The sequence below is a fragment of the Lichenostomus cassidix genome, chromosome 5 (genome assembly GCF_008360975.1).
Source record: "Lichenostomus cassidix isolate B80296 chromosome 5, HeHo_3.0, whole genome shotgun sequence".
Lineage (NCBI taxonomy): Eukaryota > Metazoa > Chordata > Aves > Passeriformes > Meliphagidae > Lichenostomus > Lichenostomus cassidix.
In genome coordinates, this window is record NC_139486.1 from 6792133 (window position 1) to 6900728 (window position 108596).

The 108596-nt window shown below is 45.3% G+C and overlaps 5 protein-coding genes across 15 annotated transcripts; 4 read left to right on the forward strand and 1 right to left on the reverse strand.

Moving 5' to 3' along the window:
* Positions 1-335: 335 nt before the first annotated feature.
* On the forward strand, positions 336-39927 carry MTHFD1 (methylenetetrahydrofolate dehydrogenase, cyclohydrolase and formyltetrahydrofolate synthetase 1). The gene is made up of 28 exons (XM_085061155.1): positions 336-508; positions 8434-8518; positions 10407-10466; positions 11106-11159; positions 11533-11669; positions 11789-11889; positions 12218-12354; positions 13749-13860; positions 17691-17818; positions 18472-18569; positions 19303-19476; positions 19950-20086; positions 20320-20366; positions 22634-22741; positions 22843-22917; positions 24673-24775; positions 25947-26023; positions 27002-27142; positions 29703-29771; positions 30313-30424; positions 30608-30747; positions 31162-31203; positions 31928-32028; positions 32718-32895; positions 33274-33381; positions 34580-34732; positions 38715-38823; positions 38999-39927. The coding sequence occupies exons 1-27, from the start codon at positions 468-470 to the stop codon at positions 38802-38804; spliced, it is 2808 nt and encodes a 935-aa protein (XP_084917281.1). The 5' UTR covers positions 336-467; the 3' UTR covers positions 38805-38823; positions 38999-39927.
* Positions 39928-40394: 467 nt separating this feature from the next.
* On the forward strand, positions 40395-49552 carry AKAP5 (A-kinase anchoring protein 5). 2 transcript variants are annotated; one of them, XM_085061156.1, is made up of 2 exons: positions 40395-42781; positions 44084-49552. In XM_085061156.1, the coding sequence occupies exon 2, from the start codon at positions 44713-44715 to the stop codon at positions 47218-47220; it is 2508 nt and encodes an 835-aa protein (XP_084917282.1). In that variant the 5' UTR covers positions 40395-42781; positions 44084-44712; the 3' UTR covers positions 47221-49552. The 2 variants fall into 2 exon arrangements, with proteins under 2 accessions (XP_084917282.1, XP_084917283.1); XM_085061157.1 differs by lacking the exon at positions 40395-42781 and adding an exon at positions 42856-42949.
* Positions 49553-58003: 8451 nt separating this feature from the next.
* On the reverse strand, positions 58004-63075 carry ZBTB25 (zinc finger and BTB domain containing 25). 5 transcript variants are annotated; one of them, XM_085061170.1, is made up of 5 exons: positions 62629-62674; positions 62458-62548; positions 62172-62212; positions 60778-60957; positions 58004-59607 (listed from the first exon to the last, which is right to left on the reverse strand). In XM_085061170.1, the coding sequence occupies exons 4-5, from the start codon at positions 60948-60950 to the stop codon at positions 58470-58472; spliced, it is 1311 nt and encodes a 436-aa protein (XP_084917296.1). In that variant the 5' UTR covers positions 60951-60957; positions 62172-62212; positions 62458-62548; positions 62629-62674; the 3' UTR covers positions 58004-58469. The 5 variants fall into 5 exon arrangements, with proteins under 5 accessions (XP_084917296.1, XP_084917292.1, XP_084917293.1 ...); XM_085061166.1 differs by having other exon boundaries at positions 62172-62548; positions 62629-63075; XM_085061167.1 differs by lacking the exons at positions 62172-62212; positions 62458-62548; positions 62629-62674 and adding an exon at positions 61650-61792.
* A 236-nt stretch (positions 63076-63311) lies between these two features.
* ZBTB1 (zinc finger and BTB domain containing 1) lies at positions 63312-89123 on the forward strand. Of its 6 annotated transcripts, XM_085061163.1 has the most exons (3): positions 65238-65374; positions 74861-76772; positions 87301-89123. In XM_085061163.1, exons 2-3 carry the CDS (start codon positions 74881-74883, stop codon positions 87335-87337), a joined length of 1929 nt encoding a protein of 642 aa, XP_084917289.1. In that variant the 5' UTR covers positions 65238-65374; positions 74861-74880; the 3' UTR covers positions 87338-89123. The 6 variants fall into 6 exon arrangements, with proteins under 6 accessions (XP_084917286.1, XP_084917287.1, XP_084917289.1 ...); XM_085061160.1 differs by lacking the exons at positions 65238-65374; positions 87301-89123 and adding an exon at positions 63312-63515 and having other exon boundaries at positions 74861-78096; XM_085061161.1 differs by lacking the exons at positions 65238-65374; positions 87301-89123 and adding an exon at positions 64782-64912 and having other exon boundaries at positions 74861-78096.
* Positions 89124-95055: 5932 nt separating this feature from the next.
* HSPA2 (heat shock protein family A (Hsp70) member 2) lies at positions 95056-97426 on the forward strand. The gene has a single exon (XM_085061165.1). The coding sequence runs from the start codon at positions 95139-95141 to the stop codon at positions 97041-97043; it is 1905 nt and encodes a 634-aa protein (XP_084917291.1). The 5' UTR covers positions 95056-95138; the 3' UTR covers positions 97044-97426.
* Positions 97427-108596: the final 11170 nt, after the last annotated feature.

A 108596-nucleotide genomic window follows, 5' to 3' on the forward strand; every position in this document is an offset into this window, starting at 1 on the left:
ATTCTTACACCGACGTGGGATTTTCCTATGCATTCGCCGTGCCCAGCCCAGCACCAGCACCCTCACCCTCAGCTCCCCCTGGGGCTGCCCTCTCTCTCCCGCCAGCCCCTCTCTCCGCGGAGCAGGGCCGGGCACGCCCGGCAGCGCCGCCTCGGAGGCGTTTTGGAAGCTGCTTTGGCGGCCATTTCGCCTCGGATCTCAGCCCCGCTCCCCAGACAGCAGCGGCCGGGCCGCAGCAGGAAACTCCCGGAGCCTGCCAGCTCGCCGCCCGCAATGAGGAGTCCCGGTCGGGGCGGGGCGGGGGGCGCCTGCGCGGTGAGCCGCCCGAAGTTCGGGGCACGTGGGGCGGCCGCGGGAAGTGAGGCGGGAGTGGGGCCAGCGAGTCCCGCGAGTCCCGCAGACTGCCCGGGAGCCCTGTGGTGTTCTGCCGTGTGCTCCTGCTGCACGCCCGCCCTCCGGCCTTCGCCATGGCTCCCGCCGAGATCCTCAGCGGCAAGGTTGTCTCCGGGTACGTACCGGGGCCGCCCGCCCTGCCCGCAGCGCTCGGCCGCGTTCGCTCGGGCGGGAAAGTCTGCGAGCCGCGGGGCTTTCGCCTTCGGGAAGGGATCGCTGTAAGCGGGGGCTGAGGGGTGCCCCGGCGGCTCCCGGGTGTGCTGGCAGCGGGATGGGGCGGTGGGGAGCTTTGCTCTGGCTCTGCGGACAGACACACGCCTTTGGAGAAACCCTGGAGCTTTCTCACTGCGTTGTAGCCAAAGCTCGCTTGTTCCTGGCTGTGAACTGGGAGTTACTAGAAGTACAGTGTTAAAAGTGTTGTGGAGAATGTGAAGTGGTGTCAGTGCCCCCCAGAAACCAGGGGTGCATCTGGTGGGGTCTCTTTGGCAGCCCCAGCCCCGGAGAGCACCTAGTAAACGCTCTGCATCGATGAGATGAGATGAGATGAGATTAAATGAGATTAAATGAGATGAGATGAAAGCCCAGGCAGGTGTGAAGCCACTGGCTGACCTGTGGCTTCTGTGCTTCTAAGCTGGGCTGTTGGGATGCTTCAGGAACAGGAGTTGGGAACATGTGCTTTAGGTGCTCTCTGTTCATCCTGTACAGGCAATGGTTGTTCCCCTTGCAGGCAAAGTATGTTAATTCTCACCTTGGCTAACACATAGCAGAATGTTCACAGGTGTCCTGCCGAAGTTATTTGAAAGATTTGAGGGATTTTGAACAAAACAGTATTCCCATGATTTGCAGCATTTACGTAGCTGGCAAGCCCTGAGTGTAGGTGAGCCTGTGTTGTGTCTTTTAGTTTGCTTGTTTTTCCTGCTGCTATTCTACATACACCTCTGGTAAGAAAGCCAAATAAATTTCCCTTATCCTGGGGAAAATGCAGTGTAATGTTTCTGTTATATTCTGTGGAAACAGGGTTTGGTAGGTTCATTGGGTAGCTCCTATCGATGTAATCAGGGAATTCAGACAGAAAGAGTAAATTTGAAAAGGTATAAAGCAATCATAGCAAAGCAGTTAGTCCTGCTATTAGATATTACTGTGTACCACACAGCTATGTCTAATCAGCAGTGGGGTAGTTTTGAAAAGTAGGCCTAATGTGCCTTGCATCAGAATATCCATGATGAAAGGCTGCTTGCATGTGTTTTACCTGGTAATTTTTGGGCCAGTACCACCTGTGTATTTCAGTCTCTCGGTTTTACATGCTTCATTCCACCTGCTCCTTTGGCAGTGTTGAAGTCAGCACACTCTGCAATGCCAGTGCCTGTTGCTGATGGGTCTTTGTGATTTGCCTGTTGCAGGTTTATTTTCTGTCCTAGAAAGTGACCTTGAAGTGCAGTAGGTCTTGGAAAGGTGCTGGTTGGGGTACAGTGATCATTCACATTAAAACTTCCAGCTTCCTTGGCATGGCATGCTGCATTACTTATTTAATTTTATAGATTCAAGAGTGAAATTTTTTATTTTAGTTTGTTTTCTGTATTATAGTAGAAGCCAGAAACTAGCAGTTCTCAGAGATTAGGACATTCATGATGTGCAAGTACCCACAAAGTGGCATGAGCTTTTAACAGGAGAAAGGTTTGCTTAGCTTCCAGCACATCTCTTAAGGTGTTTGGCTGAAGTCTGTCTTTCAGAGTCATCAAATCTTGGCCTGAAGACACCACAAAATGGAAAAATAATTGCAGTTGTCCAGCTGTCCTTCAGTTCCTTTATTTATGCTGTATTTTTTGTCCAGTATAGCAAAAGCATCATCTGCTCCATGTGGGCCTTAGGTAGTTCTGCCTTTTCTTAGTGGAGTACCTGAAGGAGTCATGAGGAATTGGACTATCCACCCTGGAGACACCTGTCCCTTTCTTCCAGACTCTCTGGAGGAGTGCTGGTCCAAAGGATTCTCACTACCAGAGTTCATCTCCAGGCCAAGAGTCTGGCAGCAGCAGCCAAAGTGATAGGCATGTGGTTTTTCTAGGAATTTTCAACTTAACTGCCTGCTGTAGAAAGGGAATGTCCCTGACTTTACATCAACTGTCACAACCTTTCAGTTACTGTCTTGTAGGGGGTGGATTTTGTTACTTTACCCTTTAATCAACAAAACTGTTTGTTTGTAAGTCAGTCAAATATTGACACGAGGTAAATCAAGCAAGTAGCGTTCCAGCTATGTAATTCAGAATTTCTGCACGTGTTTTAAATCAAAGCTTGTAAGTATTGTGAACCTCCTCCAGCCACCAAGCATCCCTTCGTCAAAATAGATGAAAAAATACCTAATTCAGAGTCATGCCAGCTATTTAAGCGAAAATCAGGTAGATACTGCCATTCTTATTCTTGTGAAACATGTAAAGTGTATAAATACTTTGAGAGAGTCTCCTTACCTCCATAAATAAGGAAAATTTGATGAGGTGATAAAACTAGTTCACACCTTAGAAAGTCTTGGAAGGCTCAGAAGAGGCAGAAAGGAAAATTGACATTTTTAGTGCCTTTGAGTATTACCTGTGAGGATGGAGAATGTGGTTAGGCTGGGCAAGGGAAGGAGAACACAGCAGACACTGTTTTCTGTTTAGGATTTTGATGTTAATGCATCTCTTTCTAAGGCTGCTTCTGTCAGTGCAAACAAGAAGCCTGGACAGTGTGTGAAATATATTAAATATTGGATGGGTTATGCATCAGCCTGAGTTGGCTGGTTACCTCAGGGTGGCTTTCTTCTACATCTCTGAGTGGCTGTTTAGCAATTCAGCTTTAGATTTTACTGCAAGTTAAATTTGCCTCATTGGCAAATGAGTTACAAAAAATGAGTTATTGTATAACAGTACAGTAAACAAATGACTGAGAAGAGGAAGAGAAGCAGTGCTTTAAGTATACATGTATGGAAGGTTGAAGGTAATAAAAGTATTCTCTACCTTTTATTGCTGGTATTCTCTGAAAAAAAAACCACTCAATCTCTGCTTCTGTGTCTAAAATAGATTCTCAGGGCAAAACATGGTAGTGGCTTTTCTTTACAGTTGATGTCCACTGCAGTGAGCTGTGTGTTCAGTCTTTACCATCTGAAAAAGCCCAGGTTTGGAAGCCTCTGGCTTGGCCTGAAGTGGTTGATAGCAGCAGGAGAGGACCAACATATCTGGTCTGGAAGAGTGGCTGATGAGTTGTGATGGCAGGGAAGACTTGGCACCCCTCACAGCCCCCAGGGATGGGCATGTAGTGCTTTGGGTTTAATTAAGTGGTGACCAGGCTCAGCTTATAACTGGAGGTAACAGTGCAGTAAACAACTCCTTAGCATTTTCAGTCTGGGCCTTAAATGTTTTTTTGGAGTTCCTGTTGAAACTCCGTGTAAATCTAGTGGAAAAGTGGAAAAAATTCCCTGATCTATGAGATATCATTTACCAGATCCTACCCACAGTGTTTCAGGCTTGCACTGAAGGGTCCCACTCTGGGTTGGCTAAATTAAAGTGAACTGCCAGTTCCACTGGGTAGCCCCAACTATGAGCAAGAATGTGTTCTGTGTTCAGTGCTGTGCAGACAGAATTTTTTTTAAAAGGGCCCTGCCCTAAGGAATTGATAAGAGAAGAGAAAACATTGTCTGGTAGACAGCAGGGCCACAGATCTGTGCACATCACCAGATTACATGGAAGGGAAAGAGCATGTGGGGACTGCTCTGTCCTCTTTGTGGAATGAATAAAATCTTGATATTATTCCCTGAGAAGGCAAACCATTGTAGGTAGGGCCTAGAGTGTTGTCTGGAGTCCTTGCAGCCCCACAAAGGTGGATTGAGTCCTTACCTTTCTCTCTTGTGTTTCCTCTGATTTCATCATCCACTAATAGGGTATTGTATGCAGTATCCATTTTGGGAAGCAGACCTGGTTAGTGCCACAGATGTTGCAGCATGGGAACATAGTATCATAACTCATGTTTGGGGCAAACTCTTCTAAGTTTGAATGTCTCAGCATTATGTTAAACTCTGTTTTTCTGTTGTCTGCCATCCACATTTGCAAAGTGCCTCAATTGCTGCCTGTCTCTCAGACCCACCTTGGATTTGTTTATAGCCCATCTTGGATTAAAATTCTGGATATGATGAAAAAGCATATGAAAAATCAGAAATGTCTTCATGTATTCATCTGGTCTGAGGAGAGCTCCTGCAAGTATTTGAGCCAACACAACCAAAAAGGTGGTTAAAAAAACATGGGAGTGGGGAAGTGATAGAAAGTAGCAGGCATTTTTCCTAGGAGGTTAATGACAGTGTGCCAGGAGCATGCAGTGGTGGAGCATGAGACAAGTGGATGGGAAACTTGTGAACTGGTTCCAGCTCTGATGTCTAAATGATGTCTTCCCTCAACTGGAGCCATCTGATGTCTTCAGCCATCTGAATTGCCAGCAGTGTTCAGATGGTCTTTCCCAAGGTATTTCCTATCCCATTGCCATTTCATTGAGCCAACCTGTGACTTCCCTCAGGAGAGACTCCTCTGTGCCTCCTTTGGGTACAAGTGAGATGTTCTGTGATTTTCTTCTTTGCAGCCCCTTTGCAGCATTTTAAGATAATGCAGATGTCCTGAGGTAGGACACAGTGCCATGATGGTTTGGAGATGGGAAATCTGGTTTTTCCACATTATGGTGTTGGTCATGGGAACAGCAGGAGGTGAGCAGTGGCAGTGCTGCAGGCTGTGAGGAGGGATGGCTGCAGGGACAGCAGCTCTGACCAGGATGGTGCAGGACCTGGGGAGGATCATCAGCCTCATGCAGCCATTTCTGCAGAGCTGCAGCAAGAGCATCTCTGCAGCATGTTTATGAAACCCTTAGGGAATCTGTGATCCAGGCAGTAAAGCCAAACCCTCCTCCTTGGGGACAGGCATGTCCTGGAGCATCACTGTCTGTGAGGAGGTATTTGCCAGGTCCTCTGTTTGGCAGTATTCACACAGACCCTGTTACTCACAGAAGGGACAGAAACACAGCCTGGTGTCATCTTCAGTTCAGTGCTATGTGTATTCACCAGCTGAACAGTGTGTGCCCATAATCCCACAGGGGAGTGTGGGGTTCTGTCTCACATGTCAGCCATGCTCTCTCTTTACAGCAGAGCTGGAGGAGTTTGGTTCATCCTTTGTTTGAATTTCTGGGAAATTCACTTAGTAAATTTAAATTCAGCTCACTATTGCAGCCTAGAGAAAAAAATGCTAACAAGTTCTTTAATCTTTGGAGCTGGCTGTTGCATTGTATGCTTAGAGCCGTGTGCTGTCCTTAACCTGTGTGAACCCTGGACTTTTGTTTGCTGGGTGAGTTTGTTTGTGGAAGGGCACGTGGGCACAGGAGGGGGCTGAGATTCAGAGAGAAGGCTTTTGGAGAAGCAGCCACAAAGGATTGCAGATTTTTTGTTTGAAGACTTAAAAGAATTTTCATGCTGCTAGTAAAAAAGTGGTGTTGATTTATCAATATGAACTTTTATCTTTGGGAAGGCCTGAGGTCCACAATAGAATTTTGCAGACTGTATAACTAAATAGCTGCTGACTTGACATGATTATTTTGTAATGTTTGTATAAGTCTGTGGAGTTAAAACAAGGATTTCTTCTTTTTTTCTTGAATTTTACCTCAAACCTTTGCTCCTGTGGTTTTTGTGACCACTGGATAGCAGTGGTACCCAACACTAGGTGGCTGTCTAACAAGTGATTTCTTGATTCAAGGCTCCTAAAGCAAATCAGCACTGACAGCACCTCGTTTGTATGTTTGTGTGTGTTACCTTCCTTCTGGAGCTGAAGGGGAAGCGAGCTAGTGCCTAATTACAGAAAATGACAGCAATGTGATGTGTGAATATTTGTGGCTGCTGGGGGTAAAAGTACACCACAGCCCTGCTTCACAGAGGAAATTGGGTGAGCTTGTTTCTCTTCAGCTGAGAAGACAAGAATAAAAGCAATACCTAAACCTAGGGCCATTTCTAGTTGGCTGTCCCTTACAAAGGTTTTGCTGCACCCTAAATTATAATATATTTCCTATTTGTTTACATTTCTTTTTGTTTGCCACAAACCAGTGCTACCATTTCCCTTACTGGAACACCAGAGAAGGTTCTCACAAATAGTTCCCTCAGAGAGCTGCCTGCAGCCCCTGCTCACAGGCCACATTCAGGGGCTTTCTGGTGCTCCTTGAGATTGTTGTGTTGTTGTTACAGGTTATTCATGAGCCAGCTCAGGTGCCTCCTTCAGGGGCATACAGCTGGAGTGTTAGGAGAGGCAGTTGGGGATTTTGCTACCCAGCAGATGAATTTTTGTCACTTAAGCACAAAGAGTTGCTGGGATAAGCTTTGCTATGACACTGTTTTTTGAACTCATTGGCCAGTCTTGCTGTCAAGTCTTCTGCAGAGGTGACAGCCAGAGGAAGCCTCAGAACTACAGTTTCTTAGGTAGGGCTGAAAACTGCTGCTACTGCTGCAGTTTGTTAAGAGACTTTGAACCTTGGCCAGATGCAAACACCTATAAATACTCTGAACCCACTCCTCAGGTGCAGCAGAGCTCTAACCACATGATTCAGGATGCAGCAGGAGAGATGCATGATTTGGGATGTAGCTAGAGGCTGTGACTCCCTCTGAGATGAGACTTAAAACAGCCTTAGGGCTGCTTGTGGCAGGGCCAGCTGCAGCAGTCCCCTGGGATCAGTGCTGCTGGCTTGAGAGAGCTGTGTGCTGCTCCCATTTCCTTCTCTTCCTGCCTCTGGCATTTCTGATTTGGAGCTCATAGTTGCAAGGTAGAGTTGCCTCACTGGTTGTTTTCCTGGAGTTTTCCCTAAATGGCAGGGATCCCAGCCAACCAGCTGGCATCAGATACTTATTCTGTCCCTGTACCTTTGCTGTTCACATTTTTAATGTGCACCAGCAGCTCCTCCTCCAGTCTGGGAAGTCTGGTTCCACTTGGGAAGTAGCAGACCTGGTGATACTGATTTGAGGGTAGATGAGCACAAGGAGACCATCTGTGTTTTAAATAAAAGAGTGTTTGGTGCAGGGTGGATTTGCTGAGTGTGGTGGTTGCACCTTCTCATCTCTGAGAACAGGGGGTGGGACACAGGATGGAGACCACATGGAGGACAGACCTGTGGAGCCTCTTGTGTCCTGTGAGGCTTTTGCTTCTGGATGTCTCTTTCATTTGCAGTGCAGTGTCTCAGCCTCCTTCCAGTATCCTTAAACTTGCCTTTACGGAAAAGTTGACCTGAGCTGTATACCAGGGTTTGGTGACTTTTCCTCATCTCTGTCCACCTCCCATTCTCCTGTCTGCTCTCATGGTGAAGGTTTGGTCTTATTTGGAAGCCCTTGGGCTGGAGGCATTTTCTCATATGTCTGTTGGAGAGCTCAGAAGCAAACTGGGGACAAGAAGGTGGGTGTAGGACTGCAACCACTCCAGCCTGGCTTAGGCCAAGCAGGCAGGAAATAGAAACACATAGTATTGACCAGCTGTGGAAGAGGGGTATCTTTGGGTACCTCCTGCTGCTTTAGTTGTTTCTCAGAGTTTTACTATTGTAGATTCATAATCCTTTGCCAGGACAGCATTTGTGACAGTGTTGACTGGTGCCTCTGGGATTCAGGTAATTTTAGTACAGCATAGGTAGAAAGGGGATTTCTTTTTGAGGAAGGAGTTTGAAATCCCAGGAGTTTCCATGACAAATTTTGAAGTTGTTTTTTACTTTTCTATCCTATGAGAGCATAAAGAGGAGGGTGAAGAAGCACAATGTAGGCTTTAAAAAAAATTATTTTAAAAGTTTGAATGAACCTGGTTCCAAAGTGTCTTAGTGATTTATGAACATCAATCTCATTTTGAGATTGCTGGCACTTTTGTACTTGAGACATAAGTACGTGTTTGCCAGTCTGCCCATCTGTCACCTTTACAGCTTCTGATATCAGAACAACTCCATCACTGTATTAGAATTCAGCTCTGTGATTAACTTCTACCTTGTATTTGTTTTCTTTTTTTCCCCCCCACTCTTCAGACAAGTGAGAGACAGACTAAAACAGCAAGTTGTTGAGATGACCGAGAAATTTCCAGGCTTCAGACCAGGACTTGCCATTTTGCAGGTATTGTTTTCTTTAATGATGACTACAGAAAATATTAATTGCTTTGCAGTGGTAATTGCACAGCTGAAGAGGTTCATCAAAGCTGCCTAGCAGTGGTAGCATTTTACAAGGAACAGGGTTCTCTGTGAGATGGTAACATGGTCCTGTTATGTCTTTTTGCCAAGCATCAGGACCCCAACATTTTTGGGAGCTTTTCAGTCCTTTCTTCAGACCCTGTTGGAGTGTTGTTTGTGAATTGGTGAAATCAAGCTGCTTCCCTATTAAGAAGAAGCAGTGCTTGTAGACTATTCCAAATCTCTGCACTCGAGTGAGCCCTGAAATCTGTCAGCTTTCAGAGATGTGTTTGTACCAGAAATTCTCCAAATGGGATATTTATTAAGTGATTTGGTCTGCTGTTATGTCAAAACACGGAGAGATAAGAGGGGTAGAGGAGGGGAGGGAACCCTAACTAAACTAAAACTAACCTTGGCCAAGATAGCTTTGAGTGCAGGGGATGTAACAAAATCCTGTTGCTGAATTGGATGTCTCTCAGAAGTGTTAAAGTCAACTCAAAAAGGCTTGCAGAGCTAAAAAGCACTTGTCAGTACAGGGGATTGACCTGTGTTTGGCAGAATTTTTTTTCCTTTGCAGCTATAAAAAATGGAAACTCTTTGTGCTTAGGTCAGAAGGTGACCAGCAGTAGCAAGTGCCATGTAACAGGAGGGAACTGTGTGTCCACAAAGGATTGGGGAAATATAAGTGGCTGCTTAGAGAAGTCACTTTTGTCATTATTCAGTGTTCTGGGTTCCTGCAGAGCTTTTGGTGCCTGTCTGTGGATTCCAGTACTAATACCACCATAGCACACAAAGGCCATGCTCCTCTTCGATGCCAGGAGCAAATTTGTGCTTGTGTTTTGGGTTGTTTTTTTCTGGGTTCCGTTTCCATTAGCTTTAAGAAGATTGTCTCTACAGAAAATTTGTCTGCAGATGCTTAGAAAGAAGGAAGGAAGGGACTTTATTGGAAATTTAGTAGTGCTTTGATGAAAGCTGCTGAACTGTTGCCCTTATAAACTGTCTTCAGAAATTGCTGTCTTGTAGCATTATTGGATTGTTTTCATGGTGGGACGATATGCACTCCTGGATTGTCTCAAAGTCCTTAACAACCTGTTTGCTCCTTGGCTGTCTGACACTTCTGTAAGCTGCCAAACAGTCTGGCCTTGGAGTTCATCTCCTAATACTGATATTTGCCCATTTTCTTTAGGTTAGAAGGAGTATTGCCTTTAACAAAACATACTGGATGATGCAAGTGGTCTCCTGAAATGCAGTTGTACTGTAAGCATCCAATACTGCCAAAAACTGCAGGCATTTGTTCCACTTGCTGCTTTCTCTTTGTGCATCACTTTGTCCTTGTTTTGTTTTTTGTTTGGCAGGAAAATTCTCAGTGTTCAAAACAGCAGTGGAAGAAATGTCTCCATCAAAGCACACATTTTCATAAAAAATAGAGATTCCTGGGTATCAAAGAGGCCCGACCTTTCTGAAAGCCTTAATCAGATAATTGAATGTCATCAGCACCTGCTGATCATGTTAATTAGCTAAGGATTTCACTTTCTCAGATCAGATAGCAGGCAATATTTTCTGCTTTGGAGACCACTGTGTTTCTAAGGTTTTTTCAACAGGTGCAAATGGTGTTTGTGCACAAGATCAGACAACTTGTCTTCAGCTGTCTCTTACTTGAAAGAACTTTCCTGTTAGCTCCAGCTGCTTATAGCCTCTATCAGTGTGTTTTACAGTTGTTCAGGAATACCTCTGTCTCCTTGATGTAGATGGAAGGAAGCTGAAGGTTAAGCCCATCTTAGCCTGTGTCTGAGTCTCTGTTCTGTGCTGTGATTCAACTGTCTCTTCATCCTTAGGTTGGCAATCGGGATGATTCGAACCTCTACATTAACATGAAGCTGAAGGCTGCTGCTGAGGTAATGCCTGGACTTTTAGGACTACTTTTTAAAGCCAGGTGGAAGTCAAATAGTTTTGTCTAAGCTTTGCCAGTATTGGAGTAACCAGTGTTGGCCTGAGTTCTCTGTTACAAGGATGCAGTGTAGGTCTGTAACCTGAGAGCCAAGTAGGTCACAGCAGGGTGAGTTGGTGCCACTTTTTGTGTGATCATCACGGATGACATTTGTCTGAAGTGCTCATGTCTCTCCTGACCTGCAGCCTTGTCCTTATCTTCCCCAGACATCTTGTACCTGCAGTTGCCTTGTGCTTGTTGCAGGTAGAACATTACATGCTACAGCAGGGCAGGAACATGAATCCATTTCTCCCTGGGTGATACCTGGCATTTCTGCTGGCATTTTAAGGCAGTGTGCTGTCAAGCAGAGTTGATGTTGTTCATGTCAAAAGGTGAATAGGAGAGTTAAAGGACAGACTGAGTAGGCAAAGCACTAATCTTTCTTTGATGGTATTTCTAAATAATAGGACTTGCAGCCTCGGGAACAGGAGATAGAGCTGGGAAATATGACAGAATGCAGCTGTGATTTAGCTGGATAGAGAGATTAGCCAGATCAATTGGATGTCAATTCAGAAATCAGCTAATTTGTTGTTATTCTCATTTACAGATTGGGATCACTGCCAATCACATAAAACTGCCAAACACAGCAACAGAAGCTGATGTAAGTAATATTGCCAGTGATGAAAAAATACGTAACTTCAGTGTTGAACTCAAGGTATCAATTTATATTTTCCCTGTCATTGTATGAAAAGGACTATTTGCCCATCGATACTAACTCATGAAAAAAGAATTGGAACCTGTTGAGATGTTTTTGGTTTGGGGTTTTTTTTTTTAAGAAAACTAAAACAGTGCAATGGAAAATTTAGAGATTTAAAAGCTATTTTTTTAAAAGTAAAAAATGTGTTTTATACTTTTGGGTGGAAAAACTAAACGTAAAGTGTGTATCTTTTCATCCAGATAGGATTATGTTTTTTGCTTTGCATCAGTCATATTTCAGTTTATCAAAAAGACTTTTTTGGTCTTTGCTGTTTTAGGTGCTCAAGTGCATTGCCTCTTTGAATGCAGACCCAGCTGTTCATGGCTTTATAGTTCAGCTGCCGCTCGACTCCAACAATCCCATCAACACAGAAAAAATAACCAATGCTGTTGCACCTGAGAAGGATGTGGATGGGTAAACTGATTTCACCCCTGGAGAGCATGACAGCTACTCCAGAAAGAAATCTTTGATTTATTTTCTCTTGAACAGTGAGGCTGGGCATCTTACTTGGCCTTTATTCTTTCAAAACACAGCTTAAGTAGCATCAATGCTGGGAAACTCTCTAGAGGGGACCTTGGAGACTGCTTTATTCCTTGTACGCCAAAGGGATGCATGGAACTTATCAGGCAGACAGGTGAGGAGGTTTCCATACATTATTCATGAGTGCAGTAGTCTCCAGTAAGTGTAGAAATTACACACATTGCAAGGCTCTGCTTCACAACTTCTGCTGAGATACCACATTTCATCTCTGCTGCCTTAGACAGTAAAAGAACTAGGTTAAAATGGTCTTTCCTTCCTCCCACCCAACTGCAATTCCTTACCACACGCTACAAGGAAAAATAGCATTCTGAAGTACCAGGGCCAGTCTTAAACTGACCAAAGCCCCAGAGCTGTGTGAGTTAGGGTGAACTAGGCTGCACAGTGACCTCTTTGTTGCTCTCTCCTGTCTCTCTGTGGTGCAGGTGTGCAGGTGGCAGGGAAGAGAGCCGTGGTGATCGGCCGCAGTAAGATCGTGGGTGCTCCCATGCACGACCTGCTGCTCTGGAACAACGCAACAGTCACCACCTGCCATTCCAAGACCTCCACCCTGGCTGAGGAGGTAAGGGCAGGCTGTGGTTATTTGTTCCAGGCCACTGCTGCTCCGTGCATATTGCTGCTCAGTGTGTTGCTGCTCTGAGTCATTAGGTCTGGGGTGCCTTTCATCTCAATTGGTTTCCCAGTCCTGCTCATTGCGTGGTTGTGTAAATACTTCCGCTGGAATGGGATCTTGATTATTTTTGGCACTTAATTAGAGGGGTTTAATTATAACAATAAAATTATTATTTTTGTTTTCTTTGAGCAAGTGCTGAGAATTTAATCATCCCTTCCTAATCTCCATGTAGGGGTAGGCAAAACAGCATATGTTTTTGTTGTTTTGGTATTTTTTTTACCAAAAAGGCCAGGTGGTCTTCTGCTCCAATGGCTGAGAAATGTTAGGCCAAATGATTTCTCCGTTGATTTGTTTTTTTCAGTCGATTTTCTATGACAGGGAGTTGGTACCATTTTCCTCTTCAGCAGTGAGAGTGACAGAAATAGTGTTTTGCTGTGCTGCCACCTACTTGGATTTCGTAGAGCCATCAGCACTGCCAGGCTCTGTAGGCAAGTATTAAAGCTGAAAAGGGAGTAGGAGTGTTTGAATATAACTCTCAAAGTAGATCAGAAACACTGCAGTGCTTCATACCCTTAAGTTGCTGTTCAGTAAGACCATCATTAGGTTGATTAAAAATTGAAGTGCTAATACTTAATGAAATCTTAAAAATTGTTTATCTCCCTTGAAGATTAAAAGGAAAAAATTCCAAGGGATAGCAGCTTCCTAAGCAAACGTGAATGAAGCAGTGCAAGAGCTGACAGAGCTTTAGTTGGAGTCTCTAACACCAGCTTCGTGACTGGATCTGTCAAATTTACTGAGTAGTCCCTGAATGAATATTAGTGCTGAAATACAGTCAGCTTCCCCTGGAGTTGTGTGTTCTGCAGTCCTGGACATGAAAAGCACAAGACAGTGCTGTCACAAGTGAAGTGAGGCTTAGTTCTGTGCAGGGGTTGTTCTTGGCTGCTGTCTGATGAGTGCTGGGTATATTTCTAGCACTGAATGTGCAGGGATATTTGAAGGGAGGAAGAGAAGAATATGCAGAAGCCTTTAATTTTATCTAAATGTAGCCTGTATGATCTACTTGGGAATCATGGAGGAGTTCAGAGGAGGTTGTGAAGTGTTGACTAGCAATAGTTCAGGGTAGGAGTGTGAAAATAGGCCATAATTTCTAGCTGCAGGAATTTGTCCTTGCCAAGGAACTGGCAGCTACCTTTCATGGCTGACAGTGTCCTTCCATGCCTCCAATGGCAATGGGTGAGTAAAGTTTCACTGCAGCTGAAGCTGATCTAAGTTGCTGCAGAAGCAGCTCTGCATTTTTCCAGTGTCATACACGGTTGTTTGTTGTTTTTAAAATTTTTTTATAGGTTGGTAAAGCTGATATCCTGGTGGTTGCAGCTGGTAGAGCTGAAATGGTAAAAGGTGAATGGATCAAGCCTGGTGCAATCGTAATTGACTGTGGAATTAACCATGTGCCAGGTGCGTGGGTAATGTATAACAAGTGGGGATCTGTTTGTTTGTATATAAATGCAGTTGCTACGTTCATGAATAATTTTCTTGGTATGTCTGTTCCACGTGGACTTCTTTCTCTTGTAAGTCTATCTTAAGTAGTGATGGCAACCCCTGACCATGCCAAAGTAAAGAAAACACTGGTCTTAAGTATTCTCCTAAGGCAGAGCAGTGGCAGTTTTGATTCTGCCTTCAAGGAGGCTCGTGATTAATAGAGGAAAGAGGAGGCCTAAGACAGATTTCAACAGAATATCCATTTAATTTGCCCTAACTGCATAGTGAAGTCTTGTCGCTGTTGTCACTTAAGAGCACACGGCTTTGCTGTCATTACTTCGTGGTTGGATCTGATGAAGCTGTTCTCTTTGAATTACAGAAATGACAAGCAGTCTCTTAAAGTACATGTGGATGTGTTGAGTCACAGCATTAACTTCTTAGGCTTGAATGGCTGTTGTCTTGAAACAAAGCTGATTGTGCAAGAGTATTGGTGACAATGGCTCAGGCATAAGAATATAAGAATAAAGTGCTTTAACATAATGGATTTTAGGGTAGAGTTACACTTTGCTGCTCCTTCCTTACAAAGATGGTACAGACAGTCTGGCAATTTCTGTTTTCATCTCATTTAAAATCCAAATTATAGATATTGAATGATATGGAAAATTAGTCACTCTTTCTGTGCTACGCCCACAAGGCTTTTAAAAGGTAGTTTTCATAATTAATCAGTCATTTTGTTGCCATTATTTAACAGAATGTAAAGAAATTTCTGTTCAGTGGTCTTGTTACTCAAAGTTGACATTGGGCTGCATTTAAAAACATTAGTCCTCTGTCTAATTAAAATTAAAAAGTCATCTGTCGTTGTTGCTTGATGTGTTTGTTCCAAGCTACCCAAATTTAGGCCATTTGCCAAAACCCACAGGGTCGCTGCTGATGTGCATGAAGCAGAATGGATTGGAGTCTCCCCAACTGACATGCTGCAAATAAAACCCTCATTGTGTTTCTGATATATGATGGTATGACCTTTTTTCAGGCTTTATGTGAACTGCATCTCTGAGGACACATCCCTGCTCCTTTCCAACTAGCCTGCCTTGAGCAGTGCACTGACATCTGAGCTTCTTGTGCACCCAGCCCAGTCAGTGTCACATGGAATACTCTTAATGGCACTGAGATTTGATAATTGAGACTTGCTAGAGTATCATGGAAATTGTCAGATTTTGAAATGATGGATGGCATAGACTCTCTTTTTTTTTTTTTTTTTTTTTTTTCCTTTCTTCTTGTGGTTTTCTGAAGCTGCTGAATTTTCCTAACTCTTTCTTCCCCTCTGATATGCTGCAAAAAAGTTTTCAGATTAATCTTTAGGGAAATGAGTACCAGAGCTGTGGGCATTGCAGTGCTACAGAAAGAATAGCAGCCAGTTTGCTGGCTTCTCCAGCTAAGTCACTGTACAGATAGACTATTGCTGCTAGTGTGATGGTGCTTTGAATGTGATGGGGAGAGAGAGCACATAAATCTTACCACAGTGCACCCATCTGGGTGCCTCCCAGGTGTAGCTGTGAGTTGCAGCTGGAAGACATGGCAATTTCTGGGTATGCTTTTGCTTTGCTAATCAGGGTACCCTGTCCAGGCACATCACAGTCTGATTTGATATACCAGGACATCAACCTCATGCAGTCTTGCCAAATTGGAGTTTAAAAAAATTATAGCCATGCAGTGCCATACAAATGCAGCTGTTGTGCTTTTGTATGGAGGGTGGCCTGAAGACTCCCAAGGGTGCCAGTTTGGAAGCTGGAAGATCACTTCAGCCACATCTAGCTTTTTGTTCATGTGTACTGCAATGAACAGAATTTCTTCCAGGTCTCCAAGTAGACAGAAAAAACTGAGCTCCTGAAACCTCTACTAGAGCAGACAAGTGTCTCTTACTTTCCAAACTGGATTGTATTTCTCTTTCCCCACTGCTGCAGTTGGAGGACTGGTCCAGCAAATACTCTGGATGCCTTATTCCAGGCCTGCAGGACTTTTCTGCTTCAGGAAGGGAAAGCAATGCAGGCAGAGGATATTCCCAGAGATGGCAGTGTCTTTGGAGTGTCCTTCTCACAGTCCTGGTGGAGGATGCAACTCTATTCCAAGTCCTCCTCTGGTGTGGGATTTTGCAGCCCTTGCTAACAGGGAACCTTGAGCAAAGGAGAGCAGCTTTTTTGCAACATGGTTATAGTGTCACTGATGCTCCCTGTAATTAGTTTGTGTTTTTTAAGAGTGGGATGATGAATATTGAGAAAGTGAAATTATGGGGAGAGATGGCAAGTATTGTATGTGAGCTTTCGTTCAAAAGACTATTTTGCAGGTGATTGAATGGCTCCTAAGCTGTGCTCAGCAGTGCTTGGTGTGAGGTGCAGATGCAGAAGCAGGGACTGGGGGATTGTTTGGCTCGTGCTCATCTCTGTCTGTGTAACAGATGAGGCAGTTAGGAGTGCCAGCTTGTTTTCTTCATTCTTGGGCTGAGAGCCTTCCTGGCCAGGATGGCTGATGAGCCTGCTTGGCATCCTTGGAAGAAAATAAAATTATATTATTTACCTTTTGCAGCCTTAATTAAATTGGTCTCTAGGGGGGAAGGCCAGACTGGTCTGCAGTTCAGGCAGAGAAGCTGACAGTGGCTGCAGAAACGCTGGTTAACAGCTGGGATGTTGTTCAAGCTTTGAGCTTTAGGGAGAAGCAGTGCTGCTTAAAACACAAACACAGCAAAGCATCCAAGCTGCTAATTGTCAGTAACAATGCAGCTAAAAAATAGTGTTGGCAGGAGCTGCTTTTGTTCTCTCTTTGGTTTTAACATAATCAGCTGTTTAGGAGTTTGGTTTCTCTTCCACTCCTCCCCCTCACCAGATGTATATGAAAGTTATTGATTATGTTCTGTTCAAACATACTCTTATTGTATGCAATGTAATAGTTCAATATAACAACATTAAAATCTGTTTTCAGTTTTTCACACTGGTTAGAAGCTCCCTAGAGTCCTTTATCTGAAGTGAGAATCTGCCATTCTAGGAGAAACTTAAATTTTCTGGTTTTATATGCTGTAATCAATGACTTCCTTAGATGACTGCACTAGTTTACTAGTACATTTTATCTCTTTCTCCCTTTGTGGGTGAACTTAAAGGTCACCACTGGAAAAAAGGGCTATATCTGCTTCTGAATTGTCAGGTTATGTACTGCAGTAGGGTATAGCAAAATATTTTGCCCAAGAGAAAGGAGATTATCCTACTGAAGCTTTATTTGACAAGATTGATCTCTGTGAACTGCAGTATTGACTGTCTGTCATTAAACTAGCAGTGATAATTGAAAAGCTCAGCACTTTCTGACTTCAGTTTCTCTAAAGGCAGGTGATTTTATTCAACAGTAAGGCCCAGATCTCCCCCAAAATGGAACAGAGCAAATGTAAACGTGGGGTTTTAGAAAAGTCAGCCATGTTTCATCTCTCTCCTCTTCTAGACTGTTGGTTTATATCTCATTCAAACTGCCCTGTGGGCCATGAACCACTGAGAAAAGGAAAGGGAGATCTGTCTGGCTGAGGATAAATGGTGCTTAATGGGAGGATGTGTTGCATGAGCTGTTGGCAGTCTGCGAGTGAAATATGATGATAACAGCTTCATCTTGTGATGTTGTCTTAGCTTTTTTATCTTTGCAGCTTCCTGGGTGCTCAGCTTCTATTTTGTTTACTCCAGCAGAATTAAAGACTTCAGCTTCAGTCAGTGCTGTCTTCCCTGTTGCTGTGGGGAAATGTGATGTGTAACTTACTTTTCTCCTTAAATCCCCAGACAGCACAAAGGCCAGTGGAAAACGAGTTGTGGGAGATGTGGCGTACAGTTCAGCAAAGGAAAAAGCTTCCTTCATCACCCCAGTGCCTGGTGGTGTTGGGCCCATGACTGTGGCCATGCTAATGCAGGTACTGAGCAGACTGTGGGATTTTGGTCATCTCTGTGTTTGCTTTGGGGGATGTTGACCATCAGCATGCTACCAAAGCAACTAGTGCTCCCTTCTTGCTCTTGCAGAGATCTAGTTAGGATTTCCAGCTTCTAGTCCACACAATTTGTACTTCAGTTAACTGAGAAAGAAGATGGATGTTAAGGAAATGTTAGAACTGAAGTTTCTGGTTGGTTGGCTGGTTGGTTTTGGGGGGGTTTTAGGGTTTTTTGAGTGCGGTCACTCAAAACAGTTGGAAATGGGCTGGTGTTATAATGCTCTGGTTGTAATTCTAAAACTGTCTGTAGAGCAATTGGATAAAAAGGAGAGTAACAGTATAAGCCAGCTCCCTCTGTTTCCATGCTTTGCTTAAGAAGCCCTGCTGGCACAGAACAGCCAAAAAAATCCAGCACACTGGAAGATCAGCTGAGAGATGGATATGGTGGGATTTTTTTCTTTTTAAGAAAACTGCAAGCAGAATCTCATTTTGGGTTATTAAGTAATGTTTTAATGAAAGCACTTTGGTTTAATCCCAAACTGAGACAGATAAGAGGGGCAAACCTTTCTGGTCTCTTTGTTACCCTGTATGGTTCATACAGTGGTGGTTGCTATAATGCATTCTCTTGCTCATTTTAGAGCACTGTGGAGAGTGCACAGCGTTTTCTGGAGAAGTTCCAGCCTGGAAAATGGACCATCCAATACAACCAGCTTTCCCTAAAGGTGCCTGTTCCAAGGTAATGCTTTCAAATGAAGCTACTGGCAGTATTGATGCAGTATATTATTCGCTTCTCTTCCCAGGCTTTGTGTAATGTAGGGTTTACATGTATGTAGACTGTAGCTGGGATTGAAGTTCGGAGAGAAGTAGAGATAAAGCACTGTGAAATCTTCCTGAGGGAGCAGAGCGAACCTGCAGTAGTGCTGTGATATCTGTTGCAGGTGTAGTCAACATATTGGGTCATTCTGATTGTACTGAGACTCAGACATGGATTTTTAGAGACTTTTCAGGGCAGCTAGGTGGTTGCCGATTCAGGAAATAGTGAAACACTTGTATTTTGGAAAATTTTCAGTCTGGCATGCCAGAACCCTAGCATCTTCAAGTAGTAGTCGTTGGTGTGAAGTCCCCAAGGAGCAGCTGAAAATACGAAAAATACCATATGGGATCACAACACATGGCCTACAAAAGGCATTGGGGGGACTGGGGAGAAGGGTTGTTGTTTGGTTTGGGTTTTGTCTTTTTTTAATTTTTAAAAGGGCAGCTCTGAAAATGTCTATTCTAATGTACTTGATATTAGTAGGATTGATGCATTTAACTAGGATGGGTTAAAGATTGACTTCTAATATATAGATTAGGTGTTAAAGATTGACTTCTACGATATAGATTAGGTGTTTGTAGTTTATGCCATCCAGAAGTAGGAAATTGGTGGGAAGTCTTTGACTTACAAACTCATCTTGCTCTTTTTCTTTCAGTGACATTGAAATCTCACAGGCTTGCATGCCCAAACCCATTGAGCAAGTTGCAAAAGAAGTTGGCCTTTTCCCTGATGAGGTGGAGCTCTATGGCCAAACTAAAGCTAAGGTTCAGCTCTCAGTTCTGAAACGTCTGAAGGATCAACCAGATGGCAAATACGTTGTTGTTACTGGGTAGGTGATTCCTGAGCTGAGACACCACTTACAAGAGGAACAGAAGTTTAATTAGCATGGCTTGTTGTTGTATTGCTTTTGTTAGGGTGGCCATATGGAGTGCTCTGGGTATGAATATAACCACACTGTTATATTCATTAGTTTGGGAAGTAGATTGATCACTTGTGGGAAACAGTGGGAGTGTAGCTTAACATCTCTCCAGGAGATGAATTGTTCTGGTCTACAGGTCAGGGTTATGAAGGGTAGAGTGGTTCCTAGGCAAAGTTCTACTGGTCTAGTAGCTTGCCTTCAGCAGGTGATGATTTGCCAATCTCATTCCAGTTTTGACCTAATGAAGATCAGCTGAAGTCTGAGCCAGGCCAGAATTTGAATTCTTATTAACTGCAATCACTGGGTGACTTGTTTTATCCCTGTGATTTGATTCTCACCCACTAGAAGGGTTTCATCGTGTCTCTTCTGCTTTGTTGCTGCAGAATTACTCCCACTCCCCTGGGAGAGGGGAAGAGCACCACCACTGTTGGCCTTGTCCAAGCCTTAGGAGCACACCTTCACCAGAATGTCTTTGCCTGTGTTCGGCAGCCTTCTCAGGGGCCAACTTTTGGCATAAAAGGTATGATTATTCTTTTGCTTGCAGTTGGCCTAAATGGGCAAAGATGGCAGAGATTTTATTCTGCTGCACTGTAGTTTTACATAATTCCTAGTAAGTTCTTCAGTTTTGTCTTCAAGGTATTGTGCTAGGATTTAAACTCAGCTGTTCAATGGTAGCTGCCCTCTTGGAGCCATTAAGCAAACAGGTGTAATAGCACTCTGGGCTGGTGTGGTCTGACTGTTGTCTCTCTGCAGGTGGAGCTGCAGGTGGTGGCTATTGTCAAGTTGTCCCCATGGAAGAGGTAATTCTTTATACAAAGCCTCATTGCACTTACAGCTCACAGACCTTGAAGAGATACTGCAGTCAGATAACTAGAAAATCTGTAAATTTATGACCTAGTATAGCACTCCCAAGAACTTGATGCTTGATTTCAGCAAAGCTTTTATTTTTAACAAACAAACATCTTTAAATTGTTTCAGAAGTGTGCCTTCATGGGCAAGGAACTTCACAGAGTTAGGAATTCCCAGTTCCTCTGTTCCCTCCCCTTTTCTGCTTTGAATTGCTGTATATCCTGAAGCAAAGTACATCCTGTGCCTCATTTTCCCAGTGCTGAAATGAAGATGATAATGGCTTAATGCATTTTGGTAGAATATTGCATAGTTTTGTCAGCTGTGGTGGCCACTGACTCTTTCCGTGAGCTATTTTGGTGTACTTGTGTTTTAGGTTACTAACATGAACTGGGAAAAGGGATTTTGGGAATCAGCAATGCCAAGACCTCAGCCTGTGGGGGGACTGGCACTGGAGCATATTTCTGGTGGGACTTGGCAACAAGTAAAATTCTGTGTCTGGAGGCAGGGAATCAAAAAGCACGTGTAGCATATGCTCTCGTGCCTCTCTCAGCTCTCAGAGTAATTGCCTGTAGAATTCTACCTTTGTCTCATGCACTGTAGATTGACACAGGACAATTTCAGGGAGAAAAGCAGAAACGATCAAAAGGGCTGGTTTTTCTAATTGATGCAGCAAGTCCATAAAAGATAAAGATGTTAGGGAGGCAGAATATTGATTTAGTCACGTGCCAGGAACATGTGTGAAGGATAGATGTGGTAGGAAAAATAACCTCCTCCTCTTTGGGAGTGTTAATAAGACAAGCCAAAATACCTGACTGTATGCAGCAGTGGGAAACAGCCATACTCTAGGAACCAAACTGACTGAAATTACTTTCTTTAAGTATGAACCACGTGATAGAAATATACATAGTTTTGTGGGGGTGTTCTAGTCAATGCATGTCTCATAAAATTAGAGTAAGTGCAGTCACTAGTTACAATAATGACCTTGATACATCGTTTAATAATTCTGCATGCAGCTTTCATCTTATGAAAAAAATAGCAAGTGAAAAACTTTGAGTTCATAGTGCAGAACCAAGGTAATAATAATTGCTTCTTGTTGCATGTATGCAGAATGAGACAACAAAAAGCATTTGCTAATTAGGATTTATAATCAGTGTGTGACTAGCTGCATTCTGTTTTAGCTTTGTGGATTTTGAGACCTCAGTAGCAAGGCTTCAATAAAATGGTATTGTGAGGTCTTCTGTCATATCACCTTTCTAATGTCCCCTTTCCATTTTCTTCCTTTGCTGCTTTGCTAGAGGTGAAGAGGATTGTTTTAACTACACCTTTTACTCACCTGCCATTTAGATTGGAAAAGACCTTTAAGATTGCCAAGTCCAAACATTCACCCAGCACTGCCAAAGTCACCACTAAACCATGTCCCCAGGTGCCACATCCGCTTGCTTTTTAAATACCTCCAGGGATGATGACCCCACCACTTCCTTGGGCAGCCTGCTCTAGTGCTTGACAAGCCTTTCCATGAAGAAATTTTCCCTCATATCCAATCTAGATCCTTCACCAGCTTCACAGCTACAGTGCAGCCAGATAACTCATGTAGGCAAACCCACTCAATCTTTTAATGAGGTAGAACTAAGAAAACTACTAGCAGTGTCACAGTGTAGTACGTGGTCTACAAGTTCTGCCTGTGATTCTGTGTTTGGGTGGTTACCTTAAGCAGAGCTCTGTGCAACCACAGCTCCAATGCTAGTGCTGCACAAGGTTGCTAGTTCCAGTTTAGCTCAGATTCCCTTGTGGGAGCAGCAGCCACTTCAGCTAATGTATGTGTGAAACCTGCTGTGCAAATGAGGGGGTCAGGAGGAAGATGAAGGAGGAGCAATGAAGATCACAGAATCACAGGATATGCTTGGTTGGGCCTTTTTAAGTGGCAAGGAGCCTGTGAGAACTGTTCTTGTGGAGGGGAAAAGAAAAAAACAAACAACTTTTTTATTTGGGAGGTTTGTTCTAGAAGTTTGTAAAATGACATGAATGTGGGGGAGGCATTTTTATGTTTTAGAGAAATTCTTTCCTCTCTTCCACATACTGCACTGAGCAATCTCTCCCCCTCCACCCTCACCCACTTTAACATTACTATTAATACTCCTCTTTCCATCTGTCTACGGTGAGTTGGAATAAATGAAAATTGCAGCAGGATGAGGTAACCGATATGTTTTATGTCCTCTAGTTTAACCTTCACCTCACTGGTGACATCCATGCCATCACTGCAGCCAACAACCTGGTTGCTGCTGCTATTGATGCACGTATGTTCCACGAGCTGACTCAGTCTGACCAGGTACAATCCTTCCTTACCATGGATTTGATCCCAGCCTGCTTTGGCCAGTCTGTTTTGGGTGTGCCAGCAGTGCTGATTGAGTGTCTGTTTCATTCTACAAGGCTCTCTACAACCGTTTGGTGCCATCTATCAATGGTGTCAGGAAGTTCTCAGACATTCAGATCCGAAGGCTACAGGTGAGCTCACTGCTCTCTCATTGGTTTCTGGTTCTGTTCCATTTACTTATCCTTTAAGGAGGCAGAGCTAAGTTACAGAAACCCTCATGTTGTCCCCTAGGTTGTTCTGCTGGCATTTATTTTTTTCATAAAGTGTGCAGAGGTGTGATAGCCCTTCATACAGCACAGAAAACAGTGAGATGCAGCCCCAAGGGGAGGAATCATTGATATCATGCTCTGTGATTAACACAGTGGGAAGAGACAAAGAGATAAGTGTCCTTTATTAATGGTGTCAATTCAGTGTCCTTAATGCAGTTTAAGAAAAGACCAGATTCAGTCTCTGTACCTTACACACAGTTACAGCTAGAGATTAATGGTTCCCATGTGACAATTATGTAGATAATGCAGCACAAAAAGGCAATTTATAAAATTCAGCAAAAAGAGAACGTAGAGAATTTTCTTTTTCTTACCCAGATTGAGAAAATAAAAATGAAAAAAACACCTGTTCCCTAGATAGCCAATTTCTCCCCTGCAAAAAAAAAAAAATTCCCAGTTAGATAAGTAGCCCTGTCATTGAATGACAGTCCCTGAGCAGCCCACAGCTCCTCTGATCCCCAAAGCTTAAGGGCATGTGCAAGTTCACATTGACTTCTGCAAAAATGACGATTAACGGGTGAGTGGTTTTGCACTGGGCTTGAAGCTTGCAATTAGGAGGACAGACCACGCCCTGCTGAGCTCCTTCAAGGTACAAGTCTGCTTTGTACAGTATTCAGGCTGGATCAGTTGCCCATTTGGAAGTCAGGAGCAGTAGTCAGACTACTTAGGAAGGTAAAACTCTGATATATTAATTGGCTATAATGTCTCAACCATTAGAGAATGTGTGGTTTGGTTCCACTGCTGAGCAAGAAATGATGTCATACTTGCTTGGTGTTCCTGATGAACTGCTGAGGGAACTCTACCCTAACCACTCTTCTGGTTATTAAATGTCAAGATGTGAACAGGATGCTAATACTCCAGAAAGATGATGTCTTTGTCATTGTTGTTGTTTATTTCCTTTTTTAAATGATATGCTTGAAGAGGAAGAGAACAGATTTTCTTCTTCCCTGCTGTTCTTCAGGAGAAAAATAGGACTTAACTGTCTAGTTAATTAAAAAAACCTTGCTCGTTCATAAATCAACTGAATCGTTTCCCTCATGCCTAAGCTTGCGCTTGTATGAAGCTTCTTGAGATAATTCTTCTCTCAATTAAGCAACTTGGCAAACTGCCCACCCTCTCAGTGTGTTCAAGATCAGCTTTCTGGGATGCTGACAGCCTTGTGACTGAATTGTTTAATTCCTCCTTTGTGCTGCTTAACCAGCATGCTGAAAGCAGTGGCTTTAAATACGTGTGGCTGTGTGCATTGACCCCAGGCGAACTAATGAGAAATGGATGTGAGCATGTGAGACTAATGATGAGAACAAGGCGTGGAAGGAACTGCAGAGCTGTCTCTTACTCTTTCTGTAGGTGCCTTGCACAAAGCTTGGTGACAACCTGCCCTAATGAGCTCCATTGTCTGCCGTGCCCTTACGAGCTGGACAGCACCAAGCTCTGTCCAGTGCGTGCTGATATGGATCATCTTGTGGTGTTGTGGGCTCTGGGAGAAAGGGCACCAAAAAGGCAGCCCCTCCTTATTTCTGAATGTGCAGATGCTGCTGCCAAAGCCTCAGTGCTGCAAGTAAGAGGTTCATTTCTGGAGATCTTTTCACTATACCTTTTATTTGTCTTTTCTTCCCACAGAAACTGGGCATTAACAAAACTGATCCTATGGCTTTGACAAAGGAAGAAGTAAACTTATTTGTGAGATTGGACATTGACCCAGGCACCATAACATGGCAAAGAGGTACGAGAGACATTAAGTGAAAGAATTACTAAGAAACAAAGCTCGTGTCAAAAGAGATGTCTGCAATTGCAGCTGAAACTATGTTTCCTGGGAAAATGGGGAAGAGGGCAGAGCTGGCCTCTCCTTCCTGAAGTTTGGTGGGATAGTTGCCTGCAGCTGGGATCCCATTTCTGGAGGGTCTAACACAGAGGCTTAAATCTGCTCTGAATTCACAAATATTAAGAGTTTCCTGATGGGTGCAGGTTTGTGTTTCTGGATTTGTCAGTCACTGAGAGCTGAGTTTGGCAGTGTAGCCAACAGCCTTTTTACCTGACTGCTCTGTGAGTAAGGAGAGGGCTCTGCTCTGGGATTAAACTCAGTTTTAATCTGCTCACTTGCTCTGTTGGGGACTGACAGCAAATGAAGGCCAGATTTTTTAAAAGGTTTTTAAGGATAATTGAAGGTAAGATCATTCTTTGGTCTGGCAGATTTAATATTTCACTACCAAAAGAATTTTTAAGTGGACTTTTTTCCTGAGTTTGACTCTGAAAGTATTGCTTTTTTTCTTTTAAAATACAGTGTGGAATGTATTCTCTAGAATTTGCTTCATAACCTGTAATGACGCTAAAGTAGTCTGCCTCATGGGAAATACTTCATAAAACACTTAAAATATTTCAAGCATGTAGTAAGAAACAGCAGATTTACGCCAGTATTTCATAGTTTGTGTTTCCAAGGTAATTTGACTTAATGGAGCTGTGTGAAACAATTCTCACTGAATGATAGTATCTGACCATTTTATCACTTAACTTATAAAGTGATAATTTTATTTCTTTTTGACTGCAATAATTCCCTGAATTCATATTGGTTAATGATGGTGAAAAATCAATTGGAATAATATTAGCAGTTCTGCTTTTCAGATTAGCTTTGGTCTGGTGGTTAATGCACACAAAGGGATGCAGACTCCCTCTGGATGCAGTGCAGGGTCTGGTATGTCTCTGGGTATCTTAAATTCATTGCAGATCAGTTCTGTGAAAGAATCATGTTGAGAAGCACTTGCCATTCTCCAGGAGAGGATGGTTTCTCAAACTGCCATCTTCTCTCCATTGGTGACCTGGCTGGGTGTTTGTCACAGGGCACAGATGTGAATTTATGACTCGCAGTGTGACATCTTATCTCTCTGCATTCCTTGCAGTACTGGATACAAATGACAGGTTCCTTAGGAAAATCACTATTGGACAGTCTGTAACAGAGAAAGGCTTCTCACGAACGGTAATTGTTCCTTTTTCTTGCATGTTTTATATGTAAAGTACCTTGGAAAAGATGTTGCTGAAGGCAGTTTCTGTAACTCCAGCTACTTTCACCTTTTACCAGTATCTTGTTAAAAATAAAGCAGAAAGTCTGCTCAACCAAGCAGTTAAATTTGCTACCAGTGCTGTGTTTAGTTTTATTGTCTGATCCGTCCTTCCCTGAATATTCTCTCCTGAATATTGGCCTCCCAAACTGGGATAACTGTGGCACAGCAATGGTACTCAAGTGCCCTTTCTAGAGATGGTGCATGACAATGGTTCATCTTCACTACTGTGGGTGTTTGGGGTGGGATGTGTCTGGCCAAAACTAGACAGTATCTGAGCTTGTCTAGATTCATTGTATAATCAATAGAGTAAAAGAGGCAATTGGGCTATGACTCCCCTCATCCCTTAAGTAACCGTCAAATTTATAGTTCAAATTAATTGTGCTCAGAAAAGCCTCTTTCTTTTGACTTGAAATGTCCTTTAGGGTGCTTAGCTTCCTTGAGGTGAAAGTGTCTGCATTATGTCAGATGAATTCTACCCTTGATTTCCTTTAGAATCTGTGGTTTTTTCTTGGTGGGTGTTTTTTGTCCTTTACTGTATTGTTTAGTGATAATCAGATGAGTTAGTAAGCTCAGTCTCCAAAAATATAATTTGTTAGTGTTAAGTGTTCTTACATGAATCACTAATGTATGCGCCAGGAGAGACACGTAATAGCAACAGAACAAGTAGGTTTTACTTAATTCTGCAGAAAAAAAAATCCAGTTTAAAATGGCCATATCAAATGAAGTGTGTTCTGAGAGCAATGCTGTGGATTTCTTGTATATTTTATGTCTGTATTTTTTTTCTTTGTTTTTTTTATATTCTGATGGTGATGATTTGCCTTGTTTCAACAATTGAACAGAGGTAAGGATTGCTGCTGGGGAATCTTAATGAGTTCTTCATTCACCTCTTGCAGGCTCAGTTTGATATCACTGTGAGCAGTGAAATCATGGCAGTCCTAGCCCTGGCTGATGGGTTGGATGATATGAAAAAGCGATTTGGCAGAATGGTGGTAGCTTCCAGCAAAAAAGGACAACCGGTTACGGCAGATGACCTTGTAAGAGTCATTGTTAATAAATTCTTTTTCCTCTTATTTCTGAAAGTCCTTGGATTAAAAAGCAGAGAGACAGTTCTGTGCAGAAAAAAAACCTTAACGTGTAGAAGATCAAAGATAAAATCCCATCCCCTGCAGTTTATGAAGGATTTTTACTTCAGTGTGGCTGCCACCTTATCCAGAGAGAGTGTATGTGACCTGGGCAGGACAAGAGTCCTGTGTGATGTGCTGTGTGTCAAGTTGAAACTGGCACCACAGGAGCTACTGGGGAAATACGTGGTGGGTTCTACTTAAAAAGCATGTTTATGAATCAGAAGAACTGCAAATGCATCCTGCTGGCCATCCTGTTTCTCAGGCTCCCTGGAGAGAGAAAAACATTGAGCAGGAACAAAGCCTCGTGCAAATTTAATTACAGACGATGAAATACCTTATTCTGGGAGTCTGTGAATGCTACAAAAGCCAAAGCCTTGGCAAAAAGTGTGTGTTCTCTGTAAGGCAGCCTTTGATGAGGGACACAAATATTTAATTTCCACTGCATGAAATGCTGAATGTGATAGCACCAATGGTGCTTATTATCAGTGTGTAAAGCAGCCCTAAACAGCATTACAAGCTGCAGCACTGTTTTGCAGCTGTCCATCCAATAATTGTTAGTTCTTGGCAGGTTTGTGGAGTGTGTCAAATAACATTTTCCCAAATGGTGCTTCAGTGTGGTTTCAGGGGAATGCTCTGTGTCCCAGGCACTTTTTCCTGACCTGTGTTTCCAGCTAGGTGGGACAAGGCACTAAGGCTTACCCAGCTCTTGCTATCTTACTGCAAGTTTTTTTTTCCCTCTTGTGTTTTGGGGGGATATAGGAGTGTTGTTTATTTGTTTTACTTCCTCCCAGGGTAAGGCTAAGAAACAGTAGATTTGTGGCCTGACTCTGGCCTTGCAGGAAAAGTGCCAGGCTGGAACCATTTATCTGTAAATCCCTATGTGAGACGTTTGCTGGGAATGGGAAAGAGCATGTGCCAAAGCTCTGTAGGCAGCTTTGAGATTTTAATTCCTACACCTAGCATGCTGCCAGTTTAACTTAAGTAACTGAGTTAAACCCTTTTTCTGGAAAACAGGAGTCTTTCTTACTGCCCATCAGACGTGTAGGCAGATGGTGCTTGGCTTGAGAGTTACTTTGAGTTCTCTATAGAGTCCAGGTGATAGAAGTCCTTCATCTCAATTTTTTTTTCCTTTTTTTACTTTTTTAAAAATCTAATTATATTTCATTTTATCCATTGCAACTGCAGAATGGAGGATGGTATCAGACATCCAACAGGTTCTCTTGTCTCTTCTGTGTTTGCACTGATGGTAGCCAGTGGCTTGTGTCATTAGGACTGTGTTACACACTGCTCACGCAGGCAGAAATGTGACCTGGCTGGGTCCTTCTGGGGTGATGCAACCAATGTCATGAGTGTGCTACCAGGAAGTGCAAAAATAAAATAAAAAAAGCCCACTCTGGGAAGAAATGTGAAATCAAAAACTGACTACAGGTGTTTAGAGATGGGATGTATTTGAAGTGCTGCTGAGTGACACAGGTCTGAAATGTCACCATGGAAATCTTGCTCTGCAGTCATTATTGTGGAAATGACTGAAGTTTAAAGCTGATCTGTTAAATGTTAAATAAGCTTTCATGTGGCAAGATTGAAACTAATGAAACAAAGCAGTGAATGTCTTATAAAGAAACAGTCTTTCATGTAACTGAGTGCTGCAATTCAGTTGAAATTGAAAGGGAAGAAAAAGAGTTCATGGGTCAAGGTTTTCATAACTCCTGTGAACATTTGACTCAGGACTCATGACAGCAATTTTAGTTGCTTTTGCAAGTGCTGGGGAACAGCTGGTTTGGTTTCTACTGTACTGCCTTTCACAAAAGTGACCAAACCCACATTTTCTCTTCCCAAAGCATATGAGGATGAAATCACAAGCTTGCTTTCTGCAGAAAGCAGAATTCAGCAGGGTACAGGGCTGCACGTGGGAGGAAGTGTTTGCCTTTCATGTCAGCCTGGTTGTTCTCATCAGCACAGAGGTTCACTTTAAAAGTTGTTTCTGCACAAGAGACTTGAGCAGGATATAGCAGGTTATTATGACATTTTAAGGCCACTGTGTAGACAGAGTTGCTGAAATGAAGAAGGAAAAAAGTCCAAGAGAAATCTGCTTGCAAAACCTACGAACATTGCTTTGTGCTGCTGAATGGGCTACAGTAAACCATGCTAATTGGAAGGTTACTCCTTTGCTGCTCTTATCTGCTAACCTTGCCATAGCACTGAAACATGAATTAATGTTCTTCATGTCTTTGCTACAAAGTGATGGCCCAGCAAGGTCACAGTCAAGAAGCTGCTCCCACCAGAAATCACAGATCCTCTTACAGGAATGTAAAGGTCATTCTTCTGCCTTGCCTGACTAAAGTTAATTCTTTGTAGAACAACTTCTTGTTCTGGTACCAAAAGCCCATCAGGACAAAGAGCGTTGATGCTGCATAAGAACCATCTCAGGGTCTTGATATATCTGGAAACTGATTGTCCTTTTTTCTTTTAGGGTGTGACTGGAGCTCTGGCTGTCTTGATGAAAGATGCTGTCAAACCAAACCTCATGCAGACACTGGAGGTGAGCAGAGATGATTTGTTTCTTGCTTCTGAGAAGGCACTTAGAGCAACTGGTTTAGTTCATTCATCACAATCAGTGTGGGTCTACTCAGCTTAGAGTTGGAGGTTTACTGTGGTTTCCTGCTTAGGGCTAGGGGAGAGGGCTGGCTTGCTTCTAGGTCTGCCATTGGCATCTGGGATGACCCTGAGAAAATGTGCTTAAACTTTGCTGTGTCTTTGTTCTGTTGTCTTTAATGTCAAGGAGTGTTTTGGGAATTTAAATGGTGTGGATGAAGGAGAATGACAAAGAGTTGCTGGGATTTAGCCATCCTTTTCCTAAGCGGATTAATACCTCCACTTGTGGAGATTATAATAATCCTGTTTGCCCTGTAGTCCTTATTGCTGATAACAAATGTCTGATCAGAAGGCTTTAAGATCTGTCTTCTAAAAGTGTTTTTCTTTACCTTCAGATCCCACAGTACTTAGCTCCTGAAATGCTGCATATTTGCAAAATTGCATTTTCTGATTTCCTCTTTCTCTCTCCCACATCCTCCCTTTTCTAGGGAACACCAGTGTTTGTTCATGCTGGACCTTTTGCCAATATTGCACATGGGAATTCCTCTGTGTTGGCAGACAAAATAGCACTGAAGCTTGTGGGTAAAGATGGTTTTGTTGGTAAGTGTGTGGAGCGTAGGGTAGATTTATTTGCTTTTTATTTTGGGGGACAGATCTGCCTTTTTTATCATGACTGCCTTTGGGCCTTTTTCTTTCCTTGGAGAAGTTTCTGATTTATATAATCAGAGTATGATTTCTCCACCCAGTAATCTTTCACAAACTTCTTTTTATTTCCTACTCTAGTTACAGAAGCAGGGTTTGGTGCAGACATAGGCATGGAGAAATTCTTCAATATCAAGTGCCGCTATTCTGGTCTCCGGCCTCACGTGGTGGTGTTGGTTGCTACTGTCCGAGCTCTGAAAATGCACGGGGGAGGACCAACAGTAAGTACTGGGGAAGGTTTTCAGTAGGCCTGAGGGGTTGCTCCTGTTGTTCTGATCCAGTCACTTAGAGCCCTGTGGGGTTTGATCAGCTTGAAATTGTCTGGAAATTCACAGCTGTGAAAGGAGTTATTTCCCTTGTCGACAGCTTCATTGTAGTATGTTAAAGGTTCATACTTGTTTGTTTTATTGCTCTAGTGAAGTGCCTGCATACTGAGCCACTTGTGATAGCCCCAGAGTCAGTCACATACTCTATCAGGCAATCTTTTATTCTTCCTTTTATATTTTTCTTACAAATAAAAAGGATCAGCATGGAGTAGAATGTTGTATCTTGATACCATTTAATAAGAATCAAGTGCAGATTGCTGTCATAGATAAAAGTCTTATGGGGCTCCATTTCTTTCCTTTTTTCCCCAGGTCACTGCTGGGGTACCTTTGCCAAAGGAATACACAGAAGAGGTAATTCTAAGATGTTGTGACAGTGGACCAGCCAACCGTGGTCATGGCATGATGGTGTCATGCAGTGCATGCCTGGATTATTAGTGTGTCACTTACTTGGCTGCCATGGAAAGGCTTCTTCATACAAGCTGTAATGTTCTGGGCTGTTTTGGGGTTCTGGGTGGTGGTTGCTCTGGGTTGTTTTGTCCTTTTTTAAGCAGCAGCTCTTTCACTCATGGAGCTTCTGTATATATTATCCTTCGCATAGGAAGGGATGAAGTGTCTGAATTTCCAGGAATAGTCTCTGATGCTGCAAAATGTAAATATATGTAAACTGAAAGCTGCTGCCGCAGACTTCAAACGGATGTCACAAAATTCACTGCTGGTGATATTTAATACATAAAGAGAAATGTGTCAGAGAGGAAACTGAGGCTTTACTGTGGGGAGTTAATGAGAACAGATATTAACTTTTTAAGAATAACAAAAAGTGGTACAAAATGGTTTCTTTTACCTTGCCTTGAGAGCTGAAACCAGTGATCATTAGCAGTAGTCACTCTTTTTCATATATTCTGTCCAAGAACATGCAGTGGTCTGGCCTGTTCAGAAAGCAGCACTGGGGACTTGCCTTTGTGGTTTCATTCCCATTTTGACATTTTTACCATTAGCTAGTGGATTTAATGGGTTTGGAACAAAAGTTTCAGCACCCCTGATAAAATATGCTTCCTGCTTGCTCTCTTCTTCACAGAATCTTCAACTGGTGGCAAAAGGCTGCAGCAACCTAAACAAGCAAATCCAAAATGCAAGGATGTTTGGTGTCCCAGTGGTAGTGGCTGTCAATGCTTTCAAGTGAGTGAGCTGGGATGGGGAGGTGATGCAGGGGTGTAACACTGTGGCACTTCACATACTGTGTTTAACACAAAGTCCTGTTCTCAGAACTGTTGATGTGTTGTTGACAGCATTTTCATAGAATCATAAAACCATGGAATGGCCTGGGTTGGAAAGAGCCTTGAAGGTCCCCTGCCATGGGCAGGGACCCCTTTCACTAGACCAAGTTGCTCAGAGCCCTATCTAACCTGGCCTTGAACACTTTCAGGAGCACTTTCAGCACCAGGGCAACCTGTCCAGTGCCTCAGCACCTTCACAGTAAAGAATTTTTTCCTAGCATCCAATCTAAACCTACTGTGTCAGTTTGAAACCATTCCCCTTGTCCTGTCACTACGTGCTTCTGTAAGAAGTTTATCTCCAGCTCTCTTGTAGGTTCCTTTCAGTTACTGGAAGGCCACAGGAAAATGCATGAATTGGCTTCTGCATGTTGTACTGCACAGGAAACAACCACTGTGTGGTCTTTTTATGCAGCAGCAGCACTTTGAGCTGTGGTGTTAAAGCCAGCCAAGGAGGAGGCTGTGGTCAGACTCAGGACAGTCCCTGAGCAGCTTCCTGGTAGATGTGATTTCTTTGGACAGGTTTTGGAAGAACAAACAGTTAATTTATTGTGTGTGCATTCTGGTACAAACACGCAAAATTTCTTCTTGCAGGACAGATACAAAGGCTGAGCTGGCCCTTGTGGTACAACATGCAAAGGAGGCTGGAGCATTCGATGCTGTGGAGTGCACTCACTGGGCAGAGGGAGGCAAAGGAGCCCTGGCCCTGGCCCGAGCTGTTCAGAGAGCATCCCAGGCACCCAGCAACTTCAGGTTCCTCTATAATGTGGAGGTAGGAGCTCGCACTATTACAGAGATGCCTTGTTTATAAGGTGGAGGTCAATTGGTTTTACTAGTTTAAGTTGCTGAGGGCTTTCTAAAAGGCTGCCTGAGAAATTGAGAAGACATGAGGTGTTAGAATGGTAACATTTATTCCACCAGTTATCGAAGAAACAGTCAATTCTTACTGTTTTGGCTACCCATTGAGGTATTGAAATATGTTTGGAAAACCCTCAAATTACTCTGTATTTTGTTCTGTAGCAAATGGAATTTAACCTTATGTCTGCTGATGGGCACTTCACAGCACGTGGGGGGAATGTGAAACTGCTGTGACACTGCAGGTCTTTGTACTTTGGCCACCCTGACTTGCCTGTCTGTTTTGTTTTTCTAGCTGCCTATTGTAGATAAGATCAGGCTTATTGCCCAGCAGGTCTATGGGGCAAGAGACATTGAGCTGCTTCCAGAAGCAGAGGAGAAAGTTGCCCTGTACACTAAGCAGGTGAGTTTTCCACATCACCTGCTAGCAGTGGTGTTTTTCATTCAAAGTAATCAGATTGAATAGTGGTGTTCAATTTGTGTTTAAAGGGAATCCTCACTCAAATCGTGTCCTTGTCCAGGACTCATTAAATGCTGCTATGGCAGAGGAAGAAAAGGATGTGGGAAGGGAGAAACTGGCTCTGTCTTCTAGTGAAGAAGACAGAACTCATTCATCTGGCCCAGGACTACCCAGTACCCGTCTGTGATTGTGCTGAGAGAAGTGCAGGAGGGTTCAGGGATCTTTCTCTAATATACTCTCCAATCTTTCAGCATTTAGAGAATTAGGGAATTACAAATCGTTATTCTGGTTTTAAATAGTCTCTGATTATTTTTTCATCTTGTTCCACTGAGATCAAGTTCCACTAATCAGTTTTTGAATCCATGTGGATTCAGTCACAATTATGTTGGGGAAAGAGTTCCACAGTTTATGCAAGACTCCTTGTGGAAAGTTTTTTAAGGTTTGAACTTGCCATCTGGTTGTTGAATTCGATGTTTTCCGGTTGCTGTGTTGCTTTTGCTCTTCTCTAGCATGACATTTTTATGATTTTATCCACTTCTGCATTATTGAAGGTCTGTGACGGTCTTTGAAGAGAAAAGCAATGTGAGGATTGGCAATTCATTGGTTGCAGGGTGCTGTAACCAATTTTGCTTTTGCAATCCCTTTACTAGTGTCATATGCAGCTTCTCACTTTCATGCTTCTTATATATTCCTTTAAAAGTCCATCAAAATCCTAGAGGCATGTAATTTCCACTTCCTCACGACCTGCAATTGTGCTGATCAAACATTTCTAATTAACTGACTTCATCTGACCAAACCTTTAACTCGGAGCTGTTTAACATTTTGGGAAGACAGTAGGAAGGAAGTTGGCTATCAAGGTTGTATATCCAGCACTTCCATACTGTTATTTTTTTCCTCAGCTGGGTGTGCTGAGGGACATGGTAATTCTTTAGTCCTTAATGGGGGTGGGGATAGAGTTTGAGACAGAAAGAATGGGATGCAGAATGATCAGTGGATCTGACAGGCTGTGGATGAAGCACTTGCTGGGGAATAAAATGTCTGATGTCTGCAGAGAATGGCACAATAGAGCAATTACATTTTTGTACTGGAAAAATTACTGTTTTTTCCACTTATGTCATTCCTTTTCTTTCTCTTTTCCCAGGGATTTGGAAACCTGCCAATCTGCATGGCTAAAACTCACTTGTCGTTGTCTCATGACCCTGAACAAAAAGGAGCACCTTCAGGTTTTGTTCTGCCAATCCGAGACATTCGGGCCAGTGTTGGAGCTGGATTCTTGTATCCACTGGTAGGAACGGTATGTGATGGCTGTGGGGTGAGGAAAAAAACTTCATGTGCGTTCCAGGAATCACTTACTGTTAAGTATCTTAAATTAGGAGAGTCCTTGTCATTTGCAGTTGGTGTTTTAACAGTCCAGTGTATCAGATGCCTTAACAGGGGTTTCTCTCAGGGGTAAGAGGGATGCTGAAACAGACCATCTTGACCTTTGAATAATTAGCAAGCCCCTGCTGTATCCCTCAGGTCCCACATCTCTCTCCTCCTAGATGTTGAGGAAAGGGTGAGCTCTGCAGTTGTTGAATTCTAGGAACTGCAGTCTGGTAGAGGGAGAAATCCTTGCCCACCTGGTTGCTGTTGTGACTTTGTATTCCTGGTGAAAGCACTTTGCAGGTGACCTCTGTGTGCACCTGTGGATCAGGGTAGAACAAGGCAACCCCTCCTAAGCTTACAGAGCAGATGCCTTTGGATGAGAACTTCCAAAGCAAAGCTGACCTGTGCTATCAATCATTTATTAGGCTCCCCTCCTCTTTGCTTCTTATGGTTTTGCTGACCATCTGTTGGCTGTTCAGCCTGCAACAATTCCAGCAACTCGTTCCACTGTGCCCTTGAGTTTTTAGTTTCTGTTCCTTGATGTGATTGGCATAATGTCAGCTGAGAGGGGAGAGAGTAGCAACAATGGAAACAGGATCCTGGAACAGCTTTGATATGGATTGCCTGGCAGAAAGAGGAGCTATCTGCAAAATGAACTCACATTCAGGTTTGCATCTGTAGGAGGAACAGTAGGATGAAAGGATCCACTGGAAGTCTTACCTGGGGAATCTCTTCTGGGCAAATGTTAAGTAACTAGTTAGATTATCTTAGGGCATGAGGCAACTGGAGCAACCACCTCTGTATTTTTCTTGTTTATTAGGCCTGAACCTTTTTCTGAAGTCCTCATGGCAACATGTTTGTTATAATAAAGTTTCAAAAGCATTAGGGGTGCATGACTCAGTTGATGAAATTTGCTGATTTAAGAGTTGGATCCTCTCTTCCTTCAAATGGCTAGCTAGAGCCAAATATTGGCTTTTTCTTTTAATTCCTTTTCAAAAAGGTAGTTAAGGTTTCCAGATTACCCAAAATAAATAAGGTAACCACATCCCAATTAAAGTCTGCCTCATCCATGTTCTAAAGAGTAATGTGTGTTTTGGGATAGAATGAAAGATAGCATGCCTGTTCCTGTTATAAATGGCATTTTTTGCAAGCCAAGATTTAGTCTAAACAATGATTTATTATTTATTTCATAAGCATTGGAGAAGGAAAGGGTACACTGCATTAATGAGCTACACAAGAGAGAGATGTTTACAGACATTAAAACTAACATTTTGGCTCTTTTTCTGATGTCTTCTGTTTCTATGGAGTTGGACTTTTTCCTTTCTGCACCCTTACCAGTTTCCTAATGTTTTATTGGTCATGTAGTGAATCATGGTGTTAATTATGCCAGAGTTAACAATAATTCTTCTGGTTGGGACATGATCACTCTTCTGTGGTATCTAAAACCCAAGGAATGGATGTCCTTTTGAGAAGCAGTCTGGGGCATTTTGAATCAGATCACTGTTTTAGACCCATTCAGCAGGGGATGTGTTAGCCTCAGAATAAATTTTTGGCAGCAGCCATTGAACTGTGAGCTGAAAATGCAACAAATATGTAGCCCTATGCAGAAGCTTTTAGGATAAATGTGAGGTGAAATTAATCACTGGTGTGTGCCTATTCTTGTTATCTGAAGTTAATCACAAAGGCACGTCACTTTTTTTCAGCTTCTGAGTTTTGGATTTTTCCTTTCTGGCTCAAAGTTGAAACTGATGTACTTCAATGAAATACTCTAAGATTTTAAAGGAAATAAAATTTCAAAGGTTACCTAGATTCAAAGTGGAATAAATCATTGGACTCATATTGATTTGGCTTCTTTTCTGATGCTGAATTGAAAACAATTCCATTATTCAGCTCTACTTTTTTTGAGATCCTAAATGGCATTTATTTTAAAAGATCCACAAGAGCAACAAATAATATATGTTTAGTTGGTATTAGTTTTATTTGAAATTTTGCAAGGGGTTTGATTATACCCATGTGGGCTAAGTTTTTCTTGTAAATAAATAGTGTGAATTGCCCTGTGTTCTTTTTGAGCACATGTGGTATTAAAGGGGAGGAGTATAAAGGAGAAAAAGTTCATTCCTTCAGCTCTGAAAATAACTGAGTGCATGAAGCATTGTAGACACTTGTACAGAAAATTAGTAGCCTGGATAGAAATTATTCTGCACTGCATGGAAATTTGGGGTTTAAGCAGACTGCCTTTAAGCAACAGATAACAGAGTAGCCACTGTGGGCTGCCCTATGGAGAGGAAGGGAGGAAAAATTGACTGTTCATTTCAAAATAGAAAGTGCAAGAAATGGCAAAGTCAGGCACATTTTCAGCACCTCCTACTCTATTGAATGTCACTCTCTCAGCTCCTGCTGTGGCCTTCTGAATCTGGAGGTGGAGATCTGCAAAGCTCCATGGCTCTTCAGTCATAGGAAATTTCTTACTCTTCATGGCCAGAGACTGGGAGCTGAGAACAGGAAAATCCCTCTGGGCACTTCAAATGTCTTAATACCTTCTTGAAAGGTTCTTGAGAGCAAAATATTCATACAGCTGAGCCAAAAGGAATTGGGGTCCTCTCTGGGGCCCCCTGTTCTCTGTCTGGGAAGGCAGTGTCTCTCACAAAAAGCTAGTGCAGCCCTATAATTCATTACAAAGAGGAGACTTTAAGTGATTTTTACCTCTGCATAAGCCGTGAAAGACTTGCAGTGTACAGTGCATGTGGGACTGGTGTTAGCGCTTGTAAATGGCTGAGGAAAATGGGCTGGGACTCCAAAAGCTCCCTGAACAGTTTTGAGAACTGCAGAAAAGGCCTCACCAACAGAGCTTTGCCTCCTTGCTGCTCAGCTTATTATCAAAAGGAAGATGGGGAGGTAATTTGATTAGCGTGCAAAATACTTGCTCAGGGAGAAAATACCAGGTTGCCAAAGAGATCTTTAATCTAATGGAGACAGGCATAACAATACTGACTGTGAAAGCTGAGGCTGGGTGATGCAGATAGAAAATGAGACCTTTCAAGTTTTCCCCTTTTATAAAAATACTTAATGGCCACTGACACAAGCTACCAAACATGGTCACAAGTTGTCCACCTTTGTAGAGCCTCTGTGTTCAGCCTGTGTGTGCTGCTGGGCTAAATGCTGAGTTAGGGGAGGGGAAATGCTGTCAGCTGCAAGAATAAATCAGGCCAAGTGTAGCTCCTGCCAGCCTTGTGTTCTGCATCCCTGAAGCTGGGTACTCGGCAGTGGGACAAGTGGAGAGGACTGGCCTGAGGCTGTAGTGCTGGCAGCTGCTCTGTGAGCTTTGGTTCTGCCCCTGCACAGCCCTTCTGAGACCATTCCAGGCAGTAGAAATGGCCTCTTCATCTCTGTTTAAGCTTTATCCCCATTTAGGAAAAACAAAACTAAGCCCAAACTGCTTAATTGTCTTCTCAACAGTAATTATTCCTAATTATTTAACACATCTAGTTCTAGACTCTTAAAGAATTGTAATCAGCTGAGACTTTACAGTTGGCAAAGTTGTATTAAAATTTGTATCCTCACTTTAGTACCCAGAAAACTGCCAGAATTAATTGTCTCATCACAGCAAGTCCATGAACAGTCTTCCAGCAGTGAATGGTCAGCTGGATAGCCAAGTACTTTGCCAAAGCTTAGGCTCAGTCACTTGCAGCTGCAGAAACCAAACTTAATCCTCATCATAAAAAGCAAAAACCTCATATCTGTCTACTGACCAGGAGTTCCTGATTCTCATGGGGTCCTTCAAAACAGTCCATGACCATCCTTCTCTGGTCTGTTCATGTGCAAGGAGATGTTGCAATCAAAGTCTTCAGTATTGGATCTTATGCACAAAATGCTGCTGCTGCCATTTTAACATTCCATCTCTTGCTGTCCAGATGAGCACCATGCCAGGACTTCCTACAAGACCCTGCTTCTATGATATAGACTTGGACCCAGTAACAGGAGGAGTAAATGGGCTCTTCTGAAAGGAGTGATTAACCAAAGGTCAGTGCCTGCTTTAAGTCTTTCAATATTTGGGCTTTATTTCTCATCCTGAGATAATGGAGTTTAGTCAATCCCATATTATGCCATATGTTTCCAAATGACATTTGATTGTAATTCAGCCTGAAAGTTGCCTGCAGTACTATATAATAGTAATTAAATTTTATTTTTGTTTTAGCTCCCAGAAGAACACCTGATGAGTCATGTAAATGGAACTGTGCTCTGATCTTTTCTTTTTAAATCAGAATAAGATATGAGTGAGAATATAGTGCACAAAGTGACTGGAAGGAGGAGTGCTGAAGAATCAACCACTAACTTTTAATCTGTAATAATTTTTAAACTGCTGCATTCCAACCTAGTTGACACTGAGCATATAAAGCATACTTCCTCTGCAGACCTCCTGCTTTGTAATTGTAGCTGAAGCAGAATACAGAAGCTTAGGTTTAATGACCTCTTTTGATTCAGTGACATGATTTTAATAATTAAAAATCCTAAAGCTGGAGCTGTTTGAAACAGTCTTGGGACTTAATTGTCTTAACCGTCGGGGCTTTGCAGCCTGTATTATCTTTGAAAGTCTTGTTGGCAGCAATTTCCCGTTTGCCACATGGAATTCTCTGTTCCACTTCTCGCCCTACGGGAGAACCTGCTGTGCCCTGACGCTGCACCAGTGTCATCTCACAGGAACAAGGAGGAATCCCTTCGCTTCCCAGCGCTCTCCAGAAGTGCTTACCCTGCCTTCTGCTGGGAATTACTGCTGCAGGCTGAGCCACATCAGATATCCCAAGCCCAGCTGCGACTACTGTGTTCTCCTGTCAATGGAATGAAACCTCTGGATATCAGATCTGGAGGGACTTGGGTCTCTGGCCCGTATCTGTGGCTTCTACCAAATGTGTCTTTTGAACCATTTTCTGCTCAACCATAAGTGCAGTTGTGCCATTGACAAGCCTTGTTTCTGAAAGTACCTTTTTGGTCAATAGAAACGACACAAATAACGATCAAGTGACTTGTAGCAGGTTTTGTCAGTAGGCCAAAACTAATTTTGTAACATGAAGAATAGTGTTGCTGCCAATTTTTTAACAAATACAAATAAACTGGCAAATATTTCAAGTGCTTTTTGGGTTTTAATGTATGCACTGAGATTACTGAATTAGAACTTATTTCTGTGATTAACTGCACACAACAGCAAGCCTTGTATTGACAAGTAGGAGTGATTATTGCAGTAATAAGTAGCCTGCAATGCACCAGGGTGTGTGTGTTTTAATCTGGTTTCCTTCCCTGGATGATGTATGTCATCTGTAGGAAATAAACTACCTGAATTATTCTGTGAATTTGAGATACTTGCAGCTGACTGCAGAATATCTGAATTAAGATTCCTGAGGCCCATCTGCTTGTATGAGAATCTAGAAACATTCTGAATTTGGTGACAACTGGGAGGATCAGGATGTAGGTGTGCAGCAACGTAGGGAAGCATCTGTAGTACACAGATCCTGTGTGTGAATATGTATATATATATATATATATATATATATATATATGGAGAGAAAGAGAGATCTATAACTCCTCAGTTATTCAGGAGGGGAGAATAATTATATAAAAGTTACCTGGTTGTGACACAAGCAGACTTTAAATAGTCATAAGAGCACTTGAGATGCATTCACAGCCTCCTAAAATGTTCCTTTTGATATTCTCCAGCCAAGGATTTCCTGGCAGCCGGGAGGGCAGGCTCAGTTCTCTTGCAGGGGGTCAGGAGGGGTTCCCCCATTGCTGCCCAGCCCCCCTGTCTGGCTGAGGGTGCCTCTTCACCTGCAGCTCCTGGGCCCAGCCTTCCCTGAAGCAGGGTGCTGGAGCGGATGCTGCCAAGTCTGCTGTCAGTTCCTGCATTTAATCTTCCCTGCTATACTGCTTTCCTGCGAGTGCTCTGTGTTCCACCTTCATTTTATGCTTATGAAAGATGGGATAAGTGCAAATTTATGCTAAGATTAGCCTCCTTTTAGTTTAGCATGAGATCATAGCCATGTGCTTGAGAGAGATGGTTCAAGAGGTTGCTAGTCCCCCTCCCGCAGTGAGGCACAGCACCGCATCAGGCACGAGCTGTTGAAGGGTTTGCTACACAACAACAAAGCACAAGGGCCAAAAAATAGCCCCAAGCATCTCCAGAGATTAATGGGGAATGTTTTCTAACCTGCACTTCCAACCTCTCACTTCTCTTGCAGGATGGATACATAAATAGGTTTATTTTTTAACACTCTCCTTTGCAGCTAAGGGTGCAAGCTAGGTCTTGTCCTATCAAATAGGACACAGAGGACACTTAATTTCTTCTAACAAAGTACTGCATGGTAGTCTTCTCCTCCTGTTGCCTAGAGAAAAAACTAATTATGTACAAATTTGTTCTCTGTGGGCTATTTGTGGGTTCAGAGTCTTTAGCTGGTGTTACGGCCATCCGTCCCCTGAGCTGGGCATCACATCCTGTAAGAAATAACACAGACTGATGTTTTTAAGTAGTGCTGGGGTCAAGAAAGAGGAGATGGTGTTGCTTGTTTGACTGTCACCAGCACTTGAGTGTGGGCCCAGAAAAAGAATGGCATCCAGCCGGGCCAGGATCTTCTCTCATGCTTACCCAACTTGTGAGCTGATCCTTTGCTTGCCACAGACCGTGTCTTTTATTTCCCTTGCACCACAGCTGTTGGTGCTGCCATCTGCCCCTGGAGCACCAGCAATAATGCAAAGTGCTCCCAAGGGGATGGCTGGCAGCTTGCCTCCATCACACCACCGCATTCCCCAGCCTCACATTAGCCATCCGCGTTGTCTGCTTCCCTCCCTCCTGCCTCCGACTGCAACGAGGGAAAAGCTCCTTGCATTGAAGGGCCTCACTTGGCTTTAATAAATAAGTGGATCATAATTAGAACCCACCACCCACCTCAGGAGGGAAGCTGTTTCCAAATGAAGTTTATTATCCTGAGTGAATGCGAGCAAACACATCTCCCGGGGGAGCTTTTAAAAAGGCAATTCCTTACGATGCTCGATGCAATTTTTCAGCCCTCCTGGCTGACATTTCAGCCCAGCTAGCCCATTTTGTACCTTTTTTCCCATGAAGAAGCCAAGGAGGGGGGAGGCCATGTGTGTTTTTCTAAGCCTGGCCTACACTGGAAGCCACTTTCAAGTTCAAAGTGCTGCTTTGCCCCGTTTCTCATGTGCAAGCATGCTGTGAAGCAGTTAATGTCTGTAAAACCTTTGTGGGCGTCAGCTCCCCGTGAAGATGAATGGGGACGTTTGGGCATCTCAACGAGTTTCCTGTAGTTCATCAGCTGCACTGGGTAGTCTTTTTCCTGGAGGCTCTCCCATCAATCATCACAGCTGGAGATGTGATTTTTTTAAAGTCAGATCTCAGCAGCTTTGGGGAGAATAAAGATTCATATGTAAGAGGCACTTTCTCTGGTGTTTTTGGCATGGATTAGTTGAAAGCCAAGAGCTGGCTGTCCTTACCTCCACCTCCAAAGTAGCTCCTGCAGCACCCCAAGAGTGAGTGCTGAAAGCTGAGAAGGTTTCAGGTGGGACACAAAGAAAAAGCTGCCAAGAGCCAAGACCCCCTTCCTTCCCACAGGGCCATGAAAACCCCAGCGGTCCCTCCTCCCTGTGGGATGTACTCCCGGCTCCCTCACAGTGCCTCCTGCTGCCACTGGGATCCAAACTGGGATACCACAGCTCCATTTCGGGGAGGACCTTTACCTCGAGTTGAAGTTGGTGGTTTTCGTGCCTGCAGCTGCTGTGCACAGCCTGGGAGGGGACGGAAGGTTACTCTGCCAGCGGGCGAGGGATCCCGCCCCCCAAGGAGAGATGCTGCCCGCCAGGAGAGCGGTGCTATCCCGCTGCAGGGCGGGATGCTACCCCGCGGGGAGAAAGGGATGCTGACCGGCGAGCGCGGCGAGATGCTTTCCCATCGGAGGCAGGAGGCGGCGAGCAGGTGCCGACGGAGCCGGGCCGGGGCGGGGGGCGGGCTGGGGGCTGGCGGGGGGCGGGGGGCTGCCGGCAGCGCCCTCCCTGCCCGCCCGGGGGGCGCGGCTGCGGCGAAGGCGGCGGCGGCAGCGCAGCCGCGCGGAGCGGAGCGGAGCGGAGCCGGGCCGGGCTGCAGGTGAGGCTCGGGGGGCGCGGGGCCGGGCGGGGGCGGCTCCGCCTCGGGGGCACCGCGGGGGCGGCGAGGCGAGCGGGGTCCCGGGGCCGCCCCCGCGGTGGCTGCCCGAGGAGCCCCCCGTGCCCTGGGAGGGGTCCGGCTGCGGGGGGCTCCCCCGGCCCGGGCTGTCCTGCTGCTCACCCGCGAACGCCCCCGAAACTTGTCGGGCGCGGGGGCGGCGGAGCGCGGCTGCGGGATGCGCTCGGGGCAGTGGCTGCGGCGCTCGCACGGCTCTGACAGCTCCGCTCGGCTTCCGCTTAAAATAGGCTCATTAAAATAATAATCATTTTGAAATACCCAAATGTGCTGCGGGGGAAGCGTGCCCCGGAACCCCCTTTTAATCGCCCTGCTCCTGCAAAGCAGAGCACGAAATGCCGTGTAAAGCCTTGCCCGGAGCCCCCGAGCCCGTCCTGCAGAAGTTGGTCTGTTTGTGGTAACACCTTTTTACATCGTTCTATCCAAAACGTTCTGATCATATTTCGAGGCAGAGCTTTTTTTTTTTTTTTTTGGTTAAGGTTGACACACATCTTACAACATCATGTCTTTGATGAGCACACACGGTGTTAATTGAGGTTGCCATGGGAGGCATGAACGTAGTATAAATAAGCTCCCTTCTTGCCATGTGATTTTGCTTTTGTATTCCTCAAGCCTCCTTTTTGTATTCTCTGTTTTTGCATATTGTCATATGGTGCATTAAAGATAAAAATATCTGCTGTCTCAGGGTGTAATTTCCCTAGCTGGAACTATAAGTGCATATGGAGCAGTGGGGAAAGGATTTAGCAAACCGTAGGAGAAGAAAATATGTATGTGCCTGTGTAATAAGTATTCACCATAATATGGGCAGTTATATAAAAAAAGTCCCTTTTTACCACGTAAAATAGCAAAATAGTACTTTCTGTGATGGAACATCACTTGTTTGACATCTTGTGGCCTTATTTTGCCTTTGGATGTTGATGCTAATTAGTGAAAAAAAACCTGCTATAGTGCATCCAGCCCCGGTCTGCCTCCCAAAATGAAATGTGTCGAAAATATAAACTTTTTAGCACTTTTTAAAAATTACTCTACGGGTCTTATCACTCATCTGTTGTGTTCCAGATAAAAGATGAAAGCCTCGGTCATGCTTTGCAGTGAATTTCATGTAACATGCAAGGGGAACTGAAGCAGAAACCAAAGCCAAGGCAAAGCAGCATCTGACCTTGTCACTGGGGGGCAGAAAACAGCCGCTGGTTCCACTGGTGCTTCAATCAAGTTCCCTGGGCAATGTGGAATTGCAGAGAGCTCACAAAGTGCAAGTTCCTTCCAGGTCTGTGGGGTGAATAAAAATTGTTAACTCTTGGCTTGATTTGTCATCCTTTGGGGGATAAAAAAGGTATGCCAGACTGGCCATTATACAGTCGTTGCTGTTAGACCAAACACAGCTGGAAGTGGGTTGTTCCGGAGATGAGAGTGGCTGAGGCCAGCAAAGCCAAGGAGAAGCCACGTCTGCCTGGGATTCCTCGGAGAGGTGATAAAGTGAGTAATAAGGCGAAGTGGGAGTCATAAAGCGGATGCGACAGCTCCAGCAGAACTTCTTCTCACTGCCACATACGCTCGTTACAAAGCAACTAACGTTATTTGGAAATCTGTCTGAGGAAAAAATGCACTTTGAGCATCTCTGCAGTTCTTGTGTCTGAAGCACTGATCGGGAAAATCGGCAGCACAACGCTAACAAAGGAGAAGAGGATATGGTGAAGGCAGCTAAGGAAATTCAAATGGAGAACCCAAGAGAGGTAGAGACTCCCAGCACAGGGGCCACGTGTTCCCCACCAGAGGAACAAGCAGAAAAACCCTCCATGCTCTGTTTTAAGAAGCGGAAGAAGCCCTGTAAGAAGGGGCTGACTGCAAAGGATGCGTGTGAAGGAGCCTCAGAGGAGAAAAGCCAATGTGTCAGCACTGACCAAGAGGAGGCAAACGCTTCCCATCCATCACGATCCTCCAAAGGAGCCTGGGGAGCCATCAAAAACCTTACCAGACCTCGGAAAAGGCAGAAATCCTCCTCAAGGAAGAAAGCGCCCTCTGATTCCCAAGTGCAGCTGGAGGTGGATGCTGAGGAGAGCTGTGCACAAGACCTTACGAAGAAACGGGCAAGCTCTGGGGTGAAGATGCCCTGTGTGAGGTTTTCCAGAGGCAAGAAAAAACCCAGCCCCTCGGAAGCTGTGGAGGAGTCAGAGGGCAGTGTTCAAGCAAATGAAGTGATGGGTGTTTTGAATAAGGCTAGTGAAGAGCCAGAGGATTTGGCCCCCAAGGACAAATCTGAATCGTTCAGCCCAGTCTCTGCAGAGGAGAAGCAGGACACAGTGAAGGAGGACAAAGATACTGTGAAGGAGGACCAGGATACAGTGAAGAAGGACCAGGATACAGTGAAAGAGGAGCAGGATATAGTGAAGGAGGACCAGGATACAGCAAAGGAAAGTGACAACTCTGTTGGGAAGAGTGAGCCCTTGACAGAGCCCACACCTGATGCAGAGGAGCATTCGGAGTGCACTGTTCTGACGGAGATAACTGATTCAGAGACAGTTGGTCAAACAGCCCAGGACAAACTGCAGGAAGGGAGCCTACCCCAAACCACTGATGATGTGGATGGCAGGGAAGTTACTCCTGAACTGCCTGTTTCCAAAGATGAACATGACGATACCCCTGAAATAACACTGTGGCAGGAAATCCCTAATAGCTGCAAAGAGATGCCTGAAAGGGATGAATTGGAAAAGAGTGTAAATCCTCCTGAGGAGTGCAAAGCCAAGGAGACTGTAACTGATTTCAGTGAGTTGGTATCTGGAGGTGATGCAGCAAGAGTGCAGGATGCAGCAAGTGTGCAAGATACCACGAGTGTGCAGGAGACAGTGAGTGTGCAGGAGGCAGCGAGTGTGCAGGATACAGTCACTGTACAGGATGCAGCAATTGTGAAGGATGCAGCGAATGTGCAGGAGGCAGTGAGTGTGCCGGATACCACAAGTGTGCAGGAGGCAGCAAGTGTGCAAGATACCACAAGTGTGCAGGAGACAGCAAGTGTGCAGGAGACAGTGAGTGTGAAGGATGCAGCGAGTGTGCAGGAGGCAGTAAGTGTGCAGGATACCACAAGTGTGAAGGATGCAGTGAATGTGAAGGATGAAGCAAGTGTGCAGGAGGCAGCAAGTGAGAAGGATGCAGCAAGTGTGCAAGATACTATGAGTGTGCAGGATACAGTGAGTGTGCAGGATACAGTGAGTGTGCGGGATACAGTGAGTGTGAAGGATGCAGTGAGTGTGCAGGAGGCAGTGAGTGTGAAGGATGCAGTGAGTGTGCAGGAGGCAGCAAGTATGCAGGATACCACGAGTGTGCAGGAGGTAGCGAGTGTGAAGGATGCAGTGAGTGTGAAGGATGAAACAAGTGTGCAGGAGGCAGTGAGTGTGAAGGATGTAACAAGTGTGCAGGAGGCAGCAAGTGTGAAGGATGAAACAAGTGTGCAGGAGGCAATGAGTGTACAGGAGGCAGCAAGTGTGCAGGAGGCAGTGAGTGTGAAGGATGTAACAAGTGTGCAGGAGGCAGCAAGTGTGAAGGATGAAAAAAGTGTGCAGGAGGCAATGAGTGTACAGGAGGCAGCAAATGTGCAGGAGGCAGCAAATGTGCAGGAGGCAGCAAGTGTGCAGGAGGCAGCAAGTGTGCAGGAGGCAGCCAGTGTGAAGGAGGCAGCCAGTGTGCAGGAGGCAGTGAGTGTGCAGGAGGCAGCCAGTGTGCAGGAGGCAGCAAATGTGCAGGAGGCAGTGAGTGTGCAGGAGGCAGTGAGTGTGCAGGAGGCAGCAAATGTGCAGGAGGCAGCAAGTGTGCAGGAATGCTCCAGCCGTCAGGTATTAGAAGCAAACACAGGTGCCGGTGTCAGCATTGTCATCACCATCACCGAAGCTGAGGACTCTGACAACACCGACTCTGACCAGGCCTATGAGCCATCCCCAGTTTTGCACCACAAAAAGCAAAAAGGGAATAAAAAATCGAACAGGAATGCTGATGTTGGCACAAAAGAGGGCCCCGAGGCTGGCAGCGGTCCCCAGGCAGAGGAGAAAGGTCTGGGTGACCAGGGGCACAGAACTGGGGAGCAGTACGAATTGCTCCTCATAGAAACTGCCTCTTCCCTCGTGAAGGCGGCCATTCAGTCATCCATAGAGCAGCTGGTCAACGAAATGGCCCTGGAACAGAATAAACACAACAGCTTTCTGTGATGGCAGCCTTGCCCCTGAGAGAAAGAGCAGAGGGAGTGATTTAAAGCTCCATTTGGCCTGCAGGGTGTGTGGAGAACTTGGAGAGCTCCCAGGGCCGAGGTGTAGTTAATTCTGCATGCCCGTTCAGTTGTGTGTCTATGTGAAATGGATCCTGGAATGGGGGCAGACCCTGCCGAGTGCAGTGTGTCCCCAGACAGCGCCACTGACCACAGCTGCGGAAAAATTAAGGTGTTCCAGTGACTGTGTTTTCACTTACTGACATATTTATGTCAAGGCCACATTTCTGCCATCACCCATGCCAGGTTTCCCCGCTGTTCATGCTGTAGATCTGTGCATCCATGTGTTTGAAGAAAGGTCCTGAGAGGCCATGAAGGCCCAGCCTGCTGCTGGGCTGGATTTGAGGCTGAGAGGCCTGCTGCTGGGCTGGATTTGAGGTACGCTGGAACAGCTGGAGGCTTGCTGGGGCTTTACTGCAGATGGGGGAGAGTGAAGTGTCTGCAATGTTAACATGAAAGCATCAATGCCAGGCTGGTGCTCAGTGCTGTGAACAGGCCCTCGCTACGCACAGGCGCCAGGAGCCGCGGTCACTGCTGCAGCATGAAGCTCACTCGGCCTCTCCTCCTCGTCATGAACAGCCTGTGCATCTCCAGACATGTTAAATCTCAGCATCAGCCTTGCTGACCCCGGTGCTGCACAAATGCCAGGAGAGCGACAGCGCTTCATTTGCTGGGGGTGCCTTTCTCGCACCATTAAACTCGACAGGCAGAATTCCCTGCGGCATCACAGGCATGGCTGGGAGGGAGCAGCCCTGTGCAGGCAGCCCCTCTCCTCCCTCGCCTCCCTCCGTCCCAGTCCCGGTGTCGTGGTGAAGCTCTCCTCAGATGTAGCATATTTTTTATACATGGCATGTGATATAAATAGCAGTGAGCTGCATGCGTGTTTAGCAGTCAACATAGTTTGGGAAGCTGCGATGTGCTGCCGGCGCTGGGATTGCTTTGATTTGGTCTGAGTGCTGCTGGCATCCCTGGCTGCTGGCGGCAGCCTGTCCCTCACCACTCCCTGCTCGCCGCAAAGCCCTCCTGCCTTCATCCAGCCCAGGCATCCCTTGGGAATCGTGCATTATGCCCGGCTCGCTGCCACCAGGCTCTGGCACGCCATGGAGCTCGCTCTGAAACATGCAGGGAAATGCTGGAGCAATCTCACCAGAGTCCTCAGGGAAAAAAATCCAGACGTGAGGGCCTGAGGACATGGCTGGAAAATGCCTGGGCAAGCCTACTGCTGTCAAACCCCATGAACTGCCCTGCTCTGAGGGGGTTTGCACTGGGGTAGCGTGTATGTGCAAGCATCGCCTCCAAGTACCAGTTCTTCAGGAGAAAGGGGCCTTTTAATAATATGGGATTGCATCTGCGTGGCTGGGATTTGTGTCCAGCTGTGGGCAAGGCAGTGTGTTCCTCTGAGAAAATTCTCCTGCGTGTTCCTCAGCCGGTACAGAAATAGCAGCCGTGCTTGGCAATTGCTCACTGACCATGGGCAGTGAGCTGAGATTTCCCTTCCCAGCGTAGGATTTGAAGTCCTGCTGAAATACAAGGGCTCTACCTGTCCCTCGTATCTGGTGCCCAACCATGTTTTAAACCTTGACAAGACATCTCCATTGTCACAAGAGGACTGTGAACAGCAAGAGCCACAGCTCATTTCTGTGCAAGTAAAACTTAAGAAAACGCTGAGGATGGTAAAGAAAAAAAGTGGGTTTTTTTCCTGTGAATTTGTTTATTAAGTTATCAGCTATAGATAATTCAGTGTGTATAATTTTAATGGCTTTGTACTTCATACTGGTCCTTCCAGGTATTTTGCAGTAGTTTTGAAAGGGACTTTTAAAGGACTTTTAAATGTACCCTTGGAGCTGCCACAGCACCCTGGGAAGAGCCATCCTGATGCTGGGGGTTCCTTATGGGATTACACTGGGCACTGTGGCAGGTTGGTGCTGAACAAAGGGCTGCAGCATTGCTGTGGGACCCCACTGGAGTCAGCTGCAGAAGAGGATGTCCAACCTTTAGTAAATAAACACAAAGTTACCCCACAGGGCCAGGCTGTCATCTTCTGTCAGCCTGCTAAGCTGTTTTGGGAGGATTTCGTGTTATTTCAGTATTGCCTTTTAGGCGAAACACATCTTCAAAAGAGGAGGAGAATGGCAGAAATGCTTAGTCCAGCCCTGCCCTGCGACTTGCTCCATGTCAGGGGGTTGGGTTTGCATCCTCTCTTGTAGCTGGTTTTCCCTCTGTTACAGCTGTACATAGAACTGGTGATTATTTCATTAAAGCTGAATGTACCTGTTGTTTTCTTGCCTTGTGATTGAGTGGGCAGCTATGGAGAGATTTTATATGTGAAAGGATTAACTCACAGTGGTGCTCCGTTGTGTCCAGCTCTTTCAGGCAGTCATACAGTGAGCAGAGAGAAATCTCAATGTTGGTGGCAGACCCAAATTCTTTGGAGGTTTGCTCCTCCTCTGCCCTTTCTGTGACATTTCCTTTCAGTTGTTGGTCAGTCACTTCCACTACACAGTCCTGGCTGCCCAGGGACTGCTGTAAGGAATTTGTGAAGGATCAGAAATCTCTGGCAGCTAAGAAAAGCCATCCTGCTACCCCATGGTTAAATTCCCTATTAGATGCCCTGTGGCACTGGAGGAAAATACCTAAAGCTCCACAGACTGACAGGGGTCAAACCCCACTGCCCATGGAATGGCACAGCTCTGATTCCATGCAGGTGGTTTGGTTTCCTCTGTGAGCTGCTGGCTCATGCTTCCTGCTCCCAAGGCTTGGGGTTGCTGTTTCCAGGTGCACAGTTTGGTGCTGACAAGGTTCAGGTATTTTGGGAGGGAGAGCAGCACATTTGGTGCTTCAGCACTTTCTGTGACATCTCAAATGGGCCCCACATCCATTTATTTTTCCCCCCATAACATCTTTCATGTAATTTCTTGAGACACTTTAAAACATACAGAAAATACAGGGGAAAGAGATTATACATTTTTAATAGTATTAATACTATTTATTCTTTCAGGTTTACAGAACAAAATATAGGCTCATAACAGCCGCTAATGACTTAATTAAGACTCTCTACTCGTTCCTTATCATTAGAGAGTAGAACATTAATAAAACATTAATTCTTTCAGAGCAGGAATGATGAATCTACTATTGTAAAGGCGTGCTGGGCCAGGAAACCTATAAGGATGTGGCTATGTGGTTGTGCCAGAGCACCAAAGGGTGGCCTGACCTTAGGACCATCTTCCTCACCAACAACTAAAATAATCTGGAATTATCATAAAATAGTGGGATTGTTTAGGTTGGAAAAGCCCTTTAAGATCACCCAGCACTGCCATGCCCACCACTAAACCATGTCCCCAGGTGCCACATCTACACATCTTTTAAATCCCTCCAGGGATGGTGACTCCACCACTGCCCTGGGCAGCCTTTTCCAATGCTGGACATTCCTCTCAGGGAATAAATTTTTCCTGATATCCAATCATTTTTATTGCCCCATTCAGATTGCTTCTGAGCTGTCTGGCTCCTTATCCAGAAATCCATTGCTTGCTGCCCTCTGAATTATGGAAGTGGTTCTTCTGCTCACCTCACAGGCTGTGCTGCTGCTTTTGTCCCAGATGTTTCCCTTGCTCTCCTCAGTGGGGACAATATCCAACAAGTTCCCTATCCCTGCTTTGCTGTGTCATTTTGAATATTTTCATCTCCCACAGCTTTTTTATATTAGCAGCAAAGAAAAGGGTGTTTAAATAGTGTAAATCATACCCAGAAAGGCTTCCAGGGGGATAAAAAGCTTTTCTGTTTTGTCAACACTGAGCCTAGCAGAAAACAAGTGTATCCATTGAAAAATTCCTTGTGGAAATTGCCCATAGACAATGATGGCACAAACAAATATTGTATTTTCTTTCTTGCCCTGGGACACCAAAAGTGGTTTAGAAATGCACAGGGCTGGATCTCCAGCTGCTGAAGATCACAGCAGCTCTGTAGACTTCAAAGGACTGACTTTACAGTAGTCAGGAATCTGATGTTTGAGTCCAAGGTGCAATCCCTGCATAAATGATGGACATTCTCATATGTATCATATAAAAATGAAGGTGCAGTTGTGGGGTTTTTGTTGTTTTTGTGGGGTTCAGTTGTTTGGGATTTTTTTCCACAAATGTATGTAAGAAATTGAGTAAATTCATGACAAACACAAGAATCCTGGTTTGTACTTGGGATGGATGAATAGATGGATGGGTGGATGGATGGATGGACAGACGGATGCCAGATCCTGCTGACAGACCCACATGTTGTGAGCAGTGAAGCCCCAGTGTTGTCTGTCTTACAGATAGAGCCTTTCAACATGAGTAACTCAAAATGATGAAGTGCTCCAAGGAAACAGATTGATTTAAATAAATGCTTTAATATGATTTTACCTCTGCAGTTTTATCTCCCAGAGAAATGGTTCTTGTCAGCTCTTGTTGGGTAGTATTAAAATAATGAAATGCTCTTCATTTGCAAACAGACAAAATCTTAACATTAAATGTGACTTAAAAAAAAAACCAACTAATCAGAGGATGTTATTTCCTATACAGTTATTTAAGCTACAATATAGGTTAATGTTTTTAGGAGGCACAGCTTTCACGTTTTTGTTTTTTGCAGAGAATTGTGAAGAGTGCAGTTCTGTGCCAAATGATGGCATTTTTCTGCTGTGGAGTTAAAGTCCACTTAGCTAAAAAGTGGATTTCAGCAAAAATACCCAAACTCAGCATTTTAAAGTAGATATTGTTATATAAAGACTGACAAACAGGCTGGATACAAAGGGAAGCGAGATGGTAAGAAAACACGTTTTGCAATTCAGATTTTTAAGATGAAAGTGTCATCTGCAGATCGAGCTGGCAGTCACCCTGACAGTCCTTAAGTTAGACCTCGCAGAGATCTGCCTTCCAAACCTCTTTAATCTGGCAGAGATGACATCCCGCCACCAAAACGGGTGCTCCAGCAGGTCCGGTGTCCTTTCAGGAGGTGACCTTCCAGCGCCAGGTCCTTCCCGGCGCAACGACACACCGAGCATCACTTTACCGCTGTCCCTGAGAGAAAATTCCCATCTGGAGAGGGATGTCATCCCTGCGCTCTAGCGCCCGTCACTCGTGTCACATTTGCTCTCCCCGTTTGCCATTTTAGCGAAGACACGAGGCCGCCGTGCCGGTGTGTCAGCGCTCAGCGCGGTGACAGCTCCTGCTGAGGTGGCACTGGGTGGGAAGCGCAAGTACCGCGACTCCTCCGGAGCTGCCGAGCATCCCCCGGGAAGGGAGAGCAGCGCATCCCCGCTGCTGCCGGCAGCCCCCGCCGCTCCCTGCCTGCCAAGCCTCCCAGACTGCGCTGCACGAAGGCGTGGGGCTCCGGCGCAGCCCAGACAGCCTGCGACTGAATTTGCATTCCGTTTCCCAGCTGGAGCGAGGCAGGCAAGGCCGAGGCGCTGGGAGCCTCCCGTCCCGAAGCTGCCGGGGGTGTGTGGGGCAGCCTGAGGCAGGAGGAGCGGGCTGGGGGCGCGGCTGGGAGCGCAACAGGCACAACAGGAACGCGCACCGCACCCCGAGCATCAGTGCCGTGAGTAAGCGAGTCACGGAGACACTGGTGGGGGATGCTCGGCACTAATGACAGGCTGGGCAGCCTGCCCAGCTGGCTCCGGAGGTGCTGCGGGCGGCGGAGGCGACCGCTGGCCCAGCGGGTCCCTCTGGGATGGCTGCCGGCAAAGGGGAGACGCAGAGCATCAGCCTCCTCTCCGGTGCTTCGGCCAGAGCTGGGCGAGGCTGCACGCCCAGCACTGGCTCCCTGTCTCGATGGCTGACACCACTGCCTGCCTGCCATGAGGCTCTTCTCCTACATCCATCTCCCCACCGTGGTTTCCCTGCCCTGGTGCCTATAGGTGGTTTTACATCCTAACACGGGTGGGCTGCAAATCCCAGCGACTGTCAGGAGGGTCAGAGGGCTTTACACAGTGTTTTCTTACACCCTTTGTGCCAGTAACAGGAGGATACACATGGACTTAACATTGCCCTGTGCATCCCGGGAGGTCACCCCAGTCATGGGCTGCCTGGAACTCCCCAAAGCTTCCCACAGCCATCCCCACTCAGGTGAAACCCAGTGCAGCAGAGAAGGGTGAGAGCCTTGCTGTGCCTTTGTTCCGAGGGTGCAGCCTCTGGTTTGGAATAGTTGGTGGAAACTTTTCCTCTCGTAGGCTGCTTTTGAAGTTGTGTCATTACTTTTTCTTAATGAAACATGCAAATCCTGTAGATGCTGCGATTGCATCTCAGGGAACTCCGTCTTGACACAGCTCTGGTTGTAAATATTTAACTGGCATGTAATTTAGGGCACATCCAGCCTCATTACCTTTTCCCTCATGATTTCTTATTGCTCAGAATACATTTTCCTAGTGCTCGTCTGCTGGGAAGCCCGCTCTGTTGCAGACTTTTCAGGCAATCCTGGACAAGAGGGGAAAAGACAAGACTGAGTTTTATTAAACAGGGAATCTGAAGATCGTGGCAGTGGTATGGCATGACCAGGTTGGCTGATTGCTGTGGGAGGCCTTTCACAAGCCAAAAAGAAACCTCTCAATTCGGCCAGTGGTAGCCCATGGTCCCATTCAATGAGGCTGAATTACATATGCTGAGGTAACTTTTTCTCTGCATTTCTGAAACCTTCACTTACACCTGATAAATACTTTCTCCCTCCAAAATACCATAAAACTATTCAGTATCAGCATTACACTAAAGAAATGAAATGTCATGATCACAGTATTTCACGGCCTTATTTTTAACTGCAATGCTCACTGCTTCAGGTTTACATCCCAACAGCAACTTTAATTTCCCTGTTCAACCTTCTTGGTGTGCATAAATGTCCCAAACCCCTCTGATGAGGGGCATTGTACCCACAGGAGGGATGTCAGCCCTCCCACAGCCCCTGCCCACTGCCTCTGCCAGACTGCAGTGATTTCAGAGACAATGTGCAAGTGAAGAGCCTGCCCGAAAGGCTGCTGTAGCCAGATGGCAGGAGATGCTTGTTTCAGCCAGTCTGTGCAGGATGTAAAAGGAGCTGATGGGGTTTTTATCCTGTGTGGAGATGGGGCAAACACAGCCTGGCCATCAGCATCACCCCCCAGGCAGCCAGCAAGGGGATGCCAGCATCACTCTCCCCTGGATGACCCAAAATTCAAAGAGGAAGAGGTAAAATCTGAGCATTTGCAGGTGAGCACTGCAAAGTTACCTTTGGAGGACAACTTGTGCAGGTAAGAGGCACCAAAGCCTTGCACCTCTGGCTCTGGTAATTCAGGAAAAGTTCAACCCAATGCTTTCATTGCTCAAGTGCTACCAAACAGCCATCAGGGCAGGTGGGGAAAAGCAAGGTTCTCAGTAAAATAACCAGACCTGACACTTCAAGGTGGCATAAACACACTTTCCTCCACACACTTTTCTCCACACATTTTACTGCACCATAAGAAGCCTGAGAAACACAGACCCTGTTGGGCCTGGCCTTTTCAGCACCAGAGCTCTAAAAACACTTTAAAATATTTCAAATTACCTATATTGAAATTGTTCCTTACACTCTGGTGGCTGAGCCAGATAACCTACAGTCAGCATTTTGGGCCCAGCCCCCAGATACACGATGACAGCCACTGCTACACTTACAGGCATTTTAGAGGCTCACTTGAGCTGGCTGAGAAGTCTGCTCATGCTCAGGGGCTTTGGCAGTGGGGTCTGAGCCCCAGTCTTCCCATCTTTACATAAAACATGAGCTGCAGAGCCCACAGACAAGGCACTTCAATGACTGTGGTTCATCAGCTCAGTACCCCTGATGATGGGACCCCTTCACAGCACAAGGCAAATCTCCAAGGATCCCCTGGAGCTTTGGGACTTCCAGCCTTGAAGTATTCCCACGCTGGGGCTTTCTTTGCTTAAGCCCATGTGCATCTATTAACCAATCGCAGATATCTGGAAGGAATCACTGGTATAATTATTCTGCACACTGTGACAAAATTCTTTAGGTTTTTATTAAAAAAAAATCAAACCCCAACAAGAAATGAGTATTTGCCAAGCCCAGCTGTGCAAGTCAGGCAGATTTCCAAGCATGCACCGGCACAAAGGTTAAGCACTCAGTAATTCAAGTGTCTTCCACATACTGTAATAAAAATTCTTATGATTTATCCAGGAGCAGCTGCTGCCCTTGCTAAGCAAATGTAACTGCCCTGTAAAATTATTTTCTATTCATAAGACTAGGAGAGAATGATGTTTTTATGTTAACATAACTCGAAGCTGATGACTTCTGTCTCCAGCTTTTCCTGATGCTTTAATTATAACAGTGTTTTAACACTTGCAGTAGAAAACTGCTGAAAATGCATTTCTTGTATTGCAAATGGTGCAAAAAAAAAAAAAAAAAGCCTTTGGCAGATGTTTGATGTCACAGATGTTCAGTCCCACAAAGGTTAACCAAAGTACAGCCTAGAAGGGGGCGCGAGGATAACATAAAACAATCACTTACAGTTGTATCTTTTCAAGGATACATGGGACATGCACATGGACACAGCCCTGGTTTATGGATCATCTTGTCTTTGCTGGAGTGTTTGCAGTCGGTGCCATGGAGTCACTCCTACAGCACACACAGCTGAGAGACATTTGGCTCTTCTACCCAAGATCATCGCTTTTATAAAAGCTCCCTTTTTAATGGGCAAGAAGTGAACAAAACCGTCCTGCCCACGCACCTGAGGATGAGCAGCATGTCCCAGAGATGCCTTGGGCACTGCTGCTTGCTGTCCCTGCTGCTGTCCCCAATACTGAGCTCTATTACCACTACCCTGTTACCTCTGCAGAGACATCAAGAGCCCTTTGACTTTCAATACCAGTTCCTTCAGGCAAGTTAGGCATCTATTTGACGATCCGAGGTGCTTATCAACTGACTGAATAGTAGATATTCAGCCCTCTACAGCTCATCTCTACAGCTCTAGCCACCCTAGCAAACACTTCTCTCTGTTTTTAAATTAAATGTGGGAAGCCTAGGGAAGCAAGCAGCACCCGGAGAAGCCAGCCCACTCAGTAAAGTGTCACACACAAATAGGGAATGACCATAAATTACCTCTTCTTTTTTCTTTTCTTCTTCTTTTTTTCTAAACCCATGTATAGAAATAGAGGTCAGTGGAAGCCAGAGGGCATTTTCCCAGTTATAAGCAGCCTGTGCTGGATGTGATTTAACTGATGCTATTAGCCTGGGAGGGAGGCAGAAGGCTCTCTTCTAGGAAATGCTCCGTGTGAATGGCTCCCTGCTCAGATGCAGCATTGTCAGGCCTGGGTGTCGGCTGGGTTCTGTTTGCTTGTTTTAAAGAAAGGCTTTTTAAGCAGAGTTCAAATGTGTTCTCCCCAGAGCAGCTCTAATGGGTACACTGAGCAAAAGGAGCACTGGGGCTTGCAGAGAAGCACACCCCAAACCACAGGCTGCATTTTGCAACATCATCTCGGCAGGCTCAGGGACTATTGGTTTGCCCTTTTGTCTGGAAGCACAGTTTGGCAGCTCTCAGTGGCCAATCCACCCCCTGGAGTCTGCAGCCCCATGCCCAGGACAAGCAGCAACAGCCCTTACAAAGACCTCAGATGGTCTTTTTATTCAGCAGTGATTTAATTGCAGCTCTTGCCCCAGGACAGTATCAAAGACAGCTCAAGGGTCCTGACTACAAAGAGCTTTGGAGCAGGCGTTCTGACAGCAAACTGTTCTCACTGTTTTTCAGGCTCCCCCTTTCCAAAGGCAATGATTTGGCTCCACCAGGAGCGGCAGGAAGCCTCCAGTTTCTCAAAAACTGGGTAATGAGATTACGGGAGCACTCACAAGGCTTTTGCTCTGCGTTGCAGAAGAGATCTCTGTGCTCTGAGAACTCAGTGTGCCTCCTCGGGGCCTTCTGACTTACAGCATCTCTGAGCAGCCCATCTGGTGGGAAACCTGGGATGTTTCAGTCGAAAAACTAGAGAGGGACAAACTGTGAATTCAAGAAGAATACGTACAATTTTAAATCCCTCTTGGGCAAGTTATTACCCTTCAGATAACAAGTAATGCTAAATGAAAAGCTGGATGGGACTTTGAGCAACCTTCTCTGCTGGAAGGAGTTCTGCCCATGGCAGGGGTGTTGGAACTGGATGATCTTTAATGTCCCTTCCAGCCCAAACCATTCTGTGATTATATGGAAGGCAAAAAACTTGCATGTTACCATTTTACGGTGGCTCTGCAAGCAGAGAAAAAATAACACACTGTGTATTTGCTCTTAGCAAATATACAGATTGTAATATTTAAGAATGTGTTTGCTACAAGCTGTTTATAGTCAGAAATCATTTTCACTCAGAAAATACGTGTGTGGCATTTAATCCTGTAAAGACTTAGGTTAGGATATGCCTCCTCTCAAAGAAGAGAGGGCACTCCTTTGCAGCTTTCCTTCCTCCCTGAAGAGAACAGTCCAATAATGGAACATGGTCCTGGAGGGGCATCAAAATCTGTCCCTTGCTCATGCAGTAGTGGTGAACAAGGGAGGAGTAGGAAGGAGGAAAAACACATGCAAATCCCTAGAGTTTAGAAGCAAATTTAGAAGACAGATGAGGACTCCAGGGCTTGTCAAAATGAAGGTTGCCACCCCTACATCAAGGCTGCCAATTCCCTTGAAAAGAGCAGCCTTATGGCTCCTGCAAATATTTATGCAGAGATATATTAACTGCAGTTATACAACACGAACTTCAGGATTCATCTCCTTGAGATATTTATTTTCATTAAAAACAAACTCTTTGGGAAACACAATACGTATTTCCCTCTACATTTCCATCCATCTGGTTTCAGAAGAGCAATTCTATGGGATACAAACAGTCCTAGGCACCACACAGAGTACTAGACAATGTTTAAACCTCACACCCAGCAATACAGTCTTAACTCCAGTAAAGCAGAGCAGGAATAAGTTCACATTTAGGAAAAACGTAACTGAGTTACATGGAGGTCTCCAAGAAGGACTTAGGTGGGAATTAGCTCGAGTTTAAAAGTTAGAGAAGTAAAAAAGTCAAGTACACAAATCAAAGTACACAGTCCTTCACAGTTATCTCAGAGGTGAGGGGAATGGTGGTTCAAGAAAATCAACTGCAGAGAGCAGCCACCCCCTAGGTGCAAAATGCCAAAACATCCAGAATTTCAGCATCTGAAGGCTACACAGGGGGACAATTACTCTACCAGGATCGTATCAACGCTTTCTTGGATGAGATCTGACTCCAGTATGCATTCATCCAAGTGGTCTTGGGACAAACTGGAGCTCTTCCCCACACCCTCGCTGTCACAGTAAGGGTGGAACCTGGGGGTGGCAGGGCTCTCCAGCCGCTGGCAGCGGCTGTACTTGTGCTGCTTCCCCCTGTGCGTGTACATGTGCTCCAGCAGCTGGCTCTTCCGGAAAAACGCGCGGCCGCAGACGGTGCAGCTGATTTTTCTCTTTCTTGAGAAAGAAAAGTTACAGTTCAACTCCACCGGTTCGTGGTCCTTGGAGATGAGGGAGAGCTGCCCGATCTGCAGAGGCTCCAGGTCGCTGCAGCTCGGATGCTCCAGCTGATGCTCGTCCTCCTTAAGGAGGAAGGCCCCGAGGCGATGGCCGTCCCCAGCCTCCCTGTCCTCAGCCAGGGGCTGCACCTCACCCAGGTCGCTGCTCTCCAGGATGGAGGCCGGCACACCGAAGGGCAGCGAGCCAGAGACGTGGGTGTGCAGGTGCTGCCGCAGCCCTGCCCGCGAGTCGAAGCGCTCCCCACAGTAGTGGCACAAGTGCACCTTGAGGCTGCCCTTGGCAAAGATGGGGCTCGCTACCTCCGGAGACGGAGGGGTGCAGCTCTGGGACACCACGGGCTCCGAGTCGCACCTCTCCTGCTTTATGGAAACCGAGAGCTTGGGGCGCTCCTCTGCCGGCTTGGCGAGAGCCGCGGGCTGGGCTGAGGGGCGAGCGACCTGCTGCTCCAGGGGGCCTTCGTCCAGGCCGATGGCCAGGGAGAGCTGCAGCTGGGGGTGATCGCCCTGGGCTGCAGCCCTGCCGCCTGCCTTGGGCAGGCTCTCCTTCGCTCCCAGGCGCTCCTTCGCCAGCTTGTGTGCTGTGGAGATCTGGATCCCGTACAAGTTGGAGGACTGGACGGGCTCTGGGGAGAACGCTTGGTTCATCTCGATGGCGATGTGGGAGAGGTGGTCTGCGTGCAGAAAGCGGATGCCCTCCTCCAGTCGGCTCTGGCTGACAGTCTGCTTTGGCCCTTTCCCAGTGTACATGATATGTAACAAGTAACTAAATATGTCAGGCTGGATGTCTGTAGGCTGAATCTTTATGCACTCGCTGAAACAAAACAGATGATTAAGTACATACAGGGATCCAAATTCCGATCTCTTACCTGCCCATTTGCTGCAAGAGTGCATTTACGCGCAGCACTCCCTGCCAGCCCTGCAGAAGTGCAGAAGCTCTGTTTGCAAAGCCAAGTGCCTGAGCCTGCATTTATCCCTGTAATTCTGAAGACCAGGAGCACAACCACAGCTGAGGCTGGTACAAGTGACCAGCCCTGGTCACCCTGTCCCTCCCATGCAGAGCCAGCTGCAGCCACACGGCACTGCAGCAATGCCATGCAGGCTGTGCATCACTGGTGTGTGCCACTCCAAAACATGAGGCAAATATTTGTGTATTTAAGTAATAAATTCAGCTGCCATTACTGTGTAATCTTTGTGAGCATTGCACTTAAGAGTCAGCAAACAACATCCACAGGGAAAGGCAGTTTACCCATCTCATTTCAAGCCAAGGGGCAACACAGCTGATCCTTAAGATTATCCTGCAGAGGTGCTGGAGGCCACAACCCTCAGAAAGGAAGGGGAATGGAGAAGGGTTTAATCCATTTAAAGCAGCAAGTTCCAGGTGAGAGGCCAGACCTTGGCACTGCTGTTGCTATACCTGCAGAACCACTCCTGACCTGGCCAGGTGAAGTATCTGAACAACAGCTTGAAATGAATTGATGATCTCAGTCTCAGCCCTTATCTGCAAGAATCTGAAGCACAGATTGTGATAAGGCCAGAGCTTCTCGATTGCTTCAAGCCTGTGGATCCTGCCAGAAGGGACAATCTCACCCAGCAAGCTTGACTACAACCTAATGCAAAGTACTGGACACACTGCACATGGGCAGGACACACCAGGATATCCCTGGATTCCAAATCTGCAAGGTTCTCATGGCAGGAAGATGGTGGTACTTACATGCTTTATTTACCTGGTCACACAAATGTCTCATCTCCAAAATACAGGGTCTGATGTTGCCATATGCTGACTAAGAAAGTGGTTTTAAAGGGCAGCATGCTCTGAACTGGGAATGTTTACAGAGCCAAGGACTGTGCTGGGTTAGGAAAATAATCTCAGGCCATCTAACATCTCTACTTATATCCTTTTAGACTTCAATACCTTTAAAAAGGAGAAAAAGCAGAATGTTGAGAGTGGTTAAAGGATAGGAGGAGAACTGTGTGTCCTTACCTTGTCTGATGAATAAATATCATCTTAAAATAGTTTGAAAAAGCAGCGAGCACCGCTCTGTGGGCTTTGAAGTAAACATCTCCAATGGCAACTGTGCAGTCACACAGAAAGCCAAACTCCCGCTGCATGTTCAGCTGCTGGAGGAGGAGGACGCTGTGGCCGGTGGTATCCATGGTGTCCCTGGGAGCAAGAGAACAAGATGTTCACCTCATTAAGAAATCAGAGAGCTCCCAAAGGCTCAAATGCTGGCTTCTCACCACCGAAACGAGATGGACGCCCGGCACGGAGCCTCTTCCCTCCTCCAGACGGTCCCTGCACCCCAATTTAACAGTGTCTCCTTCCGACACCAGCGCCGGTGCTCAAACGCACATCCAGCGAGCTCAAAACCTCTCAGGGACTTTTCCATCTGCCAGCTACACTCAGAGGTGCCTCTCCCGCTGATTAACTACGCTCCGTGGGGTGTCAGCACTAACTTTAAACCTGACTCGCCTTTTCCCTCCGACCTGCCGGTGCTTTCCGCTGCCGCGGAGCCGCGGCGGGGGCGCAGGGGGAGCGGGGCTGAGCGCGGCACAGAGCAGCGCTGTGCGCCCAACAAAGCCCCCATTGTGCGCGCTGAGCCGCCCCGGCCCCGCCCCGCCCCGCCAGCGGCCCCTGCGCAAATAAACGCTGATATTTGCTATTGTTTCCGCAGAAAATTACTGGGGGGGTTGGGGGGGGGGGGGAGACACGGCGCTCAGCGGGAGGCGGCGAACACAGCCTCCCCGCGGCTCGGTGCGGAACCAGCGCCCTCCTTCCTTTCTTCTCTCCCTCCCTCCCTCCCTGCCTGCCTCCCTGCCGGCCCCGCGGCTCCCCGCGCCCGCGCAGCCGCTTACCCGCGCGGAAGCGCCGCCACCGCCCGCCCCCGCTGCCCGCCCGGCGGATGGGGTGGGCGCTGCCCCCCCGCGCTTCCTGCCGAGCCGGGCCGGGCCGGGCAGGGATGGGCTTCTCCCGGGAAGAGCAGCCCTTTGCGCGGCCCCTGCGCGGCCCGGCGGTGCGGTGGGCGCGGCCCCTGCGCGGCTGCGGGCGGCATTGCCGCGCTGCTCGCCCGCAGCTCCTGTGCCACGGAGGAAGGGAGGGAAGCAGCGGGTGCACCCCCGCGGGGGATTTTTTGGGGAAAGTGCGAGTTTTCCTGTGCGTTGCCAAAGGCATCACCCTGGGCTGGGGGGCTTGGCTTTCACTCGCCCAGGGGCGGAGTGTTGCCTGCTGAGCGCCTCAGCTCTCGGCGTAAAGCGGGGATTTTTTGTGTTGGTTTGGGGTTTTTTTTAGCAGAAACATAAAAAAAAAAAGGTGAAAGGATCTTCCCGGGTCTGCCCGCTCGTGAGAAGGGATGAGAAGATAGGATCTGAGTTCCTCACCGATGTCTGCGGCCTCGGTGCTGCTTTAACCACCGCGGCTCCTGGGGACGGAACATTTCTGTGTCAGGCCTCCTCCAGTCGCTCGCTGATGTTACACCAGGGGTTATTTTAGGCGAGAGCAGCTGTGCCGGGTGAGGTGCCGGGCAGAGGAGGGGCGCAGGCGGCATTCCCACCCTCGCCACGGCCACCTGGCCACCAGCAGCCCCTCCCGAGGGTCCCCCTGAGCCCCACCCCTCTGCTCTGGCACTCAGTACAACCTCGGAGGTGTTTTTCCGATGATTTGTACCAAATTGCATTCTGGACGTGTTCAAACTTCCAGTGTGTACGGCGTTCTGCTGCCACCAGGTTAGTTTGATGTCCACGGGTTGTTTTTCCAGCTGGAAAAGGCAGTGAAAAATTGCTGTTTGTGTGCCTTTGTCATGATTTTGGTGCAGTTTCCAAGATCTATCACACTCACCTCCTCCATGGCATCTCTGCTGACTCAGGGCCTCTGCAGGAGACAGTCTGTGCCTCGGATCATCCCTCTTGGTTTCCTCTCAGCGTTTCATAGTTTGTAGTCCATTTTCCTATTGCATCCCCATAACTGCAGTTCTTGAATATTTAAGGCAATTAATGCCCCTGGCCACCAGAATCCATCATTTTATGGGCTGTTTCCAGGCAGCCTGAGCCTGGGTGGATGACGAAGATGGGCTGAGAGATGACAGAGCGCAGGCTCCAAAGCATTTTCATCCATGTGTTTGCTGCTTATCCCACTAACCAGCACAGCTCTATCTTTTCCACTGCCCTGTATTTTAGTTCTTCTGTTTTAAATATAAAGCTCGCAGGACTCAGGACCATCTCTCCCTCCTGTGTTTGCACAGCAGAGGAATTGAGACATGATGGAGCTATAATCCTGCTGCTCCCATAAATATCAGCAGCCACTTTTCTTCCCCAAAAAAGGTTGGCAGTAGGTGGCTCAAGGTTTTGTACTCTGTTCTGGGTTATTTAACATGTTTATTAACCCACATACAGAGTGAGTCGTTATTTGCAGATGGCACGTTATTTATTTAAATGATTAATTATTTACATGTTATTTAGGTTGACTCTGGTCCAAAGAGGACTTTGAAGAGCTTCAGAGAAACCAGAAGCAAGCTGATGAAAGTGATTGTGAGGAATGTAATTTGGTGTTTTGCTATAAAACACAGGTGATGATATCACTCACCTCAGCCTATACAAAGCGATACAGCCAATGCTGGTGGGTCAAAAAGAGAGCAGGACATAATCACAGCTTTCTTCACGGGTGTTTCTGCTCCCTCCTCCTCTGTGGCCAGAAAATAATAATTTTTTAACAAGTGAACTGGAAAGGTAAGTGCAGTGGGAGGGCAGTGAGAGAATGGAGGTGGTGAGAATGGGGGATTGCCTTGTGCCCCACCTCACTGGAGGTGGTAGAAGCTCCTGGTGTGATTCACATGGGATGGAGCAAGAGGCTGCACAAGCCCCTCATGGGCGCTCATGGCTTGTGCTGCCCTGACGTGTCTAAAGAGGTGGGCAGAAAATGACTCTTGAACCATGAGAAAAGCAACTTTTCCGTGTGATTGGAAAACCATGGCCGTGTTGGCTTATGGAGGCCGTTTATTTAACTTCCTATGAAACAGGAAAACCTACAAAGTAGCTGTAATGTGGGGGTCCCTCCACCTTCTGTGGGGACTGGTGTCTTAAAGCTGCAGAGGCTTTTTTCCCTTGGCACTGCTACACACCCATGAAGCAAGGCTGCAGCAGAGTGAGAGGGGAAGCAAGGGGATTTTTTAGACACATTCTGAAAGACATATTTTGAAAGCTCCCCTTTTATTCTGTTGTGGTTAAAAAAATCCCCAGACAGACCCAGAAGGAAGGGATGATCCTCCATCTGGAAACCAGGATTTTGTTAGTTGGGTTTGTCCTGTTTGCTTACACAGTGGAGGGATGCTTCAGGAAAACCTTCGGGGTCTCTGAGGCAGGAATGGATACTGGTAACTTAACATTGTGGCATTTTATTTTGTTGCCCTCTTTTGTTACTTTTGTTATTTTAAAATTTGTAATAAAATCTCTTAGTTTCGCTATGATTAATTTTGCCTCTTTGGCTTGTCTGATACTTAGACGGATGTTAGTTGCAGCACCATAAAAACAAAGGTATCTCCAGACACTGAATGACGGAGCTGTGCGCATTAAACACTTAAAACGCTTGTGCTGAATGACAAATGTCACTTTGGGGGTGGAAAAGTCAAGTGGCAAGACCTGGAGGAAAGCCTGACCAGCCTTATATTTTCTCTCAGATCTGCAGCAGATACCAGGGGGGCCGGAAATCCCACTTACTCACATGGGATAGTTCCGGAGGAGCTGGATGGATGTTGGTAGACAGGAGAGGTGCAGACACTGGTGGGAAGAGGGCCTGGGACAGCTCCTGGGAGGATGAAAAAAAGCGCTGTCCTCGGGATCTGTGACAGAGCGAGGCGGTGGCTGCCAGCCCTGTGCTCCCGCATCCCCGTGAAGCTCCAGGAGGGAGGGCGGTGGTATTAACGTGTGAAATTGCAGCGAGAAGGAAATACTTTCTCACGCAGCTCGCAGTGGTTTTCTCGCAGTCGAACTGTCCCACGCGGGGCTGCGGCTACAGCACTCCGACGCCGGACACCCACACGGTGACCGGAGCCTCCCCGTCCGCACCGGCCGCGGCCGGATCGAGGGGAAAGGACAGACTGACTCCCCGCTCCGAGCGGCGAGCCCGGGTGCGCGGGGAAGGGGCGGATTGCGGGGGACAGGAGAGCAGCGAGGCGGGACAGCCCGGCCGCGGGGTCCCGGTGGGCGCCAGCCGCCCCGGCAAGGGTCCGGGGGGCTCCGGCGGAGGACGGGGAGGAGGCGGGCCGAGGGGGCTCCGGCAGCGCCAGCCCGCGCCGCGCCGCGTCCCCGGCGGCATGGGAGGAGAGCGCAGCGCGGCAGGGAGCCGCCCGCCGGGCCCCGGCATTGGCGGCGGCGCAGCAGCGCTGGCAGCGGCGGCGCCGGGAGCCGCGGCCGCCGAGGGGAGGGGTCCGGCTCCGTGCGGTCGCGGCGGAGCCGGCGCTGCGGCAGCGGCAGCGCGGCGGGGCGGAAGTCCTTTGTTGCAGCCGCGGCGGCAGCGGCAGCAGCAGCAGCGGCGGGAGCGGCGCGGGCTCGGCTCCCCGTCGGCGGCCGCCGCCTCTCCCCGCGCCGCGGTAAGCGGGGCCCGGGGCCGCCGCCGGGACCCGGGGAGGAGGAGGCGGGAGGCGGCGGCAGCTCCGCCGGCGGCGGGAGGTGGGAAGTGCCGAGCGGCGGCGTGGCCCGGCGCGGCCCGCCATAGTGGCGGCGGCGCTGCCAGGTAGGGGCTTTCCAGCCGCGGCCGGTCCCTGGCCGGCGGCCGGCGCGGTGACCTTGCGCCCGGCGGCCGGGCAGGGCACGGCGCGGAGCGGAGCGGAGCGGCGCCGCGGGGACCGCGCGGGGGCTGAGCGGCGGCGCCGCGGCGGCGGGTCCGGCTCCGGATCCCTCCTCGCCTCCCTCCTCGCCTCCCTCCTTCTCTCCGGGGGTCGCGGCGGGCGCGCTCCACCTGCGGGGCGGCGGGCGGGGGTCGGGGATGCGGCGGCGGGGAGCGAGAAGCGGCCTAGGGAGGTGCAGGGGCGAGAGGCGGGGAAGGGAAGGGCACCGCTCCGCCCGCGTGGCTCTGGGGCTCGAAGTCGCGGTAAACATCTCGAGTGCCGCTATCGCGCCTGGTCCCGGCCCCCGCGGTGGGTGCCGCCGCTTCTCTTCCTTTTGTCTTCGCAAAATAAACGCCCCAAAACTTCGAGCGAGTTGCGGTAGTTTAGCGAAAAACGGAGCGGAGCTGCAGCCCGGAGGGAATGCTCCACCCTGCCAGGCGGGAGACTTGGGTTTCACTCGGGGCTGGCAGTGCGCTGGATCGCCGTGGAGGCGGCTGGAAAGGAAGGGGAATACTTTTGTCACTTAAAAACAAGCCCCGTGCCGCTGTGGGAGCGGTGTCGAAAGTCTCGTTCTTCAAAGGACTCCTCTTTTCTGCTCGGATAGAAAGGTAGTTAAAGAGAGTAGAGGAAAAGGGACTTAAAACGCTGTGAGTTTGGGGCTGAGATTTTATTCCTCTCTATTTTTCAGGATGTTTTGTAACTCAGATTCTCAAGTTTGCCCTGTTTCAGCTGATACAGGAGTGCCGGTTCCTCTTGACACGTAGGCATTGCTAAACAGGTAGCATGGCTTGGATGCTGCTTAATATTTGGATGTTTACTGCCAGGTTATGTCATTTGCTTGCATTATTTTCCTCACACTCTAGTATCGCAAGGTACAGCACGCACTGCAAAACTACCCGGGGTTGCAACAGTGCGGTGTTCCTTAGGCATTTAATTACACTAAACAAACATTCCTTTAATTAAAGGTGTTTGTTTAACATTCCTCATTACAGCTCTTGGAAAAACCCACGGAGCAGCCGTGAGCAGGGGGATGCGGGCTTCTCGTTTTTACCGAATTACAAGTTGAGCTTTCATGGCGAGCGGGGGAGAGGCGTTGGGACCATATGGCCGTGGGGAAAACCAGCCAAACATGAGCGGTTGCAGAGATTTTCCCTAGGCAGCAGCAGCAGCACAGCGAGTTGACAAGATTGTGGAGAGATTTTTGGATGACTGGCCAGAAAACCTGAGGAGTAACAAGTAGTGTGAGTTGCACTCTGCTGATGTTTGAGGTAGCAGGGAACCAGCAGGCACCCACCGGATGGGGGGGTTGGATGCAGGTAATGAAAATGTGGGTTGGTGCTGTGTGGGAAGCTCGGAGAAGTAATAGAAGCCACTTCTTCCTAGTAGCCAGAAAGTTTTGTGTGGAATGAGATCACAGACTTAACAGACGCTTCAGCTCTGCTTGCACAAGTCTTTCCCTTCATCAGAGTCAACCACTGTTGTCACTGGCACAGGAATTAGCAGCGATTACACTGAGAGTGCTCATGCCAAACAGGGATTTGGGTTTTTAGATGCTTTTCTTACTTGAATGTGAGCGGCTGCTTCTTTCAGAGATTTCTGTTCTTGCTGGCAGTGGAAAGCCCTGAAAATCCAGGATGGACAAAGCTGCAGTAGTTACTTACCTGCTGGATGAAAACAGAATAGCTGCTCAGAACTGAGATAGTGAAAGTTTCCTGATAAAAGCCTGGTGTCCTTTCTCTTAGTTGTTACAGCTGAACCTCTTACTGGAGTTGTTCTGGACCCCACACACATATATAGTGTAGGAAGCCAAATGTTTATTTTTCACTTTGACCAGTGGTTCTCCAGCAGTTGGGTTATTCTGCCCTGCTTTTGCTTGGGCATGGTAAACACTGTCACCCAAAGTTTTGCTGTGGACACAGTGTGTGGGCACAGCAGCTGACATAATTTGCATGAAGACCATTTATATCCTCAGATTTGTCTGGTAACTTTTTCTTTGTGCATGCAGTGTCACTGTAAAACTCCAGAATTGACTGGCTGTTGCCTTCCCCCCCATATTAGACCTATTTAATTGGATAGTAGCCTTATTTTTATTTTTAATATGCTGAAAGTAAAATGTGAAGCATTTAAGACCAGGAAGAGTCAGGAAAGCCTGTAGTCTGGTTTATGTGTCAGAAGTTACTTTGGTTCATTCATGTGCATTCAGCAAGCTGTTACACTGAAGTCCAACCTGTATTTAGCCAAGGATCCTTTCCTGGAAGGCACCTTTGACTTCATTTGAGGGTCTCAAGACATGGCTAAACCACCAAGATGCCTTCAGAAGTTGAAAGCTGGTGTAACTCAGAGAGCCTAGATAAAAAGGCTCACCTTTCTGCTACAAAGCAGAAATTGAGTGTCAATTTTTTTCCCCCCACTAATTGTTTCTTTTAAACATATTATTACTGTGTTGCCTGACAACTGTAAAGGTGCCAGATAAAAGATAACTGTGACTTTCTAGAGTCAACCTTTGTGGCTAGCAAGTTACTTTAAAGGACTGCATAAGGTCTCTCTAGTACTTTTATTCCCTAGATCTGATCTAAAGTGGTTTGAAGTTGAGATGGGGCTTTAGCAGAGACTCAGCTTTCTTACTTTTTTCTGTCAAGCTGTATTCCTTGTCTTTCGAGGAGTGTTCTTACCTAAGACCATGTAATGTATCTTAACTAATTTCCAGTTAGCATCTGGGAAGCCTAACTTGCCAAATTTTGATGTCTGTTTCTCATTTGTGGACATGGATGCTGAATCAGCAGAGAACTCCTGGCTGAGCAGCGGAGAACAGGGGATCCAGGGGCTCTGACAGCTCATGGTTGGGGGCTTTGGAGCATCTTCCCTTGCCCTGCTTCAGACCTAGCCCAAGTGCCATGAAACTTGTTTCTGTACTTTGTCCAGGAGTCTGTTGAAAATGAGTTGATTCAGCCATCGCGATGTGTCTGAAGATGAGTGTCTGCATCATTGGAATCATCTTCCCAACTGGCATGCCTGAAAGGCAGCTGATTGGAAAGGCTATGAGAGGAGGATAAATTATACCTTTAGTCCTTCGTAGCCTGAATAATGGAGCTTAATTACATTTTCCCTGGCAGTACATGGAATTCCCATAGCTGTTTTAATTCATGATCAAGGCTGTGCTTGCAATGCAAACTGATCCTTACTTGCTGTTGAGGTGGACAATTGTCAGCTGGGCCCAAGTTCTTTGCTTTTTTTTCAGTGTTTGTGTAAACTGAGGGACCCAGAGCAAGCTCTGTGGCTTCCTTCTCAGTATGTCTAGGTAAAAGTTGTAGCCTGTCGACAGCTCTGTGGTCAGTGCAGTAGGGAACACATAAACTTCCTGGGCGTTGTATGGGGAATTGCTGCCTCTTCTGTAGGATTTTCTGCAGCATGTCAGTGCTGTCATTTAGGAATCCAGGCTTTTTTGGGAGATCTGACCCACAATGGCAAAATTAAGGGGAAGAGTTCTTGGGAACCCGTGCCAGGGTGGGGTGTGGAGACAGACGGCGATGGGGGATTTGCTTTCTGATCCTCATGCGCTTGTTTTTTGGATAACTGGGCGTTGTTTGCTTGAGGTTTTCCAGTCTCATTTTCTATTAGCACCAAATTCTCCACTCATTTATTACACTTTTGTCCAGCCTGTTCTTGGTTTCCAAAGAAAAGCAGTCAGTAACTAAGCATGTAAGTGCTATGTTTTTGCCTGCTCAGCAGTGGAAATGCTGGGTTTTGAAAACCACCTACTAATTTTGGAGCCGAAAGGCTCCTGAATTCTGAACCTTGTGGTATGTCTGTTTTAAAGGCAGAGAAGTAAGCAAAAGAACTTCACCAGTTCATTGCTTGAGGACTTTTTTTACTTCTTTTGTTTTAAAACATCTCAGAAAACTTTGAGTGTGAGGAAATGATGGCATGGAGCTATAGTAAATACCTGTTTTTTCTTGTTAGCAGACTTACAAACAATGTAATTGGTTAGTGTAGTAGTGCAACTTAACCTTGTTCATGGTCATATCTGAATAGTATCTAAGTGATGCCTCAAAAGAAAAATCTGGTGTCAGACAAGCTTGAATCAAAGCGTGGCTGTGTAAAAATAAACACTTACTAGTGAAATAAAATGGATATGGAGACTTGGAGCTTGAAAATCAGAGTGAAAATACCCAAGTCAAATAGCTTCAGTTTCCATTTTCATATTAGATGCTTTTCTAGCACATGTTTTCAGAACACCTCTGCATCATTCAGTATTGCTTACAGTGATGTAAAAACATGCTGTGTTCACTGCACAAATCGATCATTGCTGAAGATGAAGTTGTTTGGGTTCCTCATGGACTTGTGAGGTTGGTGCCTCCAGGAACTGGATGCTTCACAAAGTGTGCTGTTCCATTGGGCAAGTGGCTGGCCTTTCTCCTCTCTTTGAAAAAGAGGATCAGAAAAAATTAAAAACTTTGGTTTGACAAACTCGCCTGCATGGAGCCTTAATTTTCCAAGATACCTGGTGTGTGATATATACAGAGGATAACTCCCACTGGCCTCAGTTGCTGGCAGTGGTGTTTACCTATGTGAATAAACTGGACATCCAAAAAGTGCCAGCCAGACTTATTAAAAAAACAAAACAGAAAGGCTGAAATGACTTGTCCTGGCACTGACAGCGATGGGGTGATGTTCTCCAAGCGGAGTTCATCGCTGTGAGATCCTCCTTTTTGTCCTCCACCTCTCACTCACTTCACATCCTCCAAATGCTTTGCCAAATGAGCAGGGATCTTGCCATGTGCTACTCAATCCAGGCCTGGACAGATCCAGAGGATGTGCTGAGTAGGGGAAATTTTGGTAAGAGGGCTGGAAGACTATACTATGATAAATACATAATATATGTATATACCTAACATATGATAGATATATAAATGGCAGCAGAATTAATCCTGCATTAATGACAGCATTTGTTGTGTATACACTTAACTTTGAAACCTCAAATTTTCTGTAAAAAGACCTGTTTTCATTCTAATACCTGCTTTTTCTTTTTTTTCTAACGCAAACCTCAAAAATAGTTTGCGGTACTGATCCACCCACGAGTGATAAGTGCAGATTGCTGTCATTTAAGCAATTAAAGTAACAAAATAATGATAAATTACCATTTTCTGAGAGCTGGCGTTTGTTGGGAAGGAGTTTGTCAGCAAGCCTGTCATGCTTGTTGATGGCAAAAGGATGGCAGGATTGGGAATTTGGGGTGCAGCTCCTGCTGTGAAGGAGTGAATGTGATAATTATTTTCTACCAGTTCCCCAGCAAGAGCATGTCTGTGGTTTTTTTACCCGTCCTGCCCTAGGCCCTGCAGCCTGGCTCTTCCCAGCCCCTTGCCCAAGCAGCTTCTTCCCTCCAGTGTTTAGATCCTCAGTGCACCCATTTTTAATGCCCACTGCTGCTTCCTAATCCCAGTCCCCTCCTCTTGGCTCAGCACTCTGGTCCCAGCCTGCCTCTCCCTGCTCTCCAGATTTCTAGAGGGTTTCCATCACATCCTTCTTACATTTCCCAATCTCCCTGTGTTTTCACTACATCCACTCCTGGCTCTGGCTCTCCCTCAGCCAGAACTGGGCATCTTCTCCATCAGCTACCAGGAAGGAAGCTGAAACCCTACAGTGAGTAGTGGTGTGGAGAAGTCTCCAGGAGGCCCTGCTATCAGCTCATGACTTGGTGGAGGTACATACAATCATGGAATGCTTTGGGTTGGAAGTGACCTTTAAATGCCATCTAGTCCAACCCGCCTGCGATGAGCAGCGACATCTTCAACAAAATCAGGTTGCTCAGAGCCCTGTGAAACCTGGTCTTGAGTGTTTCCGGGGATGGGGCATCCACCACCTCTCTGGGCAACCTGTGCCAGTGTCTCAACACTCTCATAATTGTGTCTGAATCAACCCTTTTGTAGTTTAAAATCATGGCAGAGCTCTGCGCAAAAGGGTATTTCACTGTGGATGGCTCAGGCAGGCCCCTGTATACTGAGCAGCTGCAAGAGGATGAAATGCTCTCAGCGAGGCTGTAATCTGAACTTTTATAACTTAACAAAAGTTCTTCAGTGTGAATAAACTGATAACTTTTATCTTCTCCCCCTCAAGCGTATAGCTTGGCCAGATTCAGGCAGATTTTTATATTGTGACAGCGTATCTAAGACATAACGCTTTCACCCACATAAAGTGTCTCTTCTAAGATTTTGGGAGAGAAACTTTTATTTTTAATTTCTAAATGAAGTAATAATAATCTGCATATATGAAAGGTTTTTCTTAGCCTCATTTTTGGAACAGTTTTGGCTGAGCTTTTCTGTGTAGGAGGGAGAAAAAGTAATCAGTCCAAGGTTTCAGAAGGAGAGTTTTGCCGTTGCTGGTTGAAATGTGTCGAAGTTTTAAATAGCCCAACACAGGCTCTCGTGGTGGGAAGTTACATCCACCAGGTTAATACAGTATCCAGAGGGAGGATGCCAGGACTTTCATTAACATAAATAACCTCAAACTCTCTGTTTTCATATCTACATGTGGTGCTACTGTGATAGAGGTCGGGTACCTATCAAATCCAAAGTTTGGCCATCTTGCTCAAGCAACCTTATGCTCCACCCTTTTTTCCCAGAGTGGTGGCACTGCCAGTGGGTCATTGTTTTGTGTCAGGATCCACGTGCTGAAAGCTTTGCAGGAGTTCATCTGTCAAAAGGAGAAATATCTTTTACCTTTTCCAAAGAAGAAGATTTAGAAAAGGCGGGTTTGTGTGCTGTCACCCTTAATTTCCATCACCTGGAAATGACTCTGTCTGCAGGTGCCTGCAGATAGTTTTGAACAGGCTTGCTGCTTGTACTGCTGTTTTGCTTTTGGAGGGCACAATGGAGTACATCTAGTGTAAAAAAACCACAAATAAGACATTTGGAACTTGCCACTTCATGAGTATGGGGAGGTTAACACGAGCTGTCCTGAGCCTTTTTTTGTCATGTTGGCAGAGCACACCAAGAGGCCAGTGGTGCCTTAGATTGGCATAATCTCATTTTCTCGTTGAATTTCACTCTTAGAATGTGGAACTTGAAGTTAATTCTTTGTCATTATGCAGCTGCTCTTCTTATTACAATAGATTGAGTTACATTTAAGCATCTAATGAATTGCCTCAAATCCAAAACATGTTACCACTTGGAAGAACATGAAGTGCACTTTTATTATTCCTTGATGTCAAGAGCTTTGCTGTTTTTCACAGAAACATCTGAAATCACCCAGTGACATAGACAATAATCAGTTTCTTTAGAAAAAATGTGAAGTTGTTTCAGAGATTCTCCTAAAGCAGACATTAAATGAATTCCATGCAACGAGTTGTGTTTCTGCAGTGGACATCACTGGGCCAAACGGGTTGCAGAATTATTATGGCAGGGTGCCTTCCCACTTCTGGGCATGGAGGTTTGGGTTCAGAGGAGAGGAGCAGCTGCCAGTCAAATGCTCACCATCAGTGTAGTTCAACCCAAATCTCCAGGTTCCTCTTGCCAGACCAGATCTTGTGCTGGTGGTGATCCACAGGCACTGCTGTGTGAGTTGGCAGTAGGGAATAATGCTGGGTGGGGTGAGCATGTTCTTTTCTCGAGAGCTTGAGAGCCTTTCCTCAGTAGCAATGCTTTGTGGAATGAAGAACGGGGACTTAATGTTAGGTTTGCTGCCTAACAAGCTAGGCAACGCCTATGAGTTGTGAATTCAACACTAATTGAGAAATTTAATTTCTCTACCCATTTTTCCCCCTAGGAGATGTAAGCTGTTAGGGAAATAAGAAGAAAAATGGAGCATTTGTGTGTGTATTGTGTTTAAATTTTGGACAGTTGAAAGAGTGGTTGCAAGTCAATCCCTGCATTTCATTGAGTCATAAAGTGCCATTTAGTATATATTATTTGCTAGCTTGTACTTTATTTGTACAAACCTCTTACAGTTATTTGCATTGTTTGCAATAACCTTTCAAAATGTTAAGAATCCTCATTATTGCTTTATGTTTTTCATTTCAGTTAGGGTGTTCTCTGTACCCTCTTCTGGATTCTCACTCCCTCAGCCTGCACAGTTAGAACAGATTATGTGTATCAGTAAAGGTTTGCCAAAGTGAGTCGTGACTAGCTGTTGGATCTGGCCACACTTGGTGAAATTTATCTTTAATCAAACAGACCCCTCCTGTATACTGTGCATTTCTTCTGGATATTTTTTGTTAACATAAACCATGATGTTTTCTTCCTCTTTTCTCTTGAGGGCAAGTTAGTCCTTTCAGTTAGAGCAACTCTAAGCACTGGCAGACCTTTCTTCCCAGTCTTTGCCGAGGCTTCATTTCACCATGGCTCCACCTCTGGCTTGCTGGCTCTCTCAGTTCTCCATTGCTGAGCTTTTCTTTGTCCGTTTTCCCATCTACGTGTTTTGGTTACATTTCAGCACTCTGAGCGAGTGGTTTAGAGAGCAGTTGGAGGCACGGCGTGCACCACTTCCTGCCTCTGCAGTCCTTGTGGCTGTCACGCAGCTCGCCTGGTCACCATCTGCAGCGGGCTCAAACGTGGGACGTGCCACCGCAGCTGGGCTGCCCTCTGCTTCTGAGAAGGAGCTTGAGTTTGCAGTTCCTGGTTTGCAGGAGGCCTTGCAGAGAAGGTTCAGATGGTCCCTGAGCTGCCACGAAGAGCAAAATGTGTGGAGTGGCTTGTGTGGGTGCCCTGTTGTCTCTTAATTTCCTTTAATGGGGAGGGAAAGACCAGTTTGAGCCTGGCCTGGTTTCCAGTGTGCATTGCATCATGTGCCCGTTGGACTGACAGGTAAAAAGGCAAGTTGAGACTGAAGAGTGGTTTCTGACAGCCAGCTTACCTTGTATAGGTGTTGTCCTGGGGCCATCTTACAGCAGTCTGCCCTGTGAAGTTTTTGAAGTTCTGCATTCAGAATTCATATCTGAAAATCTTGGCTGTAGGACTTTGAGATGTATTTGCTAATTTATATTCTAACAGCGTAGCTCTGATTGACGTTTGTGCTGGTTATGCTTATTAGTTTACTAGTCTTGTAAGTCTAGTGGTGAGCACATGGAATTATGGATGTTTTCACTGGCATGAACATTCATAAGTAGTTACGAGCAGAGATCTCCAGACAGGAAGCTGTACCGCAGACTGGCAGAATAGGAAAATCTAGAGAGCAAAGAGATGGCAGTTCCTCCGTGTTTAAGTAGGCTTTGGGTTTTGTGCTCGTGATTTAACAGATACCTTTTTCTTTATGCAGGGCTGTAATCGAAGTACAAGATGGCAAAAACCAGCCATAGCAACTATGTCCTTCAGCAGCTAAACAAGCAAAGAGAGTGGGGCTTTCTGTGCGACTGCTGCATCGCTATCGATGATATTTATTTTCAAGCACATAAAGCAGTCCTTGCTGCCTGCAGCGCCTATTTTAGGATGTTTTTTATGAACCATCAAAACACTACAGCCCAGCTGAATCTAAGCAACATGAAGATTAGTGCTGAATGCTTTGATCTTATTTTACAGTTCATGTATTTAGGAAAAATTATGACAGCCCCTGCCAATTTTGAGCAATTTAAAGTGGCCATGAACTATTTACAGCTATATAACGTACCTGAGTGTCTAGAAGATATACAGGATACAGACTCATCTAGTTTAAAATGTTCATCTCCTGCTTCTAGCACCCAGAATAATAAAATGATATTTGGTGTGAGAATGTATGAAGACGCACTTGCTAGAAACGGCAGCGAACCAAACAGGTGGGGAATGGAGCCGCCAAGTTCAACGGTAAATACATCCCATAACAAAGAGCCTGATGAAGAAGCTTTGCAGCTGAACAGCTTCCCCGAACAACTGTTTGATGTCTGCAAAAAGAGCACCACGTCCAAATTCTCTCACACAAAAGAGCGCGTGTCCCACTCGCGCCGGTTTGGAAGGAGCTTCACCTGCGACAGCTGCGGGTTTAGTTTTAGCTGTGAAAAGCTACTGGATGAGCACGTGTTAACATGCACCAACAGGCATTCCTACCAAAGTGCCAGGTACTACAGTGCTGAGAAAATAGACTTTAGTGAAAAGAACTCTACTTCTAAAATGATCTCCACGCAAACAGAAAAATACAAGGGGGACTCGAGCCACGCTGCAGATGATTCTTCGTCTCCCGTGTCAAACATCACGAGCAGAAAAAGCAGTACGGTTGCCTCTGAGACATCAGGTGAAGAAGGGAGTAGAGCCTCCGAGAGGAAGAGGATTATCATCAAGGTGGAACCAGAGGACAATCCTACAGATGAGCTGAAGGATTTTAATATTATTAAGGTGGCAGATAAAGACTGCAATGAGTCTTCTGACAATGACGACTTAGATGATGAACAGGAAGAGCCGCTTTACAGATACTACGTTGAGGAAGAGATGAGAGAGAAGAGAAATGCTCGGAAGACTCTAAAGCCTCGTTTATCCATGGATGAGGATGAAAGAAAGTGTTTGAAAAGTCCACGGCACCTTAACAGCAAGACTCCCTCAGTGCAGGAAGATGTGGAGAATGCTCCCTGTGAACTTTGTGGGCTAACAATCACAGAGGAAGATTTGTCCTCTCATTATTTATCCAAACACATAGAAAATATATGTGCTTGTGGCAAGTGCGGTCAAATACTGGTCAAAGGCAAGCAGCTACAGGATCATGCACAGACCTGTGGAGAACCCCAGGATCTGACCATGAACGGGATCAGAAATTCTGAGGAGAAAATGGACTTGGAAGAAAACCCCGAGGAGCAGTCAGAAATAAGGGACATGATGTTTGCAGAGATGCTAGAGGACTTCAGGGACGGTCACTTCCCAATGAACAGCCTCCAAAAAAACCAGTTATACAAACATTCTGCCTGTCCTTTCCGGTGCCCTAATTGCGGCCAGCGTTTTGATACTGAAAACCTAGTGGTTGAACATATGTCAAACTGCCTGGAGCAAGATCTGTTCAAGAACTCCATGTTGGAAGAGAACGAGAGGGATCACAGGCGTAAGCATTTCTGCAACCTTTGCGGGAAAGGATTTTATCAGCGTTGCCACTTGCGGGAACACTATACCGTTCATACCAAGGAAAAACAGTTTGTTTGTCAGACATGTGGGAAGCAGTTCTTAAGAGAGCGCCAGTTGCGGCTCCACAATGATATGCACAAAGGCATGGCCAGGTATGTCTGTTCCATTTGTGATCAAGGAAACTTCCGAAAACATGACCATGTACGGCATATGATATCTCACTTATCAGCTGGAGAGACTATATGCCAGGTCTGCTTTCAGATATTCCCAAATAATGAGCAACTGGAGCAGCACAGGGATGTTCATCTGTATACATGTGGAGTATGTGGAGCAAAATTTAATTTGAGGAAAGATATGAGATCTCACTATAATGCCAAGCATTTGAAAAGAACATGAGCGTAAATATACTGTTAAAGCATTAAGTTGGCAGCAGAGAGAACACCAAAGCAAAGCATAAGTATAGTAAAAAAATTTGAAAAGGAAAAAAAATTTTGAAAATAAGTCTCTTTTTTATTATTTTTTTAAGACCCTCCTAACCATAGGTGTCTATTTAGGCTCATTAAGTATAAAGCTTTGAAAAGCATCATGTGTTTAATTATTACATTTTCACTGTTTCCTAATACCAGTTTCTGTTCTTAATTTTATTGTTTTACTACGTAGATATACAAATCATTATTTTTAAACTGTAGATTAAAAGCACAATGTTACCCCTTCACTGACTGCTATTAAACAGTTCTCGGATCCATGTCCGTAAGATGAGTGCTTTAATATTTCCATGTGTTGTTTCTTCATGTGAAAATTTTAGATCCCAGCGATTAATGTGCAAGGGCATAATTGTACGTAATCCCCAAATTAATTTTCAAAATGAAAAAAAAAAAACCAAACAAACCAACAATGCCAAGAAATAATCCTTTGCTCTCTGTGTCTGCTGTAAGGGCAGAGCTGGCTGTCCTGGTCCCCTGCTTCTTGGCTTTGTTGGAAGGTTCATCCCAGGGGTGAGAGCACATAGGCTCAGTAAAACCTCGCAGGCTCGGGCTGGCGTGCACAAGGGGGAAGGGAGTTAATGATTATTGGGGTAACCGAGGGGCTCCAGCACTGTGGTTGTGTTCCAGATGGGAAGTCCTAGCAGAACTGTGCAACTGATGTTGGCCTTTCTTTCACTGTCTGTACCTCTGTGGGTATATTTAACCTGCTTATCCTAAGCATACAAGGGAGGAGTGGGTTACTAGGAATGCAGTATGGCCATGTGCACTGAAGACTGCATTTTCAGCCTAGCTGTGAACAGTGCCTTGCTGCTTGTGTTGGAAAGTTAAAAGCAGGATGGGTGTGAAAATAGTCCCATTGCTTGGGACCTTAGGGTTTTATTGCTTGTTGTTTTCATGATACCTTATGAATGTTCTGTTTTTCAACAAGAATATAACAAGAAAAGACTGCAGAGTTTGCTTAATAAATGTAAAGATATTTTATGCCTTTTAAGATTCCTTTCTGATTCTAGCAGAGCCCTAATCTACACAGCTTGTCTCTTAGTTTAATTGAATTTAAAAATCCTACTAAGTACCAGCTGACACCAATTCAGTGAGGCACTTTGGCCTTTGAGAGAGCAACTGGCTTTGACTCTTAGGCACCAGCTGTCTAAACGTTTGTTAAGTGTGTGATTTGTGATGGGGTAGAGAAAAGCATCCTAATACGTAATTATGGAGAAAACAATTAAAAAATAAAACCTAGTTGTACTTTCTCCCAGCAGATCTCACTTTATCAAAGAGGGTGGTAATGCTATTTCCCACGGAGCTATGGAGGGAGGAAAGTAATTTAGATCAGCAATTAAGGCAGTTAGAGTAGATGATCATTGCAGGTCCCTTCCAACTGAAATATTCAATCACCTCATGTGCCAATGGTGGGGTTGAGAATAGGAGCCAGGAGCTGATGGTCTAGTCCAGGGCTTTCATGTGCTTGTTTCTGTCAGAGTTGAGTTTCATTCCTTGTTGTTTCTTGGGGATTATGAGGGGTATCATGTTTTGATTTTAGACTATGCAGAGGAATGAATACAATTCAGAATCTCCACTGTAAGTGTTAAAATTAGTGTGAGTTGCCTTGCATTTCTTCAGTTTTAAATGTGCATTAGGATTTCTCTTGGCTGGCAGACGTGTGCATTTCTGCAGTGATGGAGAAGGCTCCACCAGACCTTGGTCCTGAGCCAGCAGCTGCTCCAAGGCTCCAACTGCTTTGAGTGCAGTTTTGTGGGCCTTTAGTGTTTTGCTTTAACTGCTCACTCCTTCGTCTTCTTGTATGATGCTGAAGCCAAGCGAGTCCTCAATAGCACTGGGGCCAAAAGAGCAAAGGCATGAACACACTCCAGCACTCCAGAGCTGGGGTGTTCATACACTGCACACACTGAGTCTCTGACGTGCAGGTTATCCCTCACACTATCAGCTGGACTGGGAAAAGCAGTCAAGGGAAGTGAAGGAGAAATGGAGAGCACTGGGGCAGCTGGCAGGAGAGTCTTGTGGCACTGGAGGAGTGGGAAGACTGAGTGGGAGAAGAGATCCTGAGTGGGAGGGATTGGCAAAGGCAGGCAGGCAGGATTAGAGCAGTGGGAAGCAAATCCCAAAGGTGGCATGGAGGGGGCGGCTGGAGGAGTGGATAAAATGTCCTGCCTGTGAGAGCAGAGTGAGGATGACTCAGCTTGGCTGGGAGCTGTGGGCCTGAGCCATGAGCTCACGGCCGGTTGTGTACCAAGCACGGCCAGCCCCGCTGCCCGCAGCGCTGCGGGGGCACAGCCCAGCCCGGACTAAAGACCTTGTTCAAAAGCAGGAGGTGACCTCTGCCATCTAAGGGATCAGTCCTGAATGCAGTGAAGGGCTAAGGGTGATTTATGGAGCCTCCTGCTCAGCATCAGGAGCTCTTGTTTACAGCCTATTGGTCTGAACTTGACCCAAAACTGTTTCACAAAAAATGTGACTTCCTAGTGTGAGTAGACCTGCCAACTACAGAAGTTAAATGGAGAAACTGGGAATTATGGTATTTATGTGTACTAACTTTATAAACACGCTGGAGTACCTCTGTTTTTCAATTATAAGCTGTGTTGTAGTAGCCTTTCAAAGTAAAACTTGTTAAACCTTTCCAACTGAACTTGAATTGATGTTTTTTCCTGTTCTAGTGAAACAAAACCCAGTGCCTTGGAGTTCGCATATGTGAAAGTCCAGACTAAGGCTCACAAAGAGCATGAATTGCACTGCAGGGAAGCTTAAGAGTGGATCTGCTTACATGTAGGCAGAGAAAATCAGAATGACTGAAGTAGCCTGAGAAGTGATGGAGGGGAGTATAGGAGAACATAAACAAGTCAGCCTGGCTTGCAAGTAGATGGGTATTTAAGTAGATGAGTATTTAAGGTGACATGTAAAAGTGTGCAAGGAAACAACTTGGGACTGTTAGAGAAAAGGCCTGGAGTGACAGGAGGAATCTGGCTGCTGAATGGGGAGAAGGTCTGGGTGCTGAGGCAGCTTGGGTCAGGCCACTCCTGACTGCTCTCCCCAGAATGGGACAACATCTGTGGGAGAGTGCAATGATGGTGTTTCAGTGCTCGTACCATTACAAAAATGATTTAATGTAGAGACAGAACATAAGCAGACATGAAAAAAATCAACAGCAGTTATGATATCATAGAAGTTTTGCTGTTACTTGAAAGATAGTGAAGGGGAAGCAGAAACATTTAATTTAGAGTTCTGTTTCCTCTAATTTGTATTTTTATGTTGCCGTAACATAGTTCCTTTGCATCTCCTTAGTGAGTGTTAAGAGTGTAAAAGTACTTAAGGATCTTTAAAACTGGAGGTGTAAGCATATCATGTTGCACTAGGCGTAGCCAGAAAGAAAAAGATTTGCTGGATGCCCTCAGTTATATTTTTAAGTGATTTGCTATTCTTATTTTTGGAGGACCTCTCTGTGTTCTGTTGTTTTTCTCATTTTGGCAGTACTATGGGCTGCAATCCTGAGAATTTATAAGTGGCCAGCCTAGCTCTTAGCTTTCAAGATTTACTGGAAGTTAAAAAGAGGGAATTCATGAAGACCCAGTATGAGCTTTAAAATATCATAAAAGCTGTTGAGCTTCTTTTTCAGTTTCAGAGGGGGTGTTTAAAATATTAATATATATATATATACTTGTAAATGCTTCCTGCTGACTTGTTAGTTCAAAGAGTATTTACATTTGTGTATAATGATATTTGTAGCCAACAGGTCTGTGGAGAAATCTTGATTTCAATAAATAGAATATAATGGAATTCTAAGAATTTATGCTTTTATTAGGGGACTTCTCTATTTAATATTTTCAGTTGCTGTAAAACATAATTCATCATATTTTTTTACTCAAAGCTGAAGACATAAAATATATTGCCCTGGAGAATATATTAAAAATACATTGTTATAAAAGTGAATAGTTTGACTACATGATTGTATTTGAATACTCTAGTGCTAAACCATCAAGAGTCTCTGAGTTATTGGTGAGGACATGAATTTGCTCCTGGAGGCTGTGCCACCTTGAGCCCTGGCAGCCCTTTACTTCTCCCCTTTAGTTTCAGCTCCTCTCCCCATGTGCCACCCTCTCCATTGTCCAAAAGCACGTATCTATGTAGCTTCACAATGAACTGCATCAAACAACGGCCTTTTTTCTATTCCCTGTGGGGCTGTTTTTGGCTGGATCAGTTCCCTGCTGTGCTTCCCTCTCCATCTCTGTGTCACATCTTGTGCAAGCACAATAGAAGGGGTGGCACAAGGGGAGGAATGAGTGGCTGGAAAGGGGCTTGTTTGCTTAAATGAGCTGTACCAGAACTCAGAGAGAGCATGTCCCAGGTTTAACTTGGTCTCTGTCTCCCCCAGGCATCTTGAGGGAAGCTGAACTCTTACATTCATCTCCTATTTCCTGATAAGGAAAAAGGCAGCCCAACCTCTTACAAATGAGACACATCTCTGCTATCTGCCCTCTTCGTGAGAACTGGAAACCTTCCTGTGTTCAGCTCATCCCACAAATATGCTCTGGAGCTTTCTTAGTGTTTCTTGAAGCAGACTGGGTAGTGCTCCTGGGTTTGTGTGGTTGGCCTGGCCCAAGGCCAGGAATGAGCTGGGCCCCTTGTTTGGCCAAACACCAGGAATGGCTCCCACCTTCCTCTGCCCTTCCTGCCCTCCAGCTGTGGCCCCAAATGCAGCTGTGGAGCTCTTCTGTTGCCCTGTGCTCTTCACTGCTTTTCACAGTTAGGGGAGACAGTTGTCTCATTTTTGGTCTGATGCTGAGAGCTCAGGGTAATTCCATGTGTAAGTTAAGCTGATGCTGGCAGTATCTGTTACTATCCCTGTGTGCTTCTGACTTTTAAGTGCTTCTCAATCTCAGAGGGTTAAAAATCAAATTTTCTGACTTCCCTAATTCTCAGCTGGTTTGATGCTTGTCGCAGACTTAAAGACCTACAAGATGAAGGATGACTAATTTGACTTTATAAAGTCTGCTGAAGGCTAGAAATTAGGAACCTATTTTCAAAAGCTGACATTTCTGTAGTCCTTGGCCATAAACTAGTTTTCTGTATTTTCTTCCAGCTTCCAAAAAACTCCTAAAGTATTGCTGTGCAGTGTATTCTTGAGACGTGTGAGTAGGCTGAGATTTTGTAGGGGAAAGATGCCAAAAATCAGGACACATTTTATAAATTAAGTGTCTTTTGCTACTTTTACAGTCACTTCTACAATCCTGGAATTAATTGTGATTTTATTTTTTTCATGCAGAAAGACAAATCTTAATTTGTAACAGGGCAGCAGAGCTCATGACTCAGGAATCACTTCATCATGACTATAAATATTCAGCCCTGAAACAAACTGCCCATGTTCCTTTTCATGTACTTGAATGACCAGTGCCAACTTCATAGAAGAAATGCTGTCAGATCTTTATTTGGGTTATTTTTGCTCTCAAATATCTTGTAGGGTGGGGATTTTTTATTAATTTAAGATATAAGGAAACAATCATGTGCATCATGCTTTTAGAGGAACGGTTTTCAGTAATTCACGTAGATGCCCTTTGTAAGATTGGTTGGAAATATGTTTTTAAAGATTCATATTAATGTATTAAAGGAAAGATAACAGAATTGTGAAATGAGAAATCTTCAGATAGTCCAAGGCCAGGCTTTGACTGTTTCTTTTGTGTAGCCAGCGTGGCACACCTCACCCCAACAACCTTGAGGTTCAGACATGGTCAGGATCTTTGATTCTCTTGCAAGAAAATGAAAAGGTTTAATCCTTTCCTGTGCCTTCTGGCACAGTAAAAACCATAGTAAATCTTCTTGCAGCTACAACCACAAAAACAATGCTGCATCTAGAATTTCCGGTGGGAGAAAAAAAAAAAAGAAATAGTTCAAGAACTTCCCTCTCTGACAAAGTCCTGCTGCATTTATTGTTTTCACTTAAACTCAACTGTGATTTGCATAAGTGAGATTTCAGGGTGTACTTTTTTTGTGTGTGCAAATGAGGCGTGATTTCAGACAAGTATGTCTTGTAGTTTTGTAGACATCTCAAGACTTCTGACAGGGAATGAGAGCATCCCTTACAGGCCTCCAAATCCTGGAGGCTGTGTAGATTGTAGGAAATCCACTGGAAATCAGGACTGTTGTAAATCCTTGGTTTCTCAACTTTTCTGTTAGGCAAAGTGCCACCAGTGTCAGCAATTGCCAAGGTCTCTGCAGCAGCCGTGCTGCCAACACAAAAAAAAAAAAGTTTTTCCCCCTCTCTTCTCCCCCATCTCCCCTGATGACAAGGTTGCTGTTTTAAAAATACATCATTTCGACTCTTTCATTTGCCTTCTGTTTTTTGAAATGGGAAGATTTGCTTTCTTCCTGTTTTAAAGCAATGACTAGGGCTAAGAAGTTGCCTTTTTTAATAGTTCTCACATATTCAAGTGAATCTACACAACTCAGTAATACCTGTTCTCTCCTTTTCAAGTAACCATCCCACTACATTGTGGATGGTCACCAGAGGGACTTCTGCTTTTGACTCCCCAGAAAATGAATGGAAGAAATAACATATTGTCCTCCTCTCCATGGCAAAAGCCCCAAAGACCATGAAAGTTTGTGGAAATGCAGATAAGCTGGCTAAAATTAGAGTTTGCTGAATACCATAAATTGCTTTTGGTTTTGGCAGCAGATACACCAGCCTTCTGGTATCGGTTACACTGCTCTTTCACAAGTCCTTGTTAGGGCTTTTATTCAGGATGCTAAAGATGATGCCCCTCTTTCTTCCCTGCCTGTGGGTTTCCTACTGGTACCTCCTGGTACAGAGTCCCAGCTTCCAAACTGATGAGGTTCTGGTTTCTAGCCATTGATTATTGAATTATTTACACAAATGAGAAACATTCAAAGAGGTGAAATCTAAAGTATCCCTCCCTCGGGAAAAGGATAAATACAGTAATATTGTAGGAAGAGGAAATGCAGGGTAGGATTTCTTGGAACTGCTTAAGAAATTGTCTTAGTACATCTCACAGCCCAGGAGAGAGCTCTGATGTCTGAGCTACATTGTTATCAGGTAGATTAAATAGAAGTTGTGTACACTTAGATATGCTGTAAAATATGACACTTAACAGTCTGTGTGTCTGGAAGTCTGAGGGTTAGCCCCACCTAGTCTGCTTTCAGACGGGTTGTGTTTCACTTAGATTTTATTGGCCATTGCTGACATGGCCAGTTCTGCCAGAAAAGACAGAGGTCCTGATGTAGAGTAACTTAAAAACTGGAAAACAACTCAGTCAAGGCACAAGAAATTTTACAGTAATTGTTACAGTTCTTTCAGCTTTACTTTGCTGTGCAAAGAGTTAAATAGTTCAAAGGCAGTTTCCTTTGGAGAATGTTTATTTGATCAAGTTCAGTGTGGCTTGGACCCCAAATAGAAATACCAACTTCAAACAGAGCACTACTTTGAGAGAAGGAATAGTCTGTGGCCTTCCAGACCTCACAAGCTATGTTGGTTTGTTACACAGATTCAAAACAAAGATGTCCCTTAGAACAGATACACATTAACTCAGTGTATTTCACACACCACATCTTTTATCTCCCATCTGCTTCTCTCCCTGGTCCTTTGGGCTGTGACAAAGTCCCTGAGATCCTGGATGAACTGTAGACTTCTCAGTGAAAAGCATATATGGTATGATTGGACCATCCAAGCTACTTAGATTGTTAAGAGAACATTAGAGGAGCTACTGCTCCTGTTTACTAAGTCTGAAGTACTACATCCTTTGGATTTTGGAACAGTGCTTATCTTTGCTTCTTGGTTCCCTTTACATTGCAGGAAGCAGGGTGAGGAAAAACCCAGTGGGTGCTTCTCTTAGATGGAGCCTGGAAGATCTTGTTGGCTGAGGGGTGGTGTTGTTTTGTTTCTTCAGGGCCTTAGCTGGCTGAATCTTCAGACTTCTAATAAATGCACTAAGCCTTAAAAAAGCATTATTAATGCATGATGAGATACACCAAGTTCAGCCATTGAACATAAGAGTGGAACCCATGCAGATGCTGTTAAGCACAGGAACCTGATATCGGGCCAACTCTGGAGAGTTATCTTTGATCTGCCTCCAGATTCTCCTTTTATTTGTAAACATCTAGCTAATCACAGACTTCCTCTGACTTTGATGAAGTGGAAGGAGCCGCATCCTCTGTAACCCTGGGAAGGGCTGGCGCTGTGCAGACGTTCGGGATGCGGGATGGGGGTTCCAGCGCCATCTCGTGGCTCGCTGGGAACGCGCCTGTCGCTATTCCCTAGGCTGGAATGCTTCGGTTGGCTGGGAGGAGGATGGAGCAGATCTTCCCGCAGCTGTGCATCCCCGAACAGCTTCTCTGCTTAGGGCAGCTGGGCGATTTGAGAGCCTGCGAGGAGGGCACAGCATTTTATCTCTAATCTCCCTTCCTGTGGGCTGCGAGCTGTCGGCAGTGCCGGCAGCTCTGTGTGTGCTCCACCCCACCACAGTTGGCACTGAATAGCAGTGTTTCTGCTGTCTCATCGGAAAAATGTGATTTAATATTCACAGGCAGCCCACCTTCCCGCACTCAGGGTGGTCCCACACAGCACAGCCGATGTATTTGAGGGTGGTGGTGGAATGAAGCTCAGTGTGTGTGAGTTGTGTATGATCTGCAGGTGACAGAGATCTTGGACTGCAAAGTGCAGGCTGGCATTGTAGTGAATGGCAGTGTTAAACACTGATGTTGCCTGGGGAAAAACAGTGCTCACATGTATGCTGTAGTTAAAACACCTTTTTTCTCCTTTGTTAGTTTACAAAAAAAGAAAAGAGAAAAAGAAAAGAAAAAAAGAAAAAAAAAAAAGGTTACTTCCTGACCTCTGAGCTAGTCATGTAAGAGTTACTTTGCAGTAACAGCACCAGTCCAGTGAATTCCCCATTCCAGTGATTTTAAGAATGTGGTATGCAGACACATGGCCTTGCTGCCAGAACCAGCAGTACTTTGAAGGTAGCAGTTTGCCCAAGACCTGCTTCCCCTGTTCACATCACCCTCATGGCACAAAAAAAAAAAGCCTTTTGTCCCAGCTGGCCTTTTTGCCCACCCTAAGTATGTGACATAGCAGAGAAGGCAGCTAAAATAGCCAGACAAGCCTGGGCCTGGCACATGCAGTGAGTGAGAGCCTGGCCACGGTGCACAGCGAGCTGTGGAGCACCACTCGAGGCTTTCCTCTCAAAGGTGTGCCAGGAAATGCAGCCCTGAGCTGGCCTTGAGGATGCTCTGGCAGGTAAGTAATGCAAAGAGCTGCTAAACCTGACTTCATGTGCAGCCTCTGCAGTGTAGACACAGCCACGTGGGCCAGGGCTGCCACAATCGTGTAGAAGCATCAAGGGTAAATTATCCAGAAGTGGCACAATCATATACTTTGTACAATAGGATTTACATATCCTAAGAAAGAAGTCAGTGTACAAAAAATCCCTGACAACCCAGAGGATTGTCCTCAAAAGTTACATCCATTTCCAGTTTCTTGATTGTTCATATCAGACACAAAGCTGCTCATATTTGTCGCAAATTAGTTTGGTCGAAAAAGACTTACAGAAATTGTAAATACTTTTATGATTTATCTACATTTAACCTAAAATAAGAATTTGGCGTGTGTATTTGTGTGTGTTAAATAAATACATAACAGTCACCTCTGAGTTAGGCAAGATAAAAAAACCCACAACCAAAAATACGGGAAAATATGAAGCAGTAAGAAATATTCCAGAATGGGGGTGTTCCAAGCTATGAGTGGCTGAGGAGAAATAATACCCATGCAATTTTTGAGCATCCACTATGCCAAGCCATAAACCACTGCTGGAAAGTAACACATACAGTATGAAAAATAGCTTCTGGAAGGTTTGAGAAATGAAGTTTTTCTTCAGCAAATCTCTAGTTGTATTGAAAACAGAAGGCAAAGGAAAAAGAAGCAAAAGTTTCTGAAACAAGATGACAACATTGCTTAAGGTTTTGTTCTGGTGGGGTAGGGGTTGAAGGAAATGTATGGCTTTTAAAAAGAGTTCCTGACTGTGGTGGGTGCTCTGAATATAACTGAAGGATGGGTATTTAGAGCAAAACCACACATGGTGAGGTGGGAGGGACCACATCATGCTAGCAAATACAGTACTGCAGTGCGGGCTTCTGACTTTTAATATTTTTCTTGCATTTCTTTTCTGCATGGCAGTAGTGAAATAGGGACTTCTAAGCTTCTGAACAACTGAGAGAACCAGATTTGGAGAAGACATGAGGAAGAACTGGTCGGCAAAAGATTTCATAAAAACTCAGAACCTCGTGTGCCAGATCTGAATTGGCACCACCTTTGCTTTTTTGACATACTGCAGCAGTCGCAAAAGGCACCAAAGCATTCAAATTAGAACATGCAGTAAAAGTTGTTTTGGACTCTTCTATGTATTATAAAACTTACTTCTTTGTGACTATTATTTACACCTGTTAAAAACAAATTCAAAGTCTTTCATGGAGCAGACAGCCAAAAGAGGCAGATGCCAGGTGTTAAGGGCTGCACTGAAATGAATTTGCAGAATTTCTATTCACACGCTGGAGTGCTCCTTTTCTGAAATGAGGCTTCTTAGAATTGCTGTCAAAAACTGTTTAGACTTTTTAGTTCAAACATTACAAGTGTATACTCATGTACAATGCTAAACTATCAAGTGTTTTAAAAAAAAAAAAAGAGTAAGAGGAGAAAAAAAATCTTAAAAACTGAGGACAGAGGGTCCCTGAGGAAGGACAGGATGGTGAGAGAGATCCAGCTGACTTGATTTCCCCTGCTGCCATGATCATCATTTGCAAGCTGAAGAGGACCTTCCATGGAGCACAGTGCTTGTTTGTGGAGAGTAAAGAAATGGTGCTCTGGTCTTATACAAAGAATGGTGAAAATTTTTTACCAACAAGGAGATGAGTATATGTGAAATAATCTTCACAGGGCACAGGGTGCACCTTGTTCTGGAGCTAAGCCTTGCAAAAGCTGGCTTGAAGAAGAGAATTAGGTGTTCGTGTTCAGATTTGAACATTTTAGGAATCCTAATGTTTCCAACTAAATTAATGGGGAGGGAAAAAAACCCCTAACCAAAAAGACAATAAGGCAGTAAATGTTCCAAATTAGGGCAAGCATGAATTAGAAAAATATTAATTTCTTTTCCCTCCCTCAGACAACAGTGGATCAAATTAAGACATGTAAGCAGACTAAACATGCTGATTATATTCTGCTGTAGTTACGCATCTTACTAATTCTACTCATGATTATAAAAGGATGTTTCATTGTTCACTATAACTGTTATCTCAAGAAGAGTCTGTCTATAATTTTATTTATAATTGGCATCATTTTCATTACTGTTGTTAAAAAGTGTGTACAATATTGTCTGTATTGCAGCTTGTATAGGGCATGTGTCTGTGCTTGCTTTACTCTTTTTGAGTTTATAAAGTTGCTATACAAATGCAAGAAAAGATGTTCAGATACCTTGAATGTGGTTGCTTAATCTAATTACATAGCCCCCAACGTTTCAGCATATAGATGTTGAAGGTATCAGCTCTATTAACACGTAACACCTTAAGCATTGATGTAGGTATTTTAAAAGACTTCAGTGCAGCACTGGAATGCTGACACTTCAGTCCCAGTGGCTGTATGGAGCAAAGGGGAGGATGCTGAGTATCTGGGCAAAGCTGGATACCACTGGGGACTCTGCTGGGAGAAGGCACAATATAGCTGGGATATCTAATTGAAAATGGGATGTCCTTTCTATAGAAAACATGAAGGACCTTCAGGGTAGGACCACCACAAAGCAGAAGAGAGAAGGGAACACATTCATAGCATTGCCTTCAACAGTCTACAAAGTGTAGGACATCTAGAACAGGCTGTGACTGTTCTGTAACTTAGCAATTGCTTCTAATCTTATGTAGAGTATCAGTAAAGACATTCCAGGTTAGTTATCATCCTCTTTAAAGCTTATTCTGTGCTTTGCAACAGTATCTTTAATAAAATACTCTCACAAATCTGCTTATTATTCTCATTTAATTCCATCTTATACCTGAATTAATAACAGTCCTGGCAACAGGTTGAAGTTCCAGTTACCACCTGTTTCATCAGCTCCTGTGTTTTTCCCATTCACCTGCTAATGACAAGAGGGAAAACAGAGATGAATAAATATCAAATCATCATAGAAATGAAAAAAACAAGAGAAATTAATGGCATGCTCCAGTTCAATTATTATAAAAATCGTTCACACTAAGCGTATCAGCAAATCTGAGAGATTAATCACATACTGATCTCTGAGTATGAAGTACTGGTCTTTGCCTGTGCTTACAGTACAACATTTATCTTGTTTAAGACTTAGCATAATTTTCCAGCTTTACAGTTACTGCCAGTAATAACAATATATTGTTTAACTCCATCACAACAGATAAAATTCTCTGTTTTCATTTATTTACTCCCTGGACCATACAGAGTATCCTTTTAATATCTTCAGACAAGACCAAGCAGAATTAAAATACATTAACAGATAAGTTCAGAATTCAGAATAATCCTGGCAAGGTGCAGAGGGACTCTGAAAACATATTATTTAATAGGAACAAGTGCAAGCTGGAATCATTAGTTGATTATGCATCATTGTGCAAGTAAAGGAACAGCTGCTTAATTTCACAAATCCTAGAATGGTTTGGAAGGAGCCTTAAAGATCATCTGCTTCCATCCCCCTCTGCCATGGGCAGGGACACCTTCCACCACACCAGGTTGCTCAGAGCCCCATCCAGCCTGGCCTTGAACACTGCCAGGGATGGGGCATCCACAGCTTCTCTGGGCAGCCTCTGCCACCCACCACCTCACCACCCTCAAAGTAAAGGATTTCTTCCCAATATCTAAACTAAATCTACCCTTTCAATTTCCATTGGAAAGAACTGATGCATTATTTTGGACCATATTCTGAAAATTAATATGCAACATCATGGTGTTGCAAGTAAAGGTGAAAACTGAAATGTAGAAACTGGAGTATCATCTGCTCCTTCAGAACCCCTAAAACAAGAGCTGGTAATGTCTCCAGTTTTGAGCCTAGCACTTGAAAATTAAGATGCAAGGTGCATGCAGAGAATCCAGGACAAAGCAGTGAATGAAAGAAAGCTTTACTTCTGAACACAGGTTGAGTGATTTGAAGTCATTTTACAGAAGAGGTGGTGGAGGGAAGACACAGTGATTTTCGGATATAAAATCGGGTTGCAAAGAAAAATGGCACAACTGTTTCTCACACCCACAGTCAATACGAATAAAAATAATTGCCTTGAATTGCAAGAAAGGAGATCTTGGTTAAACACAAAAATAGGACTATGTGACTTGTTGAGGTCCTTTTCTGATCTGATTCTGTGATTACTGGAAAACCTTTTGCTTTAAAATCACTTTCTTAGGACTGTCAGTAGAGCTGGCACTGGCTGCAAGAAAAGGAGGCTGCAGTTAAAGAGCCGACTGCCTAAAATGCACAGCACACCAGTTTATCTAGTTAGCATTAGTGATACTAACTTCAGCTTTTAATCATACCTCAGCAAACTGTCAGAAGACTATGTAAATATACGTGCTTTAAAACCACTTAATTATAAAATAATTACTCCTTGAAGCATCAAGCATTAGTTTAATCAGTGTTGACAAGTTCTATGATTTTATTGAGTCTAATTAATCTGAGGCAGCCTGGTTTCAGTTGTGAGATGGTGTAATGAGCTATTTTATTTATTTTTAAAAAATTAGATCTGCAAATTACACGGAAAATCGTAAAACTGTAATCTGACCTTATGCTAAAGATGAAAAAGTCAGCATGTGAATAAAGCCAGGTATGTTTTTGAAACTCATCATTTTAAACTAGGTTTATAATTTTAGGAGATCTGACTCATGATTTTTGAACTCCTGGTTTGGCAGTATGAAATTACAGTGCCCTATATTCTTCTGTTCTGAATATTTCCATAGTACTGATCACGCATTTGTGTAATTTGCCAAAAACACGTTACACAGATTTGCAGAACTTTATTTGTTATTCACGAAAACAAAGGAGCACTTATTTAAGTAAGATGATGTCTTGTGGCTGCCCTTTAAATTAACAAGGAGCAGCTGTGCACAAAACCTGGCAGTATATAACTACAAAGTAAGTTACATAGTTCCCCCCCCCACTATGATTTTTAATGCAACACCTTGTCAGAAGAATCTTGTCATTTTATACACTGGTAGTTCTTGTCTGGATTCCAAGTACCAGACATACGTTCGCAAATACAAACAAGATGAAGAATTTCAATGATGAAAGGTATTGTGACAAAGTATTACTTGTTCTTAGAACAGCAGTTGCTTAGACTTTTTGAACTGGTTGCTGTATTATAACATAATCCATTCTCACTGATACAATCTGATTTATGCAAATTTTTGGACAGTTTTACAAGGGAAATGGGTATTAGGGAAATGGATGCAAGGGAAATGGATACCAGAATTTAAGGTCTAAGGTCTTCTGACTGCCAAACATGGAAAAAAAGCCATTCATTGCATTTCAGCTTTATCTTAATGATCCAAGTGGCTGATGTCTGATTGAACTGTAACTTTGGTTCAGTCCTATTTTTATACTACATTGCCTTATGAAACACGTGGGGGAAAAAAATCTTCCTTTTATCAAGATAAAGATAAGGGTCGAGTTCTCAGTTCTGCTCCAGATACTGAGCTCTTGCTTCACTGAAGAAATCTAAATATCATCTTCATTTCTGGCTGGGTGGTGTAATGGAGAATAGCCTACAGCGTATTACATAATGCTGCCAAACAGGAGACGTGGGTGCATAATTGATCCTAAACACAAACAAATGGATCAGAATGAAGCCTGCCACTTCCAGAGGTGCTGAATTGCTGCTCTGGAAGTTGCTGTGAAAATACTGCTTACAGATTCAGGATGGGGGAATAACAGCGAATGTTTTGTTAAAGGGAAAATCAGACTTGTGCTGGAGTGCTCCCCATAAAGCTCACTCTTTAATTTCTGAACCAGTTGGTTTGGCTCACTGGTACCATGACTGCATATGAAGCAACATAAAAGGGAATCATGTGGCTCTTCCCATATGAGAGGATGACTGCATGGATGAGTTGGTTCACAAACTGCTGACAAAAAGCAGGCTGGTAATAGCTCTGGTGAGAAGAGAGAATAAGTCTAATGAGGTTTTAGAGGTTGCTCCCTCTCGTTAGACTGGACTTTCTCTGAGGACGTCAGTAAGAGGTGATGGCAAGAACATCACGTGAACTTCAGATTAGGAATGAAAGCTTAAAAAGCAGCTGGGACCTAGACATCATTGTACAGAAGAAAACAGCACCTGCATACCCAGCTGGAAAACAAATACTTCTGCAACAGGATGAATTAAAGTATTTGGTAGCCTCAGTCCACAGACCTCTGGATTTTTCCAAAGAATGTCTCTTTACACTAGTAGCATTAAAATGCTGAGCTCATGTCTTCCTCCAAGGTAATTTCCCCAGATTTACTACAGCAAAGCAATTCAAATGACGAAATAAACAGGATTGAGGGAGTAGTCCCAGGGTGGGCAGTAATCCAGGCAATGCAAACACCTCTTTAGCAGGTTATCAGCACATCCAGGCATCAGCACAACCATATCAGGGCCACACTACTTATTGGGCCAAGGAAACCCCAAACAAGTTTTGTCTGGAGCTGTTGTACGTATTTCGTGCCTGGGCTGATAAAACATATAGCTAAAAGCTTTGGGCCAAATTAATGAAATGTCACTTCTAAATCTGGTAAAACCTGTTCAATTACAGCTATAGTTAAATGAGACATCAAATTAATTTTGCTGCAAAGACCGTTTATTGTGCTAATCGATATTGTGTTATTTCCTACTCCTTTTGTTTTCTCTGTCTAGTGTTTCTGTACATATGTTTTTTGAGGCAGGAATCTTCTTTTAACTCTGGAATAACAGGGTTTGAGTTTGTACTGCAACTATTAAAACAGGGCTCTTGTGCATTACTAGTGTTCCTAAGGGACAGTCCTCACAAGGATACAAACAATAAAATACATCAACTTTTTAGCTGAAACAGAATTTATTATCCACCTCTCTTTGTATTGCTCTGGCATTTCTCCCTGTTCCACATAATACAATCAACTGAATGAAGTGGCAGTGAATTACAGGAAGAGATGGTTCAGTGATGAATCAGTCACTGGTCTAACTACAAGAGAAACTGACACCCTTCCCATCAAAGAAATATGCACACAGGATATACAGAGCAGCTCCTGTAGGCAGGGACAGCTGATGGTTCCCATTTTCCATTGACTTCTTTTGGATTTCTCCAAGGTCAGAACCCGTGTGAAAAAAAAACCAAACCAGGATCTGTGGAAGAATAATAGTTATTTTACGCACATATGATATGTACGGTCAGAAATCCAGGCTCTTCCATCAGAAAACTACACACACTGCACAAAGAGGTGGAGTCCTCATGTCTTGTAAAAAAGGCTTTGAAAAATACGCTAATGGAAACAAGGATGTTTTTGGATAGGAGTTACAGTGCCTGTAATAATTGTGTGAATACAAATCACTCTAGGAAAAGCTGTAATGCATTTTCTATGAGGTACAGCGAACTGCTGAAGGCTGGGGACAAAACTAATGAAAGAGGATTTAAGTGTACAGCAACTTTAATCCTTCCTCACATAACTCTTGAAGTCTATGAATAGCAAACTTTTAGCAACACTTTTAAAGGAGCTGAAAAGGAGTTACTCACTAAGACTCCTTGTATAAAAAAAAAATCTCAGGATGGTGTTTCGCCCTCCTTACTAGAACTGGAATATTTTGAGGTGTTTGTCTCAGAGTGAGGAGGCAAAATTTGGAGGAACCACGGCAGATTTTCATGTTTAATATATTTTCATCAAAGCACTTTCCTAGCTCCGAGTTAATAGCTCCATAGCTTTTGCTAAACGTAGGCGTGACGACATCCCACATTAGCACAACAGACAAGAATTTGGAGGCTGTTCAAGAATGGTCACCACGCAGGAACAGGCAGCAGTAGAGCCCCCAGAGCCCCCCGTGCCCTTCCCGGAGCTCTGCTGCGGGGCGGGAGGGCACAGCCCGCCGCCATTCCCTCAGCCCTGCTGCGGGCACACCAGGGGAAAAGCCGGTGCCGCTCTCTGGATTTTGGTACCGGGACAGGCACGGGGCGGAGGTGCTGTCAGCCCGCCAAGTTCGGGCGAAATAAGGCTAAAAAGGCTCGGCGGGACTTTCCCTCAGGCAGGGCAGGAGGGCGCGGAGTTGTGTGAGGGGAGGCGCTCCGCCATGACAGCTCGGGGGTCCCCGCGGCGGCGGCAGGGTAGCGGCCGTTCCGCCGACAGCCGGGGGGGAGGTTGAAAGGAGGTGTATGTGTGTCAGGGAGGGAGGGAGGACGATATTTCTGCCGCCCCGCGACCAAATAAGGGTAAATTCCCCAGCGCCGGGCTGAGCGCTCAGGAATTACAAACACCACGCGGCGAAAGCTGCCGCGAACCCGCAGCCCCCACACCCCGCGGGTCCGAGCGGGCGGAGCGCGGGGGCGTCGCCTAGCGACCGCACAGCCCGGCTCCGCCCCGCCGGCCCAGCCCCGCCTGCCATTGGACAGCGCTGATGTCAATCCCCGGCATGATGTCATGTCAGCTGGAACTTTCTAGCCGAGGCTCGCGGCGGGGGCGGGGCGAGGGGACAGCGCGAGCGCGGATTGGCTGAGCGTGATGGCGCACGAGAAACACCCGGAAGAATCGCGGCCCCCGCGCGGGGCGGGCTGGCGGGTGGGCTCTCGCCGCTCTGATTGGCCAGAGGGTTGGGGGCGGGTACTCCCCAGCGGCTCGCGGGGGCGATTGGCCAACCGACTGTTCTCGGGGCGTCCGGATTGGCCGTCAGGGTTCTGGCAGGTTCCAGAAGCGGCGGCGGCGGATATAAAACGGGCGGCGGCGGCGCGAATCCGGCATATCGCGCCGCGGCAGCAGCGGGAGCGGGTGGGGTGGACACGGGCGAGAAGCACCACAGACAGCCGACACCATGTCTGCCAAAGGGCCGGCGATCGGCATCGACCTGGGCACCACGTACTCCTGCGTGGGTGTCTTCCAGCACGGCAAGGTGGAGATCATCGCCAACGACCAGGGCAATCGCACCACACCCAGCTATGTGGCGTTCACCGATACAGAGCGGCTCATCGGGGATGCTGCCAAGAACCAGGTAGCGATGAACCCCACCAACACCATCTTTGACGCCAAGCGCCTCATCGGCCGCAAGTATGATGACCCCACGGTGCAGTCAGACATGAAGCACTGGCCTTTCCGTGTGGTGAATGAGGGTGGCAAGCCCAAGGTGCAGGTGGAGTACAAGGGGGAGATGAAGACTTTCTTCCCAGAGGAGATCAGCTCCATGGTGCTCACCAAGATGAAGGAGATTGCTGAGGCCTATCTGGGGTGCAAGGTGCAGAATGCTGTCATCACGGTGCCAGCCTACTTCAATGACTCCCAGCGCCAGGCCACCAAGGATGCCGGCACCATCACTGGCCTCAATGTGATGCGTATCATCAACGAGCCCACCGCAGCTGCTATCGCCTATGGCCTGGACAAGAAGGGCACCCGGGCTGGAGAGAAGAATGTGCTCATCTTTGACCTGGGAGGGGGCACTTTCGATGTGTCCATCCTTACCATCGAGGATGGGATCTTTGAGGTAAAGTCCACGGCCGGTGACACCCATTTGGGTGGGGAGGACTTTGACAACCGCATGGTGAACCACTTTGTGGAAGAATTCAAGCGCAAGCACAAGCGAGACATCGCTGGCAACAAGCGAGCGGTGAGGCGGCTGCGCACGGCATGCGAGAGGGCAAAGCGCACCCTCAGCTCCTCCACACAGGCCAGCATTGAGATTGACTCCCTCTTTGAGGGCATTGACTTCTACACCTCCATTACTCGTGCCCGTTTTGAGGAGCTCAATGCTGACCTCTTCCGTGGCACTCTGGAGCCGGTGGAGAAGGCTCTGCGTGATGCCAAGCTCGACAAGGGCCAGATCCAGGAGATCGTGCTGGTGGGTGGCTCTACCCGGATCCCCAAGATCCAGAAGCTGCTACAGGATTTCTTCAATGGCAAAGAGCTCAACAAGAGCATCAACCCTGATGAGGCTGTGGCTTATGGAGCTGCTGTACAAGCAGCTATCCTTATGGGAGACAAGTCTGAAAATGTGCAGGATCTGCTGCTGTTGGATGTCACTCCTCTGTCCCTGGGCATCGAGACAGCTGGTGGAGTGATGACTGCTCTCATCAAGCGCAACACCACCATCCCCACCAAACAAACTCAGACCTTCACCACCTACTCAGACAACCAGAGCAGCGTCCTGGTCCAGGTGTATGAAGGTGAGAGGGCTATGACAAGGGATAACAACTTGCTGGGCAAGTTTGACTTAACAGGAATCCCCCCAGCTCCCCGGGGAGTGCCCCAGATCGAGGTCACTTTTGACATCGATGCTAATGGAATCCTGAATGTCAGTGCCGTGGACAAGAGCACAGGCAAGGAGAACAAGATCACCATCACCAATGACAAGGGCCGCCTCAGCAAGGATGACATTGACCGTATGGTGCAAGAAGCAGAGAAGTACAAAGCAGAGGATGAAGCTAACCGGGATCGGGTGGCAGCCAAGAACTCCCTTGAATCCTACACTTACAACATGAAGCAGACGGTGGAGGACGAGAAACTGAAGGGAAAGATCAGTGACCAGGACAAACAGAAAGTGCTCGACAAGTGCAAGGAGGTGGTGTCTTGGCTCGACCGCAACCAGATGGCTGAGAAGGAAGAGTATGAGCACAAGCAGAAAGAGCTGGAGAAACTCTGCAACCCGATCGTCACAAAATTGTACCGGGGAGACGGAGGGGCTGGGGCAGGTGGCTCCGGTGGCCCCACCATCGAAGAAGTAGATTAAAGAGGACTGAAGTAGAGACTGGTTTATGGACAGTCACTCCATTCTTTGCTTTGTTTTTTTTCTAACGTTTAAGGAAAACGTCCTTGCCGATAACAGAGTTTATTCTGTTGGGTGTGTATAAAGGCAGATCTGTCAGCTTGGTTTTGATAAGAGGGAAGGCACGTCCTGCTTTATAAGGTTAGTAATAGACAAGTTTTGTTAATTCAGATACAGCTGTTTGTATTCTGGATGTTTGTCTCTGTCTCTTCTAAAGTAACCACTTGACTGTTGCAGTTGACAAGTTTCAAGTTATGCATGAAAAACCTTTATGGAAGATTAAAAAAAATTGCCAAGTTTGGCTTCTGGAAATTTTGGTAATAAATAAAATGTATTAAAAGCATAAATCTATCCTCTTTCTCCTCTCTGTGAAGGGGCAATAGTGGGGGCGGGGGGGTGAGGAAGACCTTTCTGGTGGTGTCTGTGGCTCTGGGTGGTGACAGCAGTGGAGCAGGGGGGTGTTGGGCTCTGAAGGGGTGGCTGAGGCCCCCAGAGTGGCAGTGGGACAGAGCATGGGGGCTTCCCGAGGTGAGCCCAGCTTGGGATGGGCACTGGGGAGGGGTTGTCCTGGTGTTTCAGCCCCCAGCCCCGCGGCAGGGGCAGTGGGAGCGTGGCTCCTGGGATTTTCACAGCAGGGAGAAGTTCCCCAGAGTTGTGTGCTGATGATGTTTTTGGGCAGGACCTGCTCTTACCCGCAACTGGTGTCCGGGGCTGCAGTTCCCGGCTTGGGAATGCAAAGTGTGCGTGTGGCTGGGAGAGAACAGCGGGGAAATGAGGACAACAGAAATAGTCCTGCTTGGCAGGTGGTGGGGCTTGATAAAATAGAGACCGCTTTGTGGGCAGCTGTACAAAGTGCTGAGTTATTCTTGGGTTCCTTGTGTGCATGCTGAGCTTTCAATACTTTACTGAATATGTTTTCCTCCTCTTAAGACAGTGTAAAATAGCACTGGCGAGGACACCCCCAGAGCTGGGAGTGCTGAGTAAGGAGCTGGTATGCCGAACTTAATAGAATAGGCAAAATCTGTAGTAGTTAAACTTGTCTGGCTTTGCTGCAAACTGTCTGCAGAGCTCTACATTTGTATAAGAAAGCAAAGAAGCTGGCAGGCAGCGTTGGGAGTCCGAGGCGTTGTGAGTTAATGAGCTCTCCTGCAGGAGCCTGATGGCACGCACATTTTGGACTGGCTTGTCCTTTAAGGGAAAAAACTGCAGAGCAGTGGGCAGCTGAAGGCAATCGGCCGCTGTGTTTTGGTTTGTTGCTTGTTTGGATGTCGGGAGCGTTGGTGTCCCGGGAACCGTGGTGGGTGCTGCCCTGCCAGCTCTCCCTGCTGCAAACAACTTCTAGGACTCTGATTTCTTAAGCTTGTAGGTGATGTATATTTAAAAAAAAAAAAAAAACCAAAAAACCCCACAAACGATAAAAAGTTTTTTTTTTTGTGACAAGAAGGGAGAGAACAGTAAGGTTGTTCAGTATTTAGTAATCAGCAGAGATGTAAGACTGGTTTACCACACGGATTTCTCTCGGATAGCTTTCCAGGGCACTCACTGACTGTGAGTTTCTCTTCACTGGCTACAAAAAGGTGTTACAGTCATCATGGGGGGAATCTGAGGCTTGTAAAAAGCTTGTTTGATAGCTGCTTTTGCAAATGACTCAAAACCACTTCAGGTTTATCGAGCGGTTTGCAGGTAAATGTCAGTGCCATCACAGTGAGATTGGAGAAGTCAATTGCAGCAACTTCAGCACCTGCTGAGGGCTTCAGTGAGATCTCCAAAAGCTGCAGTCATGCTCTTGGTGTTCAAGTATGCAGTACTTTCCTGGCTGTTTCCAGGTACACTGCCTCTTGATTGCTAGACTCTAACATGTAGAGGACCCCTGGGAAAGAGAAAATATTGTGACTTTTAATTTTATTTTTCCCCTAGGAACTAATAGGTAAATATGTTTATGAATGGCACTAGATTATCTGTAAGTGAAAAGTTTTTGCTGCAAACTGTAATACTCTGTCAGGTAAACTCTTTCTGACCAAAATCCCAATGCGATGGGATGACAATAAGGAATAGGTAGAGCCCATTTTCATTGTAAATGCAGGTTGAACTCTTTTTTTCTATTAACCAACTGGTAATTGCCCTTGCCACATAGTTTCCTTTACTTTTCAGCCCTTGGTTTGCATTCCTCAGCGTCGCTTCCCAGTTATTAAGCACAATTTTTTGTTATTTAAGTGTATTGCAGAGCTTATATAGCTAAATGCACACAGCAGACAGTTTGTCACACACCTATGATGTTGTCTGTCCTTCCTCTCACCTCAGCCACTGCTGCTCTGAGCCTGTTCCAGCAGTGGGGCAGGCAGGGAAAAGAGACCACAGATGTGGAGTCCCTAGCTAGATGGTGAAAGTGGCTGAGGACAGCAACAGGTTAACACTGGGAGAGGTTGTTTGGGTTTTTTTTCCTACAGAAGAGATGTTTTATGGTGTGACATACCTAAGGCTGTGTGTGGGGTACGTAAAGGACTGGAAACTTGTGCTGACTTAAATGCTTGGGAAAAGATTTATAGTCTCAAGGCACAAAGTAGCCTTTCAAATATGTGAACAAGCCCCCAGAAAGCAAGAGGCAGAACCCTTGAAGAGCTCAGAACTAGATTCCTTGCATTCATTCACTTAGTTTATAAAACAAAGAATAATTTGAAGTTGGTGTTCAGTAAGTTGTACTAACTGTAGAGTGAACTCTGATCCTGTTAGTGGAAACTTCCCACTGACTCCAGAGGGTTTGTATCCCCCCCTCTTTCCTCCCAAGTTTCTTAAAGAAATAAAGTCAATTTCCCAAATGCTGCTCGTCATTTTCAAACAGGTGCATTTGGTGTGTACATGTCATTTTGGGCAGCAGTTGCACATTTCAAATGAATTTGGCAATGCTGGGAAAGTAATCTTGTCTAAAATCTGCAGTTTCATTGCTTTTGTGCTCAGCGTCTCTCACCCTGTGCACTGTCCTGACTCACAGGAGAGCCAGCTGCTCCTGTCAAAATCATGGGCCTGGCTTTCTGAACTTTGCCATGCTGCAGCAAGGCTGTGCAAGAAAGACAAAGCCCACAAGGGAGAATGTAAAGTGCTTGTAACTTTCTAGCATTTGTCCAACTCCTGTGTTAACTTTTGATGACTCCATATATTTTTCAGTTTGGATGGTATTATTTCAAATAGAGGAACACCCGTGGCATTAACACTGGAGAATTTAATCACCCAAATTAAATCCCTACAGCAAAGCCATGCCTCCTGCATGCAGTGCAGGTCGCCCTGCAACTCCCCACTGTCGCTTTGCAGGGCAGAGGGAAGAGCCAAAAAAAGACAAAGCCAAAAGCATCACTGAACTAAAGTGCTGTGTGAGAGCCCTCAGAGGGAGCTGAGGACAAGAGAGCTGTCTGAGGGCAACCCACTGGGGAGCTGAGACGTGCTCGGACAGGCTGTGTCCACCCAGCCGGCCGGGTGAGTCAGCCTGGCCCCAACGCCTCCGGAGCGTCTGTTTGAAGTTGTGCACACAGGACTCAGCAGACAGGCTGCAGCCCTGCTCATCCCTTGTGATACCATCTTAAAGGCAGGAATGAATACATCCCAGCAGCCTGCCTTTTATCTCTCGGGAGGCACTGCGTGGAGCCCTGCAGGCTGGGTAGCATTTCTCTTGGGAGCTGCCTGTCATTTAGGTTCTCCTTGAAGGTTTGGGGCTCTGTGGGGTGCAGCCAGGGTAGGAGATGAAGGATCTCAGGACTGCACCATAAATTTTGTTGTCCCCATTGTGAGCCACTCCTATGGATGCATATGAGGAACAGGAAGAAAGGAAAAAAATGTTCAGGGAATTCCCATTTCCAGTCTTGGCTCTTACATTAAATGCAAGGCATCACCTTAAAAAACATGGGCTTACACCCAACATACATACTTAAAGTTCCTTTTTTTCAGTCTTGTCAGTGCGTTGCAAGGTAGTAGCATTTCAAACTCAACTTATCTCCAAGGTAAGATTGGCCCTGTGCCTGGCATGAATTTCCCTTACTGTACCCCTTTAGAAAGCACATGGTGGTCTAATCTCTGCTCTGTCAGACACACTGCACCTTGGCACATGGGGATCCTGGGATGTTAAACCAGCAGAGCATGTGGATGCTCTTACAGCAGCAAAATTAACTTCTGTAGTTGTTCATCACAGGAAAGTTATCACCCCTCCCTACCCCACAGCAAAACAAGTTATGCTAGTAAAGCCTCTTTAGCACACCTATGTGGGTCAGGTATCACATCTCTCCACCGCTCTCTTCCACATATTTATGCAGGCAGAAGCCTATAGCACAGACCTGCCTCTAGAGCAGATTTTGCTTGCAGCAGCATGGTGATTATAGACTTGGGCAGGCCAGCATTTCCAGGTACAACAACATATTTCACTTCCATATATGAAACAGCAGTATTAAAACCCCCTAAACCACCCTTGCATGACCTATTTGCCTTTACTCTCTCCTGCATCGAGAGGGTAGAGACAGAGACAAGCTGGCTCTTCTTGTCACCCCAATAACAGCACCAGACAGGAATTTTAGAGAGGGAGAGATTTCCCTCTCAGAGCCAACACTTTTTTTGGTAGTCTTAAAATTGAGAGTACAGGAAAATTTTACTCCTTTTCCATTGCTGAAGAAATTCTCTACCCTTCAGGACTTGGTTTTTGTGTGTTGGCCTCTGCAAAAGTTGACAGATTTCTTTTGCATCCTGGACCAAGCAGTTTGAGGTTGTTCTTGCCCCTACTTAGGTAGCAGTTGGCAGCACCTCTACCTTACCTGCTCGAGCAGTTAAAAATGTCACTGCTCCAAATCATTTGCAGGTCAGCAGTTTAAAGTCTATTTTGGATAGGATTAAGGAGACAAAAACACTTCCAGAAGTGGCAATGCTATGTACTTCAGGCAACACTCTGTAGAAACCTCTATGAGTTTAGGAGATCTTGGTTGCTTTTCTATATTCACTGCCAAGCATCACGAAATATTTTCTGTCAATCCCTGTAAGAGCTGCTGCACAGTTGCACTGACAGTCTAGCAATCATATGTCATGGTGGAAAGCAGCATTCCTTTTTGCCAGGCTGTATCTAAAAATGTAAACATATTTCTTTCAAAACCATGTTTATTTCTCGACTGGCAGACTCCTTATTTCCCTGCTACAGACCTCATTCATTTGCATTTGTGTTTGCAAGTATTCCAACATAGCCTGATTAAAGACATTTGATGCTAGCTAGTCCTTAGTCCTACCCCCAGAACTACAGGTGGAAGATACCTAATTTAAAAATTCTAATAACATAAAAGGTCTCTGTAATACACTGAAAACTAAAAGTAAAGTTCTCTGCCATAATTTTATTCAAAGCTCACTGAATTGAATGGAGAAGATCTTGTCTATAGTACTTCTATACTAAGTTTTCACCTTTTCCCCCCTCTATTTCTATAGCAGGGAGATGGTTATTATGTGCTGAGAAGAACTAGATACTAGGCTGTGAAATTTTTTTGTGAGGTTCATAGATTTCTGAGCACCTCAGAATACAGAATCAAAATCAGTATTCTTAAAATACCCTTTGAGTGTGAGGAACATTTTGATACTTCTTCCTTTCTGTCAGAGGCACTTTAATAACAAAAGGTTGATAGTTGGGGGCGCAAGGCTGCGTGAAAAGGGCTGACAACTGCTTGTGCTCAATAATCTCATCTGATAAAACCATGCAGAGGAGTAATGGCACGAGGAGTTCAGTAAAAGAATGTGCAGCTGGTTTTCCTGGCTTTCCAAAATCAGGCTGTGTGCCCCTAAGTGGTGCCAGGCAGTTGCTGCCTCCTGAGTTCCTTTAGCCCTTCGCTGTGGACTCAGGAGCTGATTCTGCCTTTAGCCAGTTTGGTGCTGTGCATGTGGCTGTGAGGCCACAGAGCTCTGATTCTGGGGCGTGGCTGCTGCTGGACATGAGGTGGACACTGTATCTCTCCAGAAGTTACAGTGCAGCTCCCAAACTGCCCTTTGCTTTGGATTATCCAAGGAATGCACTGTTCAAATTGCTGAAAACAAGAAATTAGGAGCTTCCATGTTGCACAAATCTGAAGCAAAAACCTGCACCAATGTTCACAGTATTTTGCCCAAGGACAGTATTTATTCCATTCATACAGCACGATCCTGTTTTTAATGAGCAGGCAGAGCACTTGACAGGTAAATGGCATAGTCATGGACAGTATTAGCTACTGTGAAATTGAAATTTGTGCTTGTGTGCCCAATACAAACAGCAGTGCACACATGGAGTCTAATATTGCCAGAGAAACCAGGGCTGACATTTAACTGCCCCTGGGAAAAGAGGAGGAAATTAATACGGTGGGTATGGGAGACAGAGGCTTGACACAGCAAGAAGAAACAAGAGGCAGAGAAGAGGTGGATGACTGGATGGTGACTCAGTGATATTTTTGTTGAGTTTATGCATGTGTTTATTTTCTGGGTGTGATATCCAAATTAAACATTAGATATACCTAAAGAATGGTACATTTACATATTGTTGAGTGTTCCCAGCTACTGGGACGCTCATGGACACACAAACACCACAATAAACAACACTAAAAGAAGCCTATTAAGGGTTCAAGGTCAGTTGTTCAGAATTATGACAATTGAAGCAAGCCTATTTCTTGCTTTCTTTGTGCTTATGCCTCATAACCCAGTTTTTAATTATGCTCTGACAGGTTTTAAAATTTCTTTTTCTTCTGCAGGGCACCTGCCTCAGTCAGTGCACACAATGGACAGTGTAAGCTCTGTGAAGGTTCCTGGTTCAATGTACACCTTATTTACTGTCTGTTGTTCAGCCCCAGCTCTGAAGAAGAATTATTGCTTAGGATGCTGCTTGTGGAACTTGTCACCATCACATCTTGAGTGCTTCACTTTATCTATTTAGTCTTTACCCCTTAGATGTGTATAATTCCCACAGAAAGAAGGTGATAAATCAGCAAAAGCCAAATGCCACGTGTCTGTTATGGTGTCTTCCACTGGAAATGCCAAGGAACTGTTTTTTTCAGAGAGTTTATTGTTATGCATTTCTTGGACTGTTCAAAGCAGATTTCCATTACAGAGGAAGGTTTGTCCCCCTACCTCCTGCACTTCAAACACAAACACAGGTAGCCCTGGGTATCTGCAACACATCCCTTCCTTTTGCCAATTCTTCTATCACAACTTTTACTGGAGTCAAGGTGGGCCAATGGTCTCCTGAGGCTGATGACAGCCCTGCTCTCTAAAAATGAGCCAGTGAGCCATCAGTTCCATACATTCCCCTTTCCCCTGAGCCTGTTTCTGCAGTGCTGCCTGGCTGCCATGGATGAGATCTGAGGTTGTTCCCAAACCTGCTTCTCTCATCCTCTTAAATATGTAACTTGGCTGCCAAGTCATAGATATGTACTTGGCAGCCGGCAATAGCAACTGGAAACACAACATACACAATGCACTTGCATAAAAAAATGGAAAGAGATGGCTGGAGAGAGCAGAGCCAGAGTGGAATTTTCAGGCTGTTTTGAGATCCATGCTTACCTATCCATGGACTGATTGTGTTTGCATGGATACACCTCTAAAAAGTACCTACAAGAGAAAAGATGCAGTGTTTGGAAGGCTTTGGAAATAAGGGAAGTTAGGGACAGGTTGCTTTATAGAAATTTTCTTTCCCTGCACTGTGTTGTCCATTTGTTTTTTCACGTGGTCATGGACACCTGTGTTACTTTCAAGGGTATTTTCCCTAGTTAGAAACTATTGCAAAAATGATTGATGCCATTTTTAAGAGGTAGAAGCACAGGAAATGTTTCTTCTGTCTTACTGACCTGACCTGTCTAAAAGTCTTAGATAAGGTATTTTTCATCCTTTTAAAGTATATAGTAGTGCAGCAACATTTTCTAAGGTTGTAGCTGACCTGGTCTGTTGCAAGGTGTGGTCCTTCCCTTATCCCCTTTTATTTATCTGCACCTCCACTGGCCCTTGTCTGACTCCACCATGAACTGATGTAAAATGCTAAGTCAACAGAAAGCTTCTCATTTATTTTTGCTGGATGACTACTTTTGACAGTTTAGGGAGCCGCCTTGCTGTGGGGTCAGAGAAGAAAAAGAATCAACAAAGGTAAAGGATGGGAAAACTTTGATGGGATCAAGAATGCTTCTTCCATTAACAACTGGCTCAGGCTGTTTTAGCTGTAATGTGAAACTTCACCTTTGATGGAGACTTCTATTGGCAAAAAGTGCTTTTGTCAGCATAACTTGTACCAATTCTGGGTGCAATCTAAGCAATACCAGTTATACATAACACTGACGCACTGTGAATGATGTGTGAGAGATTCTCTGCTTGAAAAACCAAATGCCTCACAATATCCCAAAGATTCCAAATCTCAAATTCATGCCCTAAAGTGACCTGCCTCAGTATATGGGAATGATTTCCAGGTGCAGCTTCCAAATCTTGAGCTGATTGCTCGCATAAGGAGCTAGGTCATGCCACTTACTTGTGACCTGGTAGGTACACTTTTAAATCTTGTAAAGCCCAAAGCTAAAGTGTGTTTAACATTCAGAGTGCTGTCACTGACCAGAACAGAAGGACCAGGACCAGCTGCCCTCACTGCTGCCCATCCTGGGAAAACCAGGAAAACCTCTGCAGCTCCTGACTGCCAATGCCACAGTAAGCATAAATGAGTGGCTGTGGAGGTGTTATCTCATGGAAAAAACCTATTTCCCTGTTTGGACTAAAATATTACCCAGGAAAACTTCATAGCAGAGCTGAGAAGGAGCAGAGCACAATGGCCACGAGTCCCAGCACACAGAGCAGGCTGCAGTGGAGTGTATGTGCTGGGATCTGCAGCTCCTGGGGGACAGCAGATGTCTCCAGGATACAGCTGTGAGCAGTGTCACCTTACCCCTTCACTCCTGACAGTGTCCTGGGCAGCACTGTGCCATCTGTGTGCCTCCCTACCTTTCCCAGCTCCATCCCATTGCTGCTGTTCATGTTTGCCTCTGCAGCAGATCCCAGGGGCCACAGGAGTCCCCATGGGAGGGCAGGGATCTGTCCTGCTGCCCCAGCACAGTGGCTGGGGACAGTCACTCAGCCATTTGCATTAGTGAGAAGCAGCTGAGATGTGTTTTGAAAACACAGGAGTGGAATTTTCTCCTTCCTGTGGTGTGCTGGTAGGTTTTACTATGCTGGATTACCACCTTTCCTATTTTTCTTTCATGGCTCATAATCCCTTGTAGGTGACATAAAGGTACAGCATTTGCGTGGGCCTTTTCATCCGAGAGAGGTAAAACATCATTAGAAAGCTGGAACTGAAGACTAGAAGAGGCAAGTTGAAATAACCACTTTTTGTCAAAGGATTAGAGCTATGATTTCCTCATATTCATCTCTGTGGTCTAACCACCGCATGGGCTGTGGGCTGCTGACTTGAAATTATTCTGTTGTCCCATATCCAGCCTCTACTACCAAATTAGATTGAGCAAGAATTTGTGAGAGCCTTGTGGCTGCCTGGCTGAATGGTACCTGGCAAAAAGTCACAGGAAACCTTGAAGTTTCGCTCGGTTTAAATTTGTAGGCAGAGGGATTTCAGCAATAAGAGTAATTTTGCTTTAAACGTGGCCTGCAAATAATAGTTAAGGGTTTGCAAGTCTCTCTTGTTAATTAAAAAAGGAGTAATAGACCTAATTTATTTCCAGGGGATATTTTTGTTTGAAATTCTTAAAAATGTATAGATGCTGTAAAATGCTGTTACTAATAGTTTTGTCTAGTGTCCTCTGTCTGGTGTTTATTTAAAGTTCTCTGAATATCAGGAATGTGCATAATATATTCCATCTTTAAGCAAAGGTTTCCTTTCTCCTGATACTTAGATTCTACAATTACATAAATATTATTAAAAAAACCCAAAAGCAATGCTGTTTAATGCCTGGTTTCATTTGATTTCTCAGCCTTTACTGATGCACTGGCAATCAAAAAACTGATGTTCTTTAGCAAACTTCCCATTAGTTATTCATAACTTCTCCACTGAGCTCAGGAATGCTCCTGGCTCTGCCCAGCAGCTCTTCAGGGAGAGGTGCAGGCTCTGTGGTGACCTCTGCTTGATCTTCCTTCACTGATCCCAAAGAAGAGCTCTGGAATGGAGCAGTGTGCATCTGAAATCTTCCTAAAGCCACCTGGGACACTGCTGGAAGGGTTTATGGGGCAAGGGGAAAAGCAGGAGGACCCCCAGAAGCCCTTTTGTTCTTTGCTTCTGTATTTTTGAAAACAACATCTCACATTGGCCTCACCACAACCCAGATATTTTCTTAGTGTCAACTAGAGGCCAAAAGAGATATGTCTTCACGTTCTGGGATGTTGACCTCTCCGTACTGCTGCTAGTAATTTAAAATCATACTGCTGCATGCTCAACCTCTGTTTTTCAGCTCCAATCCAGCAGCTGAGGAAAAACCTCAAGGAAGGAAAAAATGCTCTCTTTCAGGAAATGCGTGTTAAGACATTAAAGAGGTATTTCAACTCGACTAGCCTAGCTCAAAAAGAAACAAGATCATTTGGGTGGGAATATTTTCACCCATTGTCTGAGGATCATGTCTGAACAAAGCACATGAAGCAGGAAGCCAGCTGTCATTTCAACAGGGTAGATGAGTGGTCTGAACACAAAAACAGAGCCAGACATGCCTGGTATTGAATGCTAGCTCAGGCACTAGCCTGGTCTGCCTTTGGTAAAGTCATTCAGCATCTTTGTTGCTGTTTCCAGATCGCTCACAATGAGGTAATAATTTTCATCTACTCCAAAGAATATTGTGAGGTAATTAATTCATCTGTGTAAGGCACTTCAAAGATTAAATTATTATTATTATTATTATTAATTTTATAAATTCACAACGTGGTATAACTGACTTTCATCCATTACTTAAAACCTCTTTGATCTAAATAATGCAGTCGCAATTTATTATATTAGCAACTAAAAGAGCAACTTCAGACGCAACCTTAGAGGTGAAATGTCCTGTTTTTCTCAACATCCCCAGCCTGGTTTGTAGTTCTAACAGCTGAAAGTTAGTTCAGGATACTTGCCAAGCATATTTCACTGCCTGTCCCTTTGAAAATGAGTGCAATGAAGAGAGTATGTAGCAGGCAGACAATATTGTCAGACTGGAATTAGCACTGTGTCCTTGAATGTTATGTATTGGTCAACCACCAGCATTTTCCAAGAGGATTGCAGTGCCACACTTCCTGAGAGAAGGCTGACAAAGGAGGAAAATTGCATAGTCTGTCCAAGTGGGTACAACATGAGTGTGTGACGTTGGATGATGTCAAATGTGAGTAATTGCTGGTATTTCACATCAGCAAGGCCTTGCCTCTACAAGTCAGAAAGCTGTTTCTGTTGACACTAGCAATTTTTTTAGGAAATTCTGCTTTTCTCCTCTGTATGCTTTCAGATGCTGCTTTGCTTTCGAAAGAAGTGAGTGACTCACATCACATTATCCTTTGTAGCTGGTATGAGGTATGTCATGTAGAGTTTGTTTCAAGAAT

Bases quoted from the DNA above. Each gene is read 5' to 3' on its own strand.
- MTHFD1 (XM_085061155.1), top strand. From the start codon at position 468: ATGGCTCCCGCCGAGATCCTCAGCGGCAAGGTTGTCTCCGG. The intron at 18,570-19,302 runs GTAATGCTTTCA...TTTTTCTTTCAG, and splicing joins CTAAAGGTGCCTGTTCCAAG to TGACATTGAAATCTCACAGG. The intron at 20,087-20,319 runs GTATGATTATTC...GTCTCTCTGCAG, and splicing joins GCCAACTTTTGGCATAAAAG to GTGGAGCTGCAGGTGGTGGC.
- AKAP5 (XM_085061156.1), top strand. From the start codon at position 44,713: ATGGTGAAGGCAGCTAAGGAAATTCAAATGGAGAACCCAAGAGAGGTA.
- ZBTB25 (XM_085061166.1), bottom strand. The intron at 60,958-62,171 runs GTGAGGAACTCA...TCTTGCTCCCAG, and splicing joins CACCGAGGCCGCAGACATCG to GGACACCATGGATACCACCG. The intron at 59,608-60,777 runs GTAAGGACACAC...GTTTTGTTTCAG, and splicing joins ATATTTATTCATCAGACAAG to CGAGTGCATAAAGATTCAGC.
- ZBTB1 (XM_085061160.1), top strand. From the start codon at position 74,881: ATGGCAAAAACCAGCCATAGCAACTATGTCCTTCAGCAGCTAAACAAG.
- HSPA2 (XM_085061165.1), top strand. From the start codon at position 95,139: ATGTCTGCCAAAGGGCCGGCGATCGGCATCGACCTGGGCACCACGTAC.